The sequence below is a fragment of the Globicephala melas genome, chromosome 13 (assembly GCF_963455315.2).
Source record: "Globicephala melas chromosome 13, mGloMel1.2, whole genome shotgun sequence".
Classification (NCBI taxonomy): domain Eukaryota; kingdom Metazoa; phylum Chordata; class Mammalia; order Artiodactyla; family Delphinidae; genus Globicephala; species Globicephala melas.
Genome location: NC_083326.1, coordinates 27,218,047 through 27,360,938, shown reverse-complemented (window position 1 = coordinate 27,360,938; position 142,892 = coordinate 27,218,047). Strand labels below are relative to the sequence as shown.

General features: G+C 48.1%; 1 protein-coding gene across 4 annotated transcripts; it reads left to right on the top strand.

The window, feature by feature from the left end:
• The first annotated feature begins 25,015 nt into the window (after nucleotides 1–25,015).
• ZNF516 (zinc finger protein 516) lies at nucleotides 25,016–138,839 on the top strand. Of its 4 annotated transcripts, none has more exons than XM_030868198.2 (6): nucleotides 25,016–25,121; nucleotides 71,115–73,046; nucleotides 117,810–119,216; nucleotides 125,051–125,155; nucleotides 126,002–126,069; nucleotides 134,694–138,839. In XM_030868198.2, the coding sequence occupies exons 2-6, from the start codon at nucleotides 71,288–71,290 to the stop codon at nucleotides 134,751–134,753; spliced, it is 3,399 nt and encodes a 1,132-aa protein (XP_030724058.2). In that variant the 5' UTR covers nucleotides 25,016–25,121; nucleotides 71,115–71,287; the 3' UTR covers nucleotides 134,754–138,839. The 4 variants fall into 4 exon arrangements, with proteins under 4 accessions (XP_030724058.2, XP_060166718.1, XP_030724057.2 ...); XM_060310735.1 differs by lacking the exon at nucleotides 25,016–25,121 and adding an exon at nucleotides 25,428–25,517; XM_030868197.2 differs by lacking the exon at nucleotides 25,016–25,121 and adding an exon at nucleotides 28,619–28,698.
• The last annotated feature ends 4,053 nt before the right edge of the window (nucleotides 138,840–142,892 follow it).

Sequence of the window (142,892 nt, the reverse complement as noted above, 5' to 3'; positions counted from 1 at the left end):
TTTATTCAATATAATTCTAGATATTGGATTTTTTTTTAAGACAGCAGTTTTTCTCATGCCCAAAGACTGTTTTTTACCCTCATTTTTGACTTTCATTTTAAAGAACTAAAGTGACTTTAACATCCCTTAGAACTTGTTTCCGGGTAACAGAGATCACAGTAAAAAAAACATGCTAAAGTCCACTTAATTTTCCTTTTCTAAATGCAACATAGTTCATTCTTTCACGTTAAGTCTTTCCCCTTTGGTATGAAGACCAGGCTTCTCCTGATAAAATCCTCCTCCCGATGTCAAACCTGGTTCTTTTAAATGGGCTTTTAAAATATCGACTTCCCCGAAATCATTTCAGGGCTTTTGACAGTGCAAAACTGACATGCTTGGAGATCTATTTATAAAAGAAAGGAAGCCTCAGTAGAAACTTCTCTCTGCATGGTCTTGGTGACCTATCATAATATTAGTGCAGGCGCTCATCAGTGGGGATTTTGGGGAGACGAGAGATGCAGAAAGGGTGGTGAAAATTACTGATATTCGACAAATACTCATCTACACAGTTTAAACACCTGTTTCCTAGCAAACAGGAAAGTCCCATCTCTACTCTTGGTGGGGGTTTTTTTGGTAAGATATGCATTACAGAAAATAAGAATATAGATTAAGAAAATGGATATGCCATAATCCTTGCCGTTTTCTGTCATCATGGCCCTCGTGAAACAATTATTTTCATTACTGTCAATAATGTAATTTTTAAATGATCTCTATAACATTCGTGAGGGTTTCTGATAAGCATTTTATGTACGTATGACGTGGCCTCCTGGATTCGGCCTATCCCACCAGCGTTCCCAGACGTCATATTCTAGGAATTTGCTTGCTTTCAAAACAAATGGGGGGAAAAAACCTCCTGAGTACTGACCGGGAGCTCTTACCTGCTGCCGCGCTGAATGCAATTTCCACTTAGCTCAGAAGCAGCTCTGTGAGCGGAAAGGCCTCCGTTTCAGCATGAAAGGCCGTGGACCCCGAAACGCTCAAAAGGCTGCCTCTTTTGCACCCCAGGATCACCCAAACCTCTACTTTCTCCCACTCCCCCCAGACCCATCAGCACAGAGAGAACTCTGGCTGAATGTTCACTAAAAGCAGACTTGTCTTTGTTCAAACACTTCCGAGCGTTTTACTGGTGAAAATCAAGGGTGAGGTCTGAAGGTTCGTGTGTGTGTCTCCGGGTGGATAACCTGGTGTCACTTGGTGAAGGCTTCCACGAAGACTTGGCCTCTGTGGCCGTGTATCTCAAGGCCCCGAGAAGAGACTCCGTGAGGTCAGCTTCGAAGTGGCTGATGTTTCTCAAAGGCTATTAACGAGAAATGGCTTCCGATTCTTAGAAATCGGTAGTAGGCTTTGAAATTGGCATTGTTATTGAAGTAACAAAAGAAATCCCCTGGGAGCCTTTTAGAAACAGTTTGTTATGACCAAAATTCCCGGTAGTTTAATTGTACTTTTCCTGTGAGCCTGTACACTGTGATGTAAAGAATGACCCAAACACTGTGCTGGGTGCGAGAGTGTGCGGTGTGTGCATGATACAGTGTGTGTCTCATGTTACTGCCGTCCTGCCACTGCCAGCGGTGTGTGCACCCTGCCTCACGGTGTGCAGTTCAGGGGACCCCCTCGAGTGCCCTTGTTCCGGGACAGAGGTGCCCGATAAAGCCATGATGCCATTTGAGACAATAAGCAATTAAAAATTAAGCTTTAGGGATCAACTGTGTACGTTATAGCCAAGAAATGGGCCAAAGAAGCCTAAAACCCACCAAAATGGCAGAAAGGAGGTGGTTCGAACATAGCAAATCGCCTTTGTCAAGTCAAAAAGGGACTTTATTTTGTAGGAGAAAAGTCAGCTGTGAAACTTGTCTTTTGCAATGCAAAGACCTCTTGCAAAAGAAACGTCCCCTCTTGTGGCAGAGACAATAGACACACAGCTCTTTTTAGCCTTAGAGTTTAAAATGCTTTTTCCAGTTACAAAAGTACATGGCAGTGTTTAACCGTATAATTTGGTGTGTATACAAGTAGCCTCTTAATAGGTTGCCACGAGTGAGAACTATTATATAATTGTGAAGAGCTACTGACAGAGAATGTTATTAAGCATTTAAAGAAAGCAGGCAACCACGCTGAGGTTTTCAGGAAAAATCATCTTTTCCAGTTTTACTCAGAACAAAGGGAAGATGATCTCTTTTTCCTGGGGTGTGGAGGCTATAGATTTCCCCTCTGCTCTCATTTTAGAGGCTGGGGCCCAACAGCAAGGAGGGATTCAGATTTGGGCCTTGCAGTTCTTAAAGTTAATCATTAACTTCTCTGAAGTCTTGATGGTGTTTCAGTGGAACTACAAACATGCTACTTTTCCAAGTAGCCTTCCGTGTAATTTCCCATTTTACCCCCAAAGTCTAGTTAGAAGCACCGTCCTAATGTGACCCCCATCGAGTGAGGGAAAGACTCAACCTGCCCTTCTAATTTTAATGGAGAATTTGAGTTAAATAAGATGGGTAAAAGGACCACCGAATACTCTTATACTGAATACTTAATTTGCATGTTAAAAGCTGATCATTAATCCTATATTTTAACTCTGCAAATGTCAGGAGGTATTATTTTCTGACGAGCCTGACAGTTCTAGGGATAAACTAGACTGTTCTGTTGCAAAGCCCATGAATGGATGTAAGAGTTTCTGTATCAAAACTAAAGACCATTAACTAATTCATGGAGAATAAGTTTGTTATCACATTAAGACTAAGGGTAGGAATCCTAGAACGAATTGTAACCAGAGTAGAATCATAACTGGAAGACGGTGTTTATTAAAATCCAATTATCAACGTAATACCTATACATCAATACTCCCCTTCACATGCTCTAGTGTTGCAGGGTCTGTCTGCAGCTTCATGTTACTGAAGTGAAATAAAGATAAGATTTCAAGTGGCCAAAGGACCATTGATTTGTTTTTTTCAATGTTCGAGAAAACCCAGAAACAGAGATCCAGCTAAGATGCCTGGAACGCAGCTAGCCAAACGATGTTTTCAAGTGATTCTAACATGAAATCAATACGACGGGCAACAGCTTACGTAATTCTGAGAAATCAGCAAATCAAATAAATAAAAAAGCTGTCTTTGGACCAAATTGTAGTTTCTAACAAGGCTGCCTACTGTGGGTTACGGGCCCGCTCATTAAGCTTTTAAAGCTGGGCTTCACTAATGCCACTTGAAGCGGGGGTGGGCCGCTCCCAGGCCAAATACGGAACAATGCTCTCCTTAAGCTTATTAAGTTTACGTTTCATACAAATGGCTGTTTGAAATGATTTGCTCATAGACGTGCACACGGCTTTCAAAATAACAGTCTTCATACCCTGTAACACAAAAAGGAAAGGAAAAGGGCAGTGGCACCAGTGACAAGGAATTAGGCTGCAGATTTTGTTTTGAAATAGAACATTTGGATCTGTTCCTCAAATCTTAAAATGACTTTTAAAAGATAGTAGGTCTTAAATAAAGCTTGTTGACAAACTAATTATTGGCTGAATGCAAATGGTCGGCCTGAACTCAGGGCAGCGAAGTGTAGCCAATTCCCTCCACCGCCAACACTGGATTTTACATTCTTTTAAATCTCAACAGAATTTTCTGATCTTTCTAAGAGACACTTGAAAGGAAACAGGTTATTTGTTTAAGCTTAAGTTACATTCGCTGTGTGAAAGCCAGGGACACACGGTTATCCATCACTGAGCTGGCTGCAGAGATGAAGCTTAGGGTGTAACGAGGCTCCAGCATTTTAGCAGCAGAAAATGGGCCCTATCTCCTTACCCCATGGAAGGAGGGGGTGGGAGTGGGAGAGCTCACTCAGAAACTACGGGAAACGCCTAAAAACTCTCCTTCTAAATCCTCTCCTCAAGCCCAAGTTTTCATCTGGGACAAGGCGAAGAGCTGCTTTCATACCTTGTAAATTAAGAGCACCGTTTCCATGTTGTGTGTTAACAAAATCAATCACATCTCGAACCCCGCCAAAGCGCCCTTTCACTGTATTTCGTCCAGTTTATCCTATAAAGACGAGAGTCGAGAAGCTCAATTCTGTAGGTGTTTCTAACTTGTGCTCTCAACCAAAATTATTTTACACTCCTCCACATCAGAAAAGGTATAGCTTTCTAAAATCTGAAATTCAAGATGTCACCCAGGACATTTAAATGGGAAAAACAAACAAACAAAAAAAGACTCAGATGGGGGCTATTCTGATTCTGACTCTAAAAGAGGAAGGAGCTTTTCTCAACAATTCTCTCTAAGTTGAGGGTTCCGTGCACCGGAGGAAACGCTCCCACACCAGCGGCCGTTTTTGGCAGGAAAGCCAGCAGTGGTGGGTGGACCACGTAAGAGGATCTCTCCCCTCCTGTCCGCCCAGAGATTCTGATCAGCATGAAAACCCAGCAGAGCCGCGGCAGAAACAATACGCAGTGTATTTCGTGTCGCTCATTTATTCCACCTCTTTCTCTCTCTCACCGTTGAAGACAAGATTTTAGTGTTTTCCAAAGAAACACAAAGCAGAAGCTAAATAATTAAAGTCTGCTGTTACAGGCCCAAGCGGCAATTATTAACTAGAGAATATTTATGCAGGACCGTCAAAGCTTCTTTTGAAATATTGAAAATGTTCCCAGAGAAAATGGAGTACTTTTTAGCGTTTTCGAAAAACGAAATATATATCAGCTTCCCAAACACTAGGCACATCTGCTCATCTGAAACTCAATACTGCTGTCGTTGTAAGGTTTTGTATAACTCACTTCCTGTCTACATACTTACACAACAGGATATTTAAATAACAAAGACAATGAAGAAGCCAGGCAAAACTACGGCACCCCTGACATCACATGTGCGCTTCTTCCTTTCCTAATCCCAGCTCTACGTGTTCTGAGTTGCAGAAATAATTAGCACGCACAAGGACATCTTTAGACTAGTGATTGCCTATAACTGCACACAGTAGTGGGCAAGGAACCAGTGTTTATCTGGGCCTGTTTACGTTGCAGGGGGCTTTTTGCCTCCCAGAGGAAAAGCCACTTGTGGCCCCATTGCTCACGTGCTTCTGAGGTCCACTATGACTTCCAGATCAGTTTTCCCATCATAATGAACAAGCACATGGAGGCACATGTGGGCAGATGTTTCATGTCCCTCCCAAATCCACCAAGACTCTTGCCGTATTTAACAAATTTTAGACCTTCAACCATATTTTCATTCACTTCTTAAAATACGTGACTTTTTTTTTTTGCAAGTCAGTTGGTCTTTAATTAGGAAAACATTGGTTATTTCGACATGTCTTTTTCCTCTTTTCTACCTGAGGTTAAAATACATGACTTTTGTTTCAAGCTCACAGAGATATAATGTCATTTCAAATGTACACACTAAAAATACTTCAGTTAAAGGAAACCTTTTCCATGAAATTAAAGTGCTCTCTGCCTCGTGTAGATCCCAGTTTCCTGGTTTGGAAATCTAAACTAAAAGGAATCTTCATTGTTTTATTACTTCCTTCATTGGAACATTACTGAACATATATTATACATTATTTTACACGGCTTTCATCTTGTCATTAGCGCGGATCTATTGTATGTAATCAAGTTTTGCATATGAAAGTGTAGGATTAAGTATCTTGCTGATTCCTGTGTTCCCTTTTATTGGAAAAGATGCACTAAGGGCCCCCTCTTTCCCTCAGCGTCTGTGTGAATTAAGTCAGCACAAGCACATACATTATGAGAATCAAAGCTGTATGCCAAAGACTATATTCAATCTGAAAACCAAGAACACATTTAAACAAAGAAAACAATTCTGTATAGAAGAATTCCAACTTTAAAAACTCCCAGGGGTTGTAATATCTCCACTCATCACTGGAAAATTACAAATGTCTTGCATCTGTATTTATAGATTTAACAGACTTGTATTTCAATGAAGTTATCACATTTTAACATATGCAATACAACACTTAAAAGATTTTTTTCAAATATAAAATTAAATATGCTTGTGTTATGGAAGAATTGAGACACATACGAGGGTAAAACACTAATCACCCGTCATACAAGACAACCACTGATTCACATTTTGTTACATATTAAAAAACAAATACAATATGTTTTCATAATTATGTTAATATTTACATATGCCATTTTAAATCTGAATCACAGAATTCTAAAGTGGGAGAATTTATTTAGTTCTGACTTCTCATTTTTCAGATGAGCTAAGGCCCAGAGAAGTTAAGTGACTTGACAAAGGTCACACAGGTAATCACGGCAAAGTCAGGGCAAGAAGCCATTCCTTCCATCTCTGTCCTTCAGATGCCAAGCTGTCACTCTTCACACTGGCCCTTCTCTAAATGACCAGAAGCCCAGGGAAGTAGGGCATACTTGAGAAAAAATAACTTGTCATATAACATAATACCTAGGAAGACGCACTGTCTTTCAGGCTATTAAATCCCCTTTTTGTGCAGAACAGACCAAGACCATTGGTAATGACCCCGCCATTTTTTAATAGCACCTCTCTTGAGATACAATTCACGTATCACGTACCTCACTTATTCCATCTGTACATTCAGTGGCTTCTGTAATATACAGAGCAGTGTGCAGTCATCACCTCAATCTAGGACCCCAACACTTCCATCACCCCACATCCATCAGCAGTCCCTCCCCGTTTTCCCCCAAGTCCCCCACCCCCGGAAACCACTCGTCTACTTTCTGTCTCTATTGATTTGCCTCTTTTGGACATTTCACGTGAGTGGCATCTTACAATATGTGGCCTTTTGTGCCTGGATTCCTTCTCTCAGCATACTCTTCTCAGGATCATCCAGGCTGTAGCGTGTACAACTTCATTCCTTTTTTATGGCTGAATAGTTATTCTTTGTGTGCTTATACCACATACTGGGTTTTTTTTTTTTTTTAATTCTTTTGGCCACACTGCGCAGTATTCGGTATCTTAGTTCCCTGACCAGGGATCAAACTCACGCCCCCTGCAGTGGGAGCGCAGAGTCCTAACCACTGGGCAACCAGGGAATTCCCATATATCACATACTGTTTATCCATTCATCGGGGGTACACATTTGGCTGTTTCCGCTTTTTGGCTGTTATGAGTAATGTCTCTAGGAACATCCATGTGTACGTGGTTGTGTGGGCGTGTGTCTTCATTCTTCTTGGTTATATACCTGAGAGTGGAATGTCTGGGTCACATGGTAACTCTGTGCTTAACCTTTTGAGGGACTGCCTGACTGTTTCCGAAGCGACTGCCTCATTTTACATTCCCACCAGCATTGTATGCGGATTTCACCACATCCTTACCCACACTTGTCATTATCTATCTTTTGATTCTCACCATCCTCGTGGGAATGACGTGGTATCTTGCTGTGGCTTTGAGTTGCATTTCCCTAATGTCTAATGATGTTGAGCATCTTTTCTTATGTTTATTGGCCATTTGCATATTTTCTTTGGAGAAATATCTAGTCAGATCCTTTGCCCATTTTTAAATTGGGTTATTGGTCTTTGAATTATTGAATTGTCAGTGTTCTTTATATATACCAGATACAGGTCCCTTATCAGTAGGATATAAGATTTGCAAATATTGTCTCCCATCCTGCGAGTTCTTTCCACTTTCTTGATGGTGTCCTTTGTCAGTTTGATTGGGTCTGATTTATCTGCTTTCTTTTTTGCACGTGGTGTCATATCTAAGAAGACTTTGCGCGTATTCAAGTTCACGATGATTTAATATATATTTCCTTCTGAGAGTTTTATAGTTTTAGCACTTACATTTAGGTCTATGATCCATTTTGAGTTAATTTTTGGGTGTGTTGTGAGGAAGAGGTCTAATTCTTTTGAATTAGACCTTTTCATTCTTTTGAATGTGTGTGTCTAATTGTCCTACCACCATTTGTTGAAAAGACCCCGGAATTTTTAATATGAAGCAGGGAAGCATGACTTTTAGATGATTTCAATAAAATGTTTGTGTGTGTGTGTGTGTGTGCGCGCAGGGAGTTTTGTGGGTTTGTTTTTTTGTGTTTTTTTTTTTTTTTTTTTGGCCATGCTTTGTGACTTGCAGCATCTTAGTTCCCTGACCAGGAATTGAACCCAGCCCAGGCAGTGAAAGCTCCAAGTCTTAACCATTGGACCACCAGGGAATTCCCTCCAATAAAATGTTAAAGGAAGAGAATGTAGATCTGAAGTAGGAACAATACTACAGTTGTCACACACTATTTATATCCCTTTAAAAAATCTGGGGTATTGTAAAAACAATGTAAAAACTTTACACTAACTAACTGATCTCTTAACTGGTCCTAATCTTAGCTTTTCTGCAGCCTATGACTGTGATTCATGAGCTCCCGTAGATAGCCTGACAGAATCCTGGCAGTTTAAGTAGGGTGACCTTGGACTTATTCTCACTTTCCATTTTTGATATCTTTCTTTTCCACATTGTGTCCTTCCAGGAAATGGTCTCATTCTTTCCAGTTCTCAGCCCACAGCCTCAGAAAGGGATAACGGCTCATCAAGATTTGGATGGACACTCTGTAGGTATTTTCTTTTTCTTTCTTTCTTTCTTTTCCTTTAGTTATTTATTTTTGGCTGTGTTCAGTCTTCATTGCTGTCATCGTGCTGCGTGGGCTTCTCATTGCGGTGGCTTCTCTTGTTGTGGAGCATGGGCTCTAGGCGCACGGGCTTCAGTAGTTGCAGCACACAGGCTCAGTAGTTGAGGCGCACGGGCTTAGTTGCTTCACGGCATGTGGGATCTTCCTGGACCAGGGCTTGAACCAGTGTCCCCTGCAGTGGTAGGCGGATTCTTAACCACCGTGCCACCAGGGAAGTCCTGTAGGTATTTTCACTTCGGTGAATTACTCGGGGGAAATGAACACGCAGAAGGACTAAATGAGCCTTTGGAGCATCATGGTAGATGCTCGAGGGAGAAAACTTGCTTAATTCCTCCCGACAGGAAGTGCAGGTCGTTCCTGACCTGAAGGAGAAACATGATTAGCAATTCTTTTTACTGAAAAAAAGGTGGGTTTTTTGGGATATGCATATAGTTTTTAAATGGTCAGGCTAATCTGGAAAGTTTTTACTTTGGTTTTCATTATTATTCTGTCACACTAGAACTGATCATTTCCTCAGTGCTGGTGGGAAGCTAGCAGAAGTAACTTGTTCTCTTGTTTCATTTGAAGACTTTTCCCCAGTGGTCTGGCGGAAGGGATTTTTGCAGGTTCTTAAAAGGTTGTCTGTGGGTGTTTATTTCTCTGAAGCCAGGGAAGATTGAACCTAAGTATCCTACGATCTACTGTGTGGTACATCCGTACAAATGAATTCTGTGTATCTATCATATTAGTCACGTGGAATGACATCATGATATGTGGCTGAAGTTAAAAAGTAAGTGTAGAACAATGTACGCTGCAAGATCTCTTTTTTGTAAATATATATGTGTATATACATGTATATTTGCCTGTTTGTAGTTAAGAGGGTTAATCCCAGGCATTGGAGCTTGGATAAAGGAGGGGGTGGGGAGATAATCTTTTTACTGTATACACCTACATATGTTTGAATATTTCATTTAAAATGAGCATGTATTACTTCTGTAATTTAAAAATTAAAAAATTTTAAATAACCCAACTCCATAAACCATTTAATCTGGTTCTGGTGCCTTTAAAAAAAAATATGCAACTTTATTTTCAAATTTTTCTGAGATTATGTTGTTTATTTAAGGATGCTACTTATCCTTTAAGTCAAATTTGGTAACTTATATTCCTTAAAAAATTTTAGAAAGTTTGTTTCTTTTGGATTATTAAAGTTATTGATATACACACATTGATATAATTACTCTTTTTAAATTAAAAAATATTTTCATATCTTTTATTCCTAATGGTTGATTATGTGTATTTTCTTTCTGTCTCTTGATTAGACTTGGCAATGTTTATCTGACTACTGATTTTTTTTTTTAGTGTTACTGTTCAACTCAATTATTATTATTATTTTTATCTATTTCATTAAGTTGTTTGACTTTTACCGATTTTTTCTCTTCTACTTTTTTTAGGTGGATTTTATTTCATTTTTTTGGACAACTTTCTGAGTTGAAATCTTACTTCATGTAGTTTATAATAAATGTATTCTTATTTAAGACTTTGATATGTAGAGCTGTCTCTTCTTTTTTCCTCTAAGTAGTAATGTCCAATTGGTTTTTCTCTTTAAAATCTTTAAATTTATATTATATTACTTATATATGGTATTTAAAATTTTTGTTTTATTATTAATTACCTTTTTTTTCTAACAGGTGGTTGGCTATTTCTGTATTGTTAATTTCAAGTTGTTTGCATAGTGGCTCAGAAGAATGCCTTTATGATTTCTGCACTTTGGAATTTATCCGTAGTTCCTTGTGGCTTTTTTTTTTTTTCTTTATAATGACTATTTCCTAACTATTTGCAGAGAGGGTATATTCTCTCTTCATTAGCTAGAGTATTCCATATTTTATTAGCTCAACCTTATTGATTGTGTTATTCTCAACTACTTTTGTTTCTTTAACCTGTGATGTCTGTTAGATGTGTGTTGAGTCCCTTAACAAAGTGGACGATTTATCTATTTTCTTGACATTTTTTAGTGCTTGCTTTATATGAAGCTCTTGTGTTAGGTATTTAAATGTCCATGACTTTAATCTTCTTATAACTTTTACCAGTTTGAACTATCCCTTTTATTTCTTTTCATCATGAATTCTATTTCATCTGTGGCATCTATTATTACATTTAATTTATTTTTATTAATACTTGCCTGATGTCCGTCCTTTTATACTGAACCTTATTGTTTTGTTTATGGTTGTCTCTCATGAATAGCATATAACTAGATTTTAAGACCAATCTTGGAGTCTCACGTCTCATTTATTTTAATTCTTAATACATTTTAACTCATTTTACACTGTGTATTTTCGATTTACCATGATTTCTCCACGTTTGTTAGTTTTTAACAAATTTTCCTCCTTCTGATTTCTTTTCTAGTTGTTACTCATAAATTTTGAACACATATACTGAACCTTTCTTTTTTCCACCCAACACAAACAAAAATCTTATCATGTTTTTCTTTTTTCTTTTTTGGCCGAGCTGCGTGGCTTGCAGGATCTTAATTCCCGGACCAGGGATTGAACCTGGGCCCCCAGCAGCGAGAGCACCGAGTCCTAACCACTGGACCTCCAGGGAAATCCCACTATGCTTTTTTTTTTTCTACCTCCTGTGGTCTTGAGATTTGGGGCAATTATTATTCCAGATAGTTATTTTTATATTTCTTATAATCAACACTTACTTAAATGCAGCAACATGGTTTTTTTTTCTTTTTTTCTGATTTCTTCACTCACCCCTGCTTCTTCTGTCCCTTGTCTTCTTTTAAATTTATTTTTTATTTCCAATTTCCTTTAGTCTGCAGTTCAGAAGAAGAATCCAGGCCCTGAGGTTGGCCAAAACTTGCAGAGGGAAAAACATAAAGTTCCAATTCTACATGTTGAGGGGATTTTCATAAGGGAGGCAGCAGATACAGAATGAGACGTCGTGTCTAGAATTAGCATTGAGACGGGCCTTGGGCCTGAAGGACAGGAGGGCAGCTGCTGGGGTAGGTGCCCTGACAACCAAGACGTGCAGGGCCTCAGCAGAAGCCTGTCGAGAAGAGGTCCAGGAGGCGTTCCTGCTCCCAGCGGGGCAGCCGGCCTGCACAGACCTGGGCTGGTGCTCCCCGACACACGCCAAGCAGCCCCTGTTTATAGGCTGTGGCCAGTCAAGGGGCCCCACCGGCTGGGAGCCGAGGGTCATGTCCCAGACGCCTGGGGCCACATTGTGTTTCCCAGCTTCCAGAATCCGTGCCTTCACTTACGACACATTGGCATCCCATCCAACACTCTCACTTCTGTCCTGCCGTCCGATGAACCACAGTGATAGAAAGGCCTCTGCCTTGACCCCAAGACCCTTCCAAGTAGGGGCTGAAGCCGGCTGGTCTCACGGCCAGCCTCTCCCCATGGTAGCATCCGCGAGGTTCCCGAAACCTGACGGGGGGGCAGCGGTGTCTCACACCCTTGGCCCTTCTCTCTTCCATCAGATGGCCTCTTCACCTCCAGGACAGAGGGGTACCTGCTGGGGACTCCAGCGGCCTTTCTTTGTCCTTCTCAACCTCCATCCAGGACCCCCGTCTTCTGCCCAGTGGAAGAGGCCTTGGGATTTTGATCTTCAAGTTCAGTGAGACCTTACCTCTTAACTGATTTCTCAGCCACCAAACCTTCCTCCTCACTGCAGTCAGAGCCACCTTTAAAAACAAATCTGGGGGCTTCCCTGATGGTGCAGTGGTTAGGAATCTGCCTGCCAATGCAGGGGACACAGGTTAGAGCCTTGGTCCGGGAAGATCCCACATGCCACGGGGCAACTAAGCCCGTGCGCCACAACTACTGAGCCTGCGCTCTAGAGCCCATGAGCCACAACTACTGAGCCCACATGCCTCAACCACTGAGCCTGCGCTCTAGAGCCGGTGAGCCACAACAAGAGAAGCCACTGCAATGAGAAGCCCGCGCACCGCAAAGAAGAGCAGCCCCCGCTCGCCCCAACTAGAGAAAGTCCGCAGCCAAAAATAAAATAACAAATTAATTAATTTAAAAAACCATATCTGATCGTGTCCTTCTCCTGGTTCAAGTGCTCTGGTGGCCACCACGCGCCTTCAGTGAAGTCCGCCTTCCTTTGCTCGGCCCGGGGAAGTCCTCGGCCACTCTGGGCTCACAGACCAGGGAGGGGCTCGCAAAACAAACAGCCAGTTCAAAATCAGATTCAGGCTGCTTTCAACTAAGAGCAACAGAAATCCCTGGCTCAAGGCTGAAACCAAAAGGCAACTCATTTGTTAAAGTCCAGGATAGGGTGTCTGCTCCAAGCCTGGTGGAATCAGGCTGCCCACTCCTCCAGGGTGGGAGGTGGCCCAAGGCACCCCCGCTCCAGGTGACCGCCTTGAGGGGCAAGGAGGAGAGCTCTCCTCCACCTCTGCGATCCCTCTCATCCACGAGAAGGCCCTTGGCTAGAAGCCCCTCCACCCCCACCCCAGGCAACTCCCCATCACGCCCCTGGCCAGCAGTGGCATCACCTGGACATATGGAAACCAAACCCCAGCCGGGGGAGTAGGGCCACTGTGTCGGCTTAGACCAAACCGTCTTCCCAGGCAGCATTGCCTGAGCGTGGGCTGGACAGCACTCAGGGTAGAGGAAGGGGCTGGAGTGATTGCTGGTGGGGAACCAGCGGAGTCTGCAACAAATATGGGAACCAGCAGGAGGGCGGCGAGGACAGAGCGCGCCGTGGGAACATGTGCGTGGGTGTCTCCCGAGAGCGAAGGCTCCCAGGCTCCATCCCGGTGCAACATCTCTGTCGAAACCCCTGAGCAACTTGCAGCCCGAGAAGTGTCCTCACAGCTGGAGACTCAAGGCCGAACGCAGTTCCTCACCGCGAACGTGAATTCAATACATATGAGTTGAGTGAATGACGCCTCTGTCTCTGCTCATCTTCTGTGTTTAATATGTTATTATCATTGTGATAATGTCAAGGGCCGTGACGGAAATCACAACGGACATTTTAGGCTTTATGACTTGCGTGTGGTTTTACTGATACTGTGTACATTTAAAGTCAGATGTTCCTTGTATTCCTTTAGCCTCTTAAATTTTGTTTAACATCATTCATTTTTTTCTTTTTTTTGAAGACTGTTAAGGTTATCATCATATGTGCAGTTGACTTTGGCGGATAGAGTTGAGTCTATCCAGGAATTATCCCAAATTTGTGGCACCCCACTGACTGCTACATTTTGCGAGAAAATCTTGGCTAGAGAAAGAATCACCATTCTTATTAAAATTTCTCGGCGTCCGTATACCAGGGAGTGTAGAAATTATACAGAATAGAACAAGGGCATTGTTCCAACTTCAACTATCATAACAGGGCAGAGTGACCCTCACACAACAAGGAGGAAAGTCCTTCCTGTAGTACGTGGGACAAGTGGATTTTAAGAGCTGTACCCTTAGACACATAATTCTTAAAAACATCATATGAATTCAAAACAATTCGGCTTCTAAGTGACTGCACCACAAAGGAAACACAACCACTTTGAGTTTTCAAGTTTTAAAGGAGTTAATAATTTTGAGCCATTTCACTTTGCTGTTGTGAGCAGAATTAAACTAAATGACATAAACTACACAAAATGTAGTATGTGTAGCTATTATGATTCCATAGGACAAACCCTTTACTTCCATTTCAGAAGGAATATAATGGTCATCTGTTCTGATCACAGCTGGTGTAGGGACACAGAGACTCACAAAAACAACAGTGCCTCCGTCTCTGGAAGATTAGACATTCCACAGTTAACGCACTCTTTTTTTTCACTTGTAAGGAATCAGGTATAATTCTCAGTTCCTGCCTTCATATCTGTGGCGTTCTCTAGCTGTTAATTTTGAGTCAGAAAATAGGTATCTCCACACACAAAAGAGAAAAGTAGTTGTGTGGCTTTTATGACTTCACCCTAACGTGTACAAGACCAATACATACGAAACTCCCATCACATTTTGGAAATAAGTGTTCCGTGCAGTGTTCATTGAACAAAATTTGTTTTTTACTTGGTTTCTATATTTTTTCTCAGAGCGTGAGACAACCAAACTTTTTACGGTCCCTTGTATAGGTGTTCAGTATTTATTCCGTTTGGTTAATCAAGACTAAAATGGTACCGAAATGAGTAAGTAGGGTATTTGCACCATTATCGTCCCTGTAATTTTGCACAGCAAGGGAGGGTGAAGTAAGACTGCACGATGATGTGTGATGGGGGACAGAAAGACATCAGTCAACGGAAATAATATCATTATAGCTTCTTCTAGAGCAGAGTTTAATTTTTGGAATCCTTTTGTGTTGTTGGTGATTGAAAGAAAGTTTCATCAAATTTTCAATTGGGGGTACGTGTGAGCACGTCACCGCGTTTGAAAATAAGATTAAAAAAAAGATGAAATTTCCCGGCTTTGAAAGGGTAAGAGTAGTTGAACAGTTATCTACGTAATACTTCACGAATACAGTTTTGGGTTTTTTTTTTTTTTCCCATTAGGCTTTTTTGTATTTTCTAAAGAAATGTTCTTTACCATGAGAAATATTTGTAAAATCATGTTTTAGTAATGTGTCCTGAAGAACGCAAGCTCTAGGATGGGAGTTTATGATCAGTTTGTCTAAAAGTTACTTCTGTGCTTCAGTCTAGGAAGTCCCAATATAAACTGGATAACCTCAACTGCAAAAAAAGAAAAAAAAAGTGGTGTTGGGGAGAGGTTGGAAAGTGGAATATTGTTTTCCAGCCAATAAGTATGGGGTAATTTATTTGCTAAAAAAAAAAAAAAAAAAAAGACATATAGAAAAATCAGTCCATTTTTAAGGATTGCTTTATTTTTACCCATACCCTACTTTAACTGAGTTATGATAACTCAGAAGGAAACTAGAGAGAGAAAGAGAAAAGCCACCAGCCGCTCCTTCTGTAGGCCCACTTTGCCTGCACGACGGGGAGACCCCGGGTTGAGTGGCAGCCCCTCCTCTTTGAATTTCCTCGCTTTTGTAAATTTGTCAGTCTGTCCATGAACTTTGTTTGAACAGAGTTTGGCACTTAATGGATGATTGTATTGTATTGTAACTCACAGTGTAACACATCTTTTCTGTATTTATTTTAAATAAAGGCTTTCTAGAAGCCGAAGGGCTTAAGCTGTAGGAAATAAAGAAGTAAGTGTGTGTCCAGACCTGCCAGAGTGCTGCATGTTCCTCAAATGCCCTGACGTCCACACCCCAGAAGTTTCAGCAAACCCAGGGCAGCCGGGAGGCCTCGCTTGTCGCGGGAGGTGAGGGCCGGTTAGCTCGTTTTTGCCGGGGAGAAGCCAAGAGCTGACAGGTTCTGGGTCTGTGGCCCCAGGGAATCCGATCTTTCTCTGCCCTGGGGAGTGGGCAGGGTGCCTGGCGGGGGAGGAACCTACGTTTCCCATCATACTGGAGAACATCTAGATCAGATATTGAATGGAAACAGTTCTTAAACATCTGCAGTTTGGGGTGTGAATCCCAGATTCGCTTAGGTTTGACCATACCAGTGGCATTTTATGAAAACAAACAAGAGTTTGAAAATCAGTGAGGATGGGGTTAGTAGATGCAAACCATTATCAATACATACAGAATGGATAAACAACAAGGTCCTACTGCATAGCACAGGGAACTATATCCAATATCCTGGGATAAGCCATAATGGAAAAGGATATAAAAAAGAATATGTCTATGTTTAACTGAGTCACTTTGCTGTACAGCAGAAATTCACACAACTTTGTAAATCAACTATGCTTCAACAACAACAAAAATAAAGTGACTTACACAATTGAAAGAAAAAGAAAATCAATAAGGAAAAATCAAATGGTTCTAGAAATGATCCCCATTTCAAGAGTACGAATACAATTTGGGATAACATTTCTGATGCCTTCAGCTGTTTTAAAACAACATGTTAAATGAACATATAATTTTATAATATTGATTACATCCCTATATGGTAAGGGAGAACCTGAATATTCAGAAAGGAACTCACATTTGTCCACATAAATACACTATTAAAACAATGTCAAGTGATTGCACATTGGAACTTACATTTGTCCACATAAATACACTATTAAAACAATGTCAAGTGATTGCACATTGGAACTTACATTTGTCCACATAAATACACTATTAAAACAATGTCAGGTGATTACACATTTTCACTTTTCTTGTTCCTAATAACTCGAAGTGCAATTCCCATTTTGCAGATAAGGTAATCAATGTAAACTGTTACTAAATTGTAGGTTGATAGTTTCACCTCCAAACTACAGTGAGGAACACTGTCTGGATTTTGTTTGTTTGTTTGTTTGGTAAAAATATCATTGCAAATGCAGTCTGTTACAGACTACAATCGTTTCTTTTGGAGAAATTGTAGGAGAAATTTCACTTAGATACCAGTATTAGGACATAATGTTTTTTGGTGGAAAAATGGACTTCTCATTTTTCAGATAGTGCAAATCTTGTAAAGAATAGTACTTCCCTCTTTGTTTTGGACGCTAGGAAGCTCAGAGGAAGATCCTGCTACCTCTGACAGGATGTGGGATCAACGTGTACTTATCTTAAGCCTGGTGAGCTGACCTCGACCCTGATTTCATTGTTTTTCTACTCTTGTTTTTCCTAACCCAATTCTCCCACTGCTGACGCTTTCCTTTTGTATTTTATATGTCTCATAAAACCAATTCAAATCCTTTGAGAAACTAAAGATTTTTTCATAGAGGTTCTCTATCCACCAGTGAGCACGTTTTCCCACACAAATATGTAGCACACGTCAGGTGTCCAGAACACAACAGTGCTTCGAGGTGAGTGACGAATGCCGACCGGGGTGACACACATGGTGTGAGTGCAGAGGATGTGATATAACTTATGCACGTGCAAACACCAATACACAGAGCCGGAAGTGGGTACTGGAGCTCATGACAAGTTCCTAAAGCTATTATGAGGAGACACAGATTTGGTTTCGTCCACCTTAGAATCATCTTTAAAGCAGCCGAGGCCATGTGCTCTGGCTGGTGGATGGGTTGGCGTAAGGGTTAGTGACGCGCTGCAGGGCGGCTGCCTTCCCACCCCCTCCCTGGCACTTGCCAGCTCTGCCCGCTGGACGGGGCCACGGACGCTGAACTTGAGCATCTGTAAAATGGGACGATAGTGACGCCTACCTCGTGGGATTATTGGGAGGATTAGATGACATAAAATGTAAGCTCTTATGTAATAAATATTCTTTGTTAAATGAGCGCTTAATCCAGTGCCTGGCTAAGGAGTAGTAAATGTGGAATGAATGAACGAAGGAATGCACAGTTGTGAAAAATTAGGACTTAAAAATATTTTGAACTTTCGTCATCGTCTGCTTTAAATGATGACTGCCTACTTGAAGTATTTTTTAAATTGTTCATTGTACTACATGTTTCAGCGATCTAATGTGACTCCCTCACATTCCCAACTCAGCTTGGCCACCGTGACGCTGGCCACCGTGACGCTGACAAGAAGAACGAAAGCTTTTCGGTGACTCAATTAGTACAATTTAGTGACTCAATTGTAGAGACCCAGCCGTTTGTCTCTTTCAAAAATTCCATCTTGGCCCCCAGGTTAAATTGCATGCCATGGGTTCACTATCTGTTGCGGGCACACCAAAACACCTCCGCGTGCCCTAGAATGGAACGTCTGCTCACTGTACGCCAGTGAGGCCCCAGAGACACACACGCACCCTGGTTCCATCCCGAGAAAGATGGACCCTCTTAACCAAAGGCTTTCCTTGGGGCCAGAAGCCTGGGGTTGCCTTAGTGCCTGGATACATTCGTGAACACATCTCAGGTGCCGGTAGGTCAACTTCACTGTTCCTTTTTACTGATTTTAATTTTTAATTTTCTGATTTTTAATATGCTTCCTCCACTTTGGGGGGATGTAGTTTGGTTATAAGTCATCAATCAGCCGTGAAACTACTAACCAGAGTAGTTAACTCAAGTTCAACGTTAGGTTTGCTCTGTGTAGTTTCAGCTGCACTGGCTTCCATTTGGGAAGAAGATGGGGCGTTTCTCATATTTCTCCTGAAACTTAGAAGGAGGCCAAGACAAGCAAAGACAGCCAGATAAGATCATCATAAGAGAAGATAAATTCTTGAGAATTGTTTTTATTGAGATTGTAGTCACTTGTTAATCAGTTTATTTGGCAAAGTTCTTGCCTGCCTGTATAACTGCTACATCTTTGGGGTTTTTTTTTGTTTGTTTTTTGCGGTACGCGGGCCTCTCACTGTTGTGGTCTCTCCCGGTGCGGAGCACAGGCTCCGGACGCGCAGGCTCAGCGGCCATGGCTCACGGGCACAGCCGCTCCGCGGCATGTGGGATCTTCCCGGACTGGGGCACGAACCCGTGTCCCCTGCATCAGCAGGCGGACTCTCAACCACTGCGCCACCAGGGAAGCCCACTGCTACATCTTTTATAAAGAAGGCAAAATCGTACCTAGTTACATGCTACAGCGTGGATGGACCTTTGGGACGTTATGCTCAGTGAAATAAGCCTGACACAAAAAAACAAATATTCTGAGATCCCACTTAGATGAGGTTCCCTCGAGTAGTCGAATTCACAGTCACAGAAAGTAGAACGGTGGTAGTCCGGGGCTGCGGGGTGGAGGAGATGGGGAGTTGTTGATGGGGACAGAGTTCCCCTTTTATAAGATGAAGAGAGTTCTGCAGATGGACAGTGGCGATGGTTGTACAACATTGTGAATGTACTTACCGCCATTGTACCGTACACCTAAAAATAGTTAAAATGGTAAATTTTGTGTTATGTCTCTTTTACTGCAATAAAAAGTCACTAAAAAAATTGTACCCGGGCTTCCCTGGTGGCGCAGTGGTTGAGAGTCCGCCTGCCGTTGCAGGGGACACGGGTTCGTGCCCCGGTCCGGGAAGATCCCACATGCCGCGGAGCGGCTGGGCCCGTGAGCCATGGCCGCTGGGCCTACGGGTCCGGAGCCTGTGCTCCACAACGGGAGAGGCCACAACAGTGAGAGGCCCGCGTACCGCAAAAAAAAAAAAAAAAAAAAAATGGTACCCAATCTTATTCAGCCATAAAAAGGAACGAAATTGTGCAATTTGCAGAGATGTGGATGGATCTGGAGACTGTCATACAGAGTGAAGTAGGTCAGAAAGAGGAAAACAAATATCGTATCATATCATTCACATGTGGAATCTAGAAAAATGATACAGATGAATTCATTTGCAAAGGAGGAATAGAGACACAGATGTAGAGAACGGACATATGGATACCAGGAGGATGGGGGGAGAGGGATGAACTGGGAGACTGGGACTGACATATATACACTACTATGTATAAAATAGATAACTAATGAGAACCTACACAGTTCCCTGTGTATAGCACAGGGAACTCCACTCAGTGCTCTGTGGTCATCTAAATGGGAAGGAAATCCCAAAAAGAGGGGATATATGTGTACGTAGAGCTGATTCACTTTACCGTACAGTAGAAACTAACACAACATTGTAAAGCAACTATACTGCGATAAAAATTAATAAAAAAAATTGTACCCAGCCTTCCTCATCAACGAAATGTCTTGACTCCATAATTATGACAACGACTCACCCGTATCCTGACCACTTCTTTTCTTATTGTTCTGATTCTAATATCATCAAACCACCTAAATGCCAAATTCTGCTTTCCTTCAAACTGTCTTCTGTGATGTGTCAAATGAGATCTCACGCGAAGGTTTCTGAGCATTTATTCCCTCCTCGGTTTCATTACAAGTATATCTGCCTACCCACAGTGAAAGAGATGTTGCCGGTTCCCTTATTTTATTTTCAGTTCTCTTAGAAAAGTTTGCATCAACACGCACATGCAATCAGTTATGCATGGGGAAACATAATGAGATTTGGGGGCAGAAAAAGTCATGGGTTTTGCTGTTGTAAGAAGTATGGTGTTAGTAACAACCTATCTGTTAAGTAATTAACATACTGTGGGATCCTGTGATAAGAAAAACACTCCCTCCCTTCCCGAACATGGGAAATCTTTCCAAAGAAGAATCCTTCCTGAATTTGTCTTTCCTTAAATGAATTCTGCTCTGCGGCCTACTTCCTTTTATTCTTCCAGCCATTAGGAACCGCATCTGTGGAATTCCGTATCAGCTGTCCCGCAGCCAGCTGCTGCAGAGACTCTTTCACTTAAGTTGATATTAAGAACAGATTTGAGGGCCCTCTACCTGCTGTGAGGTTCTGACGTAGTTACCCCAAACTGCAAATGGTGAGAAAACGTGCCTGCAAATCCCTGGGACTGTTAGTCCCATGATGCTTTTGCCTCAATTCTGAATCGGCACGAACGCTCTGACCGAAAGTTATTAAAGATATCTTTGTCATTAACCAAAATCGGTGCACAAGAGTAAAAGAGAAGCCGTGCTGCGTTGAGAACAGGAGTAGGGGTCATCATGGAATTTTCCTCTGAGCAGAAAACCAGGACAGATTGTTAAAACGGCTGATTCCCTGGGAAGGTTAGGGTTTCTGCCGTGGGGAAAAATGAGGAAACCATTCTCTGTGTCGCGCATATGGGTCCATTTTGCACAGATCTGGAAGAGACGCTTTGCTGATTATTAAACTATTGAAAAATTCAGGTATGGCTTTTAAGGTGTATTCAGACTCGGACGCCACGGAGAGGTGAAGAAATCGTCACGGAAGTCTTTCAAACAACACGCAGGTTTCCACCATGACTGACTAAGCCTAAAGCCCAGACAGATTGACCCAAATTGTCAAATTTACACAAAAGACGGCACCAGAGAAAGCTGCTTGGTGAGAAGCTAGGAGAATCTGGACATGGATCACATTAGAGGTAATGGGGTGTGTGTGTGTGTGTGTTTAGAAGAAACGTATAGTGTCTATTTCACTACTACAGTATTCATCACCTTCCATAAGAATTAAAATTTAAGAAACAACTGAGATAGTTTCCTACACCACGATTAAAAATATTCTGTTGGTTAACTTCAGATTCAAGCAGCCTGAAACCATTTTGTAAAGACTATTTAAAATATAATCACAACTTTGCCTCTCATCAGGGCAGGGGGTCACCATATGTTAAATTCCATACTGAATCGCTCAGGCTGATGGGCTGTTTTCCCTTCCTCCGTAATCTAAATACAGCGGATTCTCTGAGTCTCCAGGCTCTAAGGAAGGGAAAGAGTTCAGGAAAGAACGGCAAGTTAGGACTGCGGTAACGTTTTTGAAACCATCAGTGACTAAATAAATAGCCAATTTCCATTTATACGTGAGATTGCCACCTACTCCAGACAGTATAAATGCAGCAGCAGCTGTGCTGCTCTTAAAACAGCCTTTACCTAGGGATACTGGTTGACAATTTAAATCAAATGTATCCCCAATCCACTCTGAAATCTCTAAATTTAAGTTAGTTCAGAGAGCTAAATATTTTATACCTGGACTTAGGTATATGATGTCATTCTCCTTTCTCAGATATAATTTAGAAAATCCTAAGAAATTCACACAAAGACTTAACATTAAATATTTACTAATAAGTAGTGCACTTAAAATTTTGAGCATGCATATTTAATAAATATTTTTAGTTTGTCTTAGATTTCACACTATAGTTTAGAGAGTTTCACTTCCAGCTTTCAGACGGACAAGGCCTTTTAGGAGGTTCTTGTTTTTTTTGGTATCTGTTTTTCACTTCTAACTATTCTTTAATGGAATCTCTTAGGAACCTTTCTGATCTAAATGCCCAATAATCACACACCATTGCCTGACTTATGCAGACAAGCCATTCAACACTGTTTCATTAAAATGCCATTTTCCTTAGCTTGAAGGGACAGAGTCCGAAATCCTGAACAGATAATTCATTAGACCATAACAAGGGAAAATAAGTATTTTTTTCTCCAACTATTTCATTAACCAGAATTCTTTTCTGTTATAAAATTATAAATACCCAATGTATATCCAACCATTAATCCATCAGTCTTGCTGATTTCTCTCCACCCCAATATTGTAATTTACCTAAACATTTCAAAATAGGAGGACTTCTTTTGGGGGATTTCAGGGATGTATATTTTGTGCAGAAGCAGTGTCCTTAAACTCTAATGGGGACTTTAAATGTCTGAAGATATTAAACAGTTGAAATTTTGACCATGCTGAATATATTGTAGGAGTAGTACGAGAACTCATATATTTTGTTTTGATACCATTTTTAAAATAGTGTGTTGACAAACGAACAGTAATGTAAACACATCCGGCTCACGAAGGGTGCTCTCACCAGTAACAAAACCGAGCTGGTCCTCAAGCTGCCATTCCCCAGGATGTAACTCTTACGGCCTCTCAAGTTACATTCTCAGATTCTGCATGCATTGTAGAGAAACAGGGAAGAAAAGCACACTATTATTCTAGAACCCGCGTGGCCCTGAGTGAAATCACATGTGGGTGATAAGCAGGCTGGAGAAAGAAGGCAAGTCATGAAGCTCACAGTTTTATGTGGAGGAGTGTGGAAGCTTTGCTCACCGATTGTTGGTCTAACTTGTCAATTTTCCACACATGGAAGTTATTAGTGCAATCCTGTAGTCTTAAATAGACCTAAGAACTTTTACCATGGACTCAAATCCATTCCAAAATACTACAAAAAGTATTAAAGTTTCAGTAGGCAAATTTTAATCTCTTTGGGGGCGCATACCTATATATGTGATAGTGCGTCTCTATATGACATTTATATCCATGTAATCAGTTGCAACAGGGGCGTACTTTTATTTGTGCATTTTTACTCTGCATTGTAAAGAATTGTGGGCACTTCAATACTTTTCTGTGAATCGGGCTTAAATTTGATTGTTCAAGAATACATCGCACTCAGGCATTCAGGCTGAAACCAGCAACAATCGTCAACGACCTTTACCATGCCTGCTCTCCGAGTTAGTGCAGATCATTAATCATATTTTATGACCAGGAATCCTTCTCGCAGAGGTTCTCGGCCGTCTTGCTCCCTCCCTGTCTCTCTACCCCCCACTCCCTTGCTTCGTGGAAACGCACGCACATGCACACACACGCACACACATCACACACCCTGCACTCACGTTGCACACATGCAGAATGGCCCACTGGCTGAGAGTCCAGCTTTGCAGGCACAACTCCCTTCCTGGGTGCTGGTCCGTAGTGGTTTCTGTTGTAAATGCCCTGAGCTGGAGCGGGCCCCCGAGCTGCTGCAGCAGCCGTGAATATTAGCGAACGTTAGGCTCCGAGAGAAATGCCACCGCGGAAGGTAAGGCCTGGATCGTAGCGCGGCCTCCACAGCAGAGCCACGGCCGTGTCTTGGATGGAATCCATCTCCACTGCAGATCGTCACGAGGTGAGCAGAACACGGCCAGGAGCCTGGTGGGAGAGGGCAGCATTACTCCGCGCAGGCCACCGCTCCCTGGGTCTACGTCAGCCCCGGCTCGAGCGTGCGGGGGGGGGGGGGGCTCCCGCTCCCACAGCCTCCCCCCTTCACCTCTCCTCCTTCCCCTCCATCTGCCCCCTCCCGCCCCTTCTCCTCTGCAGTCACCCACTCCCCGTGAAAGATTTCTGGAGTCAAATTGGGATTTCCATTCTCAGACTCGACTTAGTGCAACTAACTACGGCCCACGGAGAGTAGTAATTGGGGTGAGAAAGTGGAGTTTGAAAAACAAAAATTAAAGTGGAACTTTTCAAGGATAAAAATAAAAAACAACAGGGATTTTTAAATTGCCAGACAGCAGAATCTTGTTCTGAAGTCTTTCCAGTGGGACCCCATCTTGATTCCGGACTTCATCTGCAGATACCCTGTGTCTGAATACCCCCGGCACCTTTATCAGGAAGTTAGGTGAAACGCACACCCTAAGCGGCTTGTAAACCACGCGCGGCTGGGACCACCGGAAGGATACCCGCCTGTGAATCTGGATTCCAGGCTTAGGGCTCAGGTGCCCGAGCCGGCTGAACATGCATTCCCGGCACGCTTGCACGTATGGATGCGTGCCTGTGTGTGTATCCGTGTGTGCGCGTAAACAGCTTCCCGTAACTGGATCTGCGGCAGCGCTAGTCCTTGGGAATAAGGGGCGACAACTAGCCGCTGGGATCGGGATTCAGTGCTATTAGGGGAAGAATTATCAGTGTCTGAGTCATCGCGAGCCTCCAGACTTTCCCCGCAGTGTGGCAGAACTTTGTGCTGATGAGACAATAGTGGAGCGTGTGCGTTTCCTACAGGGCAGACCATTCCGGGGCTGGGGGAAGCCTCGGGCCTGCGCCGGGCCGCTGGGGCCCGGTCCCCTCCCCGCGCCGCGCAACCCCCGGAGCCCGGCCGGCGCCGGGGTCCCCGCGGGGCGGGCGCGTCCGGGGCGCGCGCGGGCGGCGCGGGGAGGGGGCCGGGCGCGTGGTGGGCCCCGCGCGCCCTCGCGCGTCCCCCGCGCCCGGGCGCAGCTGGCGCGGTCGGTCTAGTGCAGCGCTCGGCTCCGCGCCTCGGGCGCTCGGCTTCACCTTCAGAGGCGCGGGGCGTGCGCGTCCTCCTCCCCGGACCGCCCGCCTCCCCGCCAAGGTAGGGGCCGGGGTGTAGGCGCGGCGGGGCCCGCGGGAGGGCGGGGGTCGCTGGGACCAGGCCTCGACGTGTGGGGGACCCGGCATGCGCCGCGGGGGTCGGGGCTCCGGGAAAGGACTCCGGGGCGCGGGGAGGGCGGTTCGCTTTCCCGGTGGCTAGTTGCTCCGCTCCGCAATTCCGGGAGAGGGAAGATGCAACTTCGGGCGGCCCAGCGAGCGCCCGGGAGGTGGCTTTTACCGCAGTGGAGGGGCGGGGTGGGAGCGCGGAGGAGGCTCCGGCTTTGTACACTTCGTCAAAGGCGACGCGGGAGGAGGGGAGCTCGGATGCGCTCTCCATCCATTAGGAGACAAAGAGCAAATTGCCTTACTTTAAAGTAAAACGCTCCGGCTAATGAAGGTGGGTGCTGGGGCCTCGGGGCCCGAGGAGCCGCTTCAGTTATTAAGGGTTTGGTGGATGGGGTCGATGCCAGTGGGCACCGAGCGCTGCTGCCTCGGGGACGTGCTTGCGGGGAGGGGCGTTGTTTCCCCCCTCCCCTGGCTGCGTGCCCATCAGCTGGGAGCGCATAAGTGACCCTAACATTAAAGGAGTGAGAGCCCGGAAGGGAAGTTAGGGCCGGAGTGGGGTTGGGGACGAGGGTTCTCGCAGTGACTGAGGCGGGGTGGGGAGACGGGGTCTGCGTGGCAGGGGCTCCTCGGAGATGCACCCAGCCTGGTGTGGCTGGGGGCGGAGGAGGTATTGATCGCGCTGTATACCCGCGTATATACTAGAAAAGAATACTTGGGGTGTGTGTTTGGGGGGGGTGGTGGTGGTGGAGAAGCGCCTCGTCTGCCATTTCCAGGGGGAGCTAACCTACTGGAGTGTTAAGATCAGTATTTAGATCGAACCGCCTCGTCGAGTTTTAAAGAAACTTTGTATGAATAAGTTTGTTAAAAGACAGCCGAGTTGGGCATTTAAAACAGTGGTTCATGAAGGAAGGTTGGTGTGCGGTGACCATCAGCCGTGGTGGGCTGGGGAGCCGGTGGAGCTTTGCTATTAGGGACCCGAGAGACCGAGCCTTGGATCCGAAAAATGTGGGTCTGTAAGTCAGCCTCGCTTATTATCAGCGTTAATAAGCTCCCCGCAGCAGACCGGGATGTGACCAGGGGCTTCTGGGGTTGTGTGTCTGTGTTTTACTCATTCCGCTGGGCTTACTGATAAAGAATTACTTGGTCTCCGGGTGTGCAAAGATCAACTTGCTCAGCCCTCTTTTAAAATATATTCATTCTGTGCCTTGTTTAATCCAGATGCACAGAAAGCCATTTGCTGCTTCATTGTTGGTTTACATTTTTTGAAAAGGCGACTGGTGTAACCTGTGGAATTTGAAATGCAAATAAAAGCCTGTGGGAGTCGAGGCAGAACAAATCAGCGTTTATAAAGTGGAAAAGATTTAATGTCTTTGAGATCATTGCGGAGGAAAAAAACTGGAGAGGGGGAGTGATTTTTCAGGGAGTGAATTGTGACGTCAGGTCTTTTTGGAAAAGATGTTATTTTTAAGGTCTGAAACCCGGGTATGTAAAGTGCTTACAGGAAAAACAGATTACAAGATTAACATCTGTTAACATGATCGTTTATCTCCAGCCAAAAATAGGTCAGTTCTTTCTTAAGGAAACACGATTGCTGGCGCATGCTTAAATAATAAAATTAAAATAATGAGTTCATAAATTAGGACCAGCGTTTGTTCTAATCTGACCTGTGAAGAACATTTTTTAATTTCGAGATCAATGAAAGGTCAGAGTCCCTTTTGGGTGTTGAGAACAGCTTCACCCTGCGTCCATCCCCTCCCGGATGACCCCCTCCTTTTCACCGCGCTCTCCCTGTCCTCCCCCACCCCGATTGCTAATTTCCCCTTTCATCCATTGAGGAAGTACAAAACATATTTAAACGGATATTGTCTGACGCCCCCCCTCGTTAACGAAGGCAAACTCTCTCTCGGCGCAGATGGCTAACTTTCAGACCTCTGCTGTTGTTTTACCAATAAATGAAACGGTAGGGAAGGGGAAAAAAAGGAAACAGCCTTGCGAAGTCTCCCTGCCCCCTGGGTGTGAGTGACGGCTCTCCCGGCCAATCCGCAGCGGCTTTCTCCATCCCGGAGGTAATTTGGGGTGTGAGTGTGTACGCGCGCGCGCGTGCATGCGCCCATGTGTCTGCACACTGTTAAATCCGACCAGCCCCACGCGTCCTCAGGCTCCTGATTTGCACAGTTGAGAGCTGTAGACGTGGACACGCTTTTTTCTGAGTCTTTGAAGCTAGGTGGGCACGCGGCAGTCCAAATGGAGACCCTCCATCCTCCGAGTGTCCCCCCGTAAAGAATGGGCGTAAGAAGTGCTTTCGGATTCCAGTCGAAACCTGCAGACGGGGAAGAAAAGGAGTGATGCGATTGTGCTTCTCAGAGACTGGGGAATCGAAATGTGTGGTTCCTTCCGTCACGTTCCCACGCGGCAGGCGCGCCCTGCGCTCTTGGGGTCGGAGGGAGGGAGCCCACTCGCCGGGCGCTAAGCGTAGCCAGGTCGAGGATTGTTGAAACTGGTGTTAACTGTAAAAGTGAAGGGCAGCGTGGACCTTTCAACTTCACATTTTATTTTCTCACTGGCAGTTGATCCTTAGTCCATGGCAAAGGCTAGAATGTGACCTGCTTATGGTCAGAGTTCTGCTGCCCACCCGACTTATGAATGCGAAGGGCTGGCCGTGGCTCCCGCGCACAATGGGCACATTCACGGGCGGAGCGCGTCACGGGCCGCCACACGTTTCCTACGGGTTTAACCCGGCACCAACTTCCCTAGGAATACTGGTAGTGTTGTGTGTGGACACATGCTACTAGCCATGTAGCATCTCTGTTCCGTATTGGAGTGGCTGTGCTGCTTCGCTCTGGGATGGATGGTAATGCTGTAGGGAACGGGTTAAGGACCCACATGTGTCCCCTGCTTCCCCGAGACCCCTGGGAGGCACCCTGCTACCCGACCTGGTCCACGCACGGTGTGTCCGGCTGCAGAGCCGCGCGGAGGTCTGCCGGAGGGTCCACGGGCGACCCCGGGCGACCTTCGTCCTCTCCATCAAGATCCTAACTCGGTTACAAGGTGGTGTCCAGAGCCCCGCGCCTCCCGCCCGGGCCATTTCCGCCCCCTAAATTCGAGTACGACTCGATTCTCTTCCCCCCGCCCCCCAATCTCTGTGAGCTCGCGGATTGAGGAATGGGCAGAAGGGGGAGGCGTCGCTAGATTAAATCATTCCTATTTCTGTTTCTCCCGCTGGTGCGGCGCTGGGCCTGGGGCGCCTGGGGAGGCGGGGGCCTGGCGGGGGCGGGGGCATTTACCTGCCCGCCCCGGGGGCGGCGGCCTCTCGCGGCCCGGCTAACTGGGAGAGGGCCGTGGGCGGGGCGGGCGGGGCGGGGAGGTGAGGGAGGGCCCGGCCCGCCCCCTCCCCCCGGCGCCCGCCCCCCGCCCCCGTCATGTGGAGCGGACGTCACACGCCTGCACTGTAACCCAAGAAGTGAAAGAGACGGGGACCCACGGCCCAACTTCGCACCGTAACAAAGGCGGGGGTCCGTGCGGGCCGGAGAGGGTCTAACTGGGGAGGGATCGGGCCGGCGGGAGGGGGCGGGGATGAGGTTGGGGGTGGGGAGTGCAGGGCCCGGGGCTGCCTTGGGGCGGGAGACTGGGGGGCCCGGCCGGGGGGGTGAGGGCCTGGTCTGGGGCGGGGTCGGCGCGGGGCGGGGGAGTTCGGGCCGGGCCGGGCCGGGGCGGGGGGCGGGCTGCGCTGGGCCCCGGCTGGGGCGGGGGTGTGCGCGGCGGCGCGGACCGCGCTCCGGGGGCCGAGGCGCGGCGGAGGCCAGGTAATTGGTTTCTATTTTAAACTTCACTTTGTCCTGGCGGAGGTGGGGCGGTGGGAGAGGCGTGGCCCCCGGGCGATTACATAAGTGTTCATACCTGACCTGGTGCCGGGCCGCGGGCAGCGCGCGGATTTGTGCGCGAGGGGCTGGTGGGCACCGGGCCCGGGCGTCCCCGTGTGGGGCGTCCGCGCGTGGAGTTGCTGCGTCCTGCTCGTGGGACCTGGTGCGTGTCGGCCGTGGGGACCCCGCGTGCCCTCTGGGCTGCGGCTGGAAGCCCCGGGGTGTCCGTGGTTGGGGGCCAGGCCTGCCGGCGGGGTCCACCGCGTAACAAAGGGCAGGGCTGCGGGACCCTGGGCCGCGCACCGCGCCGACCTAACGGCAGGTCGCAAAAGTCTTCATTAAACGTGCAACAGACCTGCATTTCCCCCATGAACCTGCCCGTAGGTCTCCAGCCTTGATTAAAAATGACTTAAACATTGAGGTGCTCCCACCCCGTGGCGGTGTGATAAATACCATTAAAGGTCTGACCGGAGGAGAAGCAAGGGTGGTTATTCCCCCAACAGGATCTTCGCCAGATTATCTTTCGTGCCTTCCTGTTAGTATGATCGGAGTATTTTGGTTTAGGAATGTAAGTGCTACTTTAAGGAACTAGGCATGCATGCTATTCGGTAGGATCTTTCTTCTGCCGCGCAAAAAAAAAGAGCTCGTTTTATCATTTGTTTGTTCCTCCTTCATTTTCTCTTGCATTCTTTGATTGTGGCGTCAAAATAGCTGTGTTATTTATATTGACACAGACTGGCCGGAATTAACTATCCCACATACCACTGCCGCGCAGTTTCCCCGCCTGTGTGCGAAATTGGAGGGTGCGGAGCTGGCCGGCCGTGCCTGGGTCTGGGAGTTCGGGTCTTGGAGAAGGACAGACAGTTTCACGAGAGCAATTCCCATGCCGTCTTGAATGGACCCTGGGAGACCCTGAGCTCTGAGCGAGACTCCAGTATTTTGGTAATGGAATTAGAATTTTGATGTGTTAAGATACAAGTATATTATGTCTGGTATTTTTCTTAGTTCATTAGTAAGGCTTTATTTTGTTAAATTTGCTAATTTGAATAAAATGAAACGTTTAGAGCACATTAACATTCTAAAAAAATAACAAGCCCCAGGGATGCGCCAGAAAGCTCACTGAGAAGAATGCGAACGTCTGTAAAATGAAACAGAACAGCCAAGGAGCATAGTTGGTAGGCGCAGGATTCAGCAGTGGAAAAAGAGAGAGGAGTTTTGCTTCGTTTCATTTCCGAAAGCTTTTGTTGTCAGCGTAATCTTTCCAAATGGCTTAGTATACTGAAACTTGCTCCATCAAGGACTTTTAACTTTTGGACGTGTAACTGATACTAGTCAGTGATGATTTGAGAATAGTTTTCATCACTGGTCTTAATCCCATTGTTATTTGTAGAGGACCTTGAAAGTTGACTGACTCATTTAGAGACTAAAGTTTCCTTGGGGCTCCGAAGTCCCCACATTTCTAACTTGATGAGACATCTCAGAGACCAACGCAGAGTGAATAGAATGGGAGATGTCTGTGAAAACAGGTCGATGCTGAAATCACCTTGTCTCCACTTCCGTGAATTAAACTTTAACTTCATTTACCTTACTTGCTCCTACGTGGAGATATTTGAGTCTTACAGGTGGAGCGTTCAATGGGGAGATTAAGTTTAGCAACAATTATGTGAAAAAGAAAAGGAGACTTCTTTAAAGAAGAACTCAAAGTGGGGTCAACTCGAACAGATGGTTTTCAGCGTTACTAAACAGGGAAAAATGATAATGTGACCTAGGAATTTAAGTAGAGTTTAGTCATGGATGGTTCTTGAAAAACCAGTGCTCAGTTTATTGGGTTGCTGTGGAGTTTTATTTATTCCTTTTCCAGGATACGTATTGGTCTTATTCATAATTTACCAGAAGGACTCTTATAAAGAATTTTGTGGGAGTGGCTCTAAGTCTGGCTGGAGATTGTGTTTAGAGTTTCAGCTGCATTATACCTTAATGGCATAGAAATAGGAAACTGAAATAGAAGCTGACTCTCTTCAGCGGGAAGGAGCTTGTCCAGACGTGTGTACTTTCCTTTCATAATATATTTGTTTGCAGTGTGCAAGAGACTGCACTCTTTTGGTTTTTATTCCATGTTCGACATTGCTTTCAGTTATATCATTAAAAGTGGTATTTTGCTTATAATGTAGCTGAATAAAGCAACTCTGTTGTGCAGGAAACAAATAACTTTTTCATTGGCGTTTGATGGCCAAATTTAGCTGGAGACAGCTAACCTTTCTCGGTGATAAGGCATAGATTTCAGCTGAAGGCATAGAGCTAATGGTAGAAAGCAGAAGAAAGTGAAATGTATTTGATCAGATATCTGCAGTTATAAATATTTGAACGTAACATTCCTTCTTCAAAAGCAGACATCTTACATGCTGTAAATGTTTATACCTTTTAGCACTTGGATGGACTTATTCTGACACAGTCAATTCTTTCAAAAAATGCATCTCTTTGCTGCCCTAACCCCTCCCCCTCAAAAGCTCTAGAGGCTGTGGGGAAAGTTCCATTAACTCTCTTCTTACTGAACGCCGTCCAGAGGATACTAGTGGGCCTGTGTGCTGCATTGCCCTGGCCCCGCTGCCTGTGTCCCCCTCGCCGTACTTACACCGGCAGAACTGGCACCCAGCACGTGGACCTGCCTTGGCTTGCTTAGCGCTGGGCACCTTTGAGCTTTTCTTCCGGAATTATTAATGTCTAAACAGGAAGAATTCATTGCATCACTGTCTTTAGCTCCCAGACCTTTATGCTCTTGGTAGGAAGCCTCATCTCATTTGGATTTGCTTTTTTCAATGAATAGCGCCGTGTCAGGAGGTGGATTTGTTCTGAAGTCTGATCAGGTGGTGTTTGGAATACATCTCCATGTGTGGTGGTGTAGAGGCAGGCTAGCAGGATGGAGCTCTGAGAAGGCAGATGTGAATGTGGAGTGTGGGTGTGCATCCCTGGGCTGCCATTCTGTCTGCTCTGGAGTTTGGGTACCAGCAATTTTTCGACTCTTGTTCTGCACTGGGCTTGGTGCTAACTGGCGGCATGAGTCACACAGGTGACGGTGGCTCTCTTCTCCTTCCTGTCTTCTCCTTGGGGATGTCACCCCCAACCTTTTCTGTCTGATGACCAGCAGTATGTTGGCAGCAGCCTGTTAGGGTTTGAATGTGCCTTGGGACCACAAGAGTGACAGCATTTTTTAGATTCATGCCTTCGCTGCCATCCTCTCTGGACCCAGGAACAAGTGAATTGTGTGTGTGGGGGGGGGGCGGTGGGGAGGTGGGACATTTCTCTTTGATGGAGGGGTGACCTCTGCCCTGAGGGAGCTGAGATCCCGCCCTACCTCTCTCACCAGAGGGGGGAGTGACTTATGGGAGGGCATATCCTCTTCATCCTCTGACTCTAGCTATGAATACCTTACAGTTTTCAGAAATGTCGACAAATTGTCACGAGCCCATTTTAAGAAAGGGGTCACATCAAATGTTTATTTAAGAAGAATTTCTTAATACAACAAACCTTATGGGAAAAATAAAGAAAAACTTTCACTATAAGTTTAAAATGTCTCATCCAGTTCTTTTAAAAGCATCTTTATTTTAAAATTAATTTTCTTCAAGAGAGGACTGTGAGGGTTATGACTTAAATAGTCGTGGGGAGGATACATATATAGGCACTGTAAACGCATTGCTTGTATTTGAAATTTACACTATCTGCTAAGGTATATCAAGTATATTTCAGACGGACTGGTAACAATTAGCAGTTGCAACTGTCTGTTTTGTGTATTCTTCATCCCTTGCGTCTGGCTACACGTGATTTGAACAGCTGAAGCTTTTCTTTCCAAAGCTAGTGCTGGTTGGAATATTTATGTCCGGAATGAAATGTTTTCCAGTAGCATACATCGGAATCGTAACGAAGTATAATTCTGTGGCTTTCAATATCCCTTAAAAGTAGTTTCCCGAAAAAGAGTTGGCATGTAGTCTTCAGTGCCAATGGCACTGAAAGTTACAAAGCGGAAATCATTAGAAACGCAACTATTTTTAGAACCCAAACATGTAAATATGTGTAAAATGATGAGTAAAACACCACACCGGTGAGTCGAAAAGATAAACTTAAAAAGCAGCTCCCTTGGGTTTAGATACGTTTTGCAAATATATTTCAAATATACGTTTTACAAACATATTTTACAAGTGTATTTCAACTGTGTGTTCATTCGGTAGATTTTCTTTCTTTTTCTCTCTGTTCTTTTGTTGTTGTTGATGATGCTTTGCTGTCAGGAATGTAATCAAGTCATCGCATTCCAAAAACTGACTTTAAGAGACATGTATTTTATGTGATCGTGAGGTTCAGACACCTCCTCAATGGAGTGTTGAAAGTCGGTTGAGATATTAATGTACTTTATTTTCAGGACTAAAGTAAGCTGGTGTTTTATTCCTTCAAAAGCAGGTAGGCTTCTCTCTCACCGTTTCTGGCACCCGGAGGATCGCTGTTGTCCGCTCAGCCCTCGGGTGCAGCTGTCTTGTTACTTCTTGCTCATTTAGGGTATGGGGAGCTAGGCTAACTTGTGGTGTTAGCTTTCAGGATGTAGTTGAAGGGAGACTCTGAAAAACTGAGGTTCTCTGGTAAAACTCTAGTTTTTTTCTTAGGCTCTAAGAATTAAAGAAAAAGCTTTTTTCGGCATTATTTGGTCTCACTTGAAAAACCCTCCCCTCGTCACCTCCTCCCATGTGAAAAGAAAGGATATTTGTTTAGGAATTTTTGTCCTTTGTCTCAGAAGAGGGCAGCATGCGCCCCTGTTTGCCATATGGCACTGTTTAACCTATGTTGCTCGGGCTGACTTGGGCTGCATGAGGTACTGATTCATTTCAGCATTCCAGAATGTTCTTCGAAAGTGAGGGCAGTGAAGGATGCAACCAGAGATGTGCCGAGAGGCTGTTCCTGTCTCTAGCAGCTTCTCATTCTGTTGATATTTGAGGGCTGTGAGCAAGTGTCACTTTTTTTTCCTGAAATAATTTTTGTGGAAAAGAGTTTGACATTAAATGTTGGCTGACTGTGTTGGTTCAGGAAGACACACAGCCCAAAGTGAGCAGTTAAAACTTCTGCTGGTTGTAAATAGGCAGAAAGTTGGGCTAGTGAGACAGGACTTTCACTGTTTCGTTCCTGATTATTCTGGTGACTTTAACCTAGAGCTAAAAAAAAAATGTGTTTTTTTTTTTTTTTTTTCCCCCTTAAAGAATTAGCTATTCTTTTTTAAATGGATGGATAAACCAATGGACAGATGGGTGATCCTGTTGTATAATTTAAACTTTTGTGGTGCTGTTTGGGATTATCTAGATGTTTTCACCTTGTTTAGTTTACATGTGTTATTTTGAATTTTCAGATAGATGTGGATTTAATCACAAGGGTAGCTCCTCTGCTAGATGCCACGTCTCAGGAAGCTGTGGACGTGGAGAATCACGATTTCTGCCTGCATTTTTAAGGTCCCTTATGGCTGTTGCCCACCAAAGCTCACGTGTGTCCAGACAGTCTCCTGCTGAATCTGTCTCATTCGTTTTAACCATACAGTGTTTCCTGTTTTAAGGAGAGGAGTAAACACATTCATACTCATGCATGTGTGTTGCCTGTAAAGCGTATGTGGGCATATGTGGATGGGAAGGTACCTCTCAGAGAATCTGAGTGGTGTGAATGAAGGCTGCTTTGGGTGACATCATGTATATTGACACCGTCAGTGACCCGGGGCGATTTTTGTGCCAGTTGGAGAAAATCATTCATATTGATAACCATAGCCCCACCAGATGGAGATTCATCATACCAGAGCTTTTTGTGTCTTTAGCATGACCGTTAGCAAAACGGTGATAATTTGTTCCTTTGAGTAACACCACGCGTAATTTAAATTAGTGTTACTGTGATGACCCAGCCACGTGCTCAGATGGCTTCCTTAGTTCAGACGTGGCTTTTTATGTTTTAAAACAAGAGGCAAGGACGATGACCTCATTTCTAAAACCAACTTGAAAAACACAACTATGAGTAAATAACTGAATTCCTGATGTAAGAATGCTTGCCATAGCAACGTAAACTTGGGACAGTTCTGCAGAGTCATGGGATTAGTGGTTTAGTGGTAGGATTAAAATTGGCCTCAGTAAATTACCCTGGTGACAGAAAAGCAGAATCTGTTCAGGGTTTTACAGGAAGATTGGCTTATCAGTTATTTTCTAGGTTGATGAAAGATTATGGGCTGCTTAAAATTTGAACTTTACAAAGGAAGGTTAATTTTCAAGTATCTGTAGGGATTGGTTAAAAAAAGAGGTTACAGCAGTTCGAATTTGGGATTTTTTGTGCGTGTGGGCGTCCATTGACCATCCGTGTTCATTTAGCTACAGACGTTCAGAGGGCAGTTGAGAGTGTGCATTTCAGCCAGCGGTTAAATTAGGTCTTTCCAGTGTCCATGGAAATAGTAGACTATTCTGGAAAGTGCATTAGATCTTTGGGGCCACAAAGGCACCATTTAGACGCTTACTGAGCTGTACCTTCGTGGCCCGAGCAGGTTACGGGGGTGCATCGCTCCAGGGTAGGGTTTTCATGTCTGTCGGGAGTTTTCAATTGATACTACAGGATGACCATGAAGGGAAAAATTCACTTTGCTGGTTATTTACCTTTCTTTGTACGTTTATGTTATTTCTATTTGGACTTGTTTAAAAAGGCTCATACTGAGAGTTATATGTGTGTTATTTGCAGCTGACTTAGAGATGATTTGGGGGTGAATCTGGGCATTTTACAGGTACTGAACGGCAGAAGGACTTAGTGATTCGCTGAGGCCACAGTGATGGAGCTGAGCTCAAACCCAGGTTTCCTGAGTCACAGTCTGGTCTCTTCCTGGTACCCCGTGCTGAGCGCACAGAAGAAAGTGCGGTCGCAGTCTGAGGTCAAGAGGAGCTTGTTGAGAAGGTGCAGGGCTGATCGAGCTCTGCGAATGTAGACCCAGCAAAGTGGTGGGTTATTTAGGACAGGAGGGAGAGGGCTCCACTTCAGTTTCACTTTCTGATGCTTAAATCTGTCTCCAGAGAGAAGAAAAAATGTTGACTAAATTTTTGCAGCTCTCCATGGGGATATCGTGTTAGTGGGAGAACTGGATAAACCATCCTACTTCAAGGCCACCCAGCATCACCGAACTCAGACTGGGAGGAAACGGGGAAGCCCCATCGTCACCCAAGACCTGGCAGCTGTGGGCACCTGTTCCCAGCTCAGCACGGGGCCCAGGTACAGATTTTCTTGGGAAACCCAATGGTAACACCCTACTCTCATCACTTTTTATAAGAGAGTAAATATAGAAAGCAAATCACCAGCAGGGGATAGAAAGTCCTAGAAGAAAAGAGCCAGCAAAGCATGCAGGGAAAGGGGTCCTCGAGGACCAGCGGTGGCTGAGATAGACCCGCAGTCTCTGGTGGGCCTCCTGGCTGAGGCCGCGGCAGAGGTGAAGCGCACGCTGGTGCAGAGCAGGGCACGTGCAGGGCCAGGCTCTCATCGCGATGGAGTGGGTGACTGCCAGGTGGGCTGGGGAGAGCCACAGGGGAGACCAGAGCAGGTGGGCACCTTCCCTTGTGCACATCTTTGGTGCAGGTGGACAAGATGGCAAGGAAGAGGAAGACAGGTGGGGGAGAGGGGCAAGCCGACCTCGGTGAGACCACACTTCCCTTTTCCCTGTTGGCGATGGCAGCTCAGACAGGTGGCCACGGCACCCATGGGACGGGCTGGCGGGGTCTTGCTCTGCTCCTGGATGCTGTATAGGGGATCCGTTCCCTCCGCCTGCTCCGGCAAATTTGGGAGCTGGGCCAGGGTGCAGTGAATTTGTCTTCATCATGCAAGAGCCGCTTAGAAAACCTGTCTCCTTTGCGTTCTCCACGTGGGCAAACATAGCCAACATTCTAGGTTTTCTCTTAAGGGGAAAAATCAGTAAACTGAGACCCAGATTTTGCATTCTGTTTTCCATTCTCTGAAGAAGTTAGTGCTGAGTACTTCTTCATTATCTTCCTGACACTATGCCCTAGGTAGTTTGCTACCTTTCTAGACATTTCTCAAAATACGTAACGGCCCATGTAAACTTGGATTGTAGAGGTATATTTAATCGGTGTATGGACATCACCCTCCTTCTGTGAGGATATTGGCAGAGGCACGTGGAGAATCTGGTGATTGAAATCCTGTTATTCGTCTGTTGGTAGGAAGAGTTTGCTTGTTTATCCCCATTCCATAAAGGGTGTGAGGTACACACTTGAGGTCTACATTAAATATAGAGTAAAACTTAAATAAAAGTCAAGAACAAGGAAATGGGATCATAGGTCCTGACAAGGGGAAAATAGGATTCCATATCCAGATCGTTGTGTTCCCTCCGGTGGGTATACTTGGACCAAAATTTATAATCTGAGCTTCCTGGTCACTAAACCAAGAGTGAAACAGGGCCATTTACATGTCGAATTGACAATACAGGCAAAACTCACCGGTTCTGTGAAAAAGAAGCCTTTTCTAGCCTGGAACCCTAAAGGAGACTGCTCACGTTGATTTGTGTGTTGACCTCGTTCACAGGCCACGTGTTTTCATGTAGACGGTCTTCAGTGATGCTCTTAGGGTGGGTTTGCGGTGGCTTTCCAAAGGTGGTTCCTTGGAGCTGCCCTGGTACAAGGAGCCGAGGGCATCAGAACGCAGTACCCTGCACTGAGAGCTATTTTTTGAATCACCATGACAATATGATCCCAGGTATTGAGCATTAACAGGTTCTCGCTGTATTAGAAATTGAAGTTTTACTACCAAGGACTTATAGACGTGAATCAAATTGGGCGAATGCCTGAAAAACCAGCCCCCCCCAAATAAATAGCTCATAAATGCTCTACAAGGCTCATTTCCTTTCCACAAACATCCATCTCACACCCGCTGTGAGCAAGGCTCGCACATTCTGTGTATATTTTGTTTAGTATTCATAACAGTTAGGAAGTCATTCTGGTCCCCTTCCCCCCACTTCCTTAACCACTGAGACTCTCGCGGGTAAGGAACTGGGGTTATCTGAGCAGAGCATCTTCTGGGCAGTCACCTTGAGTTTGACCTTCCTCATGCTCCTTGAAGCCTAGAGACTTTGAGTCTTGGTCTGCGCCCTCCGGAGTTGTGTCACTGTGGAGATCATGTCGTGGAAGGCCAGTGTTCCTCTTCCCGGCCCCTCCCCCTTTCTAGGCGGCCGGGGTTACTGATGGATCCCCAGGAGGAGCTGGGAGCCAGTGTCAAGGGTGCCCTGAGCTGGGGCCGGCCACCTGAGCGTGTGGGCCCCCGCTCAGCACATGGCCATGTCTGCTGTGAAGGTGAGCGGAGGCTTCGAGTAATCAATCTATCAAGAAAGAGAGTGGGGCTTCCCTGGTGGCGCAGTGGTTGAGAGTCCGCCTGCCGATGCAGGGGACACGGGTTCGTGCCCCGGTCTGGGAAGATCCCACATGCCGCAGAGCGGCTGGGCCCGTGAGCCATGGCCGCTGAGCCTGCGCGTCCGGAGCCTGTGCTCCGCAACGGGAGAGGCCGCAGCAGTGAGAGGCCCGCGTACCGCAAAAATAAAAAATAAAAAAAAAAGGAAGAGGGTGGTCTGGGGATTTGAAGCAGAGAAACTCCTGCATCAGCATCCAGCCGTCCAGCCAGCTAGCGGGGCTTGGCCCACCTCAGCTGCCTTCTCTCCTGGTCGGCTTAGCGAGCCTGCACCAGAGCCCAGAGGGGCCTGAGCTTGGGAAACAGGGGTCTGTATTTGCAAATCTCTAGGGCAGGCGTCGGCAGCCTTTTTCTTCCTCCCTCCTTTCCTCCCTCCCTCCCTTCCTTCCTTTCTTTCTTTTTTAAAATTTTTATTAGAGTCTAGTTGATGTACAATGTTGTGTTCGTTTCAGGTGTACAGCAGAGTGAATCAGTTATACGTATATACATATCTCCACTCTTTTTTCTTTTTTTAGCTTCTTTTCCCGTATAGGCCATTACAGAGTATTGAGCAGAGTTCCCTGTGCTGTACAGCAGGTTCTTATTAGTTATCTATTTTCTACATGGTAGTGTGTATATGTCAGTCCCAATCTCCCAATTTATCCCTCCCCACTGGCAGCCTTTTTTTTTGTAAAGGGCCAGATAATAAATATTTTGGGCTCTGTGGGCCAGAACTTCTTGTTAGAGCTAATTCACTCTGCCTTGTAGCAGTTATAGAAGCAGCCACAGACAGCACGTCAGTGAGGAAACAAGCTTCCTTTGTGGACACCGAAACTTGAATTTCATGTCATTTCATGTGTCGCAAAATACTGTTCTCCCTTTGATTCTTTTCCAGCTACTTAAGAAAGTAAAAACCATCCTCAGCTCACCAGCCACACAAAACAGGTGGCGGGCAGGCTGGCTTTGGCCTTGGGGCCACCGTAGGCTGACCAGCACGTGAAGATAGTGCTGCCTGGTAGATAGAATGCTGCTGTCGTTTGCAATTTTCCAGTTACCCCATGGAAAATGGTTAAAGAAGTGGGTAAAATGAGTAATGTGTTTATTTAACCCAGTAGGTCCAAAATGTTCCTTGAACACGTAGATGACATAAAAGTTACTGCTGAGTTAGTCTTCGCTCTTTATTTCACACTAAGCTTCGGACATCTGGCGTGGATCTTACACTAGGGCTCAGCCCGACGTGGACTCGCCCCTTCAGCCCCCGTGGAGATGCGCGGCTGCGGGGCTGGAGGTGCTGCCTGTGCAGGCGCCCCTGCCGTCAGCCAGGGCCTGCTGCTGAGGTCCACGAGGAACCTCCACTCCTCCAGTTCAGCTGTTTGTAGACAAGGACTCTAAGGGGAGATACGATACTTTGGAAATATCTCAGTCGAATCCGAGCAGCTTAATTAAGGGAGAAAAGTTCTTTTTTACCACTCTCAAGCCAGGAGCCGGGGTCGGGGGGCGCTGGGCGCTGAAGGGAGGCTGGGGCCTGACGCCGCATTGTGTCCGTCCCTTGGCGAGTCCCTGGTAACTTGGCCCAGCACGCTGGGAATCGGGAGCCTTCCTGTCTCCCTGTTCCCTGCTGCCGAGCCCCGCCTCTGCTGTAGCATCCAGAAACTCAGAAGTGTTAATCCCGGCTTGCAGGTGTGTGGGAAGGAATTGTAGTAAGAGGCAGCCTCTGGCTTCCAATCCAACATCCAGTCGTGGTGCCTTTTGGCCAGTTCTGGAGCCGGTATGCCTTTACTTGTTCATCTGTGAAATGGGGTGAGATGCTGGCCTCCTCCGAGGGCCAGTTAAAGGACGATGTGCCTTGTACCCGAAAGAAAGGGAGCGGAAAGCAGACTAAATTACAGATGAAGGTCACTTACCCGAGAATTTCAGAGCACGGAAGGATGGTTCCAGTTTATTCTCTGTCACATCTAGTGGTAATATGTAAACGTATAAACTTTACATCCAGCATAAAAAAGCATTTGGTTCTTCCTACTTTTTGCACATTAAAAAAAAAATCACCTGTTTATGTTACAAAGGAGGTGAGAATTGTGGTCTCATTCAATTAGATCGATGTACCTTATATGGAGCATATTAAACCTTAAACCTGTTTTATCCTCATTTGCCACCTTTTTGCTTTGTTAGCCTCACAATATAAAAAGCAACTTTATAAAATATAGAAACTGTTAACTTCGCTTGGGGGCTTAAAGTGTATCTGGAGTGAAAACCCTGGGCAGAGTTCATTGATTATTTTGTACATCGTTGTTGCAATGATGGTAGGACACCAACAAAATGCTCTTTGTTGGAGGAACAGAATATTTTCCTGAGATTATGCTTTTGCAGGGCCTCTCCCTGCATTCTTCATGGATGAACTCGTGCCGATCTCATTTCTGCTCCCAGGTCCTGGGGATGTGAAATACGGTTGTTGGATGAGAGCTCAGTACACTTTGAGCTCTGTATCAAAGCTGGTGAAAGTGCTGACGTAGGGGGTTTTCACTTAGGAGGGCCGTGTGGATGGAAAGGCCAAACTTCTTTTCCTCAAAATGGATCTGGAACCAGCGTGTTTCATCAGTCTTTTTAAAGTAGGTCATTTCCATGTAATACTATTAATAATAAGAAAAATGAAGATTCTTTCCCCCCAAATGGGTAACAATAATGTTCAGAAAAGGTGTTTCTCAGAGGGAAGAATAAAGTAAGTAACTCAAAGCAAATGATCTCCTTTAAAAGATGCTTCTGGGCTTCCCTGGTGGCGCAGTGGTTGAGAGTCCACCTGCCGATGCAGGGGACACGGGTTCGTGCCCCAGTCCGGGAAGATCCCACATGCCGCGGAGCGGCTGTGCCCGTGAGCCATGGCCGCTGAGCCTGCGCGTCCGGAGCCTGTGCTCCGCACCGGGAGAGGCCACAACAGTGAGAGGCCCGCGTACCGCAAAAAAAAAAAAAAAAAAAAAAAAAAAGATGCTTCTTTCAAGGAGCTGAGGGTTAAATACAGTGTCATGAATTTGTGTTCCTTCATGTCAGCAGTATTTTTGACTATGATTTGTATATTATTCATGTGCTGTTAGGTCCTGCCCTGGAGGACTTTACAGTGGGCCATTTTGTGAGTGTTGCAGAGTACGCTTGGGGATGGTTTGCCAGCCAGCTGGAAGGGGATTTCTAGGTATAAAATTGCAAGGGAGTCACATTGTGTTGGGATATTTATTACCTGCCACAGGTAGGCACAAAACCCTGCCGTTTTAGAAGACGGCGCAAAGCTAGTCTGTATCCCCATGTGTCTCAAGACTGCTGTTCCGTGTGGTTATTAAGTTTTGTCACGTTTTGAGGGTGAGACCTGGTGGAATTGCTTCCTCATCCTGGGGCTGGCCCTGTTCTTTGCCATGATGCTGCGGTTTACCTGCTATTCCTGCCTGTAAATCCAGGTTCAGGTCAGCAAGTTTTTTATTTAGAGTGAAGGTCACGTTCCATATCTTGCCCTATCCATCACTGAAATGCTTCTTTGGATAGTTAAATGGTGTTGAGACAGGCTAGAATTCTGTTTACTCTCTTGCTTGTGGACTCGTAGTATCAGTGTTCAGGAAACTTACCGGACTTTAAAAAAAAAAAGAAGATCGACTAGCATTCAGGTAGGATAACAAAGTCCAGATCGACATTGTTCAGCTCTGATAAAAAGCACTGTTTCTCTTTTTCTGTTTCACTGGCCCAACAGAACAGTGCTTTGGAGACGTGTGCACGTTTAGGCAAAGGGATGCTTCCACTCCAAGGAGAAGTGAGAACTTCTTAGGGTCACCGTTCTTTAGTGTGTGGGCCTGACATTCTTCGCAGAGTTTTCTAAATTCACATGCATCTCGAGTTGGATTTCATAAGTTGGCTCTTATCTAGGGAATGATTGAAGGCCCCAGAGCCAGTCACCCCAAGTTGGCTGTACAGCTGGGGCACTCAAGAGCTTAGGCAGTTTCTACCCAGGCACGTGACATTTATGGGTATTCATCTGCCTGAGGATCTGCTAGTCAGATGGACTTCAGTATGACAATAAATGCAAGTGTTCTGATTAAAGCATCCCTTTCTTAGACGAACCATGGCTGGGTTTGGAGGTTAGTGGAAAACAGACACAGGACTGCAGGCTTACATTGAATCACTCAGGGCAGAATTTCTTTCCTGTTCACTTGCAAGTCACTTTGTTTAATTCACTTTAAGATGTCTGAAGTTGGAACTACGAATATGAGCTCTGTCTTATTTTTTTTTAATAAATTTATTTATTTATTTTTGGCTGTGTTGGGTCTTGGTTGCTGCGTGAGGGCTTTCTCTACCTGCGGCGAGCGGGGGCTACTCTTCGTTGAGGTGCGTGGGCTTCTCATTGAGGTGGTTTCTCTTGTTGCGGAGCACAGGCTCTAGGCACACGGGCTTCAGTAGTTGTGGTTCTCGGGCTCAGTAGCTGTGGCTCGCGGGTTTAGTAGGTGTGGTGCACAGGCTTAGTTGCTCCGTGGCATGTGGGATCTTCCCGGACCAGGGCTCAAACCCGTGTCCCCTGCATTGGCAGGAGGATTCTTCACCACTGCGCCACCAGGGAAGCCCTGTCCTATTTTTAACTGAGAGGAATTGTAGCAGCTGAGCACAAGTGGGGTTCCTTTCCCGTTACCCCTTAACTTTGTTTCTTGTGTACCATCCCATTTGCTGGAAGGGAGTTGATCTGAATGTCATTATTCCAGGGAATTAATATGAAGCTATACATTTAAATTATTGAACCAGAATTAAATGTGGACAGCTGGGACCCGAGGTCCTATACTGTATTTCTCTTGCATAAGGGGGTAAAGACACACAGTACTTCACTTTGAAGACATAGAGATTTTCAGAAATAAATTATGTAGAAGTTCACAAAATGCTACGAAGACACAGCACTTTTCCGTTAGGGGTGGGTGGTGTGGAATTCACGGCAGATAACACGTTAATTGATTTTCAACCACATAGTTGAGTAATTGAGTTATAGCCAAATACTTAGGGTAGCGTTCCACTTGCCTAAGTTAAACTATTCCTTTTCAGATACGTATACAAAATGCAAAGTTCGTAGACTGCAAAGACTCCATCATCTTTGCCAGCAAGATATTTACCATCCAAAGAGGAAACTGCATTTTGAGAAAAAAGAACGTGTGAGAGATTTCACAACATGAATGTAATTTTATTTTATGCAGGCTACGATTTGTTGAATGCCTTCTAGATGCCAGTTGCTGTATTAGGCGTTTAAATCCAATAATAGCTTAATATATGTAGATTTTTAATATACATATATAAACTTTAACTTAAAAATTAAAATCTGACCATGTTATGTGAGTTTTCCTGCAACTTAAAAAAAAATCATTTTCCCAAATTAGTCCTTTTTTAAAAAGTGTTTTATTTTGTAATCTTTATTTATTATTTTTGCCCACGCTGCACGGCATGCGGGATCTTAGTGCCCCGACTAGGGATTGAACGTGTGCCCCCTGCAGTGGAAGCACAGCGTCCTAACCACTGGACCGCCAGGGAAGTCCCTGCAACTTATTTTTTTTTAACATAACCTCACAACTTACTCTTTAAGGGACGGGTGGAGTACAGATGTTTGCACACCCCGTCTGTGGTTTCCAAATGCCCAGTACCCAGTGTGGTCCAGTCTGACCCATCAGAAGGGAATTTGGGGTGAGCATCGGCCAGTGGGAGCGGGCCAGCTCCCGCCAGGTGGATGTCGCCCCGGGGAAGCTGAGCTGTGTTTGTCCCCGTGGGGGACTTTGTGTTGCTACCCATTTCCTAGTGTGCAGTATACCTCTGTGATACACAGTTTTGTGCGCGTGTGAGAATGTTTCTTTGGGCTTAGTTCCCTGAAACGGAATTTTTGGCAGGAAGGGGCATTTTCATGGATGGATGTGGACGCATTTCCCAACAGGATATCAAAATGCCATTTCACAGCCCCGGCAGCAGTCAGGGACCTGTGGCTTTCTCTTTGTCAGCACTTGGTGTTATCAGTCTAAGTCTTGGGCAACTTGATAGGGAAAACACCGCATTGTGTTTTAAAAATTTAAAGCCACATTTAGCGTTTCTTAACGTTTGTTGACTATTATTTCTCTTGTGAACCACCTGTTCACTTACTCGGTCGGTTTTTCCACTGAGTTATTCATGATTTGCTGCTTTGTAGGAACGTTTTGTTTATTAGGACAGTAGCTTTGTGCTTTGTTGTTGCTCCCCAAACATTCAAATCGCCTACATCTGAGTTGTTTCGCAAAAGGTGTGTGACTGAAACTGATTTTTTTTTTTTTTTGCATTTGAGTGGGTGAAGGAGTGTGTAACAATTGTTTTGATTTCTTACCTGATTATTGTAATGGTTACTTTTTCTCTTGATTCCTGGATAGATTTTGGGCATTTATATTTTATTAAAAAATTAGCAATTTCTTTCAATATTGTCACACTTGTTAATGTTTTGAAGAACATTGTATTCTTTTAATTTTCCTTCCTTTGGTGGTCAGTAGACCTAATTTTCCCCAGCCCCTGCCTTTTTTTCTTTTGACTAGGCCAGCTTTGTCATTTTTCTCCTTCATTGGGCTTAGCAAAGAGCCGGTTATGGACTTCATTTATCAGTTTTGCTGTTTTTTTCTGATTTGTGGTTACCTTTTAAAATTCAAATTTAAGGATTTTAATTTTTCTTTGTTACTTTTTGATTTGAATATTTCACTGACGTATTTTCTTTATTTTTAAATCCTGCAGCTGGTTATACTTTCAGCTTTCTGTGTGTCCCATAAATTTTGACACAGAGGAGTTTCAGGAGCATTTTGCAATTGCCCCGTGATCTCGTCCTGCCCCAGGAGTTGTTACAGAGAGTTTAAAATTTTCCAAATGGGTGGACTTTCGTTAGCGTTGTTTTTGCTTTCGCTTGTTAGTTTTTGGTATCACAGTACTATGTATGGAGCCTGGGAGAGCTGTGCTGCTTCTGATTTAAGGAACTGTTAGAGCCCATCTTTGTGGTAAGCATGCAGCCACCTTACCTCCTATTGTCACTTTAGCAAAGTGGTTGGTGTGGGGTTTGATACTTACATACTAGATTGAACTCTACTTTTTAATTCAAGTCTTCTATTGTTTTTACCTCTTTAATCTGCCAGGTTTAAGAGAGATTTGTTAATTCTCCCAGATCCATTTTCTCTCTTTTGATCTTTCCATGTATTCACTGGGGTGTTTGCTTTGTGTATTTTGTTCTCTGTTATTTGACTTTAAAGGTGTAGGACAATTTTATTCTTTGTGATTTCTTTTTTTTTTTTTACCCTTAATCATTATAGTATGACTTTTGTGCAATTGAATGCCTTTTGTGCAAGTGAATGCATTTTGAACCATGAATTAAACTTTTCGTGATATTTCTGTCTTCACTGTTGTTTTTGTTTGCATTTTTCTGGTATATTTTGTCTGTGTGTCCAGATTTTCTGAGTTCCTTCATTTTGGGTGTCTTCTGCACAGGGCATATAGTTGGATTTAGTTTTTAACCCTTTCATTGAGTCTTTTGAATAAGTAGATCCATTTATATTTTTTGCTGAAACAGATTTCTTAGGTGTTCTTTCCTAATTTTTTAAAAAAACTTTTACCTTGTTTTACGCTTTCTTCTTTGTTCTCTGTTTCTAGGTGTATGAATTATGCTTCCTCTCCTTTAATCCTTGAAATCAGAAGGTAGATAGAAAGTCCAATGTTTTCAGTTTTACTAGTGGTTATATTTATAACTTTTGCCTAAACCCCTGTTTCTCAAGTATCCACTTCAGTAACAATGTAATTCGACTTCCTCTTTGGGAAGGGTGAAGAAATTAGTACTTCTGTTACCTTCCTCCCTTTCTTTATCTCTTCCCCTCTCCCCACACGGTATTGTAATTCCTTTTTTGGATGTTGTTTTAGTCTACTGTTAATTTATTATTTTACATTGTATATGCTGTCTTGCAAGCAATGTAATAATGACACGTTTATATGTGTGTCACAGTTACTTAGACTTGATTCTATTTACACTTATTTCTTTGCTTATTGGGTTTAGTGATCATTACCAGATTTTTCGTTTTTATTTTTTCGCCTGTGAGTTCTTTGAATGTTCTTTTGTTTGGCCGGATTCCCTTTCCAAGTAGATGGGAAAGGATGGTTCTGGGGAGGACAGGCGTCCTTGCTGGAGTTAGCTTCCTGAGCAGGAGAGGGTGCTGGGGAAGGAGGGAGCCTCGAGGTGCTCGTGTGTGTGTGCGCGCGCGTGCGCACGTGTGTGAGCACGGCAGGTGACGTCTGAGAGGTTGTTAGGGGCTGTGGGTGACCTTGAGGGTGCTAGGCTCTGTCCACAGGGTAGTGGGCGTCCTGAGGGCTCTCACCAGCGGTGAGGTGATGGGTTCTGGGTGACCCCTCAGTGGTCTTCAGCAGGGGGCTCGCCGGCGGGGGGACTGAAGAGGGGGCTGTTTAGGGAAGACGGTGCAGGGCAGTGCAGAGGGAGGGTGGTGCTTGGGGCCAGACCCGTGGCTGTGAGACTGGAGAAGGGGGACCCGAGAGGGGCATTGGAGGGTGTGGTCCTGGAGACGTGGTGACGGATTGGGCCAGTGGGAGATGGAAGGAGGCCCAGTGTAGATGTGGTGAGTGCGGGACCCGGGCTTCCAGGTCTGGCCCTGGTAGAGGCTGCACCCAGACAGTGTGGTCCAGCTTCCTAAGACTGGCAGTGTCTCCTGCGCTGGGCCAGGATCTCTGTCCAGTTACATCATACAATCTGTGAGGGCATCAAATGTTCGGGAAGAGGCCTGACTGCTCCTGCGGGAATGTTTCGACAGCAGTGGCCTGGGCCTCCCGGATCCCAGAGATACTTGTGTTCCCTGCTGCCCCGACAGAAGTGGGCAGGTGACAAAGCACTCAGTCCACACACGGGCACAGTAAGGGCCAGAGAAATAATGCAGAGGCCACACATCCCGGTACAGAGAAGGGGGCTGAGGCCCAGGAAAGCTCCCTGCGAGGGGTTGCTTCTGTCTCATGCCAGGTGGCGGAGGGGATGCAGACCAGCCTTCTCCCCTGCCCCACCAGGATGCTGGTGGCAGAGCACGCCTGCCTTCTGAGTTCAGGAGGTTGAGGGTTTGACGGCTGTCATAACCTCTGAACTGATGATACGTTGCGCATGCTTGTAGAATTATTCTTTAAAAGTTCTTAATAGCAATAGTGTTTTTATCTGATTCTAATTTCTTCTGGCCAGCAGGTTGGTGAGGGAGACTGTAGGTCATGTCTTTGATGTGGGTAGAATAAAGCATCTGAAAGTTGTCTTTTAATTAATCAGCTTGCAAGAATACTTTTAAGAAAATTACTTGGGAAGGAGAAAGGAATATAGAAGGAATTTTAAAAATCAGGTTTATTGAACTTTATGGAAACACTGTCAAGGGAAGGGTAAGCCGTTGCAGTGTGTAGGATTTACATAAAATCGCAGAGAAGAAGTTCTTAATGTGAATTAGGTCAGAGCTTCAGTGCTTTCGGCCGAGGATGGTTGTAAAATATTTGTTACCAAAAAATGAAGTGGATTAAAATTCTCAGAATAAACCAGAGAGCACAGAAGAGGATTCGTATGGAATTTCCAGCCCAGGAAGAAGTGGGACATTCCAAAGCTGACTTATAAAAGGGCCCCTTGGATCAGAACACTGCACAGTGTCAGTTAAATGCCGCATCTAAAATAACCTGAACTTGGAATTTCTCAAGCCATTAGTGCAAAAAAGAGTCACTGTGGGAAGCATATTGTGCTGGATAGAAATATACCCTTTATGGGGCCCTTCTTTCCATATTCGAATTAGAATTGTATTCTGAAAACTTCTCATTTGCTCCAGAGCTAAGTTAAAATTGGGGGGGGGGGAGAAAGGGACTCTTTTCTGTAAGTTTTTGGCCCAGACAACTCAGCAGAGAGCATGAAGTGTAACAGGGAGTTTAAGGCTGTCCCAGATTCAGCCCATGAAAACTGGCTGCCTCGTCTAGAAAAAAAATTTGTAAGCAGTTGGTGGATTCTAGTGATGACCTCAGACATCTAGAGGTCTAATCCTCATTTGAGATAATACTGTTTCCGGAGCAACGTATTTTAAGTAATTTTAACAATGGATTATTGACCTCATAAGGCCTGTAAATATTATTCACTTACGTCTTGTCTTACGATCTTTAAGGGAGTACAATAGTCAAGCATTTTAAGTGATTTTAAGCATTTAAAATCCACATTGTTTTGGCTTTTTACTGTGGTAAAATATATATAAGGTAACATTTGCCATTGTAATGATTTTTAGATGTACAGTTAGTGCCTACGTTGGTTTTTTAAATTAGTGAATATTAGTTGAAAGGAACATAAGACAACACCGTGATGTTTCTAGGTACAGTGTGACTTAACCTTTCAGATTCCAGGGCTTGAGAATAAAAGAAGATAAAAATAGACAGTGAAGTCTCTGTTTATATTTCTTTAAATATTAAAGTTTCTGGCCAGGAGACTAAAGTTACCAAAATCCCTTTTATCTGAAAAGCGAATCTCCTCCCTTGGCCCAACTCAGTAATTTTATTTAATTTCTTTTTACATTGAAAGAAAGCACTTTGACCCTGAATGCAGTCGTGGAAACCATTACTAGGTTTTTGGTTATTTCAGTGTGGACGGGAAAATATGTAACCCGAAATCGTGAGTACTTTCTTTTAACTGTCCGCTCTGTACAATACACACATTCATAGACCTGTACTAAAACTTATTTTTAAAGAGCCCTCCAACTAGAAGGAGGTAATGAGTGTAGCTTTCTTAGTAACATAAAAACAGGACAGCAAATCCCTAATAATAATAAGTTTGGGTGTCGTTTTGGGCCGGTGGCCTCACTGTGCTGCACAGTTTACTAATTTTACATTCTGCAGGGAGAAGGTCAAGGCTTTCTCCAGGGCAAGGGAACCTCAGCACAGCCTGACTTGACTCCATCAGCTATTTATTCAGGCAGACGGAGCTAAACCTGTGGAAAGACTATAACTTCATTTAAGAAAAACTATTCGGGAATGAACTTTAAATGCCTCTAAAATCGATATGGGAGGTTGGAGGCGTGAGACCTGGACGTTTTCTTTCAGCGCTGTGTTCCTCCTTGGCAGTGCTATACTCTGATGGTGAAGGATCTTTCATGGTTGGGGAAGCATAGAAAATGTGAAGCACTGCTGAATGCAATCTGTACACCCCAGGCCCTTTGCTGAGGTCTAAACAGGGTAGGTAACAGGGGAGTGTGGATCGAAGTTTCCATTTATTCCCCCGAGTGAGAGTTTCTGTCTCACAAATACCTAGTGTGGTGGGTTTTCTTACTAAGTGGACGTGGGCCTGTCCCCAGTCCCAGACGCTGAAGGACGCCGCCAGTCTTAATTCTGCCGTCTCTAATTTCAGATAAATGAACACATTTCTGCGAAAGTGGGAAGCGGAGATCGATGGCCCGTTTCTCGACCTTTCTGGTCCACAAGAGCAAGTCTCAGTGTCGTCACATATGCACCAGGAGACCTCCTCCAGCTGCCTGTCAGCATGTCTGGAAGTGGCGCTGAGGCCTCTATGTGCAGATGGGCACGGGCTGGGCTGCGCGTACGGCCGTCCAGGGTTACTCAAGGTGTCCCCTTGTTCTCAAGCTCAGGTCTGGAAGAGGCTATGGTGCCTCTTGGGGAGAGGCTATCCGGCAGGACAGAGGGAGCTAGAGATGACCTGGCAGTGGCCAGAAGCACTCAGACCGCCCTGCATCTGTTCTTACTTTTCTGTCGTTGCCCTGAGGGTCTGTGATGCATGTGGTTACCTTATCCAGGGAAATGCATTTCTCTGGTAACAGAAAAATCAGGAATTGAAGGTACTTACAGTTTGAACATGTCTGCAGATGCAGGAAGTTACTAAACTTCTGCTTTGAAAACGAGGCTGCCCATCAGATTGCAAAAGACTTTTGAGGCTCAGACTCCAAATTGATTTGACGTGTCGTGTTTTTCTGAAGATCACAGCCAGCCCCGGGGCCAGGACCTGGCTTCATGTCCCCTGGCCAGCACCCTCTCTGAGCCAGTTGTAGCTTGCAGTCCCTGGCGGAGAGGGGTCACTTCTGCCCCCGGTGCTCAGAGGGGTGGGCCTGGGCAGAGAGACTGGTGGGAGATGTTTGCTTTCACCGAAGTTGTTTGTTCTCTGAGGCGAGAGAAGCGGGACCAGCGGTCCTTCCATTCCTCCCGGCCCCAGGTTCCAGGTGACGCTCCCCGAGACCCAAGGTTGCTTCTCATGGACTCTACATCCCGGACCCCAAGGCCTCACGTCTGAGCCTCCGGCAGGCCCTGAACTGGCCTCTGTTTTAGTTTCTCCTTGGAAATCCAGTCCTCGGGCCCTGCCCCGTCTGCCCAATTGGCGTGTCGCTGCAGGGTCCACGGGCCGGGCTCTGCAGGTTCCCTGGTCCTCCTCCCATGGCCGCAGCACATGGTAGCCTCCTGTGTGCCCGAGAGTCTGACCTCAGGTCCTGCCGGCAGTGAGGGCCTTCATCACCTTTGCCTTGTTTGCCCACTTGCCCCCTGTTCCCCATCATGGTCCCCTCCCCCGGGGGCCGCTTCGCTGCCAGGGCCGCCTTGCCAACTCCGTTCCCCAGATTCGGGGTGCTCACCCCGAATGTCTCCCGCGGCCTCTGGCTCTGCCGCAGCATCTCCTTCTGGGCGTCTGCGGGAGCCCCTCCTCCATCCCTGCCGCCATGGTCTTGATTTCCCTGGAACCCACCTCATGCACGGCCCCGCCTCCGCCCTCCCGTGCGCTGAGCACCTGAGCATGCAGGTCACCGGGCGGGGTTCTCTTTCGGGTCCTCCTCACGCTGCCCGGGGCTCTTGGGGTGAAGCCCGTGTGAGGGGGAGGGTCCACTTGTGGACGGTGGCCGTCGTGCAGGAGACTGGGTGGTCTGGGCTGGGCGGGGGCCAGCTGCGCCCTGGAGCCGCAGGGCAGGAGTGTCCCCCGGGTGATGTCACCGTCCCTGAGTCAGCTGAGAGGCAGCAGGGCCCCGGCGGGGGCGGGGGGGGGGCAGCCACACAAACGTGCACTGTGCCTGTCTTTCAGCAGGACCCTAATAGCAATTAATGTAATCAGTGTCACACATCAAGGATATGGAAGGAGGGCTCCCCTGATGGCGCAGTGGTTGGGAGTCCGCCTGCCGATGAAGGGGACACGGGTTCGTGCCCCGGTCCGGGAGGATCCCACGTGCCGCGGAGCGGCTGGGCCCGTGAGCCATGGCTGCTGAGCCTGCGCGTCCGGAGCCTGTGCTCTGCAACAGGAGAGGCCACAACAGTGAGAGGCCCGCGTACTGCAAAAAACAGCAAACAAACAAACAAAAAGGATATGGAAGGAGCTTGAATTAATATTCGCTCCCAAGGGACCTCGGCAATTTTCAGCAAGGCTTAGACGAGTCACAGGGGACAGGGAAAGTCCGAGAAGCAGCGGTTGGAAGCCCGGGTCTGTTTTGAATCCAAAAAGCCTCTGCGCTTCTAAAGCTTGAATCCAGGGTGCAGTGAGCACAGGAAAGTATAGGCAGAACCGGGTCTCTGCAGCCCTCCCCGCTGCTCAAGCTTGTCATGTGCCTCCAGCTGTGGAAGCCTCTCCCCGCCTGGTCCTCCGTGGGCCTTCGCCCTCCCACCCACACCTGTCTTCTCCGTTTCATCTTCTCTGTTCTGCCGTCTTTATTTCCAAGGTGTCCTCTTCAATATCCCAGTGTGGAGCTCCACCCTCTGCCTCTCCCCAGTGAGAGCGAGACCCCCAGCTTCCCTGCCCGCCCAGCCCTTGCCTGGCCACCTCCGTGCTGTGTGACGTTAGCAATGTGCTTGCCTTCTCTGTGCCCTACTTGCCTTATTTGTAAAGTGGGGAGAATGACCATAATTACAGGGGAGATGGAATATGTGCTGAGCTCATGCCTGGTACCTGGCAAGCCCTCAAAACATGTTAGCTGTTGTTGTCTGTCCACTGAGTGGCAGCCTCCGTGGGGTGGTGTTCAGGTGCCTGCAGGGAGATCTCGGAAAGAAGCCACAGGGGCCCTCATGTTGCTCCGTGGAGGCGGGTCCATCGTGTGGTTGGCTGGACCACACCAGGGGTGCTCGCATCTTCCTTTGTTTGGAGGGACCTGTGTCTTCCGCCTCTCACATGCTGGCCTTCTCTTTACTCTCTCTCTAATTTGTTTCAGTTATTTATTTTTTTTGCAGATAGACAACATTTCATTTAAATGAGACAGCCTTTGTAAAAGCATATGCTCTCTACTAAAATGTTTTATTTTGATTTTCATGGGTGATTAAATGGTTTTCTGCACAGCATGCAAGACAGTGTAATTTTATTTTAAATTTTGGACTAATTCTAGATTTGCAGAAGGTTGCGACAATAGTTCAGAGCGTCCCATCTCCCCTTCAGCCAGCTTCCCCTGACGCAACACCTTAGACAACATCAGTGCTTTTGTCAGGAGGGCAGGACCTGCGGTGGTGTGTCACTAGGGGCTGACTTCCGGGCCCTGTTGGGATTCACAGTTCCGTGAGTGTCCGCCTTCTGCCCCAGCCGGGTTCCCTACCGCATCTGGTGGTCACTTTTCTCCGGTTATGACGGTTCCTTGGTCCTCCTCCGTTTCTCCTGGCGTTGGCAGTTTCCAGGAGGACCCGTCCGCTGTCTCGTCGTTTGTGCCTCTGATTGGGTTTCTCTGATCTCCTCCTCCCCGTTAGAGCCGGGGAGGCGTTAACATCACAGCACGTCGGGGTCAGTCTTTCAAAAATCGACTCATGCTTCACGGTCTTTCCGGCTCTGCTTCCTTTGTCTTTTATTGCTTAATGGATCTACAGCTGAGGGTGCAAAGCGCCTGCCGTCAGGGCGCCGGCCCTGAGATTCTCCCCTCTGACCGTGTGTTCAGCCGAATCTGGAACTTTCCTCCCAGGTGCCACGGGGCATCACAGTCTCAGAGCCGTCCTCGATGTGGACTGGCTCCCTTGGCCCAAGGGAGACGGTAAATAGAGTTTTTAAACGGCCTCTTTCTTCTTTGAGTTTCCTTGACTAATGAATTACAGCCAAAGAGTAAAATCTTTTCTGTTTCCTCTCCCTGTTCACCTGCTGTGTCCAGGAACAGGGAGTTGTCTCTGAACACATGTGACTTTGAGATATTCAGTCAAGGAAAAACTGTCAGAAAAAAGTTCATGCTTAGTTTTAAAAACTCAAACGTTGAAGACAAGTCATCCAGCTGGTGTGAGATAATGAAGAGCCTCTGGGCACCTAGAGAGCCTGGTCCTGGCCGGGGCCTCTGGGAGATCCCCTGATGGTGAGGCAGCAGTGAATTCACCACCGGATGTCGTTCGTACAGCCCGTGCTGCTTCTCTGCATTGCTGATGCTGCTTAGATGATATCATCCTTTCTCACTGGCCCTGCTGCATCGTCCTGAGGGGCCCAAGATACATCTCAGGTCTTAAAAGATACGTCCACTAAGTAATTTCTTTAAAAGGGGAGAAAGGAAGGGAAACGTCTCAACCTCTTCATGAGTGAAATGACCAGGTCTGGGGTGCAGGAGCGGCCTTGCAGGCCCCCCATCACCTACCCTGCTGCAGGGCTCTGCACTCCTGGACCCCCGGGACCCTGGTGCCTCCCAGCAGCCCTTCCTGGACGCCAGCCGCTAGCTCAGGGAGCCGCTAGCTCCCCTGAGCCCGGAGATGCCAACATGTTACGTGATCATGTAAAGAAAGGGAAATTACCAGGAGCTCTTATTTCCAGGGATCCTCGCCTGCCTTTTTTCATTGATAAAATAGTACGTTTAATTTATGGTTAAGAAGATCGACTTGCATGCACTGCTTGTAGCTCATGCAGCAGAAATACCTCATTTTAGACGTTAAAAGGTGTCTGCGAGTGCTGTTTTTAAAGCTCGCTGTCAGCCACCTACTGCAGAGGTCTTTTGAATGCAGTGAGGACAGTAGCACACCCCAGTCAGACTCCCGATCCGATGCTCTGCCTCATCAGCACAGACAAGCAGGATGAGGTATGGAGATGCCCTGAGACCCGAGGTCCAGGACAGGCAGCCCCCTGGGTGCGGTGTTTCTGGTGGGGCTCGACCTGCAGGGAAGCACAGTGTCGCCCAGGAAAGCACGTCCTCGGGTCTTTGTTGGTGATGTGTGACAGCCTGCATCGGCGGACAGTCAAGGTTAGGAAACGAAAGGCCCTGTGCATTTGCAGCAGTTTATTTCTTTCTTAAAGAAAACCAATAGCAAACTTTTCTTAAAAAGGTAATTATTGATACTGTAATACCAACCGTTGATCATTGCAGACTCTGAGAGGCCGGGAGAGTCCTGTCTCTTCCCCAGAGCACCAGCGTTAGATGAGGGGGCTTATTACTTCATTTAACACGTTCAGGGCAAGTCAAATTTGGTTCAATTAGAATTCCTTCCTATTTAATCCGTCGGACTTCCGTTTCGCAGACCTGGGATTGAGGGCAGGCTAAGCACCGAGTTGTTACTTTGACCTTGGTGTGGGACCGCTTTTCCCGGCTTAGCTGGAAACGTGTTAAAAGGAGTTTGATGGTAAATAGAAAAGTAACCGAGCATGAACACCTGATTGCGAAGCCCTTTTATCACCTCCTTTTTATTAGGACCAATTCAAGAGCAAAACTCTTCAAGACGTTTTCCCTGAGAGGCAGCTGTGTAAGCAGATCTGCAGAGCGTATGAGGACTTTCACTTTTATTATCTGGGAGGGCGTTGCTGAAGGACGTTAGTTTGCATATGAGTAAGATTTTTTTTTTGCCCACATTTCCACAGCTTGCTGCTCCTGGGACGGCATTTTTGGGCAGAGCGCTTCCAAGATGCAGAGAGCTGACCTTTCCCTGCTGGGAGGAGCCATCTCAGTGCGGAAAGCAAGAATGCGATCATTTGTAGACTTTGGGGTGTTCCTGTTTCCATCTTTGGTTTTTCGGGTGGTCTTTAACGAGAGGAGCTGTAGGTCTTTCTCTGCACCCTGTGTGCCCCGACATGCGTGGACTCGTGCCTTTGTGGCTTCGGTGTTTCCACCTAAACAGACATTCTGGACACTTAAGTGTGTTGAGCCTGCGGTTCCTGATAAGGAGATGTGCGGTGGTGACACTCTTTTTCCTCTTTCTCCAGTAATCGTGTGGATTGTCCTTTGATGAAAGTCATGAAATGGTTTGATTTGAATTTGTACGAAGGAGTCTCTGGGTTTGAAGAACGGAAACCTCAGGTGACGTTCCTCCCCCAGGAGGATCCCACGCGGTGCCTGGCGTGGCGATGGGCACGTGACTCCGTGTGGCCACGGCAGGCTCACCGGGGAAGCTTGGATGGCGCTGCTATAAGTTTAGAAGCCCGAAGGAAAATACTAAATGTGATTTTAATATGAAAGATATTACGATGCAAAATAGGAAAGGGAGAGCTCATACGGTTTCTTTCTGGATTTGGGGGAAATCACTGCATTTTCGGTGTCAGAGAAGGAGGGAGCAGACGTGGGATTTGCACGTGGAGCCCTTGGGGGCGGGGCGGGAGGAGGTTCCTTCTGGCGTCTGCGTGCCTGGGGTGAGGGTGTGGGCCCGCAGCGGGGAGCCGGTGAAAGCACCTGAGCCCCTGAGAAAACTGTGGACCCTTGTAACTCAACACGACGCAGATTCTCTTTTTGAAAGTTTCTTTCGGCGTGGCTTTTCCGTAAGTGCTTGTGACATCAGGAATCAGAGCTACAAGGGATAATTCGCTAAATGATCTATGATTGAAGCATCTGGAGAAGGCGGTCCTGCACACGTGGAGAAGTGCAGGGTGCACACGTGCTGGGTGAAACTGACCCAACATCAGTGGGTATCCTTTCAAACAAATAGCTGTGCTGAACGTCGGGACTTGAAGGTGAGTGAGAGGTTTACCTCCTCAGAAGAAAAGTGAGATTTCCTGTTTGTTTCCTAGCGGAGCCGTGTTTTCAGAGCGTGACGTGGGGAGGAATTATCCGGATTGATTGCAGGACAGGATGAGCTGTTCTTAGGAAAGGAGCCTCCTTGTGCTAAAATAAAAAACATGTTGATTATTCTTCTGCACATCACTCCTTAAAGCGAGCATCATGGTCTTATTCTCGGTTCTAATTTTGAAGGGTCTCCTGTCACTTACTTAGCTTTTTTAGTATAGTTTCCCTTGAGAGACTGAAGAACTAGTTTGAGAAAACGCCCATTAACTGAGAAAGCAGTTAGGGTTTGCTTCTCTAAAATGCGGGCAGGTTCAGTTTAAGGAGAAAAAGCTTAAGTGTTTACAAATCCTGCAGCTCCTTACTGAGACCTTCCCAAGGAGAAAGTTCTAACGTACAAGGAACTTATGCAGATTTTTCTTGGCCCCGCCCCTCCCATGGTGTAATATGCACTTACCTATGAATTCTCAAATATAAGCATCTTTTGTTGCGTGTGTGGCACCTTGCCGGCAGGTCTCCGTAACCTTCCCGTGAGCCCTGCCGGCTTAATTCAGCGGAAGGACAAGTCTAAGGCCCGAGTGTGGTGGCTTTACCTCCCCGTGGCCTTTGCAGCCCCTGTAACTGGGCACCCTTAGAGCAGCAAAGCCGCTTTGGAAAAAAATAAAAGACAAAACTCAGAGTAAATGTAAAGCAAACCGAAAGCAGTTTTATGGTGTACATCTGTACGAATCACTTGCTCATATGATTTTAAGTGTAGAGCTGAGAAGCCAGCAGTACTGTAGACTCAGAAGTCACAGCCCACGACTTCCCTGGTGGCGCAGTGGTTAAGAATCCGCCTGCCAATGCAGGGGACACGGGTTTGAGCCCTGGTCCGGGAAGACCCCACATGCCACGGAACAGCTAAGCCCGTGCGCGACAACTACTGAGCCCTCGCGCCTAGAGCCCGTGCTCTGCAACAAGAGAAGCCACCGCACTGAGAAGCCGACACACCGCAACGAAGAGTAGTCCACGCTCACTGCAACTAGAGAAAAGCCCGCGCAGAGGCAACGAAGACCCAACGCGGCCAAATAAATAAAAATTAAACAAACAGAAAAGAAGTCACAGCCCGTATCCACCCCGCAGTGAGTCAGTGAGTGGTGACCGCGTGGGGGTGTGTAACTAGGGTATAACTGGTCCATGGTTCTGAGGGTCCCAGTGAAGATGCTTGCACATCCCAGGGCACCCCTGGCTGACGTCACGATATGCCTCTGTGTGTCTGAGGGCCTCGAGGCCCCGGGCTGGTCCCTCGTTCAGGGGAGCGGTGGTGCCTGGGGCGGCAGCTGAGGAACCTGGCAGTTTACGTGACTCGCCACCAGACATCTAATCGTCCTTCGATTTTGCAGCTGACCAGCTTGCACTCGGCTATTTATGGATAGAAAGAGGCTCGAGCTTTGGGCCTGTAGTTGAACGAGACCCCAAATGTGTTTTGTTCCTCTTGCCTATGAGTCCCATGCGATGGTCCAGACCTGGCTTTGGAGCGCGGTCCCTGAAATGGTACATCTGCTCGTCGCGGGTCCAGAAGGGTGGAAGGGTGTTTTTTTTTGTTTGTTTGTTTTTTTGTTTTTTTTTGCGGTACGTGGGCCTCTCACCGTTGTGGCCTCTCCCGTGGCGGAGCACAGGCTCCGGACGCACAGGCTCAGCGGCCATGGCTCACGGGCCCATCTGCTCCGCGGCATGTGGGATCTTCCCGGACCGGGGCACGAACCCGCGTCCCCTGCATTGGCAGGCGGACTCTCGACCACTGCGCCACCAGGGAAGCCCCTGGCGGAAGGGTTTTGCTAGATGGAGGCTGGCGAGGCTGGCTCAGAGCGGGAGTTAAGGGAGTCGTGCTGTTGGCTGTGAGCCCGCTCCGGAGGGGAGGGGAGCCAGAGCATCTTCCTCCAGGAACGAGGGCCTGTGACTGGCATCTCAGGTCACTGGGACCTGCGTCCTCCTCGAGTGAGGCAGGAGCGGACTTCAGTGACCCGCGTGCCCGGTCTCTGGTCGGGAGACGGGAGGTCAGGGCGGCCTCTGATCATCAGCCGTATTTGTCTGGTGACATAACAGAAGCTCCTTCAGACGACTGAGCTGGAAACGCGTACTTCAGAGCAATTGCATTTTGTTTCGTTTCATGTGAATTCTGTGGGCAGGCCATGCATGTCCCGTCGTTTTCTCCCCCAGGTCTGTGCTCACGGGACACCTGTGTGTAGTCACGTGGCCCTGTTGTGCGACAGACTTGTGTTGACCTGTGTCCTGGGTAAACGACACGAAGTTTATGGGTAACTGTCTCTTTCACCAAACAGGTGTTGGCAGGGTTTGGCCCTAACCTGGATGTCACAGCCCCTGAGAACACGAGAGCCGCCGCCCTGGCTTTTGGGTCACCTGCCTTCACCCCGCCACCTGTGCCCACGCGGCCCCTCACCTTGTCTGTTGCCGCGATGCCTGCAGGGCTGCTCACAGCACCTGGTGGAACGGGGCAAGAAGGGCTTCTGGGGTTGGATGTGTAGCAGCCCGTGGAGGTGGGGGAGTGAAGGGAGGGAGGGGGCACCGGTGTGACGGAGAGGGCGTCCCCAGCACCCTCTAGTACGGCCCTGGTTCCGGGCCGTAACCAGACACATGATCCAGCTGTGGTCGCCGAAGCGGGGTCCTGGTCTCTGGGTTCCTGGAAAATGTGCCCACTGTTCCCTCTCCATTCACCGCAGGCCCGCCCTGGGCTCATAAAGCGCGACACTTCCCAAATAATCCAGGCTGGGCTGCCGGTGGAGAAATTCGATTTCAAGTTCGATATCTTTTCTCTCCAGGGACGGAGGGGCCAGGAGCTAGGAGCTTTGGAATTCAGAAATGTGCCTGGTTTTATTTTATATTTACTGTTTCCAAAAGCTGTTTCTGGGTAAGATGCTGTGGCTTAGAAAGAGCCCGTCCTCTTTTCTTGCAAGATCATTTAGGATCACTTCAGGTGCAGAATTTTCTTAGCTTTAGTAGCTGAATCACACAATAATGTTATTATGGGGAATGAAAGTGGAATTTTGCTTGTTTATTCTTTTATCTTTGCAAGGAAAGTATAGATAGTCTTTTATCTTCAGAAATTAGAACTTGCAGTGATGTGTCATTAACTGTGCTTGAAAATATATTTTTAGACAAGCAAGGCAGAATAAATCCTACAGCCATGTGCTATCACGTTCTTGTCAAGAATTGCTCTTGGTAAACATTCTCTGATAGATCACTCTCCTTAAGAGGCTGAACTACCCAGCTGCTTTCAAAGGCGCTGCTTGGGTTAGTGATAAACCAGGTCATGTTACAGTAGTTATTGCTAGTCAGGGATCTGGAAAATTTAAACTGATTATGGTGTGTGCGCTTTATCTAGTAAAGCATTTGGGGAAGAATTTGTCCTTTTATAATTTTGATCCTCTTACAGTATTGATTGGTGTTGGTACAATGGCAAACAAAGTCTTAAATAACTTCTTGCATGATATACCTTTCTGCTGTCCTACCAGAATGGATTCAATTCAGTCAATCCCTGTATTCTTACCGGAAATGTTTGGGAAGCTGCTGCTTAGCATTTATTAAAATTGATTCTTGAAGTATTTATCTGCTGTGTCCTCTTCATGAAGGGATTTCTGGGGCCTGAGTTCTCTGCTAAACAGAACTACCTTGGAGGGTAATGTTTAACAGAACGGTTTATGGTTTACTGCACATAATTACCTCCTTCTGTATTCCTGGACACAATTCTTTCTTTCACTTGGTGGTGGGGACTTCTAGGTGCTTTCACAAAAAGCACAGAAGAAAGAGATACTATTGAATAGGTGTTAATTGCGATCTGTTTTCTTATACTGGGAGAGAAATGTTGGTTTTAGGTAAGAGGCTGGAAGAACAGGTCGGTGATGCATGTGGGAGGTGAATATTGCCCTTTGCTGTAGATTTACGTGAAATAAAATACAGCTTATTTCTAGAAACAGATTTCAGTTAAAATATATTTACCATCAGCTAATACACATTTCAAGGAGGTGTTCCATAGGAAATGCAATGCAATGTTTCTGCCCGTGACTCTTTTGTTTTCACTGCTGGTAATTTCTAAACAACCAAAAAAATTAAAAACAATTTAAATTGGACCCCGAATTGGTGGCAGTTTCTACACGTTTGAGGTTAGGCTGAGTAAAAACCTATAAGCCACTTTCAAACGGGATTGCTCCCTGCCGTTTATCTAAGGCCTTCTGGTGTTCCATGTTTGTTTTAAAAAAGAAATTGATGAGTCTTCATTTTCTCTGGCGTTCCCGAGTTTTCAGTGTTTCTGAATGAGTGGAAACGTTGGCTTTCATCATCTTCGTGCAGGATGGAAAAAGAGTGAAAGTAAAAACTTGTGCTTTTGTGGTTCCCGTACTGAATAGCAAGTGATTTTCTTCTAGTTTTGTAAAGCCCCTTGGTGACGACAGATTTCATGGAGCCGCCCAGTTTGGGGGAGATGCAGTTCTGAGCTTCTGGAAATGCGGCTCTTAATGGAAATGTTGACAAGATCATTAACTACGCCGGCAGTGCTGGCCCCTCCAGGAAGCTGGATTTACTGCCAGATCTCAGCTCTTTGTGGTGGACCCAGGGCTCCAGCAGGACACCTATCTGCAGAAAATTACAGAGCAAGCCCCTGTTCCTGTGATTTTTCTTTTTTTCAGAGCAAGCCCCTGCTCCTGTGACTCTTTTTCCCGGCTTTGTGAAGTTTCCTTTTGTAAGGACAAATAGATTGATAAGACCACTACTTAATATGAGACTTAGGAACTAGTAAATAACAAGTGTCAGTAATGTATTCATTTTGGAGAGCAGGAGAAAACGCAAGTAAACGCAAGTCAAAAAAAAAATCTTCTTTTGAGATTAAACAAAATCCATTGCCTTTATTTTCACGTGGATGCCTCTTCATTAAGTCTCCATACCCTTTTGGGTTTTCCAGGATATGGAATCGCACGCCCCCCCGTTTATTCTTGGCCTTTTCTGAATGTGATCAGGAATTCTAGTTGTGTATGCATCTGCTTTCCTTGTTCCCCTGTAAGGTCGGATTTGACTACGAGTTTTTGTATTTTAGTAGGGACGTGTGGGCAGCTTATATATTAACGTTAATTTATATTTTCTTGAGCAAGTATCTCGGTATACTGCCCAGTGAATACATACGGGTTACTATTTATACCGTGAGGAAATGTTCTTCTCTCTGGAGCTGAAGATGCCCTCTCTCTCTGCTCAACCAGGAATTTACTGGGTTTTTGACACATTGTGGTAAACAACTTCATCAAAGATAACCAACTTGTGGAATAACGGTTAGGTCCTCTCTGCATGTCTGCTATGTACGGAGCAATGATTCCAAAGCTGTGGTCTGAGGCACAGAATGGAAGCGAGTCTTGCTTTTAAATGATCGCGGAGTTTGCGCAATAAACCCTTATCATGGACGGCTAGTTACATTTGGGGACTCATGTTGGCACTCGCATTGATTTATCTGGGGGGCTAAATGATTGAAAGGAAACCTTTGTTTCGGAAGATGGACGTTTGTCACCACTGTGTCCGTGCTTTGTTCACATCACCTTGTGTCCTGAACGAAGCCTTTTTGAGGTTTACCTTTAAAATGAGTGCTTCTGGCAGAAAAGTCCAAGCACACTGTTCTCCGGCTGCTGGGAAACAGGTCTGCCGGGTCCACTTGAGCTTCCCCCATACTCTGGGACAGCGGGTTTGTGTCCTTCTGCCCAAGCGAGGGAGGCGGAGCGGACTCCCCCGTGAACGTTGCGATTCTGGTCACTCGCGTTCGTTTCTCCTTATGAGATGGAAACGGGGTCTGCGCTATAATGGATTATTGATTGGCGCTGCCATCAGCGCCCTGGCTCTCCAGGCAGTGAATGCACCACTTCATGGGGCGGCTCGGACCCCGTCTGGGGACTATAAGCCTGGGACTGTTAATCTGGGGCAGATTGGCGAGTGGGGAGAGGAACTCCTCATTGTTGTGGAATTTCTCCCCATTTGTTCACAGAATGGGCTTTTTGTCTCCGCAGTAGATAAGCTTGTGCAGGATGTTAATGGTGCATTTTAATTCATGGCTCATAAGACCACAGTGTCACTGGGAAGGCCCGTTGCATTGTCTGCTGGAGGACAGACGGGCAGTATGTGAAACTGACGGCAGCACCCACGGGCCCTGCAGCCTCACTGCCTCACGGCCGCCCTCAGGAGGTCACTTCTTAAATTTTATGACCTGCCTTCTGGGGCCAGAATATCCTGTAAATATCTTGCGCCTTCCGCCTGCCCTGAGCTGTTTTCTTTGTAAGGGCGTCTTCCCCACAGCACCGATTCCCCACATTTCCCGAATTCTCCTGTTTCCCCCCCACCCGGGACAGTGGCCCCCCCCCTGTGGGCTCAGCCCCCATCTCTCTGACTCCCGGAAGCCCCCCTCTCCCCCGGTGACCAAGGGAGAGAGAAGGAGAGAGACCACAGGGCGTCAGGGAAGCCGAACTATCTCTTTAGTATCGTGACGTGGTTAATTAATGAGCTAGAATTGAAGAGACATATTTGACAAACAGCACGCGCATCAGGCTTTGCTTCTGTCGACAGAAGGGCAGCAGACCCAGTGTGGGAAACGCCCCTTCCAGCTTTCCTGCAGCCCCTCGTGCCCCCTTGAGGTCTGCAGTCTGATCTGGGTGCCTTTAAAGAAACTTGCACAGTTGTTTTGTTATGCAGATTACTCTAAATATTAGTGGTTATTTCAAAAAAAAAAATCAGCCTTCTGATTCCTTTTCCAGGATATGACTTCGACAGAACTGAATTCGATGGTTTTGGGGGAATCAGTACAAAACGGTTTGGCTTTTGCTTTGTGTTGGTTTACTCTACAGAGCAGAAAATGCCAAGATTTCCTGTAGAGTCAGAGCGATGGCTACTGTGTAAAAATACAGGATGCTACCTTTTCCCCCTGACAACGCCACATTTAGTTGGTCAGAAAATGATTGTTTAAACTGAGGAAGATAAAGCCTGGCAGCCTTACTGGAGTTTTGCCCTGGGACGCGATGGGGGGATCTCCCCGAGCACCCACGTCTTCATGGCTGCTTCATTTTGGCTGTGATGGCTGACTTTGCACTGTCTGCACCAAGGCTGGGCCCCATGGAGCTCTGGGGAGATCCCTTGAATGTCCCCGGGGCAAGCCTCTGAAACACCAGCAAGCAACCTCTTAAAATACTGTTTTCATGTGGACCTTTTCATATTATTCAGATGATTTTTCTTTCTTTGACTTTCAAATACTAGAATTTAACAAAAGGTAATTTTCCCAAAGTGCATTCCTTAGAGACCTGAGCTTCCTGGGGGCCTGGAGAGGGGGAGGGGAGGGATGGGGATGGGGGAGGGCCAACCGGGCTGCCCCAGAGCAGCTCTGCTTCCCATCGTGCTACTTACTGGAATTGCAAGTGGGAGTTATTTTTTAACTTCTGTGAAAAACATTCCAAACCCATAAAAATGGAAAGAGTAACTAATGAACGTCTATACACCCACCATCTAGCCCTAGCAGTTGTTAGCATTATGATATATCTGCCTTCTCCTCTCTTTTGTAAACCACCTCTAAAATATTTCATTACACATCTCCAAAAACTAAGAAAGTCTCCTGTGTTACAGACCTAACGAAAGTAATAGTAATTCTCAAATATGGTCTAATACCCAGTCTATATTAAAGCTGACTTTGTATGGAGTCTTGAGCTGGGACAGGTTTGAACTTGTGTGCTGTGGATGGTGATAGCTGTTCGTGGAATACTTTGTCATTGTATTAGACAACTTCTGTGGTGAACCTTTAGGGCCCGGTGAATACATACGGGTTACTATTTAGCCATTTCTAACATAGCTTCCTAAACCCTTATTTCCTCCTTTTGAGTTTATTAAACCAAACAGTGTCACTGCGAGTGACTAGGTATCTTTGGGTACTGCACTGACATCTCATTCATTTATTTAGCAATTATTAATTTATAATAATACCTACCATATATTGGCCATTTGCTGTGTGCTCAACATTGCACCTTGCATGCATTACTTTAAATCTCACAAAAATACTGTAATATAGTTCTCATTACCATCATTTACATTTTATTTTTTTAAATTTATTATTATTTTTTGTGGTACGCGGGCTTCTCACTGCTGTGGCCTCTCCTGTTGCGGAGCACAGGCTCCGGACGCGCAGGCTCAGCGGCCATGGCTCACGGGCCCAGCCGCTCCGCGGCACGTGGGATCCTCCCGGACTGGGGCACGGACCCACGACCCCTGCATCGGCAGGCGGACTCTCAAACACTGCGCCACCAGGGAGGTCCCATCATTTACATTTTTAAAATGAAGAAATGGACTGGGAAACTGAGAGGTTGAGACACTTGCTCGCAGTCACACAGCTGATCCCAGGGAGTTGCAGAACCGAGTTTGGATCTCGGGTAGCCTGACCTCGGAGCTCACGGTCTGGACCACCTCTCATGGTGCCGCTTCCTGCTTGGCCCTGCGCTGGTGTCAGGACTCAGTGGTACTTGGTGGGTCTGCCTTCACAGAGTAGGATGCCTCACACACGAGTGACCAGTTAAAGAAGCGGTAATAGAAGCATGTCCAGGCATGAGCTGGGACAGGGCCAAGGCTGGGGCATGGGGACTGTGCCTGACCCGGTCACAGGGCGAAGGGGGTCAGGAAGGGTCTCTTAGAAAGGCCACACCTGAGAAGGTGGACGGCGGGTGGGACCCGCATACCTGAGGGTTCCAAGGTGGGAGTGAACGCACATCCAGCTGGGGTGCGGGGCAGGTGCACAGCCCTTGGCTGGGGGCCCAGGGACCCCAGCAGTACAGGGGTTCAGGGCCTTAGAAGCCCCCTCGGGGGAGTTCGGGCCTCACCTTCAGGGTGTGCGAAGCCTCTGAAGGGTTGAGGCCTCAAAGAGGTCGCCCCGCTCTGCATTTGGGAAGATGATCTTGGTTTGAGATGAAGGGGAGCATGTGGATTCAAGTGTGAATTGGAGGTCCAGCCCACAGGATGATGGGGTTACCCCTGGGTGTGGGTGAAAGGGCTGGGGGTTGCTCTAAAGGCTAGTTGGGCCCACACCCACCTGGGTTTCCCTGGGGAGACCCGGCCACCCTTGGCCAGGGCAGGTCATCGCTTCCCTCCGTGCTCTGCTGCTGTCCTCTGTGTGGTTACGTGTTTCTTTCTGACGCCTGGGTCCCTCGAAGCCAAGACTGTTGCTTAGTTATCCGAGCCCTTAGGCCTCATGAGTGGCCTGGCGCCCAGTAGCTCTCAGAGATTGTGATGAAACCCTCGTTAACTCGCCCCACGACCGTGCCCTGGGGCTTCCACCGTGGGAGCTGTCACGGGAGGGCGTGCGGGACAATGATGGACTGTGGTCCCACGTGGGTTCTTACAGATCTGACAGCTTCATCACAGGGCTTTTCCTTCTGCTGTGTGTCCTGGATCCCAGCCCTGCAGGGCTTGTTCTGAAAGGAGTTACTGTCGGCAGGTGGAGTTAACCGGGTCCTTGGAGCTGTTTCACAAGGTCACCAGGGATGCTGCAGGAAGTGACTTTTCTGCCTTCTGTTAGGTCCAAGACTCAGTTCCCAGGTCCTCACTTACAGAAGTGATTTATTTGTTGAAACCTTTACCCGCAGATTAAATGTATCCCAAATCCAGTGAGTGTCAGCAGTCTTGAGAAAGTCAACTTTTTTCATTTGTGCTGTGCAGGCATGAAAACAAAGAATCAAAAAGGAAGAATCTCTCTAGGTATGGCAGTGCCCTTCCATATATGCATTTAGACCTGGTGCTTTATTTATTTATGCCCTCACGTGTTGATGTCTTAAAGTTTAGCTACATATTTTATTTTCAAAAAGTTTATATTTTGCCCTCTTAAACCCCTCCCCCATCTCCATGATAATGCATTTTATGTTATGAATGCGGATTTATATTTTCTGTAATAAACATTTTACTTTTTCCTGTTATAATTATTATCGTAAAATGATATAGGCAATATATATAAATATTTATGTAATATGAAATTACCTAAATTTTTCAAAAAGAAACTTATTTCCAAAATTATGGAAGGCATTTTACAAAAGTAGCTTCAAACTGTTTGTCACGTCCCTGTGACAGACACACACACACACACACACACACACACACAGGGAGAGATGCATTGGAAATCTATTTTAAAACCCTAATCCGCAAGCCATTTTTATGCCTAAACAATTAAATTACAGGCTTGTCTGGCAAGTTCCCAATTACAGCCTTGGAAAAAGTTTGTAATATAATAACAAGAAAACTGTGGTTCATTATGGGCAAGATATGATTCAAATGGGGCTGTGCTCTATGTGTGTATACACATGGGTCGTATGCCAGCTGAAACACACGTGTGGATTTTCTCTCCCCTCTACTTCCTAATATTTGTGTTGCCAGAAGACTTTCTTTAGTCGCTCTGGTCTAAGTAAAACGCTAGCATTTACTTACACGTTTTGTAAGGCTAGTTATCTTTAGGTTAACGTGTTTCAGGAGAAGTTGGAACACCAAGTCTCACTCGACGTGCGTCTGCCTGTGAGAATAAAATGGGGACAGCTCGGTACCGGAATGTATTTGGCTCAAACCAGGTAGTGTGACACTTTATCGCGGGGCAGTGTTTGGATGACCACCTCTCGCCACCAGAGACCCCAATCGATGTTGACAAACCGTCTGAGACCCCCCTGGCTCACAGAGGCTGGTGGGCTTTTTTTTTTTTTTTTGAAGGATAGCAGAGTCAGTGCTGTGGGTTATGGGGCTAATAAGGTTCCCCTAAGTCTTCTAACTGGGGCGGCTGCCCTGCTGCATTTTCACATTGGAAGTTCTGAGGACACCATCCTTGTTCTTTTGGGGAAAAGAATTTTTGTCTGCAGCTGAAAAGAATGATCACGAAGATCTGTTGATTTGGCCACTGACTAAGGAAAGCCAGTTGTGGGGAATTCCTTTTTGACTGTTTCTCTAAAGGTTTGCAAGAAACTTTGCCAGTCGACTGTGGGCTTCAGGAAGGGGGCCACTTAGTGGCCTCTTTCAAGTGGAGCCGGTTGTGTTGATGTTATGATTTCCTTAAGATAATGGTGTTTTGAGTTTAAGTGGTCATTACCCTTATGGTATTGTTCCATTTTCCCCCTCCAAATATTTTTAAGTTCTTTAAAAAGACATCTCCTGTCATCCTCACAGAGATTGACAGCAGAGCTCAGTGTTGAAAGATGGGGGTGGGCAGAGAAGCGGAGAAAAAAAGAGAAGAGCTGGTTGTGCTGATTCGTGGGCACCCTGAAGGCCGTTGCTTGAGAATTTTCCTGTAAATTGCAGGGCTCTGCTGCCTTTGTGAACTTTTAAGCAAGTTTTGCAGGAAGCCCGAATAAGAAATGAAAAGTATATTCTCTAGTGTTTGGGTTTCTTGAGGGAAAGTGTCTAGGCTTTGGCTGGGGGTTTGGGGGTGTTGGGGAATCAGAAATTTTACACATCAAGGCTGTCATGAGGATATGGGATGTGGATTTCTCTGGTAGCAAAGATGGCAGCGCTAAGCCTTTTTAAATGTGCAGAAGAGACTGAGGTCCCCCACGGGAAGAAGGGGGGCTGTGCTCACATCTGATCCTCTTTGCACTTTGCTCTGGCCTCGTTCAGCCGGGCTGCTACCTGGTAGTAGAAGCGAGGCCCCGTTGGGCAGGTGTTTTATTGTCCGTGGACTGTTCGCTCTGCACTGTGACTGGGGGTCTGAGTGGCACTCGGAGGAGGTGCCTTGCAAGGGGTTTTGGTGTCACACGGCTCCCTCATGTCCTTTCCTGACTCTTGGCACCTGACAGGTGAGGGCACGCCTGGGTGTGAAGGACACCTTCTGAAATTCACACGCTGGCAAAAGGGGGACGGGACTCCCGGGCTGGGCTCTGCGCCACACCTGGACGGCACGCAGGTGGGGTCTCTGTGCGGATCCCCAGCGCAGCTTCTTGGCTTCCAGAGCCCTTAACTTTCTACGGCTCCCAGCAGCACACCACATGGCAGGGAGAGTAGCAGAGAAGGAAGGGAAACCCACACAGAGTGCCTGCGGTTTTGTGATTTGAACAACTCTTCTCTCTTGACAATTTCATTTTATTTCCAGGAGCAATTTGTAGGTTGCCTTTTATGAACCTTAGCTAGCTGAGCATTCATGCTCCGGGAATCTTGTCTTCCTGGCGGGGTTTCGGATGTTTAATTCCCGTGAACTGGAGAAGTTCTGACATTTAACATCCTTTATGAACCAAGTTAGTGGTCCAGTGAAGTCTGTCACATTACTTAAGAGACACCAATTTCTGGTGTTGTAGTTGTTTTTTCCTCTGTAAATGTATTCTAGACGGTTCTTTAAACTCGGCAGATTTTTGTACCCAGATGAGGTCACTACGTTAAATGTAAATAGTATGTTTCATTTATATTTTTATATATCAACTTCAACATTTGGGGGACTGAAATAAGCCCTGGGATGGCCCGGGATGCATGCAAATCATTTGTCTTATAAAATCATCATGAATAATATGCAGGTCGTCTAAGACCAAAACAGCTTGAAAAAACAAATTAGCTTAAATTGTCATGAAGAAGCCTTCTTGTTCACCTCATTTGTTTATCCAAGTTTAGGGGAGATTTTGTTTATTTATTTTACTGGGAGTTTCCCGTCTCACTTCTCTCTCTCTCTCTCTCCTGGGGTGTGGGAGTGGCTCTGTACCCGTCGGTGTAAAGAGTAAGGAATATCTGAGCAGCTGTGCTTCCTGCTGCTTTCCAGAGTTTGTTGCTCAGACTGAGTTGGTTTCTTTAGGTGCCTGGGAAACTTGCTAGCATGAGGCTTTCTCGAAAGAAGTTTGAGAATACATCATCTAAATGAGATTTCTGCCTCTGGCGTGGGTCTCTGGGAGGAGGCATTTGGAGAACAGGAGTTGTGTTGTTTTTTCAGAAGGCGTCTGTCCCTCGTGGTGAGTGGAGGAATAGAGTGTCATCTATTGGAACCCCTGGGGATGTTTGGGTGACACCCTCCCGCCCCCTGCCTTCCACCGTCAGCATTCTTCTCTGAGTCTGCTCCGGGGAAAACATGGCAGGTCGGACCACCCAGAGCAAACAACGCGTTGCTGCCTGGCCTCCTCTCTGAATAAACGATGTGCATTGTACACTGTCTGCTTGACAACCAGAAACACATAGCTTCTTCACATTTTGTTGCTTTTCAAACATGAGTTCTTAGTGTGCATGAGGTTGAAACTTTGTAAAAAATGTGGCTTCCTTTCTACATGTTATAGCTTTTTTAAAAAAGAACATCTGTCCATCTGGGTGCCTCTCTGTGCAAGTCTGGAGCCCCCAGGAGGGAGACCCTCAGAATCATTAACTCAGTTACTTCTGTTTAGAGATAAGAAGGATAAACAGACTGGGCCCCAGGGGCCTGTGTGCGCGGCTGTTCTCCCCAATGCCCCACCCCCGCTTGTTTTTAAAAAAAATTTTTCACTGAAGTATAGTTGAATTACAGTGTTGTGTTAATCACTGCTGTACAGCAAAGTGACTCAGTTATACATAAATATACCCATCAAAATACAGTTCAGAAAGACACTCTACCTCTCACATCCCTTCTGGACTGTTTTCTTTATTCTCCGTATCGCTGAGTCAGATGGAAAGTCCTGAGATAGCTGCTTGTCAGTGTGTACTGTCTTGGGCCTGTTTGGCGTTTACAGGCATCTGGGCTGGCTTCCCTGCAGCCCAGATCGTGGCCCTACCCGTGCCCGGCACAGCGCTGGGCAACCCCGTCCACTTCCCCTTCGCCTGTGCACAGGTGAGGGAGGCGCCCAGGTGTCTGGAGGAGCAGCCCCGGCCCCTCATTCTCCAGAGGGTGGATAAGCATAAGAGCGACAGTGACCCCACAGTGTGACCCCTGCTCCTGCTGGGCTCAGACCCCGCCTCCCATGTGAGGACCTGCCGGGGTCGGGAGGGTGTCTGCACTGGGGTGGGACTCGGCCCTGCGGCCAGTGCAGGAGAGAAGGGACAGGACCAGGTCGGGAAGGGCACGGTGAGGCCAGCCGAGGGGTTTGGGCTTTATGTTGTGGTGGCAACGGCCCGGTGGTCACACACCCCTGGGAGTGGTGTCCGTTGGGGCGGCCACCGTGGGCCGCCAGGTGCTGGAGCAGCAGCTCAGGCCCAGCTCTGGAAGGACCGCAGGGTTCTGCTCCTGTCCTTCGTTGCCTCTCTTTCACTAAATCATCTGTGCTTCACCAAGATACAAAGATGCATTTGTAAAGCGCCTTTTCCGGCTGTGAACGCCCTCCTCGCAGCTCACGTGTCCTGCACGTGCCCCCGCGTTTTGCCATCCTCCGCCTGGCCTGGGTCTCTGTCCTTCATTCTCAGACGCGCTCCTGTCCCGTCGCCCATGTTCCGCACACTCCCACGAAGTCCCTCACCACAGTCTTTCCTTAAACACTGGATATCTTTGATAAAAAATTATTCTAGTGTGCAGTCATTTACAATGATTTATTTTAATGATTTAGCACACAATTATTATCAGTCATTAATTGTTTAATTACTGATTTTTTAAAGGGAAGCAGCTGCTCGTACGTCTGTTTAAACTTTCGTGGGTGCTTCCTTCAATTTGGACGGGATTGGTTTTCTGAAGGAGGAGCGTGCAGATCGCGGTCCGAGGATGTTACCGGGCCCCTATTTATGCGGGGAAACCTGGTTCCTAAGATCTCCGTGTCTTTTCTGTTCCAGGTGCTTGCTGCCCTCTGCCATGCTCTCCAGGTAAGACATGCCCCTCCGCGGGGCAGGCGGACTTCTGCAGCCGGCAAGCGGGAGGCTCGCCTGAACATGGAGAGATAAGACGCAGGCCCACGTGACCGAGCGCCGTGCCCCGCCCCCCGGCCGGGCGAGCCCTCGTCGTCGAGATGGACCGCCCCCGAGAGGCCGAGACGGAGCTGAGAAGGGGCCCCAGCCCACCCAGGGCCAGCAGGAGCCCCGAGGCGGACGGCGACAAGGCGCTGAGCCACAGCTGCTGCATCTGCGGCAAGAGCTTCCCCTTCCAGAGCTCCTTGTCCCAGCACATGCGCAAGCATACAGGCGAGAAGCCCTACAAGTGTCCCTACTGCGACCACCGGGCTTCCCAGAAGGGCAACCTGAAGATCCACATCCGCGGCCACCGCACGGGGACTCTGATCCAGGGCCACGAGCCCGAGGCGGGCGAGACGCGCGTGTCCGAGGGCCTGGACGGCTGCGCCAGCCCCACGAAGAGCACCTCGGCCTGCAACAGGATCCTGAACGGCGCCACCCAGATGGACAGCGGCAAGATCCTGCTGAGGAGCAGCAAGAAGGAGGCGGAGGGGGCGGCGTGCGCGGCGGAGGAGGCCAAGGCGGCGGGGGCGGGGCAGTGCTCCTTCTGCAAGAGCAAGTTCGAGCGCAGGAAGGACCTGGAGCAGCACGTGCACCAGGCGCACAAGCCCTTCAAGTGCCGGCTGTGCAGCTACGTGACCCTGCGGGAGGAGTCCCTGCTCAGCCACATTGAGAAGGACCACATCACGGCCCAGGGGCCCCGCGGCGACGCCTTCGCAGAGAACGGCAAGCCTGAGCTGCCCCCCGGCGAGTTCCCCTGCGAGGTGTGCGGCCAGGCCTTCAGCCAGACCTGGTTCCTGAAGGCACACATGAAAAAGCACAGGGGCTCCTTCGACCATGGCTGCCACATCTGCGGCCGGAGATTCAAGGAGCCGTGGTTCCTGAAAAACCACATGAAGGCGCACGGCCCGAAGGCGGGAAGCAAGAACAGGCCCCGCGGCGAGCTGGACCCCATCGCCACCATCAACAACGTGGTGCAGGAGGAGGGGATTGTGGCCGGCCTGAGCCTCTACGAAGTCTGCACCAAGTGCGGGAACCTGTTTACGAACCTGGACAGCTTGAACGCGCACAACGCCATCCACCGCCGGGTGGAGGCCGGCCGGCCGCGGGCCCCGGTCGGGGAGGGCCCGGCGCCCGGCCCCGCCGACTCCCAGCAGCTCTTCCTTCAGTGCCTGAACCTGCGTCCGGCGGCCGGCGCGCCCGCCCGCGGGCAGGCCGGGCGGCGCGTGGCCGAGCTGGACCCGGTCAACAGCTACCAGGCCTGGCAGCTGGCCACGCGGGGCAGGGTGGCCGAGCCGGCCGAGTACCTCAAGTACGCGGCGTGGGACGAGGCGCTGGCTGGGGACGTGGCCTTCGACAAGGAGCGGCGCGAGTTCATCCTGGTGAGCCAGGAGAAGCGCAAGCGCGAGCCCGAGCCCGGCGCGCAGGCGCCCCCGCGCAAGAGGGCGGGAGCGCCCGGGGACCCCGCGCCCGGGCCCCCGGACCCCCGGCCGGCCGCGCGCCCCAGCCGCCGCGCCGCCGCCGCCGCCGGCCACGGCAAGTCGTCGGAGTGCTTCGAGTGCGGCAAGATCTTCCGCACGTACCACCAGATGGTGTTGCACTCGCGGGTGCACCGCCGCGCGCGCCGCGACCGTGACCGCGACGGCCCCGGGGACCGCGCGCCCCGCGCCCGCTGCGGCTCGCTCAGCGAGGGCGACTCGGCCTCGCAGCCCAGCAGCCCCGGCTCGGCCTGCGCCGCCGCCGACTCCCCGGGCTCCGGCCTGGCCGACGAGGCCGCCTACGAGAGCGGAGAGGAGGGGGCGGCCCACCCTGCACCAGGTGAGCGCGTGCGCCTGGGTGGTCCAGGCGCGGGTAAGGTGGGCTCGGGTGGTCCCGGTCCCGGTAGCCCTGTGCCTGGGTCGCCTTTGCCCAGGTATCCCACGTCCAGCTGGCTTGGGCTCAGGTAGCCCTGTGTTTGGGTCGCCCCGTAGCTACGTGGCCCAGGTCCAGGAAGCCCTTGCCCGGGTAGCTCACGCTCAGGTGGTCCAGGCTCAGGGAGCTCTGTGCCCGATGGCTCTGAGCCGGGGAAGTCCAGGCCCAGTAGACCGCTGCCGGGTGGCCCAGGCCAGGTGGTCCTGGTTCGCCCATCAGCCATGCCCAGGTAGTTGAGGCTCAGGTAGCCCTGTCCCCGGGTGACCCAGGTCCAGCTAACCCTTGCTCAGGATCTCATGGTCAGGGAATTTGGGCTCAATTAGCCCTGCCGCCAGGTGACCCGGCTCCCTGGTTTCCCAGGCCCACATAGTCTTGGTGCTCAGGTAGCCTCCTACGTAGGTGGCCCTACAGCCAGGTAACCCTGTGCTTGGTGCCTTTTCCCAGGCGTCCCAGGCTCTGGTAGACTTGTACTCAGGAAGTCTGCGCCCAGTGTCAGTTCCACTTGAGGCTCCCGTTTGATGACTGCCCATAGTGTTTGCATAAATTCACACCTTTGGCTATGTAGGTGATGGTCTCTCTGGGGCATCAGACATTTCTGAACAAAGAACAGGTGATGGACCCCCTCCAAGATGTGCCCTTCTTTCCTCGCCGTCAGCTGGGCACACGTGCTTTCCTTGCCCCTCTCCTTGCACCAGACAGCCGAGTGAAAGAGGAACTTCGGATTGTGTGCAGTCATAATTAATCTTCTCAGATTCAAGTAACCCTATGGGTTTAGAGATGGCTAATTGGAACCAGATTACGTTCCAAACTGCAGCTATGTAAATATTTAAAGATGCTTGGCCAACTTTATTTTCATCATTTTCCTATTTTTTAAAAGAAAATTTTAAACATTTTGATATTTTCTTCATAATTTTTTTGTTTTGGGTAATTCTTTTAAGTGTAAGGTGATGTTTCAGTTACAGACTTGTAACTTTCTCTGTCTAGCCAGGAATGGTTTTCTCTTTTCCCTGAAAATTGGTTAATGGATGTTGCTTTTACTGAAAGGTCAGAGGCAATAGCTATCCGAGTGCTTCACCTGGGCTTTTTATATTCTGTAGTGAGGAAGACTGCCCCTGTGCATGTCTTAAAAAACTCCACAAACATATGTCATCTTTCCCTTATTAAAGATTTAGCCAGTTGTCCTGAACAGAGTTTAATTATTCCAGGTCTATACAACGTTTTGTGTGAGCATCTGATACACTTAAGTATATGTGGAGTCAGTAAAAGTGTAGAAAAAAGTTGTTTCTTTGCTCCTATAAGGGCAATCGATCTATGCTGAATCTGCACATGTGTGTATGTAGGCAAATGAAAATAACACGTTTTTAAAAATAATTTTAATTTATTTTTGGCTACGTTGGGTCTTCGCTGCTGCTCACGGGCTTTCTCTAGTTGTGGCTCGCGGGCTCTAGCGCGCAGGCTCAGTAGCTGTGGCGCACGGGCTTAGTTGCTCCGCGGCATGTGGATCTTCCTGGATCAGGGCTTGAATCTCTGTCCCCTGCATTGGCAGGTGGATTCTTAACCACTGCACCACCCTTTTTTTATTAATTTATTTATTTTTGGCTGCGTTGGGTCTTCGTTGCTGCTCACGGGCTTTCTCTAGTTGCGGCGAGCGGGGGCTCGTATCTTGCATTTCGTTTCTTAGTCGTTTACCTGTGGGAAAGGAGCAGTGCAATATACCGTTCTCTGCAAATGCGGTGCTAGTTCTGTGAGCTTTTTTGGGTTCTTCTAGCAGCTTGTCACGTAAGATGTGGGGAACCCAATTGTGACCCCCTGGGTGGCATTTTGGAAGATTAATTTTTGTTTTTCCTTTTAAAAAATGTTGACAACTATGGATTTTACTGGTCACATTCCAGTTGTACTATGGCTACTTTTTGGAGGACATTGGAAATATTAAAGCTGCCAATGATTGTTTTCCTACTTTGAGGACAAATATTTTTAATATTTGGAAAAGCTGTCCTTGCCCGCATCTATCATGATGGCAGGTAAATGGTTAGTAATAAGCTAATTCAGTAGTGCTTCTAATGTCACTGTGTGGGAAAGATCAAATTACGTTCACTGTAAGTTGGCATTTACTCTTTCTGTTCCTTCTCAGGTTCATTAAATTTTAGAGATTATCATTTACTTTTTAATGAGATTGTATCTCTTTTCTCTGTATTAATCAACTTTTTGAGAAATGTGAGATCTCAGGTGATTCCATAACAAGATTATATATGGTGTGGATGTAACAAGTTGACAACAGAATATCGTAGCTTATTGAGAGACTAGAAAAAGAAATTTATGGCATGACAGTGGCATAAAATGTTGAAGAACATTGTAGGTCTGCACGGGTCACTTTTTGTAGCCCCAAAGGACAGTAGCTTTCCTCCTAAAAACACAAACGTTACATCGTGGCAGGCCTTTAGTGCTCTAGCTGGCATTAAATCGCTGCTTCATGGATGCCCCGTAAGGTGAGAGATGTGTTATATGGATTTAATACTCACAGAGCAGTCTCGTTAGCAGGGATGGGCGAGGCCTTGGAAGCAGTTACTTTGCAAGAGCAAATGGGTACGTTGAATCCTCTATTTTGATCTGCAGTGAGCCTTGCTCTCGTTAAAAAATGCATTCAGCTTTGGAAAATACTTGCCTTTCTTGTCACTAAAAGATGATTTAGATCTTTAAACAGTGACATGACTCTAATAAATTCTCAGAACCTTGGTGGGATGACCGGTTAAAATGACGAGAGGAAACGTAGAAATTGAGGGACGGAAGAGCATACTCATTCTCAGAGGAATGAATCCCGCTACTTCTAGTAGCAAAGTTGACATTAGAGTTCAGATCGTTGTGCCCCTTCCAGTAAATCCCCCATTGTGCCATAGTTTCCCCACAGATTTTTGACGTCCAGGCGTGGGTTTGAATGCCGCTCCTGGATCTAGAGACCATTTGCATTATCAGGTTAATTGAAAGAAACTTGCTTTTTCATGAAATAGTCTTTGTCGAGTGTTGCGTCTACTCCTTTCGAAAGCTCTGATCGTCCCATTACCTTTATTTCCACGTAAGACCGGCTCCCAGCAGCCCTCATTACAGACTTAAAATAGTCTAAGAGCAAAGTTGTGAATAAAATCCAATAATTTACAATGTGTTACGGAGCTAGATTTCAATCTTTATTGAGAAAGTGACGTGGCACTGATAGAAAGGACCCTTTTGGAGTTCACAAAAATTAATCCTTTTAATTAAGAGGAGCACTGAAAGGGCATTTAGTTGAAATTTAGAAAAATTAACATTTTCAAACAAAGCAGGGTCATGGTGCTCAGAATTTATTACTGAAGACGGGTCAACGGGCCAAAGCGCAATTCTGCTTATAAAGCGTTAGGATGACTTAGGAGTGGTAGAAGCCGGCTGACTGTGTCTCAGAGGACTCTCTGCATCAAGTCCCTGTACTCTAAGACGTGGTGCCCTTGGGAGAAGCCCTGCCTGGTGCTGGGGGCCTTGCCTTGACGCAGAACCCATTCCTACTGTTTATCTGCATATATGCTGTTTCGGCTAAAAGTTAGGTGACTACCCCGGGTATTTTTTTAATTGAAGTATAATTGTTTTACAATGTTATATTAGTTTTAGGTGTACGACACAGTGATTCAGTGTTTTTATAGATTATACTTCATTTAAAGTTGTCACAGAATGATGGCTGTTTCCCTGTGTTGTATAGTATATCCTTGGTTTTGACTATTTTTTGTTATTCTGATTTCTATCGCATCAAGAGTATTGTCTGTTGAGCCCACCCTCTCTCTATATCTTTGGATACTGATTGTAACTTAATTGATAGTAAAACCCCAAGTTTTGAAATTGCAATATTTGACTTTTTTTTTTTTTTTTTGCGGTACGCGGGCCTCTCACCGCTGGGGCCTCTCCCGTTGCGGAGCACAGGCTCCGGACGCGCAGGCTCAGCGGCCATGGCTCACGGGCCCAGCCGCTCCGCGGCATGTGGGATCTTCCCGGACCGGGACACGAACCCGTGTCCCCTGCATCGGCAGGCGGACTCTCAACCACTGCGCCACCAGGGAAGCCCTGTTTTATTGTTTTTGACTGACAAACCCTATGGCTCAACCTAATAGAATAAAACGTTCTTAGAGCAAGCGCCGTAGTGTTGCGTGTAGTTGGAAGAAGTAAGGAGAGAGTTTTCGTAATTTAAAAATATAGTCAAGGGAAGAAAAGACAGTTAGAAGGAAGACATGGATTTGTTTCAGAAAGCCTCCACTTTCTCATATCTCTCCACTTGCCACCAGGCCACAATCTCGGACGTTAGAGCTCATCTTCTTTCTGTCGTCATTGCAAGAAGAGCCACAGTGTTTTGATTATATAAAATGTTAGTTGAGCACGTGCTCTGAGACTGACCGACAGTCCACGTTTGTGTGCGGCGGGTCAGGCTGTGGTCATGCAGCTCTCCAAAAGGTTAACCGGCCAATCTTATTATTTTTTTTTTTGATAGGCCGTGGACGGTCATCAGAACAGCTTAGGGAGGAAATGTTACACGTCCTCCCATTGAAGCAGGATTTAGGGGGAATCAGGGACAAAGGTCAGAGTGTGGAGTGTGAGATGGGCCTGGGAGGGGTGTTCGCAGTGGCGGCCAGGCCTGCTGGGACGGGAGGCTTTTATTGTTGCTTATTCTTAGCGTTTACTTTGCGATCGAGCAGGAGCTCCAAGGGGATGGATTCTCCCCACCGTCCTTCTGGTGCAGGGCGAGCATGTTCTGAGCAGGGAAGCTGGGACCTGTTTGCAGCCCCGCCTGGTTCCCATCTCCGATGCTCAGTGATGGGGAAGGACTATTATCTTAACACAGGGCTTCATCCATGCCTCCCCCCACCCCACCACCGCCCAAGAGGCTAAAAATGACACCACAAAGAACGAGGGGTAGGAGACCAAGGAGGAGAGAACATGAATAAAGTGAGAGGATGGGAAATAGAATCCGTGTAACTGGGGGAAAGCAGCAGGCACATCTGGGAACAACCCTGTACAATTACAAACCCTGTGATCCTGAGCGGTGTCAGTCCTACGTGGTACCGGGGCCCCCCACTGAACAGGAGCCTTCGGAATTGGTACAGGTGAAATCAGGCGGTCAGCTCTCCTCGGACACCGTTCAGTCCAGCTCGCCGGGCCCAGTTTCCTAATCACACAGGCATCTTGAGCGATACCTAATAAATGTCCGTACGCAGGCTGGTCGGCCACTCTGGAAGTGCCCCGGCCGTGGTGATGCTGGCGCAGGTGCCAGGCCACAGAGCTTGGGATGCTCTCTGCCATGTGCCAGCCAGCGGCTGGAGCACAGCACCAGGGTGGGGACCGGTGACAAGGAGAATCCGGACAGCAGAGGTGGAGATCAAGGAAGAGCTGGTTGATTCCAGATTACAGAAGAGGGACCGTAAACGGCAGACGGATGCCTTTCAGCCAGATGTGAGGGTGACACCACCCTTAGTGTTTTCTACTGTCCTGAACATCGAGGAGTTGACTTAGTTGGGGATAAAGTGAGACTTGAAAACCCTCCTATTAAATTCTTATTCAGTAGGAAAGTGCAGTGGATTCTTTACGAAAAGTATCCAGGTGCACTTGACAGCCGACGGCAGAGCGCCCTGTGGTTTAGTCAGCATCTTAGTAACCGGAAGCGTCTCCGTCAGCACGCGCACGGAGACGACGGTAATTATTCACTGGCCCCGTGGTCCCCTGATATGCCTCCGAATTATCCAGGGAGATTGCGTTATGATGAGAATAGTGCCTTAGAGGTGTGCTTACTACATTCTGGTTCTTCAGACGTTGGTCGTCTGTGCCTGGCGTGCACGTTCAAATTTGCTGGAACACAGTGCTGCATCCCCGACCTTCCAGAAGGAACTTATTATGCTGTGAAACGCGTGAGACTCTGGAGATTATATTCCGGATTTTCTTCCTGACGCTGAGACAGACACGTGGGATGCACGGTCCTCAGCGTCGTTAAGCAGACACCACGCAGACCCTTTTGTTTGTTAGCAAAGTTCCAACGCTTGATTCGTTGTCTCTCTGTCTCCATCTCTCTCTTTCACACAAGGTAGAATCGTAGAATTTTAGAGCTGGGAATGGTCTGCCCCCCCATTTTAACAGAGAGGAAACCAAGGCATAGGGGGAGTCACTGTAATTTGCCCAGAGCCTCCAGGTGTGTCTGTTGCCCGAGGACAGCATGGTGGTGGGAGGCACGTGAGCGGGGTCGCCTAGGTTACGGTTCTCCTTTCGCACGAAGTAGCTGTGTGTCTTCAGTCCTCAACCCCTGGGTGTCTGGCTTCCTGGGTGGCACTATGGGGGCTGGGATCGCCACCAGCAGGGCTGTTGCCACCGTGTCCCTGTTAGGTGCCCGGCATGGCCTGGACATCCTGTCCACGCGGCTCTTGTTGGTACAAGAGTTAGAACCAGAATCAGGGTCCACAGGGTCCGTCTCCCAGCCTAGGAGAAGGTGTGTGTCCTGGCTGGTCACTTGAGGGGCAGAAGCGTGTGGTCCCAGGATGGCTCAGGCCCCGTCCAGGGCTCCAGATCCCCAGTCTCCACTCCCACCCACCCTGGAGGCGACGGAGATGGAGGTAGCCCTGCCGAGCTCTGTGGAAGCCCGTGCTTGGCGGTGTGGGGTGCCGGCTTCACCCTGTCACCAGGAGGCTGCCTGCCTGCGGTAAATATCGAGTGGGTGCTGTCTGAAGGCAAAATTCACGATGTTCCTGGAGTCCAGGAAAAATGCCTGCACTGTGTTTACAGAGTCTTATTTGATGTGCCTGCTTTTCAGTCTTTTCCATCTCTGCTTCACATCCTAAATTCTGTTATTTCTGTCCTGTTGCCCCGCTGGACTTAGTTTTCCCCAGTCTGCGGTATGGGTGATGCTGGCTACGATTTTCCGCTCTTTCCCTGTGGTTCACATGTCAGGAAGAGGAGCTTGGTCTCCTCTAGTTCAGACAGGCGCTTGTGACCTCTCGTGTGAAGCATGAGAGCCCTCTTGGTAGATGTGACCCATCAGTGGTGAGTAGAAACAACGGAATTTGGGTCTCTCACTCCAGTCCCCTGAGGTGTGGCCTTCCATGTGGAGAGGTGGGTTGAACTGATTTTGCTTCTGAACCATCAGGTGCTGATCAGTGGGGGTGTGTCCTGGGCAGCTCTGCAGGGGGATGACCTGGGCTTTGGAAGTGAGGTTCACACCTGCTGAGCCGGGGTGTCACCCCCGAGACGGTGCCTTGTCCCTGCTGTTGTAGACACGTCATTCCAGCCAGCACTGACGCCCCTGCCCGTGTTTGTGATCAGAAGCGTGATCATAATGTTTGTCTGGACCTGTGGTGGGGCACACCTGACGGCACCCCTGCTTCCTGCCGTTGGTTGAAAGTGCACAGGTGGCTGATCTGCTCAGCCCTTTGATGCTGTCATTGCAAGCAGAGGAGTTCCCGCTCGTGACACTGGCTTCCTGGGACCACAGCCGTGGCCCTGACCTTCCTCCCTGTCTCCCCCGCTGCACCTTCTCTGCGCCCCGAATGCCCTGCCCAGAGCTCCCCACTCACCCTCTGGGGGCCCGAGCAGCCCGTTTCCCCGGCGAGCACATTGGAGGCTGGAAGTCCCTCCCGCCCGGACTCTCACTTCCAACCCTGAGCCACTGTGTTCCTGGAATTGCTGCGTCTCTGCAGTCTCGTGGCGTCGGCCTCGTGCCTCACACGGTGGGCACGTCCCTCTCCTGGAACTGTGCTCTCGGTGGGCAGGGCCCAGGTGTTCGTCCTGGCGCCCCGCAGTGATCTTGACTGCGCAGTGGCCCGCAGCCCCCACCGGGAGGGGTCGGTTAGGTCCATCCTCCGTCCACGGTGAACTCCCAGGAGAGGTATGGTGTGTTCCGGGGAGGGGCTGAGCCCTGGGGCAGCGGGGATGCTCACCAAGTTGTCTAGTCGCCACGTGTCCGTAACAGTGGCAACGACTAGTAATAGTAGCCATGGATTAACCAACAGTATTTAACATGAACTTCTTGTGATCCTGCAAAGTTTTTAAGTTGAAAGAGCCGCTTCAACATGAAATAATATCGTGGCCTTTTTGGATGGGCTGGAGCTAGTTATGTTTGGGGTGATTTTTGGCGAGTTTGGTATTCTGCAAGGAGCCTTTCTCACGACTTCTGATCCTGCGTGTTTCCTGTGGGCGCCGTGATTGGGGTCTGCGTCCCGGGCTCTTTGTGAACCTTTATCACCGGAGGAGCAGAAGCGGGCTCAGCGTTTGCAATGCTGGACGGCCGAGTGCGCGGCAGCTGGTGTGCGTGCGGTCAGCTCTGACCCCGCTCGCGGTCATGGCTGGCTTCCCAGGATGTGGTGACTCAGGTCCCCGAGGGTTTCCCACCTCACTGCCAGGGTCCCCGTGCCTGGTGGCCGTATAAGGATCGGGAGCTGGACGCCTCGCCCACCCGACCGCCCTGGGGCTCAGGGTCCGCGTGCCACACGTGCGCTTGGGCTGATCCCTGACCCGGGCTGGGGCTGTGACTGGAGGGTGGGCCTGGTGCGCAGTCGGTGGCGGACACAGCTTTGGCGCTCGAGGGCCCAAGACCGAGGCAGAGCGGGGACCTGCGGACTGTCTAGGGATGGTGTGGGGCGCTGGGACTTGGAGCCCTTGGGCGAGTCCTTGGTGTCTTTCCAGGGGAGTCCTCGGTGTGCAGATGCTGAGAAGCTGCAGAGGCCCTGTGCCCTCGCCCCCAGCCCTGGGGTCTTTCCTGCTGAGACAAGCATCCCTTTCCTGCTCCTGCCTTGGCCCAGCCCACGGGGAGTCTGAAGTTCACAGTCAGTGCCCGTGACCTCGGAAGCAGCCCCGCCCAGAGCTCAGGCGGCCTCTTCTTTCAGGATGTACCGTCCTTCCCGTGGCACATTCCGGCTCAGCCAGCTCTGTACCGTGGGCGCTATCCATTTGTATCATCCGTGGTCTGCGTGTTCATTGTGGGTACAGTGAATCATTTAGTTAGCTGAGATTCTCTTTTCTCAAGCATTTAGGTTTTATTCGGTAAGTGTTTTTGTTGTGTACGTGTCTCTGGCACACGTTCTTAATTTTTTCGTTTGTAAGTTTGTTTTTTTTTAAGTTCTTAATTTCCTGTGTGCCTGACCTATTCTGAGGCTGGTTTTTCATGAAACCTTCGTAGGCTACTGATCTGATCCAGTATTTGCCTACACGGTTTGTCTAAGCCTTTGCGTATTAAAACAGATTGTGGTTTCAGATCTATATTTTACTAGAATTGAAAAAGCTGGGGATAGTCTTCTCTGGATTAAAGATTAGAAGGTCCCACCTTCATTACTGGAATTTTACCGGTCTGTGTGTGCGGTCAGTGTAGTCGCATCCGCTTAAAGGATGCCTTGTCTTCTGTTTTATTTACAAAGGCAGCCACTGATTTGAGAGAAGTTTTTTCACAGATTAGTAAGACATTTGGGCTGACTCTGGCTGCCAAATATGTTCCCCTAACAATGTGTGAGATCTGAGTATTACTCATGTTCTTTTTGAGAACTCCAGAATAATTACTTTCAGCACTGTGACTAAACTGTATTCCGGTTTTACTATGACTACTCTGTTCACGTAATAACCTGATTGGTTACTGAAGTATATCATTTAAAATGATAACCCAGCGGTACCCTCTGATGCCCGGTTGGTCATCCTATAGAAAATGCCGCGTGTGCCTAAACCTGATCTCTGAAACCTGCTGGGGAATGGCAGCTTCCTCCAAAATCACGAAGTCGTGTTGTTCCTGCAGACAGTAATCCAGTGATTGAAGAGTCTGTCAGTGGACTGGCCCGTTGGAGAACACCATTTTTGACGTTGGAATGATGGTCAGTTTCCCAGTCTGACTCCTAGGTACCGTAATTGCTTTGATTGAAAACTTGTCTATGATGTTCTTGGTTTTTTAAAATTGATTTCTGTAGAATTCATGAGATATGATTGATACAGATTAATCCAGTATTGGACTTGAAATGCATAGTAATGGGGTGGAGTGAACATTTTCATCTTTAAGAAATATGATTTGGGGCTGTTTTCTCAGAAATGATGAAATTTGGTAGGGCATGCCCATGAGGTTGAAAACAGGCATTAAACCCTTAAAAGCTGTTTTTCTTGTAAAGCTCCTTGGCTGACAGAGGAGTGTCATTACTAACCTTACAGTGCAGTTAAAATGTGGCACTGGGGAGGTGACTTATGGAGTTCCTGAATTCCAGGTGTGAAGAAAGGGATTGCAAAGTCCTGACTTGGGAAATTTTGGAAACTCTGAACACGAGGTTCTGGACAGGTTGTGTGTCAACACCAACGAGAGAAAAGAGTCTCTGCAGTTTCCATGGTGACAGCCTGCTCACAAGTCAGAAACCAATTCTTGATATGTTTTGAAACCCCGGTTACAAAAGGGCATCGTGCTTGAAAGTTAGCTGGGAAGAGATGAAATCGCTTACACGGAGCTGCCCGGTGAGCTGGACAGCACTGGGCAGACGTGATTCTTGGATCCCTTTTAAATGTCCACATTTCTTTTCTGTTCTGGGTCCGAATTTCTTGGGTTTTCCTTCTTGTGTTGAAGATCTTTTCCTCTGAGTTTAAAGGTCTGGTGTATGGGGGGTGTAGTACAAGTTCGTAGAAGTTTTTGGAGCAGTGCCGCATCTGGGAGCCTCCCAGAGCAGGTGCACAGGGCAGGTGAGGGGCCTTCTTTCCTTCCCGCCATCTGTTGGTCCAGCGTCAGCCGCGCCCACCCAGCTGGCCACTGGTCAGCTTCATCCTGTTCAGGCTCCTCCCCCTCGCTCCTCTTCCTATCAGATGGGCAAAGGGGAGTAAGGAAGTGGGGGGAAACAGGACATCCGCTCGCACCCAGTGCTCAGCATGCACGACCAGACTTGATGTAGGGCAGCAGTGGGCACACGTGGCAGTCTGTCCAGTCTCCCAGGATCCTGTGCTTGTTGTCTTGGCTGTGTCCCAAGGCCAGAGACAGAATCCCAGACTGTGACCAGTGCGCCCGGAACAGATCGCCGTGACCCTGCCCTTGTCATTCCCACAGGCCTCCTCCTGGGAACCTCCACTGCTGCCATCCCCACCCCCAACTCTGTCCCTCTGTCCTGGCTGCAGGGGGCGTGTCACTTCGCAGCTCCCTCGGATGCCCTTGGTGGGGGGAGGCCTTCCAGGGCAAGGTTAGGGTCCCCCAGACCTGGTCTTCTTGCCTGAGGACTGATCCTACCGCTACCCCAGCTCTCCTGCCCCCCAGTGAGGAGGGGAGAGGCCAAGGCTACCTTTGTCCAGCCCCATGCCCAGGCTGACGACTGACTCTTCTCTGCTTCTTTCCTCCAGAGCCTGTGTCCCCGGCCCCCATGGGTCACGGGGGCAGTGATGGAGGTGGACAAGCAAGGGCTAACATTTCACGGGCCGGATCCCGGCTGGCACGTGCAACTGATGTTAGAATTCTGTTCATTCTTTGCAAAACGGACAAGTCTTTGGTGAACACGTGGCGAACAGTCCACATTCTGCAGCCGTGCTTCCCCACCTCAGCCACTCAGGAGATGTTTATTTTGTACCCTCAGGTCTTTAAAGAATATTTACGTACACAGTGTATACACGTGCGCCGTTGTTTTTCTCGTTTTGATACTTAATAAGATCGTTTTACTTGTTTTGTTGCGTGATTTGCTTTTCTAGCCAACAGCATGTCTTGGGAGTCGGCCACATCCATGGAGTGTCTCCTGACCTGCGTCAGACGGAACGTGATCGTAATTTATTTGCCTGTGGATGGACATGGAAGTTTTTTCCCGGTTTTCATTACAAGTAGAGCCTGCAGTAAATGTGCTGATAACACTTAGGAGAATTTCATGATCGGTTTCTTTAATGAAATTGCTGGTTTGAGGGGTTTGCACATTTCATATTTCAGAAGATTTTGCCAGATAGGTTGTAACATCCTCACATCCACCAGCAGTTTATGAGTTGGGCCCATTGTCCCAGACCTTCAACAATTCTGGGTGTTATAAAGGTACTACAGTTGCTGCCCCAAAGGAAAAATGTTATACATTTATTGCTTTGATCTCTGTTTTCATAGTTTCTGTGAGAATAAGCATGTTTTCATGTTTGTTGGTCATTTGTATTTCTTGTGTGATATACCTGTTCACGCACTTTGCCCATTTTTATAATGTGTTGTTTGTCCTTTTCTTATTATGTTATAGGAGCGCTTCGTATATTGTGGATATGAACCTTTGTTTGCTTTAAATACTGTCTCCTAGTTTAATAAAAGACTTTTTTATGAAGTCTTTTACTGCAGAAGTTCTACAGCTGCCAGGATTGGCAGTTTTTTCCTTTACGGTTCTTCAGTTTTACACACCACTTAGAAAGGCACCCCCTACCCTACTGTTAAAATATTTTCATTGAATAAAGCTAGTTTGCCTTATGACATTTACCTTATTACACATTGCGCTCATCACGTGGGACTTGTGACGTATTCTGTGAGACGTTTGCACATTTTTTCCATATTGCTCTCCAGTTTTTCCAACATAATTTATTCTGTCATCAGTCTTTCCTCCACTGGCTTGAAATATCCTATTACACACGAATGTCCACGTGCTAGCTTCTTCACCCAGCATCTGGAGGCTTGGTAAACCATCCTAACCCAGTGGGGTGTGGGTGTTAGCGGGGAATCTGAGGTGGAGGTTCAAGGACGCTTTCTCCGGATCGTGACAGTTATAAGCGTTGAAGCCAAGTGACTCCAGACGTCAGGAGCTTGTTCTGTTACGCTGCTTGCACTGGCTGGGCAGAGGCAGGTAGGAGGGACCAAGGAGGAGCCGGTGGGAGGCTACCTTGCACCTGCTAGAGCCGTGCCTGTTCTCTCTTTCGCTCTTGGACAGTCCTGAACCTCCCCTTCCCAGCCATGCTCTGCCCCAAAGCCCAGCCCAGCAGCAGGGCCTCGGGCCGGGGACTGGGGGTGGGATGTCTTGGCAACCTGCCCAGAGAAGGTGCAGGAATGAGGGGCTGCAGGTAGGCCCTCGCTTGCACGGGAGGGACCTTTGGAGTCACTGAGGCTCCGAGAGGCCCCATCACAGTCATTAGTTAAGTGCCTGCCCTGTGGTTTGGGTCCTTTGAAGGTAGTACTGGCTTCTCCTCTGTGTTCCATGCATACATTCAGCTCTTCTCAGTAAATGAGCGATACTGCATCTAGATGAGAAGTAATTTTCTTCGTGATACATAACGTTGGTGTCTCCATCAGCGTTCACACGTTGTTTTTGGACCGTGCGTCTAATTCACACAAGTGTTTCCTTTGAAGTCATTCATGTAAATAAAGTATTTGTTTAGTTGAGAACACGTTAGAGGTTTAGTAAATAAAAAATTTAAAAAATTTCAGATAAACATCGAATACTTTTTTTTTTTTTTTTTTTTTAGTATAGGCACGTCCCACGTAATGTTTGAGACATATGCTAAAAGCTACTTGTCCTCGGTGTGAAATTCAGACTACCTGGCTAGCCTGTGTGTCACCTGGTGCCCGTCTCTGGGTGAATCTTCCGGCAGGTGGTTATTTCAGGGCACATCTGGTCTTGTTTCCTGGCCTGCTCGTTGGCCGACCAAGGCCTGTTTAGCAGCTCTGTTTACTACTAGATGGAGGTGCTGGGACCTCAGGCTGTGAATGTTCGAAGGATAATTAGCTGAGGGAGAAAAGGGGAGGGCCTTCTGGTAGAGATACCTCTCTTTCTATTGTTTACGCGCCTTAATACTTTAAACACGTGCATTAGCCATGTTGAGGGTCAAAACAATGCTGGTGGAAAAAGAGATTCAAGAGAAAACAACAATTGCCTTTAGTCTCTTTGTGTGATGAAAAAAATCTTAGCATTTTCTAACACAAAACGTTCAACAAAGCACCTGGAGCCAGAATGACGTGACACATTGGAGTGCACCACACAGCACGGGGAACCGTGATGCTGAAAGCTACTGAAACGCGTCCTAGAGAAGAAGCATACTGCAGGGGTTGCTTCTCTGGCACAGACGTCAGTCATCAGGACGGGAAGTTCCGTTCTGTTTGGAATTTGGTAGCTTCTGGGCTGAAGCTGGCTGTTGTCTCTTGGGTCAGTTCTGTTCCGTGGTGGGGTGTCACTGTTCCGTGTTGGGTGTAGTATTGGGGTCACAGCTTTGCCCTGACTTTGTGGGACCCTTGCAGATGCCCCAAAGAATCTGCTAAGAGTCAAGGTGTAAAAATAGAAGACTCCAACCTTAACCGCTGAAACTGAGCTCACACACACGGGCCTATCTCCTTAATTCAAAATAAAAAGAGACCCAAGACTCCTTTAGATCCTGCTCTAGACCTGGGCTCTCCAGATGTAGAGATGTGTCTTGTAATCTCAGTGGTCTGTGATCTGTAGCCTGTGATTTTCACAAATAATAGTCAATAATGACCGATGACTGACTACCCCTCCCCCAGAGCAGCATAAGGAATTCGGTTCTAGTCCTGAAGTGGTTTATTTACTGGATGTATTTCTTCTGATTCTGAATTGATTTTGCCTGTGTGTGATCTACCCTTATTTAGTTTTGGTTAAGAGAATATTCCGTAAATATGTGAAGCAAAATCTGGCAGATCACCACTGCCTTGAGAGTCCTTTGTCCTGGGTTTGAACTGTTGAAGAATTACTGACTTATCAGTTGTAGATTCCACGATGCACATGGAAACGTCCCCAAAGCAGTGGGTTCCTCCCATCCCTCTGACGTCACAGAGTATACAGAGAGCTCTGGAGTTCATTTTAAAAGATTGGTCTGTAATTGAAATGGAAGGTTCTGGAGTCTGATGTCACCTTGAGATGAGGCCTTCCTGAGTCAGCGGAAGGTCCTGACTCACCTGAATGCGGTTCAGAGGTGAGCATCCAGACATCTGCCAACAGATGTCTCGTCCTGTCATGTCGCTTACCTGGTGTTTGAGGCGAGGTCCTTCCAGGTCACATCAGGGGAGCATTTGTGGGAACGTGCAGGAAGGACGGGGCTGCATCTCTCTCCCGGAGGGACTTGAGAACTGCAGAGTTTGATCCCTGTAACCTCTCCTTTTCCAGCCCGTAAAAGGGCTTGTGGGTGTTTTCCTCCTGGGGATTCTTCCCTCGGAAAGAGCGCACGTGAGCCCTGGTGTGGAAACGTGTTTTCGCTGACCTTTTCGGAAGGGGACTCCTGGCATCTCTGAGTGTATCCCAGTCTAAGCCTTGAGATGCGCTCAGCGCAGGGTTTCCATGCCGACACCAGTCTGCAAGATGATGCAACATTTGGTTGCAGGACTGCGTACGAGTTTGAGAGGACCGCTTGTGTTCTTTCATTAGGTAAAACTCCACCAACCAATTACAAACGTGAATTATCTCTGCGAATCTTCAAGATTTGTGCAGAGGAGAATTACGTTAGATGGTTTTATTTTTCCGGTTTGATGTATTTTATAATCTGAGATTTCCTTCTCGCCTTTACTGCCTGCAATTTAAACTCTTTGGCTTGTCCTTTTCTTGGCAGAATTGGAAACACACCTTCTCTTCCTAAGGTCACCCTCCTCACTGTGGTCTGTTTGCGCAGGTGTGTCTGGTCCACGACTCCTTTCCGTTTAGTCGCTGTCTGGGTGTCTCCTGTCCTCACCTCGCCATAAACATGGAGACACTTCTCCTGTAGTCTTAGAACTGCCTCGTACTTAGTCCTTTCAATTCGAGACCATACTTGTTTCCACTGTTGCATTGACCTCCACTTCTGATTCCTCGGTTTCCAGAAAGTTGGTCCCCAGTCTCACGGTCTCAGGGACAGCCCTGCTTGTGTCTGATCCCCAGTGTCTGCCTGGGTCCACAGCCGGGCCCTGAGGGCTGAGCGGCGGTGGCGGGGGGAGGCGCGCGCGTGCTTCACCCTTGACTCCTGAAGGGGCGGATGCTGAGACCTGCCACCTGGAGCCGCAGCCCTTTGGGTGGACAGACACCACCTAGGGGGTCGGGATGGCATCATCCCCTGGCTTCTGTCCACGAAGTGTCTGCCTCGGCCTCACTTGGGCCGTATCCCCCACACCCGCAGCTGACAGCAGTGACGGCGATCAACGCCACCAAAGACCAGGTTGGCATGATTAGCATGTATAACAGCTCGGCTGAAGTTGGCTGGGATTTACTTTATCTTATTTTTTTTAATTTTAAAATTCTGTGGTTTATGAGTTTTTCTCTTACGAAGAAAGAAAGGTATTCATTCAATGATCAATTTGACAGGGTTATTCCATAGGAGGTCAGGACACTGGCAGTCTTGTCACAGATGCCCAAAGAAATGCATGTCCTTGCTTCCCTATGGCCGATGGCTTTTTCTTTCTCTTGAAAGAGCATGTTCTTCATGCATTTCTGTTTTTTTTAATTAATTTTTATTGGAGTATAGTTGCTTTACAATGTTGTGTTAGTTTCTGCTGTGCAGCAAAGTGAATCAGCTCTGTGTACACATATATGCCCTCTTTTTTGGATTTCCTTCCCATGTAGGTCACCACAGGGCACTGAGTGGAGTTCCCTGTGCTGTACAGCAGGTTCTCATGAGTTATCTATTTTATACATAGCAGTGTGTATATGTCAGTCTGGTTGGGATTTACTTTAAATTGCTCAAGTAGCCGTACTTTTACTTAAAATAGCAGTAAGCAATGATAATCATTGATTTTCTGGTGCATTAATCAGTTAAGAGGAAAAAAAAAAAACAACCCTGCCTTCAAAAGGCCAAAGTGATCCAGATTGATCCATGCATGAGACAGAAAGACCCATGATGGCTTGGGTGCCAGACCTGCCTGGTGACTAAGACCTATGGAAATGTCTTCAAAAACTTCTTTTTCTCTTGAAAATACATGTTCTGTGGCACATTGTATATACTTTTTTACTGTAAGTAAGACAAAGAAAGGTGAAGTGTTGCCAAAATATAGATATCCCTCTGTAGTTTAGAGTAGTTCTTATATAGTAACTCCATCGGGGGCTTGGGAAAGTTTCATCGGATTTATTTTAGGATGATGTCACCCATCGGTCCTGCTCGGGTGTTTTGAAAAGACACTGGCTGTTTGGAGAGTAGGGAACTCCAGTGCCCCGTGTGTCCTTCAAGCCAGCCCTTGCCTTGAGCTATCCGGCAGGTTTCCGTGAGGGCAGAGGGAGGGACGAGGTGGCAGCTTCGCCAGCACAGACCTCACCAGGGGCTCGGGCTGGATTCTGTTCTGCTCTGAGACGGGGTGGAGCCCGAGGGCTCAGGGCGTGCCCCGCCCCGGACGTGTGACCTGTCCCTTAAATCAGGAAGCCTTGACCTGGGACCTGCCAGGGTTGTGTCCATCCGTCCACTTTCTGCTCCTGTGCAGCCGGCACGTGGGCCAGGCCCTCTGACCGGGCGGCCAGGAAAGCAGTGGCAGCCGGGCCAGAGCTGTGCTCTTCGGGGGTTTGGCCCTTCCTTTGTCTCGGGGCTTATGGCAGCCTGAACGTCACCTCAGGCTACGTCTCCGTCCCCCTTTCCGACATGCCCCAGCCTAAACTCAGGGTGACTCCTAAGCTGTCACCACTTTTGAACATTTCTGAGTCCGTGGTCTCCCTTGACGGTGGGATATATCCGTGAGAATAGTGTCTCACTGACCTTGGTAGTGTTTCACTTGACCTTCAGAATTCGGAGGTCTCCTGCCTCTTTGTTCTCTTCTATTTATCCTTTTTCTTGTGGGGGGCAGGGAATCACCAAAATTTTTGGGGTCTGTTATTAGCGTCTTCAAAAGATCGCCGTAATCTGTGGAAGTTTAGTAACCTTCAGCGATTGTCAGGTCAAGTACCCGTTTGGGGGAGACTCTGGGAATTAACTGCCCCACATAAAACTTTTTGAGAAAAAATGCAATTTTATTTTTGAACAACCGGTTTATATGTACTTTGTTTTTTAGAATGTAACACTTTCAGGGGGTGTACCCCCCAGCATTTTAAGACGCATAAAGGCATGGGAAGCGTAAACTTTTATAGCTACAGGAATTGCTTTTGTGTCCAGGCTCTTTTGATCATCTCTCAGATTTAGAAATTACTTTCTTTAGGTATCTGCTGTTTTCCATAAAATAGTGTAACCCTTGCCCCTGCCTCCACCTTCCCCACATGTAAATAGTTCCCCAAACAGTGTGTATGCCCTTAAAATGAGAAATCTACATGACCATAGCTTCAGCTGGTTGGGTTTCTCCCACGTCTAGTATTTTACCGATTCTAGCAGTTTGACAGGTTACTTTTCTGGGACTCGGGTATGTGGTAAGGTGCCTTGTACCTAGATGAGGGGGTGGAATGGTGATAGGAGGGGGGCCGTAGGTGAGAGGTGCTTTGAAGGGCTTCACAGCGTCAGACAGTTGAGCAGTTGTGGTTGGAGATGGGATGCGCAGCTTCCTTAAATCTCAAGCCCAGCAGAGATCTTCAGGAAATGAGAGCAGCAGTAAGTGACTCCTAAGAATGAAAAACTACAGAAACGCAGGTATTAGACAAATATTAAACAAAAAGCATCCTCGCCCCTGGAGCTGTTGGCGGTGTCAGAGCCACTGCGGTACCTGGCTGCCATCGTGCTGACCTGGCCGGGGTTGTTGTTGTCTCTGCCAGGCTTGGGCACCAGGTTACCGGGCTGTTGGTCCACGGGGCCTCGCACAGCCCCGATTCCTTGGCATTTGGGCACAAACGAATGTAAAAAGACTATGGTTACGAGATGATTTGTATTTTTAGTACGTATATTCTGATGAACATTCCTGGATTGTTACGTTACGCACAGTGTAATCATTGTAGAAAATGCAGATAAGGAAAAAGGAAAAAACAGTGCCATCCTTACTCAGAGGCAACTATGGTTGAGTTTTTGGTCCAGCTGTGCCTTCCTGTGCATCTCCTTTGGCTACACTCTTTATACACGAACACGTTTATATCTTACAGGAGTGCGTATACGCATACACTTGCACGCATCTGACAAATAATAGTTCTGTTACCCGTTTTTAAAAACTTGATCTATTATTAGCTTTTGTTTACAGTTTGATGTACAATTCTGGACAGTTGGTGCCCGCGGGGTCTTGGAAGCTGGAGATGTAACTCATTCGTGGCATTCAGAGACAGAGGGGACAGCCTGTGACTTAACGGGTCTTCTCCCAGCTGACGGGCTCTGTTTGTGAGACTGCGTGAGATACCCAGGAGCTCTGTTGAAACGGGGTTCCAGCCCCTCCTGGACACCGGCTCTCCACAGACTTTTTGTGTCTCTTTTCTTACCTGGGAAACGAGGCCTCGGGTCCCATCCAGACCCCCTCTCCGCAGCCCCTGCTTCTTCTGTGTGACATTTCTGTAGTTGCCTCAAGCAGAAAGACATTTGTATCTTCACTTAGTAGCAAACTGGGTCTGTCATCCTTTGTTCAGTTTTTGACACACAACTAAATTCTTTATATTTTTAAAGCGATTGTTCCTTTTTCTCTTGCTTAGCACTATATTACAGGTTTTCAAGAGAAAATAGAGATTACTTACTTTTTTTTTTTTTTTTTTTTTTTGCGGTACGCGGGCGTCTCACTGTTGTGGCCTCTCCCGTTGTGGAGCACAGGCTCCGGACGCGCAGGCTCAGCGGCCATGGCTCACGGGCCCAGCCGCTCCGCGGCATGTGGGATCTTCCCGGACCAGGGCACGAACCAGTGTCCCCTGCATCGGCAGGCGGACTTTAAACCACTGTGCCACCAGGGAAGCCCTAATTACATTTTGAATGAAATTTTTGCTAAAGCGTTGTTGTTTTAACCTTAACTCTCACATGTAAGGCTAGTCCAAGAAACACAATCTTCTTTTTCCTTTTTTTTTTTCCCACATATGAGGCCAGTTTATTTCAGGCGGGGATCTGAGTGAGTTACTGTTGATGGAGGATGTCCTTCTCAGCGGTGAAACCATGCATTGGGGACCCCAAAAGCATTGGGAAAGAGAAATTCTAAAAGACTGTATTTTACTGACATACTTATTTTATTGATACCAACAGACTGCTTATAATTTACTTTAAAAAATTCACAGTTGTATTTGACCCCTAAGTGGAGAAACTTACAACTTGAAAACTAGCAAAATTGTAGGATTTCACATTTAATAGGTGAGTACCGTTTTGTCCTTTGAGTGTTTAAATAGCATTTCTCTTTAGAGATGTAAATATTGACCTAGGAGCTTCTGAAGCGTATGCAGAAACTCAGTGACAGCAGTAATTCCATAAAAGGAACTATGCATTTCTTTCCTTTTTAGGAATCATAAAATCTCCTATGCAGTATTTTCTCTCATTGAAAGCTACCAAGTTAATATAATTAATTACATCCAAAAAAGGGATTAAAAAATTCCTTCAAGTTTTATTACTTCTTGGCTTTAAATAGCAGAAAAGTGTCAGATGTGAATTCTGAGATAACAGGTTTTCACTGAGGATTACTTACTGGGATAGGTTAAAGTCATAAAAAATTGTCCTTGGAGTATGCACTTATTTAAATATTTAACAGAGCGCGAGTTAGAGAAATGGAGACACCGCTTGCAGATATCTCGGTAAAGACAAAAAGTCATGAATGTTTTCAAATTGGGTGAAGGCAGAAAAGTTTTCAGGTCTTGAACGTTCCGGCTTCCTGGAGTCGTCCTGAGGGCTTTGGTTTCCACGTGTTCATGGGTTAATAAAATGCTGAAAGAGCTGGGAGCGTCGTGAAGTGAAACATTGAAACTGTGCTCCCAGATCTCTGCCCTTGCCGGGGACAGCGCGAGCCTGTTCTTTGAAGTCAGGAATCAGGGACCAGATGAACCACTGGGTAAGTTGTTACAGAGTGGAAGCATTCAGAGTTCAAAGGCATCTCGCGGGGACCCTGTGCCAAGTTTCATGTCAGAACTTTACAGCAGCCATCGGATGGTGGCAAGCTGCGAAGCATTGTGGAAATCTGTTCATTTCTCAGTATCCCAGGCCGTCCTGACCCTGTGCTCTCCAGGTTCTTTATGGAGGTCTCTGGGGCTGTGTTGGCCAAGCGTGGGGATGGCTGGGTGGACATCCCTGCCTGCATACTTCTTCCCTCTTTGCTTGCTGATGGGAAACTGGAGATAAATTTGGAGGAAGGAGAGTGGAGAAATGGAGTACATGTTTTTTTATCTAGACTCAACTTGGGAAGGAGGCAGTATGTAAGACGGAGGGAAACATGTATCTTCAGAAATACTTTTTGCCAAAGATGAAGACTTTCCCCAAGTTTTCCTTCCTATGGCTCTGTAAGCCTTGCTCTCCACTACTGTGGAGGTTCCGTGTGTAGTCACTTCCCATCAAAGATGGCTCTACATTGACTGTTCAGAGATGTTTCAGATGAAATCTCGGGGTAAGTCGTCTAGGAACCGTTGCCTTCTGTTTCTTAAGGGCTATGGAGAATATGAATCGCAATTTCCTAATCTGATACTTGGGCTTGGGTTACATCTTATGATTTGAAACAGGGTTATATATTTGACTAAAGACCAAAAAGCCCCAAACAGTAAGTTTGGAAAACTTGCAGATCTTGGCTTTGGTCACTCATGGGCAAATTCAGGGCCGTTGACGTGGTCTGAAGCATGTGCCGCCTTCCCAGACCGACTGTCCAGGTGCCCACGGAGCTGGGCCCGGGGGGCTTCCCAGCTCCGCCTGAAAGAGAGAAGGCCGTGCGTCTCCTGCGCTGTGTGGGACACACAGGGGACCTCTCTCGCTGTGGAGCTGGCCTCCTCCGGACGGACTGAAGTGTGTTCCAACTATGAAGCTTTCACACCTTTCATAAAATGTCTTAGTGCCCTGTGGTTTCCATCCTTCAAGTTTTGTCTGTCTTTCCTGTGGGCCTGGCCTTCCCTCTCCGTGAGATGCAGTGATTCAGCACAAGGTGTGGGAAGTCAGTCTTTCCTTCACAGTGTCCGTGTGTCTGGTATGGAGGGATTATTGCTGGCACAGCTCGCGCTGTTCGTGGAAGTTAGCAAGGAATTTCCAGGTGTTGGAGAAGGTTGCTAACGGCGCATTTACTCCTTTGCAAACCGACCTCCTTGCTGGTTGGAACTGAAACGGCTGCGAAGACCTTACCTTTTACAGTCGGGCTGACGCTGACTCTCCCAGCATGCTTTGTTGAGGGACCGGAGCGAGAAGCTCCGAAACAAGCCGTGTCTTCAGGATGCGCTCACGCGGTGCGTGTGTGGGGTGTGTAACGTGTGCATTTGTGAGCGTGACTGGTGTGTGTCTGTGAGTGTTTGTGTGCGTGTACATCTGTGTGTGTGTATGTGTATCGCTTCTTTTGAGAAAAGGATTCAAGGCCGGACTCTCTGTGTGTTTAGTGTCAAATGTTTAGTGGGAACAGGAACGGACACGCACGTTTATATCATCCTTCTCATGACCCGCCATTAAAAAAATTAAGACCGTTACTTAGGAACAAAACTAGAATTTACTGACTTATTTTACCTTTCACATAATTAAATGATTCTAAGGCAGTTTGGCAAGACGAAGAGCACTTTAACAAGCTTCGGAGCTCATGTAGTAGGTAAACCTTATTTTTGGTGAAGACAATCTAAGAAAACCTAAGAAAAGGTAACTTTGACTAACAGTTCTCAGTAGGTCGGAATATAGGTTGGGGCTCAAACACTGAGCTTTAAAAAAGTCACCAGACCCAGGAAGGCTGTTGGGTGCCCACCTTGCGCCATCCCCTGCCAGGGTACCTGCCGCTGATCAGCTGACTTTTTTATTTTTTATTTTTTTAACATCTTTATTGGAGTATAATTGCTTTACAATGGTATGTTAGTTTCAGCTTCACAACAAAATGAATCAGTTATATATATACATATATTCCCATATCTCTTCCCTCTTGCGTCTCCCTCCCTCCCACCCTCCCTATCCCACCCCTCCAGGCGGTCACAAAGCACCGAGCTGATCTCCCTGTGCTATGCGGCTGCTTCCCACTAGCTATCTACCTTACGTTTGGTAGTGTATATATGTCCATGCCTCTCTCTCGCTTTGTCACAGCTTACCCTTCCCCCTCCCCATAGCCTCAAGTCCATTCTCTAGTAAGTCTGTGTGTTTATTCCTGTTTCACCCCTAGGTTTTTCATGACATTTTTTTTTTTCTTAAATTCCATATATATGTGTTAGCATACGGTATTTGTCTCTCTCTTTCTGACTTACTTCACTCTGTATGACGGACTCTAGGTCTATCCACCTCATTACAAATAGCTCAATTTCATCTCTTTTTATGGCTGAGTAATATTCCATTGTATATACGTGCCACATCTTCTTTATCCATTCATCCGATGATGGACACTTAGGTTGTTTCCATCTCTGGGCTATTGTAAATAGAGCTGCAATGAACATTTTGGTACATGACTCTTTTTGAATTTTGGTTTTCTCAGCTGACTCTTAAAACCTCACATTAAACTTGAGGGGTGCAGACTTTTAAAAAACTCCCTGAATGAAGAAAATCAAAGCTGGTATGCCAACTTTACCTAAGATTATTTTTTTCAATGAAATCTTACTTAAGTACATGCTAGCGTGCTATTCATGAATAAAAAGGGAAATGCCTCGTTTCAGAAGAAACAGGGTTTTTATCCCACAGCGGGATTGTGAGCAATGAGTAGTGCCAAAAGCCAAGCAGCCATAAATGATATAGTTTATTTAAGTACTTAGGAATGTATGTGTGTACATGTACGTGGAAGTCTTTCAGATTCTATTAGAAGTACAGTTTTAAAGTGAATTGGTTCAGAGTAAGGGCAGAGGATAATGTGGTTTTGGTGATATCAGTTTCTTCAGAAAACCTTTTTGGTCAAATATTTAATTTTTTTAAATATAAAAGTTAAATAAAATTCCTTAAGCTACTTGGTAGTTATATAAGCTGTTTAAGTAGTGTATCAATTTGAGAAAACATTTGACAAAACCTTTTAAGGGAACAGATGTTCACTAATTTCGCATACATAAATGTTGTGTTGGAACATTTTTGTCCATGGGATTTCATGAAGATTTTTAACTCGTTCACTAATATTACATCATTCTTTAAATACCCGTTTCAGTTTTAGTTTGATCCAGTCACACTTAACCCATGCCAGAAGTGGGTTAGATTGAGAAAACATTTTATATCTTAGCATAAAATCAGTTTCTGTGGGGTGGAACCATGGGGGGGGCCAAAGGGGGGGCGTTTGGGGGCCTGATTATTTGAGAGAGTAAAATCAGATCGTGGTCGTATGATAGAATAAACAACGTAGGAACGCCTCAAAAATAGTAGAAAATAAGAGGAAAAAGCTAAGCAATTAGAAATTCCAGTATTGTACCATTTAATTTTTTTTTAGAAATTTGCAGTTTATCTTATTCATACAATTCTTTTTTTTTTCAAAATTTGGCTAGAGAATATTTTATTTAGAATATCAAAATCATGCTATAATCCATACCAAGCATGTAGCATTTTTTCTTTCTTTTTTTTCTAACATCTTTATTGGAGTATAATTGCTTTACAATGGTGTTTTACTTTCTGCCGTATAACAAAGTGAATCAGTTATACATATACATATGTTCCCATATCTCTTCCCTCTTGCATCTCCCTCCCTCCCACCCTCCCTATCCCACCCCTCTAGATGGTCACAGAGCACCGAGCTGATCTCCCTGTGCCATGCGGCTGCTTCCCACTAGCTATCTACCTTACGTTCGGTAGTGTATATACGTCCATGCCACTCTCTCGCTTTGTCCCAGCTTCCCCCTCCCCCTTTATTCATACAATTCTAAAAAATGGGCTTAGTTGGTTGATTCCTATGTGGTTGCATAGAAAACATGGGTCCTTTTATTTCTGTAGTCCTGCTATCTGTCTTTCGATTGATGTATTCATTCAACAAACGTTTATTGGCTGTGGGGCTGCAAGGAATTAAAGACCAATAACATGGGATGCTTATTGTTAAGGAGTTTAATGGTCTTGCAGAGAAGGATATGTAGTATATTTCTATTCAGCATGTTCAGAATTTAGGGATATGTCAGTACTTATCCGCAAATTTTACACACAGACACACACATGCGTGTGCATCCAGACATAAATACGCAACGTATGTTACGTACATCTGGTATGTGTATGTGTATATATAATTTTGAAGTCCTGGACTAGTAAGATTTAGGTACTAAATTCCACTTCAGGTGCTCCAGAAACAACTTTACATTTTTTCGGCCAGGTTTGGGTGCTTGGGGTTGGGGGAGGGCGGAGAACGGAGCCAACTTCAGAGACAGAAAAGCTTTCCTTCTGAGTCTGAACCTGCCTTGTTCGTGGTCATTTACACAGCACGTCATGTTTCCAAACCACAGCACTTGGCTTCTGCCTTCAGTTCTTCACGGACGAAGACTGGGTTTCCAGGTTCTTTCTTCCCAGATGTGGAATCTGGTGTCAGAGGAGGGACTCTGCAAGGAGGGGTACACGGCGGGGGCCACCGGGCTTGACCGCTGGTGTCATTGGTGGGATGGCGCTCCGGGCTGGGGGCGCGTGGGGATAAGGAAGGGTGGACTCGGGGTTTTTAAGACACCATGAGAAAGAAGACTGAGAAAGAAACCCAGGTTCTTGGAATACGAGTGAACTGCGTGTGCTTTAGGCCTCCAACTTGCCTGCAACTATGTTCAGAAGACTTTGAGGTGGAAGGGTCTAGAGCGACCAAGGTGCCACGGGTCACCTCTGTCATTGCGGCCGCATCTTGGCAGTGGGCTGGCCTCTCGCCTTCTCCTCAGGGGCCACGCCCTCCCTGTTCTCGGCTGGTCCCCCTCTTTCATCCCCTTACTAATCCCGCATACAGCAGCTCCGGCAACAGCCCGGGCTGACCCTATGGGTCACCAGGTCAGATTGCAGAGTCCAGTTCTCCTGAAGATTGAGGCAGGGTTACCAGGCCACACACGTGCCGTGGACGGTGGGGTGACAGTCCAGGAGTGCAGGCAGTGGCTGGGCACAGTGGCCCTCCTCCTGTCCCGTTGGGGTGTCCCTCGAGGCCCCCTGCCCCTCACCCTCCCCCCATGTCTTCCACCCACCACGTGGAGCTAGAGTTCCCTGCCCTGCAGGCACTGAGAGCAATAAGTGTGAGGACCCTGGCTCCCTTTTCCTACTCTCAGGAATGGGGCCCCATCAGGGGACAGTGAACCTCGGTGTCACTCACTCTGAAAACGATTGAGGACACCACTGCAACGGTGCCCATCCGCCACTCCGCCTGGCACCTCTGGGCTACAGTGTGTTTTGTTGTCTCCGACCCGCTTGGGTTTGACTTCCTTGGGTCTCAGACACTTTCATCTTAAGGGATTTTTCAGGTTCTTTTAAGGTTAAGATGACCTACCTGCTTTGCTAGCTTCGTTATCTAAGTACCTGATAATACAAAGTGATACGTAACATATTTTTAAAAACATTTTATGCTGGAGGTGGCACAGGTGTGCAGATGGGTTTCCACTTTGCCTGAGTGCAGAAGATGCCTGGATATTACAGGAGGGCCACCGCCTCGCATCCTCAGAGCAGACAGGAGATTCAGAGCTCTGGAGCTGTCTTCTCCTTTTATGGACGGAAGGTTAACACTGGGTTTCAGGCCTCCCGAGTCCAGAGCGGCCCTTTCTTTGTGACTAAGGTACAATTTTAGAACTTGCTGAGTTTGGTGCTTTTGGCTTTTGTATTTTGTCATTACTTTTGGAGTTCCTAACACTTCTGATTTCCATCGTGTCCAGGGGTTAACGGTGCATGACACGTGTTCAACAGTGATGATTCTGCCTTACCTCCTTACTTTTGCTGCCGGTCTCCTAATGTCGGGGAGCACGGTCTTGTTTCTAAACTCTGATATCACGATCTTAAATGAAGAGATGAATTTAGAATGAGTCTTTCGATTAAGGAATATTTAGTTTAAGCTGCGTCCCACTTGCTTAACTCTTTGGAAGTTTTCTTGCCTGAAATAAGAGGTGTTTGATGCAAGTCTGTTGAATTCGGATTTGGGGGGGGATTTGTCTAGAATAAGGCAGCAAAGAGGCCCAGGCCGCGACCAGTGTGCTGGGGGGTGTCTGCCTTGGGCGTATTAGGAAGGTGGCTGAGCTTGAGGTTTTCTTCTTAGGGCGCGTGACCCCTAAGGCTGCTTGGTCCCCTACGCTGATCCCCCAGCCACGTGAGGCTGCCGTGCGGGACGGGAAGACGGGTCGGGCCTTTGCATCATTGGAGAAGTTCTGTTGGATGGTGCTGGCCTGAGGGATTCCACGTGCTTCTCAATTGTCCCGGGGACACGGCCTCTAAAATCCAGAAACTGTCTTGGAATTCCAGCTGCTATTATCTCTCGTTTGACCCCTGAAAGTTTTCTCTCCTTTTAGGATCCCAAGTTTGCGTCACTGGAGGTAAGATGAGCACGCTGCAGCCGTGTAGTCGCTAGAGGGTCGGGTGGATGGATGTTTGCTCTGTGATGTATTTAAACGGATACAAGCTGAACTTGGGATCCGCTCCTCTGGGGGGTGTTTGCTGATGGGGTGTGAGCTGCATGCCCTGAGACATGGTGAACTGGGGGAGAGGAAGCCTGTGTGAGAATCTGAGTTGAGGATTTCTTCTCCTCCTCTGTCCTGACTCACAGACGGCTGCCTACAGGTGGATGATGGTATCTTTGACTGCAGAAATTCATCTGCACGAGAAAAGTTTCCCTTGTGTCAAAATGACTTGAAGTCTTCAGAGTCACAGGTTCCTCCCTCCCCCAACAAAGCAAGGCAGTCTCGCCTGTTAGGGCTCAGTGCAGGACATGGAAACGGCATCAGATATTTCAAGCAGGAAGGCATCCAGTACAGGGAGTCCCAGGATCCTTGGGTGGGCTGAGGGGCTGGTCTAGGCCTCCTGCAATGGCACCCAGACATTCCAGGATTGTCTCTGCTGGAAGAAAGATGCCCCCTGCCCCGGGGGCCCGAGACTGGCTCCAGATCGCCGGGGCCTCTCATCTGGGGACCTGGAGCATCAAACGCGGCTGCAGGGCCGTGTGGCTCTTGGAGACTGGCCCTTGGGGGTGTTTTTGGTGTCCTGTTGGGTGTGATTCACTCTGGTGTGAATGTACTGTTGCTACCGGAAAAATAATTTCTCCTCAGGTGGTATTCAAGTGCCTGCCTTTTTTTTCCCCCTCAAAATACTGTTAACTTCAAAATTATCTTCTTAGAGTTTTTTCCTTTTTCATTTCCGTTGGCGAACGAGTTGTGCCAGTGGTGGCATTTACTATAGTCTTCTGAGGGCAAGGTTAAGAGAGAGAATTTTATTCATTTTGATTATACATTTTAATTAATTTTGATAATGAAATTTTTGTCATTAAATTCGGTCATGAAAATTTGGTCATCGGAGCTCTCCTCTAGTATCCTTGATCTACAAAGCATAGAATTTTTACACAGTGCACACCCATGCAGAGGAAACGGGTGAACTGCCCCATTAAGGAGAGTTTCAGCCTAATTGTCCTGAAATCTTTTCTCTCGGTACTCTCCTCTTCAGGCTGTGTATTTGTTTTTATTTGCTTAAATTGGAAGTAGACATAGGTATATATATCTCTACTCATTTGCTGTCTATTCCTCTGAAATCACAACTTTTATGAATTAAAAAAATTTTTTTTTAATGGTCACAGTAATGTTTGCCAACTGATTGTGGAAAGATATAACTACAGAATATGGGAAATTGTAAGACATAGGGTCTGTGGCCAAAAAAATTCTCACTTAATGTGTCATGATTTTTTGTAATTTTAATTTTTTTAGTGAAGTATAGTTGATTTACAGTGTTTCAGGCGTACAGCAAATTGATTGTCGTGTGTGTGTTTGTGTATATATAGATAGAGGTATATATGTACATCTTCTTCTTCAGATTCTTTTCCATTATAGGTTATTACAAGATACTGAATAGAGTTCCCTGTGCTGTACAGTAGGACCTTGTTGTTTATCTGTTTTATGTATAGTAGTGTGTGTTTGTCAATTTCAGGTTCCACATTGGGATTCTAGTTGAATTTTAGTATTCCGCAGCTCTCTCTTGTCTGAAGGTTAGGCAGATAAGGGTCTCTGTCCCTGTTCATGCATTTTACCTTGGCTTGCGAATGGGTGGCTGGGCCTTGTTTAGCGGAGCTACTCTCAATGCATTGGGAACCAGTGTTCATGGTGACCTTATTTCCAGGTGTTAAGGAGATAGATTATCAAACGCTGTTGCTAAATCTTTCATAGGAAAACCTGTCTGCCGAGGTGGCCCCTTACAGGGCTACCCAGGACAGCTCTTTAGAGATTGTTTTATAGCGATTAGAGAACAGAGACGGTCAGCCTGGAAGCACGCACAGCTGTCAGCTTTGAAGCCTCTTCTCAGACTTCTCTTGTGCCCTGCCCGGCTGCCCTGGTCCCTCTGGGTTTTGGGGGATGACGTTGATGCAGCCTTGTGACCAGTGCCCTGTGGGCTTCCTCGTGGTGACGGCAGCCGTCCGCACCTCCCATCGTGAGGCGTTTTCCACTTCACGGGTTCTTTGACGCCACCCCTTAAATCTCAGGGTGAGCTGAGTCACCCTCGGTCCTGGGTCCACCCAGTTCCCTGGGGGCGGGTCGCACAGGGCTGAGGGTCCCGGTCACCGGCTCACAGCCTTGCCAGGATCCGCCATCCGCTTCGGACAGCAGCGTGTGGTTAGGGACGCACATCCTGACGATGACAGCAAGGTCATCTTGACGTGTGATGCGAAACGGAACGCGTTTTCCCCTTCTACCAGTTTTGTCCCCCAGGACCCAGACGACTCCTCACCCCCCCGGAACACGAGGCCTCGTCTCAGTTCTGGTGACACGCCTCCGTCCTCGTCACCCCGTGAATTCGTGGGAGAGGCGGCCAGGCCAACTTGGCACCCACGCCGAGGACGGGAGAGCCGCCCGCAGGGCAGGGGTGTCCCGGTAGAAACGGGGGTAGGAGGAGGGCGGGGTGGGGACAGCTGGGGGCCAGAGGGCCCGACCTGCAGAGGCACGTGGTGGCGCGGGAGCGAGCGCCGCAGAGCCCGGGGCGGAGGCTCCGTGCGTGTGTGCCGGGGGCACGGTCGGGGCTTTGGGGGGTGGCAGCGCCTGCTTCTTGACCTGGGTGCGGTTACGAGAGCGATCGCCTTAGAGTAACTTATTGAACCGTGAACTGGTTTTGTGTATTTTCGGAATCTCTGATTTATTTTACCATAAAAAGGCTCAAAGAGTTCGGGGGGCATGGCGGTGTTGCCTGGGACGGCACGGTAGACAGGGGGCTCGGCTGGTGTCCGCTGCCCTGTGAGGGGACGGCCGTCAGGGGCTCGTGTCCTGCTGATTTGGGGCTCAGCCCCTCACAACGGAGGCGTCAGCGCATTTGATAGGGGGGCAGCGCGACTCTGAGTTCACACCTGAGTGCCCTTGCTCGGAACCAAGAGAGCCTGGGTTCCAACAGGTGGGTCTCACTGCCGGGGGGGCCCTCCCAGGTTTGGGTGTCAGAGGCTGCCCAGGTCGGGGCAGGGAGGCGGCCGGGCTGCAGTCTCACCTGCACACTTAGAGCTCCACGTCTGACTCTGAGAAAGAGACACCCTGTCTGTTTCAGGATCGTCCGTGGGTTCGGGTGGGACCCGCCGCTGATGGTGAAAAACAGGGTGTTCCTGACACCTGGGCATTTGTACGTCTCTTGGGTTGACCAAAAAGTTTCAGCAGAAGCCCAGAAATCCTCACCCATTTCGACAGGTTAGCAAAACCGTGAAGGGTTAGCCTGGAAAGGGAAGGCCTTGGTGAGACGTGAAAGCTGCTTTCACAGGCTCTGTTGTTTGTTTTAAGAAGAAGAATTCGATTAACAGAAAGGCCTCAGGTGCAGAAGCAGGCAGGAGGTACCCAGTGGTGAAGGAGTCCGGTGTCCACGGGCAGGGATGCTTGCTCACGATGACCGAGATCGGGACGTAGCGGCCGCGAATGTGGGCCCTGAAGGAGAAGCTGGCTTAGAGGTCCCAGAGGCCGTGCTGCCGCCGAGGACGCTGCTGTCCCGTGGCCTGCTCCGCCGATGTCAGCGCGCCTCCTCTGTGGACGTTCCGTGGCAGGGCGTGGCGTGGCACTGGGATGACATGTCAGAGCGTGGCGCTGTGCCTGCTGGCCGGCGTGGAAGCCGGTCATCCTGATGGAGCCCTGCCGGTCAGCAGACCCCTGGCCTGGTGCAGTACTAGGCTCGATGTGTGCCCACCGCCCCAGGGGACTGCAGGTGGGATTCCAAGCCACGGGGAACGGTCTTTCGACCCCAGGGACGTGACAGGCCTTTTCCTCTGTGAACCCAGTAATGAGTCTCTGCAGTTAAAGTGACACGTGTTCCTCACGTGCCGTGTGGGTGAGTCACAGACTAACAGACAGATACGTAAAAATACGGAAGGATTTATGACTGGGGTTGTCCGTAGTGGGTGGACGCTTCATTGTGGTTTTTAAATGAACCGTGAGGACACAACAGCCTCGAGTGTCCGGAAGGTAAAGGGGACGAGAGGCTGTCCTCGTCACCCCCCCACGACATCTCCCACCCCTCCGGCGGCGTCCCACCCCTCCTTATCTCCAGACCCATCCGTGTCGTACCTCTGAGTCTTTCCTGGGTTTCCTGCCCTGCACACAGGGCTGCAGCGGCTCCACATGCGGCCGGGGTCAAGTCTGAGCTGGGGCCGGGGCCCCTCAGCCTCTGTGTGTGACGCTGGCCGCATCGCTTCGTGGCCAGGCTGTCCTGGGCGCTGGGGGTGCGTTGCAGCCTCTGGGCTGCTGATCCGTGGGACGTAGCGTGAGCGTCCGAGGGGGGTCCAGCATGAGGGACCGCGGGGGGCTGCCTTTGATTGTGGTGCCTGTGCAGACCCTGCTCCTGGGGGCGACTGCGTCCCCTGTTGCCTAATGGGTTGCGCCGTTGCTGTGGCGCTGGGAAGCCATTTCACCAGGCGCTTCCAAGGAAAGTTCGTATCCGCTGACCCTGTTCCCGCCTGAGCTGTGGCTTCGGAAGATTCGCAAGGAGCAGGGGGCAGGTGTGTATCGCAGAGTTTGCTGCCGGGGGCTGTGAGGGTGGCTGCACCGTCTCCTATGGCTTAACGGATTCTACGGTCTCCTTGGGACCATGGTGCACACGCATGTACCCAGGGGCACACACATGCACGAGCACATGCACATGGGGGTGATCACGGGGTCACTGGGGTTTGAGGGGGTAGTAGGGACGGTGACCGAGGGTCCCCTGGAGCGGCGGTGAGGCCGTACACGGAGCATCCCCCGTGCCCAGCGGGCAGTCAGGTAGAAGTGGTTGGCCTCCGAGGTCCCTGCTTCGCTCACGGCATTTGCTGAGCTGTGTTGCCATCCAGCTCAGGCCCAGAAGTCGGTCCGTGCCTGCTGGGTGCTTTGCAGAAGCTGCTGGGCGGGAGAGGAAGGCCGAGGTCCTCGCCCTGGCCACCTGCCCCTGCGCAGAGCGGAAGTGGGGCGATTTCGGCCCCAGGGCTGGTGCCCCGGCTGCGTCCAGGGGACTCGTGGCACACAGGCCGAGCGGTAGCCTTGACTGGTGCCCAGAGACCCGAGGTGACCCGTGTGGATGTGTCGCCATGGAGCTGTGGTTCCGAAGACACAGCGACCAGGACGAGTGGCTGTGTAATTGTTTCCCAGATTCTAAAGATAATAGCCATTTCGTGTTTTGCAGTTACGTGTCTTAGGTTTGGTGAATGTGTTTTCTAGAAATCGAGACGTCGATCGAAGTCTGAGTGGAGGAAAGAAGCGGGGACCCTGGGTTCCTGCTTGTGCGGCTCGTGGTGGTGCTGAGCTTGGCCACTTGAAGGTTTTCAGGGTGTGGATTGATGCGCTCAGCTTTTAAACTTAGCCCCAACGCACACACACGTTTTCTCCTTTTAAAGAATGGTGTATGCATTGGGTTTTGAATTCTGGACTTTGTAATTGTCTGGCTGTGGGAAAGGGAGCGAGTTCTCAGGACTCGGGGTCACGTGGGCAATTATCTGGTTGGACAGTAGCTGCCCCCGGCGGCCCTCCAGCCCAGATACACTGCCGTTCTCTTGTGGGAAACCGTGTGTGTGCGTGAGCCTGCGTACATGCCTGTGGCTGGGCGTGCCTCTGCGCACACGTGACTGTGTGTGGCCACGTGACTGTCTGCACGTGCGTCCCCTTTGTGCCTGTAAGAAGCGAAGGCTCAGGACGGACGGACACAGACAGGAGAGGGTGCCGGCTGGGCCTGGTGATTCCCAGTGCAGCCCCGGGATGACTTGGCAGCTCTGCAGATACATCACATTCATGAACACGCTACATCTTTTTTTTTTTTTTTTTTTGGTACGCGGGCCTCTCACTGTCGTGGCCTCTCGCGTTGCGGAGCACAGGCTCCGGACGCGCAGGCTCAGCGGCCATGGCTCACGGGCCCGGCCGCTCCGCGGCATGTGGGATCCTCCCGGACCGGGGCATGAACCCGTGTCCCGTGCATCGGCAGGCGGACTCTCAACCACTGCGCCACCAGGGAAGCCGCACGCTGCATCTTTGAATGTGCTTTATTATGGCTTCAGCTCTGCCGCCAGGATCAGTACATCTTTTCAGTCCCGTATAAAACTGTAAGCTGCCGGCATCTGGAGAGACGTGGAGGTTATAGATGAAGGGGGCTAGAACCCCAGCAGCCTGTTGAGAGTGTTTTTTAGGTCAGAGAGAAGAGAGAGCGTCAGTGGCTGCCGTTCTTAAAAAGTGGGTTTAGGTCACAGAATCTAGACGTTCAGACCAGTGGTGACTTTGCAGATCACTTCCCATCTTACGTCTTGCTGTTGTCCAGTCCAAACTCAGTGTTCTGGGGAGGATCCGGGTCCCTGTCCCCAAGGGGCCTCGGGAGGTGGGTGCAGAGGGAGAACGCAGGTCACAGGCACGGTAGGGCGGGCAGAGCAGAGGACGTGGGGGAGCCTTCCGGACCCTGGCGCGTGGCCGGGCCGCTGCGTTCATCACCGCGAGTCCGCTTGTTCACTGGCGGTTTGATGAGCAGCAGCCTGTCGCCGGGGGAGGCTCTCGTGAGGGCCACGTGTGTGCTCAGCTCACTACTGAGTCCAGCGAGAAGCATCGCAGTCACGCCTGGGTTTTATACAAAGAGCGAACAAGTTAATTAGTATTGACCGAGACGGCACCTTTAGCGAGTGGAAGACATGGGGCTGAGACGTGACTTGTGTCCTCAGAGTATGTCCTCCGAGAGCCATCCCCCACCCCTGGAGTGGCCATCGCCCCCTCCCACGCGTGCACACATGCACAGGCACATGTGCACACACGCAAGTGCACACCTCACTGTCAAGGAGCTGCCCACACTCAGCCGGTGCCCAGAGAATGCTGAGCACGCCTGAGTTCAGCAGGGCCTGTCGTGGGCTGAGTGACAGTGGTGACCAGTGTGTTTGCTGATTCCCCCCACTCCCCCCCCCCAGATATCTCTCCAGGCGGGTGGGCGGGAGGGATCCTACAGCTGCAGTTCCCCTTAGACGGCCTCGGATGGGATGCCAAGCCCGTGGAAGCAGAGGGGCCGGGTCGAGGGCCTTCCCTTTTGAGTTCAGCTGATAGAATTTGACGGAAAACCCTCTACTTAGCTTTAAACAGTTTTAATTCATAGATTCACAGCTCCCACTTAGCCAACGAGCTCCTGGAAAACAGTCACAGAAATACGATATTGCAACTGCTTCTCAAAATAGAAATATGACTAAAGGACTGAGAAAATAAACGTTCGTAATTGGGGCTTTCCTGCGATTTTTCTGTGCGGCATTGCTCCATCGGGGTTGTAATTCTTTGTCTAGACTTTTAAAAAGCTGGATAAATTGAAGGTGAGCTATCAGTCAGGAGAAAAACCAAAGATATGCAAGAAAGAGGAATACAGGTATTTCCTCTTTATTAAAAAAAAGGGGGGGGGAGAAAGTGAAAACCAGAGAGTGAAGAAGTGCGTGAAGAAGAAATGTATGTATGCTTTGTTTTTGCATTTTAATGGAAAACAGTATAACTACAACCCCTTGTTCAGCAGCAGGCCTGGGCAGCCTGCCGAAGAGTCAAACAGTTTAGTGACGTGATTTGGGACTATTTGCTTAAATTATTAAGTAAAATATAAAATAATTCTTGCCACTAAATGTCTCTGGGGGAGTGAAACATCTGAGATTTGATATTTATAAAATAGTTTGAACTCTTTGTGTGAGCGATACAGAAAATCTCTGTATTTTATACTCACTTATACATTTATAACCATAAAAGGCTAGAGAAGCAGCTTCTGGTGGGGATGAGATGACTAGGCAACAAGCTGGTGCTGCTTAGTTAACATTCTCCGTGGTTCCTGCCCAGGCTCACGGCTTCCTACTTCACAGTTAACTCCGTGTGAGGTCAGGACCATCCTTGTTGCACATCAGCTGGCGCCGTAGGAGGAGGGATGCTGGACCAGGCAAGATGGGACGCTTACTGTAGACGGTCAGCTTCGTGAAATAATGAAGGGTTAACTTTGCGGGCGTGTAGATGCCAAGTGCTCAGAAATCGTGTCCCCAGAACATGTTGACCACCCTCAGTCTGAAGGCACATACGACAGTGCCCCACGAATGAAAAGAATTTTGGTTTTCATGTAGACAGAGTTCTGTGTGGAAGGACATTAGGCCATGTCGTGCCTGTCTTGGGCCGGTTCCCCTTTGAAGCACCCCGGTTTTCTGTCCCAAAATTGGACCTTTGTAGGTGCTGCCTGTAATCGAACCCTCGCGGTCTGATGGCATAGACAGATCATTTCACCTGAGTTAGCCAGATCATCCAAGTATATCACTAGCTTACAGCTCTCCACATGTTAACCTCTGAAAATGCTCATGAACAGACACATCAAGAGCTTTTGATGAACGACTCTTACCCATTTCAGATACATTCGGTACTTGCGAAGCCCTTTCAACGGAAATATGCACAACTGTACTGATGCACACCTAAAGCAAGTTGTCGGTGTACCTCTTTGGCTGACACGTACCTGTTGTTCAAAAGTCATGCCTCCTCGGTCCGTTTCTGAAACCCGGGACGCCACGCGGAGCGCAGGCGCCGGCAGCGGGGTCTCGCGTTGGGAGCGGGCGCCATCTAGTGGTGATGTCCGCACACGGCGCCGGAAGCCGCGGTTCCAGGGACAGCCCGGCCAGCACTGTGCCCCAGAGTGGCCTTTGTTCTGCAGGTCAGCACGTGCTTGGTTTTACATGTGAAAGATTGTCCTGATAAAGAGTCCCAGTTTCTTTAAAAAGGGTCATTATAATTTGTTTGTAAATACACAGAACTCGGGTTTTGTATCTCGGGATAATTAAGCAGCAAACTTTCCAACCACGTGAAAGCTAGTTTGTGTCTGTTGTAATTGTTTTTACGTTGGAGATTTACAGGGTGACTTCTCTGCCGAAGTCTTGCTCCGAGCTTGGTCTCTTAAAAGGCAGCTTGTGGAAGAAAAAACGAAGACGGTTTAAGGGACGTGCGTTTTTTGTAGCGGTTGAGGAGCTGGTGTACCCGTCCTGCCCGTTACGAAGCAACAGGGCTGGAGGGTGACGCAAAAGAAGCATCGTGTGCTAAGCTTCCCTGGGCTGTTCCTTGCTGCACCTTTTTAATGACATTTTAAAATCTAAAAGCTATATAAATGCCTTCTTTCAACAATTAATTCGGCTTCAACATACTTCTATTTACTTTCTCTTTGCCTTAGTAAAGTGGAAATGTTCATTACTCTTCAGAGCGTGGTTTGTAAAGTTTTGTTTAATGGTTCCTTTTCATTTTTACATTTGTTTGAATTTTGTCACGTGGACAAGTTTATACTTTCTGTTAGGATTTGGGGAGTGAAGGAGGGTGTATAAAATGGACAGTAGCTGTGAAAATAGACCTGAATTCTGTTCACTTCAGCATGGATTCGATTTTAAAAAACACACACAAATGACCCGAGTGACACATTTTTATGGTTGTATCAGTGAGGAAGCAGTAAGTTCTAGATTTCTAGAATGTGATTATGTTTTATGGCGGGACGGACTACCCTCTAGTTACTGGAAGCTTGAGTGGAAACGCGAGGTATTTGATTAACCTTTAAAATGTTGGTTTTGTACTCTCTGAATAGGAATGTTCTTGAAAACATTATTCCCCAGATTTCAAGCTTTAAGTGTCCTTGTGGAACGGTGGTTACACTGTTTAGTCAGAAGTCCTGTATTTAATCTGTAAGTGTTTTTCTTCAGAAATCAAAATCCGGCTTCCAGAGTGCTAAGATATTTACATATTTTTCTATTAACGCAAATAAATTACAGTTTTGTGAGTTATTTATGTGAACAGATTAATTACTTAAAATGAAAACTCCTATACTGTATTCAGACAGACAGAAAAACAAGCAGGAACGATTTAGGGAATAAAATATTGGTTCATTTATACAAATTTTAAAACATGATTATTCAGTTGTCACTCATTGTTCTAGTTCTGTCTGGTTTCCTTACTGAAACTTTGTTATTATTAATTATTATAGTTCATATTATATGTGTAATGAGTGAGAGAGCTTTGAAACACTTCTTTTAAAGAGATTTTTCTGACCATAGAGCTGAATAGTCCTTGATAGATACTGGGCCATTAGAAGCAGTTTCTGTATTATTCTCTATGGAAACAAAGCCTGTCCTTTTACAAAGGGTGAAGTGGGGCAGAGCTGGGACTTTCACTTTGGTACTGGTGTTGTTCCTGGGCCTGGAAGCCCTGGTGATTTCCTTGTTTGCTGTAACCCCTCCTAAAGCATCCTCGCAAGTAGGTCACTTGGTCACGTGCTTTTCTGGGTGTCCCTCTGTATACGACCAATAATAAGAGCGTCTTTTGCCCCTTGGTTATTTTCCTTTATTCTCCCAGAAGGAGAACTTCCACATTGAACCAGCCCGGGGCAGTGCTTTTCAGCGTTTCCTTTGCTTCACTTGCACAGAAAGCTTATTAAACCGTGTTTGCTAATTGAAAAGCCCCATGGATATTGCAGCTAAAACGTTTTCTTAAGTCATTTCTACATTGTATCCAAGACATCCTATGATAATAATAATCCTCTTCATCACATTTCATTGAGGTTCAGTGTTTCTGAGATTCTTTTAGCTGAAATATCTTTCCAGGGACTCTTTCCACCCCCAGACACCTATGCAGTTTTCTCTTTGTTAATTTCTTGTGTTTTAATTGTCTCAGTTAACTCTCAAGTTTCAGCTAAATCTCGATGCATAATGGCTCTCATTTCTGTTAAAACATCATACCTTTTATTCTGCCCTGTATCTTTTTTTGTTACCAGTTTTCCCTTTTCTTTCATTTTTTTATTTTTAAAATTTTTAAGTTTGGCTGCGTTGGGTCTTCGTTGCTGTGCGCGGGCTTTCTCTGGTTGCGGCGAGCGGGGGCTACTCTTTGTTGCGGTGCACGGGCTTCTCATTGCGGTGGCTTCTCTTGTTGCAGAGCACAGGCTCTAGGCGCGCGGGATTCAGTAGTGTGGCTCATGGGCTCAGTAGTTGTGGCTCGCGGGCTCTAGAGCGCAGGCTCAGTAGTTGTGGCGCATGGGCTTAGTTGCTCCGTGACATGTGCGATCTTCCCGGACCAGGGCTCGGACCCGTGTCCCCTGCATTGGCAGGTGGATTCTTAACCACTGCGCCACTAGGGAAGTGCCCCAGCTGTCCCTTTTTAAGACAGGGTAAAATAAAAATCAGAAAAGAAGGGTTTTGTGAGAAACATTATTTAAAAACGGATGTTCTTGCTGTCACACAAGTTTTCGGTAACATAATATTTGTTATAAAAGTTACTAGGAACTCACAAATATTAAAAATAACCGCTGAAGTCTCAAAATTACTTTTAATCTGGGAGTTCTTAATGGTGAGAATTCTTCAGGCTTACAGTACTTGGGATATTGTATCTTTGGGGAGAGAGTTACTGTTTGTCCCATATAAGCCTCAAATCACGAGAATAATTTGGGTTCAGGCTATTTTCTGTCTCGAGAACCTCCTTAACCCCACTCCCCGTTCATACACTCGTGTGTGGAATTAGTTTGGTGGGTCTTTTCAACGAAGAGGAACAGCTAGGAAGGGGCAGGAAGAGACGATCTCATGGTCACAGCCGCTGGGGTTGGGAGAACCAATGACCTGAACGCGCAGATCGCTCTCAGCCTTGAGCGCCAGCTGCCGTTTGCGGTCATCACGACAGATGTTATTACATCCGGGTTTTAATTCAGGGACGGGGCTGCTGATGGAGTCTCATACTCAGGTCATTCCCGGATCCCTTCCTAGGGCAGGAGGAGGGGGCCGCAGGGGAGAGCATCTCTTCCTGTTTCCTCTGCAGCTCGCACACTTCCTGGGGCCACGCGCTGGTCCTGTGGCCGTGGGGCATGAGGCGCTGGGGGCGGGGAGGCCCTGCGAGGCGGCCAGGCGGCCTCTCCAGCGGGACCAGGGTCCGTCAGTACTTCGCGAACTGCCTTCCCTGGCCGTCGTTTTGAGTTTTCCTGCATTACCGAGTTCTTGTGCATCCTCTTTGGAGAGAAGGTTCGTCTTCTAGAATTGCAGGACCTGAAGGCATCTGGGGTCCAATATGCAAAGTTCTAGAAGCTTGCTGCACACGTGAGGCTCAGTACTTCACCTTACGAGCACCCAGCCCAAATACGGGTAAGCTTTTGGAAAAGTCAAGTTAGGCTTCCACCACAGCATCTGATTCTTCCCCAGCAGTTACTGGACAGGGTCGCCTCCATCCCTGCGGACCCTCCCCAGCCGTGCACGCGGCGGGCGGGCGACGGCTGGATGGCCAGGTAGGGCTCGGGCTCCACCAGCCACAGCGAGGCCTTGTGGAAGCTGTTCTCTGCCCCAGTTTCCTTACCTGCAACGCGGGGGAGAGCAGCCTCACCTCCTGGGTGTGTTGAGAGAGGTGATGGCGGGTGTAGCTGGCTCCGCTGGGCTGCTGGCTCCTGGGGAAGGGGGAGTCCTCATCCCAGCCCCGCGCTGGGTGTTCCCGGCTGGACGGCAGCTCACCGGCGGGAGCCAAGACGCCTCCTTCCCCTTAAGGGCAACAGCCTTTCATCTTGTGCCCAAGACCGTCAGGAGACACCAGGTCCATGTGTCCTTCTGTCCCCTAAATGACCAGTGTGGTGAGCCTCTCAAAAGAGGGAATCATGGGCTTTTACGGTGCTATTGCTTTTTACCTGTGTGGTTCCTGCTGCGAGCCAGGCCCTTGCTGCCTGGGGACCCCATCAGGGCCACGCCACCCCTAGACGAGGCCAGGCGATGCTGGCCAGATGGTGAGGTCAGCCATGACTGGGGCACCGCGGCCGGTGTCTGGCATCACATCCCGCTCGCCTACGGGAACCAGGCTGGCGGGCGCCGGGGACCAAGCCTGGCCAGCAGCGGTGGACCCTCCCTGGTGACGTAGAGCCGCGTCTCGCAGGCGGGACTGGTGACCCACATTCCTCCTGCTTCCTCTCGATCCCATTATAGACGTTAGTAGCTGATAACATCCTCTGAGATTTGCTTAGGTTCCTGTCAGAACGAGTCATCTGTGTTCACAGCGTAACTAACTGGGTGAGAAACTGGGGAGACTGGTCAGGAATCAGTTGACGGCGGGGACAAGTCAGTCTGTAAAGCTTCTCCCTCCATACCCAGGAAACAGCTGCCTGCCGTGACCGTAGGTTTACTGAAGGGTCCGTCGGGACACGCGTGCCAGGGGAAGGCCCACCGTAAGGCATGCAGGGTTTTGTGCTGCGTTAGTTTCTGTTTTGTTTTTGTTTCTGTTTTGAGAGTGTCTGTGTTTTTTGTTTTGTTTTGTTTTAACCAAGGGTGGGAAGTGAAGAAATTATAATAAACATAAAAAGAGAGGCAAAGAGCCACAGTCATACAGTAAGTGGACAGACTAAACCAAGATGAGCTGATGAGGTGACATATGATCACCGAGGATTTAGAAATGAGGCTCTTCTTGTGAAAGCGCCTTCAGTCCCCAAACTTGAAGCCGTTCCCTGCTGGCCCAGCCCACGTTCATGTGTGATGCCTGAACACGCGCTCCCCAGAGTGAAGTGCTAACTTGCTACTTTGAAAGTTATACGTGAAGCCACGACAGAGCGTTTTCTAAAAAAAGAAGCGTGTTTCCCCTTTACATCACTCAGACATACCTGTGCAGAATCCACCACATCTGAGTCCACTGAATGGAAAGGAAAGCAGTGAGGCCACTGAGGTGCCTGTGAAGCCAACGGTTCATTTCTGGTGGTCGCTGGTCCCTTCTGCATAATCCTCCCCACCCGGGAGTTGAAGGGAGAGAGAGGCAGCCTGTGGACCCCGGAAGGCCGGCCCCTCCCCGCCTGCTGGGGGCTGACCTCCAGCCCCACGGCAGCTCGTCTGTCTCTGCCTCTCCTGAAATCCGGTTCTCCGTGACTCCCGGTGATTTGTCCTCTGTCGACCCCAGCGCGCCTTGATCGTGGCCACAGTTAGAATCACCCAAAGATTTTTTCAAAAAACGTGCAGACCCTTCTTCCCAAAAGGCTGGTTTTCGGTCTAGGCACTGGCCTTGGGTCTTTCTTCCAGCGACGGTTCACGTCCTTTGCAGATGATTCCAGGGGGCAGCTAGAATGCTGCTGGATGAACTAGCCCTCCCTCCCTCCCTTCAGGACACAGGGACTGAATGTCAGCGTTTGTGGTGGTCCAGCCAGCAGCCCTCTGTTTTAGGTGGCACAGTCCAAGTTCCTGCAGTCATTCTCCACATTACTTGGTTTCCAGAGACCTCCCTCCATGAGCCTGTCCTGGACATGCTTTTGACTCTTCTTAGTATGGGGCTCAGAGCTGAGACTGGGCTCCTCCAGCTAGGTGCGCACTGCTGGTGCCCTTGCCTCCCTGGCTGTGGCTGTGGCTTTACCTTGATATATCAATAAAACCCTGGGCCGTGGAGACTCACGCTGAGCTTGTGGTCCCCTAGGAGCCTGGACTCTCACAGCACAGCCCCTAAGCCAGACCTTTCACTTCCTGCACCTTGTTTCTTCTTGTTAGTTTTGAGCCTTTGTTCCATCCTGTTGAAAACTTTTGAATCTGTCTTTTTTTTTTTTTTTGGTGAAGGTTTTGGCTCTCCCTCCTGGCTGAGTGTCAGTCCTGGGTCTGATACCTTTGTCCAGTCCCATTTCTTCATCTAGGCCGCCAATAAATGATGGTGGGGCTGTGGGAGGACCGATGCTGTAGCATCCTTAGGAGACCTTCCTCCCTGTGGATTCTGGGCAGGGGTGTCGGGTCAGCTCCCAGTGCGCCCTGTCCAGCCACATTTCATCTTGTGCCCAAGACCGTCAGGAGACACCAGACCCGTGTGTCCTTCTGTCCCCTAAATGACCAGTGTGGTGAGCCTCTCAAAAGAGGGAATCATGGGCTTTTACGGTGCTATTGCTTTTTACCCCCTAAACCAGAGATAAAATTTTGAAACGGTACCTGTTTTATAAACCAGAATACCGAAGCTCACAGCATTGATCTAATCTGCTTTCTCAGCAGGTCAGTTGAAAAGTGTGTTTTGATCTGCGTTAACATGGCTACAAACTGCTTCCTTTGCTACTTGGTGCAATTTAAGACCCATGCACAGAGGTGAGGAGCTAGGGAAGGCGTTTCAGAACCCTCACGCAGGTGTGCCGGCCCGCTGTGCGGTGCGGGGGTCCTAAGAGCCGTGTCTCTCAGTTCCGGTACTGTGACGGAGGGCCTGCCGTAATTTTTCACTTGGTGTCTTGGTCAGAGGTACTGGAGGTTCTCGTGATGTTTGAAATCCTTTGTGGGAGCATAACCTCTGGGGGCTCTGACAGATGTGCTCTGAACACCTGCAGATGTGTAGTGTCAGGTACAGTGGCCCTGTTGTTTCAACTAATAGGCTTTGGTGTGTGTTCTCATAAATCCATATGCCTTTAATGCAGGAAAAACTAGGTCCCCCAAGCCGCCGTCCTGACTCTCTTTGAAAATGTAAAAGTGACTTTGATAGACTGAGCCTCAGCCTGAATTAAACAAAGGCCAGGACAATCCCCTGCATTTAATTCCAGGTCAAATGCCCTTTTTATCCTCGAGCTTTCCAGGGCCGCCTGGTTTGCTTTCGGAGTGACGCTAGGTACCCACGTGACAGGCAGGTATATCTAACTTTATTTAACTGTTACCTTTTCAGAGCCTATAGGATCAGAAAATGTATTCCTCTTTTGTCTTGTTTCCTGAGCAATTCTGCCGATCACTACATACTGGTAACATTTCTTATGTGGACGTAATCCTTTAAAGTTGCTTATAAGTGGCTGTCTACCTACTAATTGAAAATGAATATTTGTTACTGTGTTCCTTCAGATCTCTGGTAAATGCCTTCTGTGAAGGACACTTTCCTGCTTTCCTGAAGATCCCTTTGGAATACACTTTTTTTTCTTCCTTTTTTTTTTTTTTTTTACCAATTTGATGTGATTACTGTCTTAACTCCAAAAATATACTTAGAAAAATTTTGTTTTATTTTATTTTTTGTTTTTGATTGAAGTATAGTTGATTTACAATATCGTGTTAGTTTCAGGTATACAGCACAGTGATTCAGTTATGTGTGTGTGTGTGTGTATTTTCAGATTCTTTTCTCTTATAGGTTATTACAAAATATTGAGTACAGTAAAATACTAAGTTTAGAAATACAGTAAAACGTTGAGTATAGAAAAATTTTAACATTCTGTGTAAACAGATCCCTACATTCCATGAGAATGTTAAAATCTCTAAAAAATTCTTATTTAAAAACCAACAGTATTGGGCTTTCTCATAAAAGAAAACCTAAGATTTTAGTCCATCCCCGCTATGATACCTGTAATGAGAAAAAACACCTCTGAGCTCGTACTGATGGGAAGAATCCACGCTCTGTAGTTCGGAAAGGTTTAAGACATCCAGAAACGTTTGTGCACCTTCTAATTGAAATAAACCCAAGGTCGTCAGGGCAGACTTCAAGTGGGTTTTTTGTTAAATCGTGTCGAATCCACTTGCAATGCAGTCTGGTCGGGGAGAAGCTTTGCAGCCTCGGTGCCCAAGCTCAGGGAGCCTGGCTGCACTTGGGGTGATGTCGCTGGCACTCACCCGGGAGGGTGCGAGGCCACCCCGTGGCAGGGAACCCGTGCCCAGCCAGCTCCCCTGTAGAAGGCTCCAGGCAGACGCCACAGGAGCGGCAGTGGGCGTCCCACCCAGGGAGCACCGTTTCTCCCGGGCATACCCCCTGGGAGGCGTGGGCATGAGGAGTGGGACTCACCCCCTTCCCTCTCATGCCTCCAGAGGAAACTGTTGGTGTCCAGGTTTTGAAGCTGAATGTTGGACTTTACTAGACAGTCACGGGGGCCCATCCTGAATCGGCCCGTAGTTTCTGAGGCAGCTGCAGGATCCCTGCGGGGAGAGCACACTGTTTTCCAGCCCTGCCTCTCTGTGACCATGGGCTGAGGGGTTCTTTGAAAGCCATGGAAAGCCTTATGCTGTTATAAAGAATTAAGTTTTTTTTCTGGTTTTTGATAGAACTAGTCCCCCTCTGTTGACTAGCAACAGTGTAGTTATATGTCACTAGATAGGCAGCTATGTTATTTTCCCCTGTAGGCTACTGAGTCGTCTAATTGGAAAAGAAGCCCCACCCCAAATAGCGCCATTTTGCCCTCAAGGTTGATCTGCTCTTCACAGGGCTTGTTGATCCAGGTCCTGGATCGCACCGTTCCTGAGACCCACACGCTTCCCTCCACACGTGCACGTGGCGGTTTGGGTGTGCTTCTCTGTCTTCTGTTCTGAAGAGAAATGGTAACGTCACGTTTTCCATTTCGATCCTCCAGGGACAAAGCCACACCGCTGCTGCTTTCCTGAAGAAGTAGCCTCCGCTGCGCTCTCCAACGGAGACCAAAGTCACACACTTGGAAATAACCCATCGGGAAGAGCTGCCCGGGAGCCCAGCGCGGGGATCACGGCTGCTGTGTCCGTACTTGAAAGCAGTAGCAGAGACACTTCCAAGAGAGCAGAGCAGCCTAGGTTTTCTGTGGACTTAAAGATGCCAGCATTTCACCCCAAGCAAGAAGGCCCCGGCTCCAGGAATGCTGCGGACTTCCCTTCGCATCCCACTCAGACTGCAGACGTGCAGCTCCCCTCTGAGAGCCAAGCCACCCACCCGAAAGAGAAGCTGTCTGATTTGCACAGTAAAGAGCATTCCGGGGGAGGGAGACGGGCGCCGGCCCCAGACCTGGTCCCGCTGGACCTGAGCGAGCGGTCGACGCGGGACGACCCCAGCCGCAAGGAGGGGGCCTCCTCCCTGCAGGCAGCTCTGGCCGTCCACCCGTGTCCTTACTGCAGCCACAAGACCTACTACCCCGAGGTTCTGTGGATGCACAAGCGCATCTGGCACAGGGTCAGCTGCCACTCCATGGCCCCCCAGTGGATTCAGCCCAACGGCTACAAAAGCATCAGGAACAACTTGGTTTTCCTCACCCGGAGCGGACGCACGGGCCCCCCGCCTGCCCTCGGGGGCAAAGAGTGCCAGCCTCTGCCCATCTCCCGGTTCACCCGCACTCAGGTGCCGGGCGGGGCGCCGGGCCCCAAAGGGAGCCCCTCGCCCCTGGGGGTGCCCACGAAAGCCGCCGGCTTGCCCAGGAGCAAGGAGAGCCACCCCGGGGGGCCCTGCGCGCTCTGGGCGGCCGGCCCCGACGGGCATCGGCAGACCAAGCCCGGCCCCGGCCCCGAGCAGCCCGGGGCTCCGCCGCCCCCGTCCAAGCCCAAGCAGGAGGCCGGCCCGAGACCCGGGCCCGCGGCGGGCAGCGGGGGCTTCAGCAGAACTGCCACACCGACGCCCACCGTCATCGCCCGGGCGGCTCCCCAGCCCCCGGCCAGCAGCAGGCAGGGCGACAAGTATGGCCTCCCCCCGGCGGGCGCCGGCCTCGGTCCCCCAAATAAGCACAGTGCCCTGGACCCGCCCAAAGCCAAATTCAGCCCTCAGCCTCAGGGTCAAGCACACGGGAAAGGTGACGGGGCCCCCCCTCTACCTCCCCGAGAGCCCCCCGCCAAGGTCGGCTCCAGAGGGACTGCGGCCTCGCAGGCCCAGCCCGTCTTACACAACATCAAGCAGGAGCCTGCGTCCGAGGGCCCCGAGAAGCGCCTGGACATCCTCAGTATCTTTAAGACGCACATTCCAAAGGACTTTGCTTCTCTCTACCAGAGCTGGGGCGGCAACGGCCCTGCGCTCGAGCACAGAGGTAAGGGCTGCGGGCCCTCTCCCCGCCCGCCCTGGGGGCTCTGGGACCTCACGGGGGCGCCCCTCCTTAGAGGGGCGCAGTGCTGCCCACTGGCTGTGTCTGAGCCCCGGCGCAGTGCGCTCTGGCTGCTGTGCCCGGCCTCCTGCTGACGTCCCCGGCACAGCCAGCCACGCCCCCTCCGCGCCTAGCAGGCGGCCTCCGTGGCACTTACCCACTTGGCCATTTTATCTTATTTTTGTTCTTAGTATTTTTGTGGCCGCACCCACAGCTTGCGGGATCTTAGTTCCCCGACCAGGGGTCAAACCCAGGCCCTCTGCAGTGAAAGCGCTGAGTCCTAACCACTGGGCCGCCAGGGAAGTCCCTCCATTTGGTTATTTTAAACAAGGATCTGTAGATGTTCATTGTCTCATGCCTCTATAAAGTAACCACTTCAAATGCATTTGAAGTGGTTACTTAAGTTTTATCTTTACACGTATATAATTTTAAAAGCGCACATCAGTACTCCAGCATTCGTTAGCAGAGCCTTTGCAGAATGTGAATGTCCCTTACCAGCTTTGGGGAATTGACTCATGTTTAAAATTCTGGAAAAAATTATACCTCAGATCATTATCTTCCTTTCCTCCCAGCACCTCGGTATTAATACCTAATAGGAATAATAATTAGGAATTGTCAGCGAATTTCCACAGGCTCCGTTGAATGCCTGCATGGGATATGATGCCCTTGTTCTTGATTATCAATTGAAGGTAGCTCTCAGTTAACATCCAGAACCCTGGGAAGTCTCAGTATTTCCATTAAAAAATAAATAGACAAAAACCCCTGTGGGGCTCCGGCTCTCAGTTACCTTACCTGGGTGGTCCTAACCCTTTTTTGCATACAGCCGTACGTCAAGCATCTGTAATTTATTAAAGTAGGGTACCATTTCAGATGAATTGTGAGATCCAGTCCCTCAAATTCCAGGAGCTCAGAAGCACCTTTGGGGGCAAAGTTCAGATCGGGGGAGTCACGAGCACAGAGGCACCCGATCCGCTGTGTGGGATGCCTGGTGGCCGTGCTTCCCGGCAGACGGATGTGCGTCTCTCAGTTCCCGGTTTCCTCCTATGACTCGGAACCTGCCCAGCTCCATCACTGGTGCCACGCTGGTGTGGCGAGGAGGCCTTTGGTCCATGTTGACCCTTAGAGAAAAACGAAGGTGTTTTTCGACTAGCAGAAAACTCAGGCGTTCCACAGGCTTAGAGATTTTGCCAGTGGGGTCCTTACCCCAGGTGGTTCTGGGGCTGTGGCTCAGAGACAGAGCTTCTTGAGAATTTCTAGAATGAAGCGGAGGCCTGGCTGCCTGGAGGTGGTGGAGGCTTTCATTAAGATGCGGTGCACAGGGCGTGTCCTGGTTAAGGCTCTCATCCCCTCCCCTGTGCTTCAGGTGCTCTGGGCGCACGGCCCTTGGTAGGTGGGGAAAGGCTGCTACCACGTAGCTTAGTGTTTCCGCCTTTTTGGATGTCGTTGAGTTTAGTGAGCTTTCCATGTTCTCAGCAGTGTTTCCCAGTCTTGCAGATTATTTTCTCTGAGATGGAATAAACATATATTGGTTGGCCTTTCGGGATCTCACGCCAACCTCAGTTCTCTAGATACAGGTTTTCGTGGACCCTAAAACAGAGAGGACTTAGATGTAGATGATGGTGAGTTTCGTGGGCGCCGTGCTCCTGGTCACCTTCTCCCCTCCGTCCAGTGCTTCCTGGAGTCTCTGCCCGGCTGCAGAGTGAGTGGAGTCTGCACCAGTGTTTGGATGACTTCCACTTAGTAAACCAGACTTGAACGTCCTTTGTTACAACCCACAGCCTGCCCGATCACAGCTCTAAACATGCCAGTTCCCACCTAGTAAGCGGCCCACATGCCCACTTCCTAAAGGCTCTTTGTGCTGCGTGTGGACCTGCCTTGTTGTTGCTTTTTTTTCCCAAAAAAGTAGAAGTGAGTTTTAAGTTAAGGTTTAGAGAATTTCAGACGACAGACTTTGAAGTACAGGTAACCTGAAATGTTTTCCTTTTCTTTAAGATTTTTTAAATACATGGTTCTAAGGCTCCCCCCTCCCCGCAAACAGAGCTTAGATATTTATCTTCTAAATGTGAAAAATGCTAAATCGTCCTCAAAGCGTGTGTGCTGTTCTTGGATGATTTACTCTTCTCGTGTCAGGTGTAAGTGTTCAGATTTATGGTGTTTTCCCTCACCCTGGTTTGGGTTTCTTAGGGGAAGTGCTTAAAATATTTTGGCCTTGGTGTGTGAGTTCATAGGTGTGTTCTGAGAACCGAAGCTCTTGGGTTTAGGGAAGAACTGAGGTCAGCTGTGTAAATCCTGGTTGGCCTGCCTCAGTTTACCTTGAATGCCCCGCCAGGAGGGACTTGCTCTCTCCCGGTGGCCCCTTCTCTCCCTCATGGACTCGGTTTGGCTCCTGGTCTGGACTTGGGGGTAGTTCAGAGCAAGCCCAGAGCTCTTCTCATCCCCGGACCATTGCGTCTTCAAACCCTGTCCTTTGCCTCTCCTGCATCCCTTTCCTGGTCCAGCGGCGGACGGGTATCGGTCCCTGCTTGGCCTACGGGGGGCCTTCGCGGGTTCCTTTCTCCCTTGAGTGTTTGTTTATGATGCTTTGAAAGTGTCCTGGCTGCAGGGAAACCCAGCAGCTGTGGCGAGGTCTATTTGAGGGGTGAACAGAGAAGTGATGTTTCCTGTTACGGAGACTCTATGTCTACTGTTGCAGCCTAGAAACTATGTGCAGCCGCTCCCAAAAATTACATTCCCGGCACGTTACTGAATTTGCAGTAACTAAACTCTCAAGGTTTTGGTTTCTACTCCTCGCTGAGCACCCATTTTTTTCTTGAGTACATACGTGGTTGACTTTGGCATCAGGAATTGAGAGTCTAGAATCTGAGCGAATTCATCTCCACTCCACGAGTCTGTCAGCAGTTTGGGGACTCACGCTGTCCTCTGATGCAGTCTCGCTGTGTTTCCCCGAGGGGTGTCGTCTGCGAGTGAAGATCGCAGCCTCCCCACGCGGGCCGTGGGTGACACGTATCGCGGTAGGAAGGCAGAAACGTGCAGAAGGGAATCTTGTAAAGGAAGAGGCACTCACCTGTTGTGGACACGACATCCTTGTGGTGCTGGAGGTGTGATCCTGTGAGTCTCGAGGGAGGTCCTGTCTTGAGACAGAGAACGGTGCTCTCGGGCGATGCCTCTGAGACATCAAGGTTTTATGAGGTTAAGAGAGGGAATCCTCAGAGAGCTTTTCCCCACCTGTGTTTTGACCAAATGATGTTTGTGTAGAAATGAATAGTCTGGAAACTCTGCCAAAAGAGAAAAGACATTACCTGGAAACGATCATCGTCACTTCCCTTAGGGGCTTGAAGCCTAATCCTTTAAGGATTAAAAAAAGCTACGTTTCCTGTGATCATTCTGCTGTGTAGATCGCAAGTCTGGAAACAGGTATGAGTGTAACGTGAGTGGTTTGTTGATAGAACGGTCATAAAATAGTAAATTATCTGTGTTTCCAGAATTTGTGTCCAGCCTGTGGTAGAGGATGATTTGGATTTTAGAATTTAAAAAATCGAAAATAAAAGAACAGGATAATTCTGGATAGGATAACATATAAGGTTTTTCTTGTTGAGACTTTAAAAAAGTCTTGTATGCCCAAGACATATTAATAGGATGATGACAGAAGGTTTGTACTTCCTTTGTGTGAATCTCGGAAGCATCTTTGCGGGATCCTTCAGTTTCCTCCCTCCCCTGGCGGGGGCAGCGTAACGAAGTTGAGTGCATGTTGGCAGGGCTTTGGAGGAGAGTCTGCAGGTGCCCCCAAAGACCCGTCAAGGCCTCTTCCTTTCCTTTTTGAGCCCACTTTCTATACACAACTTTACTTTTGAGGTCAGAGTGGCAGAGCTGTTTGCTCACCAGGTAGCCTTCAATTCAAATGAAGTTTGTAACCTTTCTCACTAGCTCAGAATTTTGAAGTAGCTTGGGCATAATATTATTGACCATAAAGGGCAAGGGTCTTTTCTTTAAAAAGTAGGGAGACAATGATAAGATAGAATGCATGGGAAGACGATGTGTGTGTGTGTGTGTGTGTGTGTGCACGTGTGTGTGTGTGCATGTGTGCTGATGCATACCTAATGAATGGGGAGTGGGTGCAAGGGCTGTGCTTTCTCTGCTGCTAGTTTGGGTGGGAATTACCTAGAAAAAAAAAGTATGATAATGGCTTAGTTTTGACCATTAGATGCAGAGGCCACATGGGGGAGTCGTCATCATCGGTGGGTGTCCTGGGGGCATCCTTAGGACCTGCACTTAGATGCAGCCCCATTATTCTTGGGAAAATCCAGGCAACCACAGCGGCTGTCAGAGAGGGTCTTCTTAGGAGCCCAGCTGGAGGGTGCTCACAGTGAAAAGGAGGGAGCAGCAAAAGCGAGGATAAAGTTGAGGTTTTCCTGGACCAGAATCAGAGGAGGGAGGGACCGCCCTGAACGGCTGAGTATGTTAGCTGTTGATAGAAGCCGTCTTCACGCTGGCTGCCTGTGGTCAGAAGAACTGGGGTGTCCGGCGCACTCAGGAGTCCCGGCCCCCCCTCTTGGGCCCATCGGTCAGGCATCCAGGGACGCCCTCCTCAGCTTTTCCTCCCCCCGACTTGGCCTGGTCAGAACTCCAGGAAAGAGGAGGCGGGTGGTCTCAGCACATGAGCCCACGGCTCCTGGGGTCGCGTGGCCAGGTGACACTTTCCGTGTTTTACTGGGAAGCTGACACCCTGATCTTTTACTAATGACAGGGCATGAGTGGGTTAAAATGTGTCGTCATTCTCCTCGCATCCCTGAAGGAGGTGGTGAAGAAGCTGAGAACTTTGTGGGCAAATTCTTCTCTTTCTCGGAGACTCACATTCATGACTTGTCCAACGAGAAATCCACCATCTGCCCTACAATTCGTGCATTTCTTTGACTGTTATCTCCATAAACAGTACCTGTAATGTAGAAACAATTTTATATCATTTGTATGTGTTGTGGCTTCTGAATGAGGACAAGAGAATGATACGGTCTCAGCTGTTTGGCTAAGACCCTTGGTCGTCCTTTCACTCAACTTTTACATTCAAATGTCAGACTTCAGGTGTGTAAACACTCAGCTCAGGGAGCGTCATCTAAAAATATTTGTTGTTAGAGGCATACCTTTTTCTAGTTAGTATTTTTGTTTTCCCGTTGAGTTGAGCTACCGTTGAGCCTGATGGGAAGGTTAGGCTCAGGGAGGTCATTTCAGAGCTACTGTTACATGAAAAATGAGGCTTTTCTTCAGAGAGATGCCCTCATCCAGAAAAGGCAGACAGACAGGTGTGAGTCTTCTGCGTCCCTTTTCTAGCAAAAGCCGGACATCTTTTAGGGTCAGGAGGGAACAGGAGGTCGGCACTCTAAGACCGGCCTCCTTCCTAGGTGTCCCGTCTGTGCTCTGCCCGGGATGCGCAGGACACACAGGTAAGGGGCCGGCGGGGGGGTAGGTGGGGATGGCGCAGCTCCCAGGCGTGTGGCCCAGCGTCGCCTTGGGGGCAGGGCCCAGCCCTGCTTTCCTGGTCCCTCACTTGGTCTGGCCGCATCACTCCATCGGCCGGATGCGGGCCACCAGCTGCCTGGGTCCCACACACCTGAGGGCGCGTCATGAGAGTGGAATTTAATCCTCTCTAATCTGTGCTCCCTCGCGGTCCTGCGTGTGCGGGCTGTCCGGGGGCCTGGAGGTGCCTGCCATCAGGACACAGCGGAGGGGCTGACGATGTTTTCCTCTCGCCCCCTTCCTCCCTCCCCCGCCCCTGCACCGCTGCCCAGGGACACTCCGGACGCCGGCCCACCAGGGAGACTTGGTCTGCGTGGAGTGTGGAAAGTGCTTCCACCAGTCTAGCCATCTCCGGGCCCACACGCGGGCTCACACAGGTACCTGCCCGGGGGCCCTGGGGGGAGGCAGTCTCTGTTTTGCACAGTTGGTGACAGGTTTAGATTTCGCCCGGGTGAGGTGAGGGGTCAGGCCTTCTCTCCTGGGATGACACTCTAGGCTGTCCTATCCGGCACCTGCACCTGAAATGATTTTTCCTTTGCATCCAAGTGCTGTGTGGTTTCATCTGAGATAAGCCTGTCTTGCAAATGCTCCACTTTAAGTAGAGTGGACTTCTCAGAAGTGCACGGGGTAATGAGTTACGCTGCCACCAGGACGCACTGAAACCCACGTCCCCCATCGGCATGACACCCGGCTGCCTGCTTTCCTCCTCGGCACCAGCTGGCCTCTGTGGACCGGTGGGTGCCGAGTGGCAGAATTCCTCGGCCTGTTTGTCAAGAGCTTGCCTGAGATGGAATCGGGGGAAACAACGTGTGTGTGGTGGGCGCACCACACAGCCAGGGCGAGGCGGGGCCGGGGGTGCTTTATCCCAAGCGTGAAGGACGCATCCGTACCCGGGTCGGGTCTGATGCAAAGTGACAGGGGCCAAACGGTAAGTGGCGCAGAAGGAGGGGCCCTCTGCACGCGCCCGGCTAATTAATGTTGTCACTGATGGGTCTCTTTGGCGACGAAGCCTGAATTAAAAAGGGCACCGGCCCCAGGCAGCGTTTTCAGTTTCTTACAGTAAGTGTTATGGTAAACTGGTATTTTCCGGCCACAGGCTGGGCGCTGGGTCTTTTTTTCGTTGTTTTTTTTTTTTGCGCAAGTGCTTAACCTGTAAGGGATGCGTGTCGCGGGGCGTCGGGAAGCTAGCGTCCCCCTGCTAACGCACGTACTTGCTCTCACAGTGCTGTTTGAGTCTAACGGCCTCCGAGGTGCTGAAGCCCACGCCACCTCCGCAGATGCCCCCAAACAAGTAGGTCTCCCGACTCACGGGTGTGTGGGTTTTCATGTCGCGTAGCTGGGAAGAGGGGTGTCACGATGGTCGTCACAAGGGTACCACGTGGTGTTTTACCAGATGTGTAAGTAGCTTTGTTGCTGTGAATGAGAGCCCAGTCTTGCGGGACAGACTGTGGGTGCCTGATAATCACTGAGGGTGGCTCAGGCCGTGAATGACACGGTCGGGGTCGATGCAGCCGCGTTGGGTCTTGTTGTGGGTGATGGAATTGGTAGAGACCGCTGGTGACAGAAAACACCAGAAAGTCATACTTTTCCACTCAAGATGTTTTGCTTGGAGGTTAGCTTGAGAACAAGTTAGGCTTTGTCTCTTGTCTTCAGAACCGTATTTTTTTTTTTTTTTTTTTTTTGCGGTACGTGGGCCTCTCACTGTTGTGGCCTCTCCCACTGTGGAGCACAGGCTCCGGACGCGCAGGCTTAGCGGCCATGGCTCACGGGCCCAGCCGCTCCGCGGCATGTGGGATCCTCCCGGACCGGGGCACGAACCCGTGTCCCCTGCATCGGCAGGCGGACTCTCAACCTCTGCGCCACCAGGGAAGCCCTTCAGAACCGTATTTTTTAAAAATTTTATTGGAGTAGAGTTGATTTACAATGTTGTGTTGGTTTCACGTGTACGGCAGAGTGTATCAGTTATACATATATCCACTCTTTGTTTAGCTTCTTTTCCCATATAGGCCATTACAGAGATTTGAGTGGAGTTCCCTGTGCTGTGCAGTAGGTTCTTATTAGTTGTCTGTTTTATATCTAGCAGTGTGCGTATGTCAGTCCCAATCACACAGTTTGTCCCTCCCCCCGCCTCCCCTTGGTGTCCATAAGTCGGTTCTCTACATCTGTGACTCTGTTACCACTTTGCAAATAAGTTCATCTCTACCATTTTCCTAGATTCCACATCTAAGCGACATTATACGATTAATATTTATCTTTCTCTGTCTGACTTACTTCCCTCTGTATGACAGTCTTTAGGTCCATCCATGTCGCTGCACATGGCATTATTTCAGAACCGTATTTTTGAATCACTCCATAAGAGACGTTCTGCTGAGTTGGGTGTCTCAGGGCCTCATCTTTGTCCTGATTTGACTCTCTGTCTAATGCACGCCACCGGCTCGGCCATAATGCGTAAGATACCCGTATGCGTGTACATAGAACGTGGGTCACCGTAGACGTGTGGCCTTAGTGCATTCAATCTACAAAAGGTGGCCAGCTTCTGGGCACGAGTGACTGTGGGATGCGGTCTGTAGCTCTGAAGTAAGGGGGTACACGCCGTCCTAAGTGGTCTGTGCCGTCATCCCGGGCTAAGAGCATGTGGTTGCAGAGCTTTTCTTCCTCTCTGCCCCTGACAGGATGTCACACCCGTCCTCGTTCTCCCACAAGCATTTTCTCCATAACCTTCTTGCTTTCTGATTGGTTGCCGTAGAATGTTCTGTAACTGCAACCTCTCCCCCTTGTAAATGAAGAGGGGAAAGTTTCCTTGCTGCCAGAACAAACGTCCGGGATCCGGTCCAGGTGGTCAGATCCAGGTAGCACACCCTGCCTGGACACGTGTGGGATTCACGGTCGTTGACAGTGACGACGGTGACATAGATGACAGAAGAACCTCCAGAAATTCCAGTCCGTTTCTCTAGAAGACAATAGTGAGCGATAAAAACACTGCCCAGAGCCTGCTGCTAATTCACGGTTGAGCTGCCCTTAGGATGGACGGTACCTGATCAGAGGCTCTGGTTTTGTTTTTTATCGAATTTTCAGAATCCCTGTTTTTTTGTTAAAAGCCTTTTCTTCATATGTCATGGACAGAATGCCTTTCCCTTTGTTATAGTTTTTTAGTAAGTGACTTCTCTCTTAATAAAACCCATGGTTTTAGAACGACAGCTGTTATTTCACGATGCTGTGACAATTGATGAAAAAAATAACATCTCACTGAACGCAGAATTAAAAGATTTCTGGATGCATGTGACCTTAGCTCGAATTAGGCAACACTCTCCTTTTAAACAGAAGTAAAACCCCCTTTCGACAAGGCGCACACGGTGACGTGTCTGTGGGTTGTAGCAGCGGCAAGGTCGTGCCGTAATTGGAGAATTACATACTGACGGTACAAGTGAAGTCAGTCCAGAGCATTCCTGCAGACACAGCGGCCCGTTCAGTCCGCCTAAGATTCGGCTTTTCCAGAGGAGCGTTTGACGGGGCCGGGAAGCACCAGGCAGGTCTCTGAATAACACAGTGAGATTCCTCAGGAGCACACGTCAGTTTACCTGGTGCACAGGGACTCTACCTAAGCCTCTTCAAAAGGCTCCTGGTACAGGGAGAAATAGATCAACAAAGCAAGTCACTAAGACTCTATTTTAAATTAGTTCTTTGTTACTTATAGTTATGCTGGGAATTCATCACAGTCGTTACCCATTCTTGGGGATGAAAGAGAAAAGATGTATCTGTATTTTCGTCTTTGTCTCTGTAAACCCAAGTTCTGCAGTTTTGTACTTATGACCAGCCCACCTCTTAGTGTCACGTGTACAGTGACTCAATACTGTGGTCTTAGGAGCTATTTACTCCTGTGGCGAGGCCTCCGTGGGTCAGCTGTCCTGCTCTTCAGTCTCCTGACCGTGGTCGTCAGGCCCGTGACACCAAAACTGGGCTGGATGTATACACCTCTCGTGCTCGCATATTCGAGAGACGGCCTCTGGAAGTACTTTTTGTCCTCTGTCGCATTAAAAGGAGCTTTTGTTGATCAATCGCTGAACATGTTGGTTCTTGAAGGAAATTCTGTTTTCTTTAACGTATTTTGGAATTTAAGAATTCTCATAGAGATGTGTCTGCCAGGATAAGTGCACAACATAGCAGTAGTAGCTGTCGGCTTATATCTTACTGTTCTCTCTTATTCTGGAGTTCTCACTGTTTACAAAAATCACAACTGCTGTCTTAGATTCAGAATACGATCTAGATTCATAGGACAATTCTGTGGTTATTTATGTCTAGAACGGGACTCATTATACTTACCAGCCATGTTCTTTTTCATGTTTAGTGTGCTTTACAAACATCAACTAATTAATATTTAAATCATTCTTTTCCTGTGGGCCCTAGAAGCTGTGGATCAGGGGAGTTTTTAAAATCACACAACACTGTATTCACGCATAAATTACTTGATGTAACACTAACAGTTGATGGACTTTTATAGATACACATAATAGATGTTAAATTATCTAACGGAAACAGTATTTGGGAATTCAGTTTCACAATAATCATTTATTCACTCGTTAACAGTATTTATTGCGCACCTCCTGTGTGCCAGGCTCTGTCATATTGGTGGAGATAACGAGGATGTTGGGAGACAAGGTAAATACTTTTCCTGCTTTCATGGTTCCTGAGGTCCAGTGGGTGGTTTAGATAAGAAAACAGGGCAGAGAGGTGCAGCGCTGTGATAGGGTGAGGGCCCTGGAACCAGGCTTGGGGCGTCGAGAAGACTGTGCCAGGGTGCGGGTAGCCGGCAGATGCCCCCGCCAATACCCCCCCGACCCCAACCCCAGAGGTGGAAGAGATGTCTCGTTGGAGGAATCGTATGGGGGGAGAGCTGGGCGGGTGGCCAGGCGCTCAGGACATGAGCCTGGGGAGACACACCGCCGTTGGGTACCAGCGCTGAGATGTGGGAATTCCATCCCGAGGGCAGTGGGAACCCTGAGCCGGGGATGACGTCACCAGTGTGTCTGTAGGAGAGTCGGGTTAGTCTGGGTCGGGGATGGATTGCGGAGGTTCCGGACGGTGAGCTGAGCCCTGCTCTGGAGGTGCTTGGGATCATCCCAGCGAGACCCAGAGGCGGCCCGAGCTGGGGTGGGACTGCGGAGAGCAGATGGGTGTGGGGATGTTTGGCGGCAGGAAGAACTTGGGGGTTGGATGCAGGATGGGAGGGAGGGGAAGGGGATGGAGTGGACCCGGGTGCTGGCTTCAGGCTCCAGCTCTCTGGAGGAGCCATTCCTGGAGCCTGGAACGTGGCAGGAGGAGCCGGACAAAACCAGTTCCAGCTGACCTTCAAGTCAAGTTTGTGATGCCTCTTGGCGGGCGAATATGTGGGTTTGAAGTGGGTTTGATCCTGGTGGAGAACATATAAATATTTAATAGCTCTCAACGTTGAAGATCAGCCAGTTCTACTCCGAGGGACTCAATAGGCTGAATTGTTAAGATGTTGGGTTATTGAGTAGGAGACTCTAACCTAGACCTCAGCTCAGGCAGGTGAACTTCACCTGAGTTTCCTCATTTGTAAAATGATGACCACAGCAGCACATACTCCTGTACTTGCTGAGAAGATTAACGAGGACGGTGGACTGAGCCTGGCAGAGACCAGACGTCCAGCACGTTAGCTGTTGTCAGTTATTCCAAGAGTGAGCAGTTGTCCTGAGCAGCTGGGGAGACACGGGCGCCGTGTATATGTACGGTGCACATGCGTGTAAACATGCAGATGCACGTGTTGATGCCTGTGTGCACGTGCCCATCGTGGACCGTTGTGCTCAGTCGTCACGGCCACTCCCTCTTCTCAGCATCTCCCTGCTTTGTCAGAACCTGGTCGTGTGCTTGTAAACACCCTGGTTTTGTCTTGTTTTGTTTTACAGTCTAGCTGCTAGTCGTGCCTTAAAGGGAAGATGGGAGAGCTCTTAGCTTGAGAAAAGTGTTGTCAACATAAATGTAATTCCCTGGTTTGCTGCCTTGTGTTCAGACAACATCACGCTGGCGGGCAGACGCCATGTCTGTACCCACAGCCATACAGCAGCTGCCCTTACTTTGCTGTATTAATATCTGAATTTCCTATGCGGGGTAATCCTAATGTCATAATATACATACGTTGGAGTGGATTAAATTCAGTTAATTTAGTTACTTGAGGAGGAATAAAAGTTTCCTTTTTTGTTTTTGTGTTTACAAGGTCATACATGCAGTTTATTTCTTTCTTCTTTTCTATTATGGTTTATTACAGGATATTGACTATAGTACCCTGTGCTGTACGTTAGGACCTTGTTGTTTATCCGTCCTATATATACTAGTTTGCATCTGCTAATCCCAACCTCCCAACCCATCTCTCTCCCACACCCCTCCGCCAGAGAGTTTCCTTTTGATGTGTTTTTGGTCGTGGTCTCTTTTCTGCACGCACACTGGCTAAGCCCCTTCTGTGTTACAGGCTTGCACTTGAACTCGGAGATCCCAGAGCAGTTTCTTTATCAGCACATTCCTCTGTTGGGTGGGGTGGAAAGGATTACCGACTCCTTGGAAGTTAAAGGTCTGGATTGGGTAATAGGGTATCGGATAGTTTGTTCCTGGGCACAGTATCTATTCTGTGGGCATCCCGTTCCTTTGCATTTGTTGTAAAGGGTTTGAGCCCTGGCAGCCAGGAGCCCTCTTCATTAGTGGAGCTTCCCTAGCTGTGGGGATGAATCTTCCAGCCCTGGGGAATAAAGGCACCCGCTACTGGCGCCTGTTGTATTTTGTAAGAGAAGCTTATGTCCCAAGCAAAACTCTACGTAAGAGGAGGAATTCACGTATAGCATCATTTTCAAGATGCTTTGCCATAGATTTAACACAACTGAACATTTAATTTCTAGTAGTCATCAAAATTCATCATTAGAAAGAACATTTTTTGAAAATAATATGCTTTTTAAAATATTGGTATCACTGCGCTATGGATGTTAGAGAAAAGAGTAGGGGGGGTTTCTTTAATGTTGTGGAGAAATTTATTTTTCCAATTGTATTGGTCGTTAAATGTTAGAAATTAAATAATGGTCTTTCTAAAACCAAGAAAAATTAACCCTCTCTCCCTCCATTCCCCTGGTTTTGGGACTTAAAAGACCAGACCGTCTTTTGCTGAAATATGAAATCTGGTGTTACGACTTGTTTGAATTCCTTGCCAAAATTTATAGACTATGATTAATAGTTTATTTATTATTCTAAATGCTATTTTAAAATAGTTAAGCTGGAGGAATAATTCCATTAATCAAAATACAGGGAACTGAGGAGAAAAATGGCAACCTAATTTGTCTCATTTTTAGCTACGGAGATTAGAATGCAAACGATGGAGAAATCCCATAGGCTGGTATATTTGAATCTATGTATGATCTGTTTTCAGTGTCACTTTTAGATTCTCAGTATCACAGATCGCATTTCAAAATTCAGCTGGTTTGTCTCAGTAATTTTCTTACTCATGTAAACCAAATGTCTTGAAACACAGTATCCGTTTTCCCACTCAGTGTAACATAAGGTGAAAAGTCGTGAATATAACTAGTGATTTATCCAAAATGACGTGTAATAACGCGAGTCCCAGCTAACTAACTGTTGGCTTGTTGGGAAAGGTCCTTGCCAGTAAGATGTTCCCTGTACATTGTTAAGCGTTTAGCATCACCACGCATGTCTAATGCAGGCCTTGGTCCACGGAGGCCGAGAGACTCACCTGTGTCCCAGAGGATATAGGCTTTTGTGTGTGTGGGTCACTTCCACGCATGAGCACATATGCATTCCTTTACCTTATAAGACAAAAGGGGAAGAAAAAGTAGGCCTCGTCAAGTTCCATAAGTCACTATTCATCCCTGGAACGCTGAAACGCCTTAAAGAAAGATAATATTTATTTCTGAATAAATATTGTTCAGTTTTACTGAAGAGTCCACAATTCACACAGCTGCAATAAAGAAAAGCCAAGTTTTCTGAAAGCGTGCTTCTCATTTTCTGATGCCTCTTTCTTTGTGGGAGAATAAAAGCAACTTGTTTGCGCTCAGATATCATGTGTCCACTTAATTTAAGTATTTCTGTGACTCCTTTCTTCCATGGCTGCATTTTCCCCTGGGCCTCATTTCTCAGATGAATTTCAGTCATTTCTTAAAAACCCTATATAGGACTGCTGTATTGAGGAATAAGGTGTTGGTCCCAACGAATCGAAAGTGAAAACAGCTCTCTTAAAAGTGAGATGCTGTTTGAACACATCCCCTCACTTATAAAGAGAAACTTGGCATCTGTGCCTCTAGATCTGTGGACTGAATTAAACAACCTGGTTATTCGGGTTAGCCAGATTTTGCAGTCCCTCTAAAATACAAAGCTTTAAAACTTTCTGAGCCTGCAGTGTAAAACTTCAGTCCTTTACGGACAGAGGGCCATCTTCATGCTTCTTCTCTAACCATCCTTTTTCCTTCTTCCAATGCAAGTCTGTGTATTCTGGTCCAAAGGAAGGGAAATCCAAGGAGGTGCCTGGATTGTGTATACAGAATCTGGACACACACAACACACGTGTTCATACACATTCCTTGCCCATTTATGGACTCCCCAGCAAGTCTGTTTGCTACATACTTCCTCAAAACGTTCAAGGCCAGCCACCTAACAGCTAACAATAACTCCTGTTTTTCTGTCCGTAAACACAAAGGCCATTTTCCGTCCTCGAATGTATCTGGAACCAGTTCCAAATGAGCCCTGTCGATGATGGATCTCCCCACGGCATGATGTCGCTGTGCAAAAATGCAAAACATCCTTCTCAGTTTACTGCAGGAAATTCACCATCTACTTAAGGAAGTTTTATCACCTCTCTCATTCCGTTACTGTTTCCTACATTTCAAATAAACTACTGTCCGTACCACTGTGCCCACTCCCCCCAGCCCCCCATAAAATTTTGTTGAGTATCTTTCTGACTTCTGCTAGATGTCGACTGGTAGGTGTCGTGAATGCAGAGCTAGTTTTACGTAGGAGTTTTCTGAAACTATTAACTAAAGAGAGGCACTTAATTCATTATGTCAACCAGACCCCCCCCAACACACACTTATTTCTAGGGTTCCTGCAGGCATAGCTGGAAACCAGTTGGAATTTCACACGAGCGCTGCATTTTATGTGTGCATGTTAATTTCAAGCTGTCGGTTTTACTTCATCGGGACTTTAGCTGAAGGTTAATGCAGTTAAGTAAGATTCATCTTGCCCTGTCGTGTCCTCAGATTGTAAACTCCACTGTTCAAACAGCGATGCTGCACGTGTCGTGCGAGAGCCTCCTCTGAAAGCATCGGCTTTCCTTCATTCTCGTTTTCATCTTGCAGTTCCCTTGACTGTAGAATAACCCTTTCTGTTTTTCCAACGTGGTAATTATTTACGGAAATGGGTGGACGCTCCCTCGGGTGCTGACAGACCTGTGGGAGTGCTGTACTTCTGGTTCGTATGGCCCCCAAATCCAACCCTGTTCTGGCGCCGTCGTTCACCTGTGAACCCCGCTTTGTATTACTCACGGTGCACTGCTGTTTTGAGTCCTCCGGCCCCATCTGGCCATCTTTGTAACCTTTCCTCCGGAGCTGGTTCAGGCACTATGATTTGCTGTTCTTGCATGCGGAACAGAGACGGCTAATGAACCTCTGTAGATAACTGGGGGTGATTTTCTCAAGCTGCCTTGGAAGGCAGGAAGGCACAGTGCAAACATAGCCTGCTCGTGTGCAGTGAGTTAAAGCTGAAGCCAGGGGTCTCTGCCGACCTGACTCAGTGGCTCTGTGAAGGTTGCTGTTGGTGCTTTGGGCGTTGCTAAGAAAATTAATAGGAAAAATGCACTTGGAAACCAAAGGCAGAAATGAGCTTTTCTCTTGTCTCTTTTTTCCCCAGGGGAGAGACCATTCTAATGCAGATACTGTCCAAACAGTGCCTCTCAGAAAGGGAACCTAGAGACACGCTTTCACCATCCCCGGTGCCCCGGGACAGCGTCCGCAGTTCCCTTGTGGATGTCCCGACCGTGACCCTGACCGCCCCGTGGAAGAACTCCCAACCGGACACCTCAGATCCTGCAGCCGCTGGGCGGAGCGGAAGCTGAAGGGAGGGCTTCTCCTTGTTACACGTTAAACATCAACAAAGATGCTCGACTTAGAATTACGTGTAGATATTCTATATGCATATATGTGCTCACCGACCATAGTCCGTATTTTCTTATAATAAACGGTGGAGGTGGGAGCCACGGTAGGAGCGCAAAGCATCGATATTGTTCAAGACAGGTTTGAGACACTGGAAGAAAGATGCTCGTGTGTGTCGGACAGAGTGAAGCAGCCAAGCACTGAAACAGGAGCCGCTGCCGCTGCTCAGAGGCCTGTTGGAGGTGACGTCAGAACAGACGGCGGAGGGGTCCAGGTTGACGGAGTTTTGACGCTCTGGTCTCTCCTTGTCTCAGTGGGTATTTAAAATAGTGAATAAAAGAGGAAGGATGGGCCTTGAGGTGCTGTGGAAACAGGCTCGATGGGGGGCGGGCGGGTGACAAGGTCCTCCTTCCTCAGTGGTCCCATCGCATCCCCTTGGGGGCCCTCTGCGTTTCCCAGGTGTGTCCCTCTCTCCCATCTGTGCTCAGTGAATCCGGCGGAGGAAACATCCGTGGGAAGGCTTTTGCTGTGCTTGGGAGAAGAGAGCTGGTTGAGCACTAAGCAAAGCAGGCTTCTTTGTTTATTCTCAGGACCTTTTGGTAACAGGGCTACATTCTGCAAACTGCTTACAACGGAAGACTGCCTGTCTTAACAAATGATCTAGCCACTGAACCCCCCTCGATTTGGACCCTTTTAGTCCTAGCGGGAGGATCCCCTGAGCCCAGGGGGGGCCCAGGTCGCCGGGGTCCTGGTGCTCTGGGGCCTCCTGCGCCCCCCTCCCTCCCTGCCTTCCTGTCCATCTGTCCCAGCAAGTAGGCGTCTTTTCTTCTTGGGCCGGGGGGCCTCCATGGGACGAGTCCCTTCATTCCCAGAGCGTGGAGGTCCCCCCGGCCCGTGGGTCGGGCAGCTTATATACCTCTTCCTCAGTCGCGCAGATGCCAGTTTTAGCGGTGGGGAGTTAAGGGCCGTAACAAAGGGTCTTAAACCTTGCAGTGTACGCAGTTGAAATTGTATTCCACAGATATAGATATTTTCTTTTCCGATTACCATGACACCGTGTGTGATGGTGACGTTTCTGAGAGTGTCAGACTTTTGCACATAATGATCTTATGCATTATCAAAAGTTACTGCTGCCTTGAATGAAAATGTTCTGTGAAATTTTTTGCAAAAGCTTTACTAGGTTTTTTTTAATTGTGAAATTTTGTAAAGGCAGGAAATGGATTAAAACGAGCATATGCTAAATATATTTTTCAAAAAAGCAATAATTTTACATGTACAGAAATTATCCTAATCTTTAATACTGGTGAGAGCGACAGTTTACCTAATACAGTAATGGATTAGTGCAGTTTTTGTAGAAAATGGGCTTCTGATACAAAGACTTGTTGAAACACACACGCACACACACACACACACACACACACACACACCCCCTAAAGTGTGGTTTTCCTGTTCTAATGATTCGTTGAATTTTATTATTATTGTTGTTGTTGTTGTTGTTGTTGTTCTTAGTTAATGTTTGGGTGTGGATTCTCCTTGTTACTGAATTTAAATTACTTGACCGTTCAGGTTACTTTGCAACATTTGCAAACAATGCAATGTAACTGGCTAGCTTATATCTATAAATATATATATACATGTATATACACACGCATATAGCTGCATGTATGTGTGTGTATATATGTATAACTTTTTTACTTATTTTTTCCTGATATTCTTACACCGGATATGTACCAGAATGATCTGTCGTGTTGGTGTCATTAGGAATGTCCTTGCAGATACGATTCAGTGACTGTCCTCTAAAGTTATTTTGAGCAAAGTTTCAGAGCTACATTCCTCTGTTCACCCTAGAAATCGACATGCCTTTCTGTTGACTTACGTTTGATCACTTCCGTAGTCTCCCCACAGTGATGGTTTCTGCATTTTCTAGCTTTTATTTTCTTGGCTGACAGCGAAGGGTGACAGTTCAGGAACGCACAGGGGCTCGTGATTCGGTCTGTTTCTCTGTGTTTTAGTTATTCAGAGGAATTCTGTACCCAGAGTGACACGATCATGTACGTTCTTACCGTTTCAGAGGCGGCCTTCAGAGCCACAGGTGTCATCCCGGGAGACCCCTTTGCGGGGAGCATGGTGGAGAGGGGCGCGTCCCGGGGTCCCGTTGGCCGTACACGCGGCCCGAGCCAGTTGGAATACTTGTTTCCACCTGGAGCACAGAAATAAGGTTTTCCCTGAATTCAGCAGACGGGGGTCCGGGGTGGGGGGGCGGCGTCCAAGAACACCACCCTCCAAGACAAGCCGTCTGGGGGCCCGACTGTGCTTCCCTTCTTCCACTGAGCATCAGTATTGTATTGGTTTGTCCATGTGTTTATGTCAGTTTGACCATAGTATTTAATACGATATGTGTTTTTCTTATTTATTTAGCCAATGTGTTTTGATTCACTTTTTTTCGATGGATAATTTCCGCATGGTCTCTCTTGTAAGTCACCCTCTGACTGTTACAGACTTTCTACTACCTCTACCAATCTGCTGTTTCCTTGTTTCTTAACAGGATTTGACAGTGTTGGCGTCAATGTAACTTAGACAATAAAGGGTTTGGTTGTCTACACTGCAGCTTCTCCGTGTGTCTCCCCGCCCCCGCCTGCACACTCCTGCTGCTGGTCTCACTCCTCCCCCTCCCCTGCTCGCCCTGTTCCTCGTTGTTGTAACACAAATAATGAGCTTAGAGACTCTTTCAGGTTATTCACTCATATTCCTTAACTTGAAGAATGAACATTTAAATTCTCTGAAAACTCAGCTGTTGAAGCATCTTCTCCGGGCGTTGGTCAGCCGTTCTGTCGCTTTTCTCCCCTGGTTCCTGGAAGGCCCTGGGACCATCTCAGATGGAGGCGTTTCACCTCGGTTATGGTACAGTACAGATTTTCAGGCCAAGTGGATTTTGCCTTTTTGGTTTTGAAAAGTATTCAGTGCTTTAAGAGATGCTTCCCAATATTTACTTTTATTTATTTTGTAAACCAAGAAAGACACTAGTTCCTTGAAACGAAGGTGCTCCAGGAAATGGCCCCGGGGATGACATATGCCACTTTGGCAAGCTTACGGAGCATTGGTTTTGCCCAGGATGTCGAGAACCATCTTCAGATCTGGCCGCTGAGTCACAGGTTGTGTACAGCGTCAGGCAGACAGTACACGGAGGCACGTGCACACGCAGGGTCATCGTTTGGCAGGCCTCTGGGATGTGGCCTCGGGCCCAGCAGGTCGCAGGTGACACCTCCCTGCTGTTTCCCAGGCACTTGGCTCAGGTAGCTGCACCTTCTTTCCAGCGGGAGATAGAGTGTAGCCCACAGGGTCACAGAAGGTGAATGGCAGTTCTCAGTCTGTGCCTGGAACGCAACGCACCTCCTGGGTGTTCACGGCCAGATTCTCTTTACCGACGTGCTGTCTTGAAAACAGGCAAATCACCCCCTGGGGGGTGTGATCGACGCACAAAACAACGAACGCGTTTGTACAACTTTACTTTTCCACTTTCAGAATGTCTCCGTGTCTGAAGCAGCGTATGCTGTTTCACTGCTTTTAACTCGGGTGTGTTCTCATCGCAGGACATTTTATACACTGAGCAAAAAGAAAGAGAATAAAAAAATCACAGGCCAGGACTTCAAGTGATGGTTTAGGTGCCCCGTAGTGTGTCTGTGTGGAGTGACTGAGGGGAAAATGTTCATTCTTCAACTTTGCTAATTATGCTTTGAGGCAGTAAAATGCAAAAGACCATAGAGTTTGTATTTCTTTTTTAAAATACAAGTTATAACATTATATTTTGTACTCTTTATATTAGAATTTGTAACTAGATTGTTGTATTTAACTCTATTTCTGAAAAAATAATTCAATGTTTCAGTTGTGTGATAAAAAATATTTAGAGAAAACATATTCATTCTATTGGAAACTGAAATCAATAAAAACATCTTGGAGTTCTTGAGATCTGTAAGACCTTTTTCCCCTGTTTCAGGAGGTGGCTTAAATCCTTGGACAGCCCGTCCGGATCTGTGGTTTGAAAATTTCTGTTGTCTGAACACAAACCCAAGTGTTAGTGCGCTGTATGTATATAAGCAGAAGAGTTTTGGGATGATTTACAAGATGGTTCATCTAAAACGATGCCAAGATGGCCGCAGTATTTTTTTCAAGTCTTCTGTGGACTCCAGGACACGCACAGTTTTTTTCTTTTTTAAAGGTGACTCTGCATTTCTCATTTTCCCCGGGCACCTCTCATTTCCTGACGCCAAATACACACACTGTTCTAAGACTTGCAGTAGATTTACTGCTTAGATGGCAGAAACAGGACGTGGGGGCCTCAGATGCACTAACAGAATTTTAATGTAAAAAGATAACACGTGTTTTGAAGTTAAAAGATCTGCGTCCCAATTGGCAGGAAAAGGAAGGGATGGGGTGAGGACCTGAATGTGGCTTTCACATTGTGTCGGTGCAGAAAATAGAGCGTCCAGGCCTGGGTCACTGGTGGCCCCTTCATGCCCCTCCATTCTTGGATGAAAACGCCGATTTGAGGAGTTTGTGGAGGGCCTTGTGAGTTTTGTAAACTGCAGAACCAACCCGGCACGGGGGAGGTTTATGACTCAGTTTATCTAGAACCTCTCTCTTCCCGGGCGGCGGGTTCTGAGCAGAAGGGTGCTGATTCTAAATGAGGAAGGGGCAGCGCCAGCCTGGTAGCACTCTTGGTGTGCGACACAACCAGAATAGGCCCAGATCTCTGTGTGTGTCACCAGGTGTGGGGAATTCCCTCCAGGGAACACAGGCGTGGGATGTTCGTGGAGTCAAAGCCAAGATAGACACTTCCCCCGGTTCTGGGGTGTCCTACCGTGACCGTGCCCCTTCAGGAAAGCGGCTGTCCTTTCTCTCTGTCCGTCCACTGGTCACCAAAGAGCGGTGTAGATATCCTGCCACATGCCCATGCGATGTCATCCTTGGCGGTGGGATTTGGGTGGCAGACGGCGCCTGAACGTTCGCCGTGGCTGTAACCTACCCCTTGCCCTGCTGGAGGCGATCTGGCCGAGCTGCGCACACAAAACAAATCACTCCACTTGTGGTGTCACCTCTCTTTCCCCCTCGCTGTCTTGCTGTTTGAAAACAACAGCGGTGCATTCCTGATCTGTGCTGCTCATGTTCTCAGTCTTACCTTTTTAAAAGGCGAGAGATCAGCAAGATTATTGAAACAAAATGTGAAATGCGCTGGTCGTTGCGTCTGTGACGAGTTCTTGGAATGTCTGACTTCCTTTCTGCCAACTGATGCACCAGCCCTGGCAGGCTGCAAGGTCGGGGAAGTCCTGCAGGAATCTGGAAGCCTGTGATGGTCACACACCCCTCTCCGGTCAGTTTCCTTTATGGAAAGAGGAAAGATGCAGTGAAATGAAGATTACACTGAGAATATTTCCTTCCTTCCTTCCTTCCTTCCTCCCTCTTTTTCTTTCCCTTCCTTCCCCCCTCTTCCCTCCCTCCCCTTCCTCTCTTTCCCTTCCTTCCGCCCCTCCTCCCTCCCTCCCTTCCTTCCTTCCTTCCTTCCTTTTTTCCTTCCTGTTTCTTTCATTCTCCCTCTCTCTCTCTTTTTTCAACTAAAGAAGACATAATGGAGAGACCCATTCCAAGCCCCCTCTCCTAACGGGATGTCAGATCTGCTAAGAGAAGGGCATCAGAGTGAACCCTTAGCTTTGCTGCCAACAGTTCCAGTCTTGTAAGGGCAAGAGGAAGCTGGCCTTTTAGCGTCCTGGGATTTGTCAACAGAAGAGCAGTATTCAGGTCACGAGAAGGGTCATTCCCACTTGACTGTGCTCCACGAGTCTCCTTGTGTCATGTTCTGTTCAGTGCTGGGCATGACATCTAGAGAGTGGTTAAGACAAACTAGAAACATTTCCAGGACGGGGTAACAGAAACCAGAAGAGGGGGTTTCTTTCAGAGAAGACAGGTGTCACACGAGACAGGTGAGCAGTTCCGAGGTGATCGGAGGTCTGCCCTGAGAAATAGCTCAAGTCAGAACTTGGGGATGTTTTGCATTGCAGACCTGGGACTAGTGGGCGGAAGGTACAGGCTGACTTTGACTTAACAGACAGGATGACCTGAGGGTCAGGCCATTCAGCAGTAGGACAACAGACTCCCTGACCCTGGAGAGGTCAAACAGAAGCTCCATGTTCACGTGGGAGGGGATCAGTACCGGGGCCGCTGCACGGAGAGGGCAGCTGGAACCAGATGAACACGCAAGTCTCATCTGATGAAAATACTTCAGGCTTCTCTGAAATTGTGCAGAAACTTTGACATTATACGTTCATTCAACAAATTCTGGGTGCCCGCTGTGGCCAAGTACAGGCAGGCCTGGATACCAGGATAGAAAGAGGAACAAAATAGCACATGCTCTCGGCGCTCTCACAGTCGGGGTAGGGGGGGGAGGCAGACGTCAACATGAGTTCTGAGTCAGAGGGCTACAAGCTCTGGGGGTGTAGATGGAAGAGGGATGGGGTCCACCTGGGGAGAGAGGTCAAGGAGCTCGGAAAATCAACCAGATGCCCACGTGTCCCCAGGACCGGGTGGCACCCGCCTGGAATTTTGGCAACAATTTTATAAAATGCTCGGGGTGATGACTTGGAATTAGAATCTGCATCTGACATCTAACCTTAGTTGACTTGGATCATCTGTAAGAAGATCTTGATACGAGAGAGAAAAGTGACATGTGAGTTTCCGCGAGGAAGAGCCTAAGGAAGCGTATTCTGCGAAATGCCCCTCGGTACATTTAGAACGTATTTTGAATTGTCAAATCTGACAAGAGGCAAGGGGTGGAGATCATTGTCAATTATCCCTTGATGACATTAACTCAAAGTGAGGCTTCAGGCAAAGATCCACAACACGTATCAGTGGGGAAGTTGCTGTGACAAAAGCCGGCATCAGCGCGAGAGCCCGCCTTTGTGTAGATTTCGTGCATCTGTCCGGAGCTCCTGTGTGTGTCTGCCGTCGTGCAAGGACTAGAGACAAGCCAGGGGTGGAAGTCCAGGGCTCAGGGGGAAGCTTGAACATGAGACACAGAGGGTGAGACCCTTTAGGTAAGAAGGACAAAGGCCAGGAAGGACACGGGTCAGACCGTGTTGCCCAGTGAATTGTCTCAGTCTAGGTCTAGGTGACACACCTTTCAGGCCTGAGGTACAATAGCAACAGCGGGCTAATGTTTTAAAGGACTGTGTGCTAGGGACTGAGGTAGAAAGTTTTCATCTGTTTTAACTCATTTAAGCCTCACAGCACTCTTCAAAGCAGGCATTATTAGCTCCATTGTATAAGCGAAAAAAATAGGTGGTCAGAGAAGGAGATACAGCCTAGTCAAAGTGACACAGCCAGTAACTTGCGGCCACACCATCAGAGCCCGGTTGTGTTGGGCTTGCGAGCCCCCTGCTCTGTTCTGCCGTGATGCCCTGCATGCAGCCTAGCAACGATGATGAACTTCACGGGACGTGCTACCGCTTTCCAAAGCACTGACACCCATCATCCCGTGGGTCCCCGCAGCCATCCTCCAGGTAAGGGGTGTACCTAGCACGGCCCGTCAAGAGATGGGTGGAGGGCCATCACTGGATCAGAACAAGACATTTTGGATTTCTGCGTTCATATTTCAGAAGTATCAAAGTTTCTCTTGGCTGACCTTCTGTAAGTTAAGAACTGACATACATAGAGATGAAAACACTGACTGCGATTTCTGAGTGTGACTTGCAGGTGGGTCCTACAGTGAACCATTAGCCAATCTTGCCCAGACTCAGTCTTTCCTTCTCTCTCCATTCTTTCCTTCATGCTCCAGACATCTGCTTTCCTAAAACTAAGTTATCAAGGCCCTTATAGTCATGTATTGTGATTAGTTTTTCCTTCTATTCTACATTTATTCTTTTTTCTTAATGGAAAGTTACACACACTCATTCATATTCATCATCCA

What these genes read in the sequence shown, in the direction of transcription:
- ZNF516 (XM_030868198.2), top strand. Translation starts at nt 71,288, where the DNA reads ATGGACCGCCCCCGAGAGGCCGAGACGGAGCTGAGAAGGGGCCCCAGC. An exon ending in CCACACGCGGGCTCACACAG is followed by an intron (nt 125,156 to 126,001) that starts GTACCTGCCCGG and finishes TTGCTCTCACAG; the next exon opens with TGCTGTTTGAGTCTAACGGC. An exon ending in CCGCAGATGCCCCCAAACAA is followed by an intron (nt 126,070 to 134,693) that starts GTAGGTCTCCCG and finishes TTTTTTCCCCAG; the next exon opens with GGGAGAGACCATTCTAATGC.